At 42.8% G+C, this 144,179-nt stretch overlaps 1 protein-coding gene and 1 non-coding gene across 4 annotated transcripts; both read right to left on the reverse strand.

Annotated features, from left to right (window-relative positions):
• Nucleotides 1-5,773: 5,773 nt before the first annotated feature.
• On the reverse strand, nucleotides 5,774-88,149 carry ERCC6 (ERCC excision repair 6, chromatin remodeling factor). Of its 3 annotated transcripts, none has more exons than XM_077821746.1 (20): nucleotides 87,527-88,149; nucleotides 77,487-77,607; nucleotides 75,017-75,125; nucleotides 71,460-72,204; nucleotides 58,297-58,425; nucleotides 52,209-52,367; nucleotides 42,648-42,783; nucleotides 29,768-29,938; nucleotides 29,016-29,147; nucleotides 27,335-27,451; nucleotides 24,820-24,915; nucleotides 21,890-22,108; nucleotides 18,774-18,884; nucleotides 16,179-16,298; nucleotides 14,736-14,830; nucleotides 12,021-12,166; nucleotides 11,205-11,924; nucleotides 10,409-10,610; nucleotides 8,997-9,075; nucleotides 5,774-8,505 (listed from the first exon to the last, which is right to left on the reverse strand). In XM_077821746.1, the coding sequence occupies exons 1-20, from the start codon at nucleotides 87,958-87,960 to the stop codon at nucleotides 8,074-8,076; spliced, it is 4,473 nt and encodes a 1,490-aa protein (XP_077677872.1). In that variant the 5' UTR covers nucleotides 87,961-88,149; the 3' UTR covers nucleotides 5,774-8,073. The 3 variants fall into 3 exon arrangements, with proteins under 3 accessions (XP_077677872.1, XP_077677871.1, XP_077677873.1); XM_077821745.1 differs by having other exon boundaries at nucleotides 29,016-29,192; XM_077821747.1 differs by lacking the exons at nucleotides 5,774-8,505; nucleotides 8,997-9,075 and adding an exon at nucleotides 9,107-9,654 and having other exon boundaries at nucleotides 29,016-29,192.
• LOC144268499 (U6 spliceosomal RNA) lies at nucleotides 31,599-31,702 on the reverse strand. Its single transcript, XR_013346758.1, has one exon. It is a non-coding gene; the product is annotated as a U6 spliceosomal RNA (small nuclear RNA).
• Nucleotides 88,150-144,179: the final 56,030 nt, after the last annotated feature.

A 144,179-nucleotide genomic window follows, 5' to 3' on the forward strand; every position in this document is an offset into this window, starting at 1 on the left:
TCTCTTCCCGCCTCCCACCGAGAGATGGAAACTCTGCCAACCTCTCCATCCAGTGATGCACTGCCCTCTTGGGACTTGTCCACCCTGGAGATTACATCGTGTTAGAATACAAGTAACACTAACTGTGTTAAACACAACGCAGTAGTCAGTGTAGACAAGGTCTGCAATGTTCAGCGTTCTGCCATCTGCTTGTGGGACCATGCATTAACCACAACCAGCAGCTGGATTAGAAACACAACAGTTGTTGTCTATGCTGAGGGACAGACACTCAGTTGGGGAAAACTGGGGTTGCTCTATTGGTGTCAATGGTTTATAGCAGCTCAGGAGCCACATGGCGTGGTTAACATTAGATTAGTTAATGTTCTGTAACACCATGCAATTTCCCAGAGCCCTTGGGGATTGTACATTGGGAGGCCTATTTGAAACAAGATGCTTTCTCCAGTGGTCTGAGGAAAGCTTGATGTGTATTTCCTTGCTAAATAAAAAAATTAAATCTACAAGTTGGAAACAGCTAAGTTATTGAGAAGGCCTTTTTGACTTCAGGTAGCATTAGGATCAATTTTGCTGGAGCACAGGCAGTTGCCATTGATTTCCATGGGCATTGTGGCAGCTCAGCATTTCCAAGGTGCTGTGGAAAGGCTACCATTGTTCCAGTTTTCACAAGGTCCTGGTGCTGCTAGACATTTCCTGTCACGGCCAAGAGTCCTGGCTCCTGGGGAAACCCACAATGAATGAGAGATACAGACCCTGTAACGGGGGGAAGTTACATGGGGAATTTCATATTCGCTGTAAGTGTAACCCACTGGTCAATGTGTGTTATATGGCCCACTCAGTGCCCGATCTACAGGGGATGAGAGTCTGTTACAACCCCAACTATAGAACTTGGCTATTTAGCTCAACGCACAGTGACTCATGAGGATTACTGGTTCAATCTCTGGTGTTGGTCACGACGGCGCTGTCACACCACTATTAGAGGTGGTGGTCAAGAAATTCACGCAGGGCAGAGTTAAGGTTGTTTGAACGCCTTAGCTGTGCATTTTCATCCCACAGCACGTTTGGATTTCCTGTAAGGGTAATGCTGACTCAAAGTTCTGAGTTTGTAGTGCTTGGTTCTGGTGTAATTACAACATTTCTGTAATGATTTTTACCCTTAAAGTTAGTTACATACTTTCAACCTTAATTTCATTTTTGCATAGTGTGTTGTCTAGGAATGAAGCAGGGTGAAGCTTGCTTTCCTCTCTCTGGGCCTCGCAGCAGCCTTCCCCATTCTCCCCTGTCTTTGCTGCATAGCCCCTGACTCTTTGCTAGCCCATGATGCATTCTCCTCTCACCAAGAAGGAGAAAAACTGTCTGCTTGAGCAGCTCACTTGACCTCTTCTGTGAGGATAAGGGGCTGGTGCAGCCAAGGCACAGTGCAAACACCATCAGCTCTTCCGCACATAACTCGACACCTCACCCCAGAGGGAGACAGGCACTGGCATATGAAGAACTGTCCAAACTGGCCTGTCAGGCTCTCTTCAGCCCAACAGCTTCCACAGCAGGGAGGAGGTTAGACTAATCTCCTCCTCTCAGCTTAATAAAAGCACCTTGCTCAGAGTCCTTCAGGAGCACAAATCCAGAAAGGCATGGCTGAAGGAGCAAGACTCACACCACATCAGCAATTTAGAATGAGGCAGAAGTGCTGAGATCACCTGAATCCTTAGAATGGCAACTCCTTAGTGGGTAACAAGTAGAGAGAACTGGTGAGTTAAGAAGAGTAAATTCAGCATTTACTTTGAACGTGAATGGATAAGAGAATAAGGGACCCTAAATGAGTGTTTTTAATCACTTGTCTGCTACCCTTCCCTGTGAAGATTTGCTCCCAGCTCTAGGTTTGCCGGCACATCCTGGTGCTTCACTAGGGTTCTGAAAAGAACTTTAGAAGCATCAATTAAGTCTTTAAACATGCCTGTAATAGATTCACAGGTCTCCAACTGCTTTTCAAAGGAGGCCAGCATTACTCCCATTGTACAGATGGGGAAACTGAGGCACGGGGGGTGAAAGGACTTGCTGAAGCTCATCCATTAGGCCAGTGGTGGATCCAGGAGTAGAACTCAGGTCTTCCGAGTCCAGTGCTCTGTCCCCTAGGCCAACGGATAGAAATTCATCCTTCAAAGAAACCCACCAACTCTGGAGTAGACTGCTGTGACTTTTTAACAGCTCACAGTGACAGTGTAAGGTAGGCAGTGAACAACAGTGTATCCAATTGAAACTTTAGGGAAATTTAGGAAGAAAGAAAAGAATTACTTGAGCTGGAATTTGGGGTCAACTCCTAGGCTAGGGATAAAACTGACATGGGATCTTTAATGGTTAGTAACTTCTTTTACATCAAGAAAAGGAGGACTTGTGGCACCTTAGAGACTAACAAATTTATTTGAGCATAAGATTTCATGAGCTACAGCTCACTTCATTGGATGCATTAGTCTCTAAGGTGCCACAAGTCCTCCTTTCCTTTTTGTGAATACAGACTAACACGGCTGCTACTCTGCCACCTACTTTTACATCGTATCTGACATCGCAGCCAGCAGCACAGGCGCCCCTTAACACCATGTGGGGGCAACGGCTCACTACTAACAGAAGAAAAAGTGCTTCCTACTGAATCACTAACACTACTGCTATCTTTCAGAGTAGCAGCCGTGTTGGTCTGTATTCGCAAAAAGAAAAGGAGGACTTGTGGCACCTTAGAGACTAACCAATTTATTTGAGCATAAGCTTTCGTGAGCTACAGCTCACTTCATCGGATGCATGCAGTGGAAAATACAGTGGGGAGATTTATATACACAGAGAACATGAAACAATGGGTGTTACCATACACACTAACGAAAGTGATCAGGACCTTGATTATCACTAAAAAAGGTCCTCCCCCCCACTGCCACGCTCTCCTGCTGGTAATGGCTCACCTTTCCTGATCACTCTCGTTACAGTGTGTATGGTACCAGCCATGGTTTCATGTTCTCTGTGTATATAAAATCTCCCCACTATATTTTCCACTGTATGCATCCGATGAAGTGAGCTGTAGCTCATGAAAGCTTATGCTCAAATAAATTGGTTAGTCTCTAAGGTGCCACAAGTACTCCTTTTCTTTTAACACTACTGCCTGCAGCAGCTGGCTGTTCCTGGGAAACCTCCCAGCCTAAATCATCTTCACTTCGAGGATATGACAGATCCACAGTCCAAGTTGGAACATTAAATAGATTCCACAAGGAATCAGCCCTGTACACAATGGGACTGCAAGACTTAATACATTATCCCCCCTTGGTGCTATTTATTCATATACCTAGCTCTCCCCCTTAACACTAATGCCAGCCTCCTCTATTAGAGCAAGGTATTACCCTTTCCTTGAAACAGCTTTGTCTGCGTTCCCCAGGTACTCCGTGTTTTCTAGGCCCTCATTTTAAAGCCCATCCCATTTTAACAATTTCATTTTGACAATCTATCAATCCCTTTCATAACTTTCCCCCAGAAGATGCAGCTTTTGCTGCATATGCGATGGCTGCCAAGACGTTTTTCTCTCTGAAAGCTTCCTTAAGAGGCAGCAGATTTCTCCTGAGAATCCAACTGAGAAATACACAATATTCTTCTTACGGCATCGTATCTTGCTTTTGTTTCTTGCTGCTTTCAGGCTCTGCATTTTCAATCTGTTGGAAAATGTTCACAACATGGTGCTACCAACAGGCATTCCTCTGTGGTATTTCCTCACAGACATTTGATAGCATCTCTCTTTAAGGAATGGGTTTCCTTTATGTTCAGTCTCAAGAAAAAGCCAGAAAATCTCTCTCCATAAAGAAGCTCCCTGTGCCTCTTCTGGTTCTGGCAGTGTTGCATATGGGACCATATTTACTCAATATCAAGCTGAGTTAGTTGGTAGATATGGACAAATGGATTCAGCTGAGCTAATCCAGATTTACACCAATGTAACTAAGAGCAGTTTATGACTCAGTTATCCATATACAGCAATCACCAGACACTGGTGTCAGAAGTAGCCAAAAACCATCGTGTTATGAATTGGAGAGTAGAATGAGGACAGTGGTCAATATCTCCTCTCCTCAAGGTTTCTGAAAGTACATCACAGAAGCTATACAGTATATGGAGTCCGGTGACCAAAAAACCCCAACAAGATCATCCTCTGTAAAAAGCATTTTATCAGCAAGAGAAAACCCGACCGGAAGCAGGCATAAAAGACATTTCCCAAATATTTAATGAGCCAGAGCTGTCAGTAACACAACTGCTTAATTATTTATTGTGTTGGGAAATGGACAATTACAGTCTCAGATCCAAAACATACCCATGGAAATCGGAGAAATTGTTGGACTTGTCTAGGATTTTAGTATGCACCTGCTTAAAGAGATTATATTGCATATTCTGGGAAGAGCGAATGCCAATAATTGACATGGTGGACCCCAAGGGCCATATCCTCAGGTAATGTAAACTGGCATAGCTCCATTAACTTCAATGGAATAGTGCTGATTTGCACCAGCTGAGGATCTGGCCCACCGCATAGCAAGCTTTGTAGCTGTAATGATTTAGCAGAAGATTTTTCAGAAGTGCCAAAGGGGTTGAGGAGCACAAGTCTTGCTAGATGCTTTTGAAAAATCTTCCCCCCTTATGCAAAGAATTCCACTACTACTAAGACTGGTCAAAACCAGTCATGGCCAAGTAGTTGTGGGATTATAGCAGACAAATGGAGGTGATCTATGAGCAAGGCTACGATTTAGTCACGGGTATTTTTAGTAAAAGTCATGGACAGGTCACGGACAACAAAAAGTCACGGCCAGTAACCTGTCCATGAGTTTTACTAAAATTGCCCCTAACTAAATCTTAGGTGCTGGGGGAGGCGCTTCAGCAGATGCTGCTGCTCGAGGGGGGGTGCTCCGGTGGTTGCTGCTGCTCCTGGGGCAGGGGGAGTGGCCTGTGGCCCCACCACCGCCACTGCTCCGGGTAGGGGGTAGCCCATGGCCCTGCCCCCGCTGCTCAGGGCAAGGGCAACCCAGGGCCCCACTGCTGCCTCTGCTCCTCTGGGTGGGGAGGCCCCAGGGCACTGCTGCTGCTCTGGGGTAGTGACCGGGACTAGTTGCCTGGGGCTGCCGCAGATGCTCAGGCGACCCTGGGGCCAGCCACTGCAGCTGTGGAAGTCCCGGAAAGTCATGGAATGCACAAAAGACTCATAGCCTTACCTATGAGTAAGGCTATCATTTTGTCATGCAAATTTTTAGACAATTTCACAGAAGAGGTGCAGAGAGGAAAAACTCAGTCTCATCAGAAGGTCACACTGCAGCAGCAGCAGCTCCTGTCCCACGGGGCTAGGTCTGACTTCCCATTCTGGGTGTTGCAACCCAGTGTGCAAGGTCACAGCACCATTCAGGTTTGACACATCCGCCCCTCCAGCTCCAAACCAGAGTGGCGCTTGAAGCCTTTTTTAATTTAAATTGATTTTAATAACTTTGTATTAAACTATTATGTATTCAGCTCCTGTTGCTAGAGTTTCAAGCTCAACTGAGTGAAAATCATTTTTGGTGGTTTTCTCAAATTTGGAGACTCTAGGAACACACAAAGTCCAAGGACAGTGACTACAGACACCATCATAAGTACAAAGTCTTATCTGTATTACAAGTTTTATTAACACTGTAAGTAAAGTTAGACTTACCCATGCATATAGAAACCCTGCAATAACCCATGCAACAACTAAGACTATAGTCATACTCACATCCTCAAAGATATTCTAGGGTCTGATGGACCTCTCAATAGATGATCACGATGATTTCCTCTGGGGTTTCCAGTGGGGGTCTTCCCACTTTTAACCAACCAAAAAGCCTCTTATATAACTTAACCCCAAAAAACTGGAAGCCTCTTAGAAAAGGTTTGTTTTTACTAGACATTTTATTAAGTTCATAAAAGTTGAGGAATTATAAAAGCATGTACAGCTCCTTTTACATCATGAACACATCAGAGGAGAGAGCTATAAACTTTCCTCCCTCTAATATAGGAAATATGCCTTTAAGAATGAAAGCAGTATGTGATGCAGGGCATTCGAACTCTTTGTTAAGCACCAGAGATAAACACTTAATTCCTGCAGTTTCAATCAAAATCTGTACAACTTTAAAGGGAACTGCAAAAAAATATTTGGTTTTGTCCTTTTACCGTTCTTTCAAGGTGCGTGAAGTCAGACTCAACATTTTCTACATATTTCTGCATTAGAAATATCAGCTCTTTGGTTTCCCTCTCTTCACTGGAAATCCTTGGCAAGTTTAGAGACTGTGTCATAATAGCCTGCAACGTGAACTGCGGCAATCCCTCCTCCAAACTGAGTGTGGAGGGGATGCCAGTTCTTGGCCAGTCGGACTCAGCAGCCTCTCTCATTCCTTTGTGTGGGAAGGCACTGCTGTAACTCAAGTTATGGCATAGTGTGGCATCACTATTCAGGTAATGGAGTCCCACTAAGGATCTCTCAGCAAAGAGAGGGAAGCAAGAGCCCAGTATTTCTAGGCTAATACACAAGCAGAGGAAAGCCTGTTTGGAATAAACTCAAGAGATGTCTTTCTAAATCACACTGGAGCAGGAAAGTAGAACACTTTATTCTTGCTTCACCATTCAACTTTAAGTTTTGCTTGTATTTGCAGCTTGAATATCGTTAGTTAAGGGAAATTGCTTATTACTAATGAACTCAAATAAAAACCTGCAGCTTATCATCTTTGCCCTTCTCCCTATAAGGGGAGCCACTGACTACAATTGGTTATTCCTAGTTTAAATTATACAATAATGGTTTAGCTGTGCTGCAAAGAAATGCAGTTCTCATTTTGGCATTAAGCTGTACCACTTTTCCATTAAAATCTCTCTCTGTAGCATACTGGCATCTATCTTGCAGAGAGACTCAAGGTGGCAGTGGTGGAAACAGAAGTCAGGTTGACTACAGTGAATCCAGTTCTTTCCTCCTCTAAAGGAAATTCATGTTCATTCAGTGCAAGTTTGGAAGTGATGGAGATGGACGTTTTCTTTTTATCCACAGAACAGGTACAACAAGGAAATCTTCCCCATATACCCACAAATGTGCCTCAGCCCTGACCCGAAAGGACCAGGACAGCAGGGTGAGGGCAGTTCATTCTCCACGGCTAGTTCAGTTCTTGGGTCAAGACTGAAAAACAGGTCACAATTAGCACCAATTTTGGAGAGATTTTTCGTGGTGTTACAGAGGCCACAGATGGCAACTACCAATCATCCACTACCGACTTACTTCTTACTATCACCTTGGTTTCAATGGGACTCTTCATGGTAGTAAATATTACACCAGGCAAGTGCTTTGGGACTTGGCAGGATTTGAATTGGTGATTGAAAGGTAAAAGTATTCTATAACCTGTTACCAATCTGCTGACACATCCAGATGCTCTGCCTGGCTCTTTATTTTTGCAATTACCACCTTCATGGTAATAGAATTTTGTCCAAGTATTTAGTGACATACATCAATTACTGGCAAAAAGGAAAGCAGCAACAGTACAAACAAATTTTCAACACTGATGAAAGTCTCTCACAATGATTCTTGATACTGCGTCAGTACAAGTTACCTTTCTATACCCACCTAAACTGTTCATTATTAATGCTTCTGTTCATTGGTGTAATGTTTGACCCTCATGACCAGTCAAACAACATACAGAAAATTAGACAAAGACTGAACTTCACAGAAATCGGATAAAAATCTGACGACATGGCAAAATCCATGGCTCTTATTGCAATAAAACGTTACTACCCCTGCTCCGCAGCCCATCTACATTAAGATTTCTTTAAAAGAAAAGGTGCTGTTATTTTGTATTGTTTCAATTGTGAGGTAGATGCCACTTTTTATATATAAATAGCGTAAATAGGAAGTTGGTCAGTCATGTCTCCAGTGAGACATACTTAAGTGCTGCACCAGGTACAGTACAAGTCAGTAATTAAAATATTTACACAAAATTAAATAGAACCTTCCAGTTTAAAAGATGAATAGAAAGTCTTATGGAGCAGAGTTTTGGCCAAGCACACACAGATGTACTCCTAATCAAAGGGTCAACAGAATTCTGGCTTTAGTTTCCAGACACCTTCACCATTTGGGCTTCTATGGAAAGTACAAAGATTTCTCAGAAGTTCTCTGAACACACAAGACTGTGCTGCTGACAGCCTGGATTCGAACTCCTGCAGTATCTCCTGAGTACTCGCCTCTCCGTCCACATGAGCCTGAAATGCTATAAAGTTTCGTACATCCACTAGCAATTCGTCATGTTCTGTCGAAGTTGGGAGTGGAGCAGAAGCCTGAAGATTCTCAGCACCCTCATTCTCCATCCTCTGTGGTAAAATAAGGTGGTTTCTCGCCCTCATCTTTGCTAACAAAGATGATGAATCTAGTGCACTGGATGATGATTCTCCTCCTTCGATTTTCCCATCAAAATGTACACTGGAAACATTTTTCTTTACCTTCTCTTTCCTTATTATATCAGCATCCTGCAAATAAACACAGACACGATAGGAAAAGTTGGAGTTTGAGATCCATGGAACCTATTCTTGGTGAATTTGCCTGCCATTCAGGCTTACACAAAACCAAACCAAACCAACCTCAACAAACTGCAGGAGTTAATTATGTGAATTAAAACATGTTTGAGTCAATGTGCGCTAACTTCACAACTTGACTATGTATTTCAGTTGTTGGGTAACTAAAAAAAAAAAAAATCTCTATTCTTGAACCAGAGTGAGCACAGCAAGATGAAATGAAAGACTGGTGCAACTGATTAAACTGAATTTGATGATTCTTTTTCAAGATGTAAGATCAAATCTGTATGTAATTCAAGGCCTAAAGCTTTGGAATGTTACGTACAGAGTATGGTAATTATTTATGAGACATATACCCTAAATAGCAAAAGTTAAACTAGAATGTTTCAACTAAATCAGCTGATACTCATGGAAAAGATACAGTAGCACTAGTTCTTGTGCTTTACCTTGCATTTCTTTCCAAGAGATGTAGTGGAGGAATTTGGGACAAGCAAAGTAGGGTTCCTTTTCTGACCAAACCTACTCCTAAAAAACATGCAAGAGAAGTAATTTATTACAATATCTCTCCTAAATATGCACTGTGACACTTTGTAGGATACTTTGATTGAATTACTGTTGTAAAAACCCGCTCCAAGTATTGTGGATCTTATCGCCCCTTTAGCGATCAATGATAAGAATTTCTTAGAATTTACAGACCAAGGGGTTCTCACATACAGGATGCAATTGTCACTATCAGAGGCCCAAGAGCAATAGGAAGCTGTAACCTAGTACACAAGACAATTTACATTTATATTCGCCTTTCATTCCAAAGTTGTCTACAACTTCGCCCACCTCTAGGGTAAAATGTAGCAGCAGTTTAACATGGCAACACCACACGTGAGGTTGAGACAGGAAGTGAAGACTTACTGTATTCAACTAAAACTGCAAGGAAAGTTTTAGATAGCACCATATAATCTGACATTCACACTAGGATCTGACACCCAGGTTAACATGGAATGTGACACAGGATCCTTCAGGCTAGGAGAGCTCAGGACCTTGGTTTTATGTTCCATTGGAAGATGGTGAGACAGATCCTGGCACCCGCTCCATCCATTCTGTACCATTCTAGTGGTGCAAAGGACACAGGAAATTGAGTTACAAAGTCAGCCCCTAGGTTACTTGTACCTGGCACCCCTCACCCACCGCAGTGCAGTAAGTATTCTGGTGTGGGAGTGGGGGAGGAGGAGGAGGGGAGGGCATGTCCAGAGAGCACTGCCCCTCCTGCCTCCCCAGGAATCCCTGAATGGCAGAATGGCCCCTAGAAGGCTGCTCTGACTTGTGCTGGTTGCTGAATTTGCCCCAGCTGTACCTAGGAAAGGTACACACATGTTCCCCTTCTGAGGTGTGCAGAGCTAGCCAAGGCACACCTAGGGATCTCATCCAGTAACTCGGACAGCACAGCATCTGTAGCACCTTGCAGGTTTCCCATCCAGGTACTGATCCAGCTGGAAGCTGGCTTAGTTTGAACAATCACAACCCCAAAATGGTACTTTCGTTAATACGGACCCTTCATTCATTCTAATTATATCATCTCTTCTCAACTATATGTGATCAGGGGTAACATTTTCAAAAGTGCCTAAGGGCCTTAACTCACATCTTCAAAAGTATCTTAGGCACCTAAGTAAGCTAATATGGGAAAATGGGACTTAAGGTGTTTCCAAAAATTTTATCCGAGAGCTAATATTTCAATACAATTCCTGTAATCAGCCCCGTATCTCATTTATAGTTTTTGAAGTAAATCCAGAGCAAATAACCAGCACAAAAAGCAGACTATGTTAAATGCTCCCTCTCTGGAGAAGTCATGTGGGTACTATCTTACTTTAGTCCAGATGGTGCACCAGTCAGACCACTGTTGCCTGTCCAGGTTGGCACACCAGAAGCTGCTCCTAAACATCGCTGTCGGGAGATCTTTAAGGCTTTCAGGGCATCCTGGGCCACTCGGGTTGCTTCTGCTTCCACTAACACATAATCTGGATTGGAAGCCTCCATAATAGCATCATGCTTCATCACACTGTGTACTCCTAGCAGAGTATGTACAATGGGCAGGAGGAGGAAAGAATGTGTAAGAATTAAGCAGTGAGCTTTCAAAAAAAATCTTAATTCATTTTTATACTGTCAGTGGAAACAGTCAACATTTTAATACATCCATTTATAACAGAGATTCCTATTATATCAATTGAACCGAATATAATAAACCACTTCTATTGCCGTTAGGGGGTCAAAATTCATTCGTTCATACTGGATCTCCCAGTTGTTAGTGCAGATTAGTAAGGTTCCATTGTATTGCTAGATGTAGGCTAAATCCATCTGCGCAACTTTATCTTCAGTGTAACTCCCAGTTAAGTGAAACTCAGTTACCTCCCTCCGCACCAGTGTTCCCCACCATACTGCTGTCCCACTTACTACCTTTGGCCAAAAAGACCTGTGGTTGTTTTCACTATATGAAGATTAAATCATAAATATTTTCAACAAACCATTTACATTAAAGAAAATGTTTAAAAGTCACCTATTGTACTGTGGCTGCTAGCAATTACAATAATGGAAACCCACTTGTGTAGATTTTTCTGTACTTCTTCCTAGTCTGGCACTGTTGTGCAAATGAATAAAAAGGTTACCTGATTTTTTGAAAAGTCTCTCCAAGACATAATCATCATTCTTCTTTTGTTCTTCCTCCTCCTCTTGGTTGTCCTTTCTGTACTGCTTTTGTTTCACCAGATATGGGATACGCTCCCCTTCAAATCTGGCACCTTTGAGATGTTTTGGCTTTTTAGGGTTACTCTTGTGGCCCTCAAGTGTCAGCATATCCATACTGTGTTTAGTTTTTGAGGTGCGTTTGTGAGGATTACCACCTAGATGTTCATCTTCAAAGTTATCATTCTGTTTCCCCTGGGAGCTCTCTGTCTCACATACGAGACCTTGTCTGCTCTCAGTACTTACAGTAGGTGCCTCACGCATTTCACAAAATAATGAACATTCCACGTTCTCTGAAGTCCATGCATTCCCTGGCAGTGCTTGGAATACAGACCCCTCGGCCATTTTCAAACTTTTCTCCTCATCTTTAATCAGTGAATCTCTATTATTTGTAGCTTGTGTACCATCTTTCGCAGAACTGTTTTGGTTGAAAGTTTCCAAATTTCCTGTGGTTTCTGTAACTGGCTCTATTGTTTTAGAAGAAGAATTCACCAACTGGCATGTCGAGGAAGAATGTGATGGCTTGTCATATTTAGGCGAGTTGTTCTCCTTAAAATGCAGATCACCTTTGGAAGCACCATCAGCTGGCTTTTTAAGTTTCCGTTTTAATTGGCGTTTCGGGGCTTGAACATCTGAACCGGTACCTGATATAGGTATGAAGTTAAATAATAATAAACATTTTGCATCGTCTCTTGTACAAAATCTAGATTTCACAGTTTAGGTAAAATGATTTCATGTACCTGCAAAAATAGCACTAGTTTCTGTCCCTTGAGACCCATCTGGGCTGGTCAGAGTGAAAAGTTCGTAAAGATCGTTGGATTTGAAAAAGCGCCTTTGTTTTGGGTCTTTCAACACTCTGTTTGTTAAAAACTGTTTGAAGATTTGTCTGGAAAAATATTAAATAAAATTGTACTGCTGGCATGAAACAATGTCTAGCGATGTTTAAGTACTGAAGACAGTGCTCCAGCAGAAAACTTTATCATCATGAATTTTACCCTGCAGAACAATTAAGTGGTGGGAAGATGATGTTTGTTTCACAAAGACAATCTGAGTTAGTAACTTTTAAACAACCCACTAAATTGTTAACCATAAGAATTTATTGCATTTCAGCAATCCCATAACACACTAGGTACCCACCATCCTGAAGTGTCCTATGAGACTTCATTTATTCTACGTAGTAAATAACTTCACAGCTAGAGGGTTTTTTGTACATTAAAACTGAAAACGCTGCATATGTAAACCACACAACCATCAGGAAGCTCTGTGAAAGAAGAGGGCGAGATTGTCAAAGTGATGAAGTTTAGATGGTACGATGTTGGTTAGAGAGGCCACAAATCACATAGGCAGTGCAGCAGCACAGAGCCCGACTGTATGCTGGTGTGGGCTGAACTACCCCACAGGGCTGGAGGAATACCAAGAGCCCATCCAGGGGGACTGGGAGGAACAGAGTCTGGGGGAACTAAGCTGCCAGAACACTCCATTCAGTATTGGTAGATGTAGGCTTCTGTTTAGCATTAGTCCACCCCTGCAGTTAGGCTCCGTTTGTACTACAGTATTCAATGGCAAGCTATTAATACTCTTTTCCCATCCACAATAGGCACGGCCTAATAGGATTGCAAAATAGTTCTCAAAACCATTCCCTCTTGTTCACACCACTGTTTTCAACCTAGTTAGGCCCTTGTCAACACTGTGCAGGGAAACTGTGTTAGAGCCCTGTTAGCAAAATCTGTGTTCAAAGACAGGTCACATTAACATGATTTTGAACTACAGCATAATGTAATAAGAATTCTTATAATTCTTATCTAGCAGAGGATTTCAAAGGCATTTACAATAATTGATTAAGCTTCAAACCCCCCCCCCCCCAATGAAGTTGGTCAGTATTACTGCCATTTCACAGAGGGGGAAACTGAGGCAAAGAGAAATAAAGTTGCTTGCTCAAGTCTCAGAGTGAGTCCATCACAACTCTCTGAAAAGAACTGAATTTCTGATGGCTTAGATCAGACCCCACTTCCTTTGTGTGGTCAGGGCTAGTTAAACTGAAGCAATGTTTGTCCGTGGGAAGCGAGCCAACTAGCAGCGGAAGCCTTGTGTCTGTATGGTGAAACAAATAGCAAATGCTCTCCGTAAGTGCTGGTACTGGATTATTTAGAGCTTTTCATTTATCGGCCTTTTGAAAGAGGATGTTCCCATTGTAAAGAGAAATGTACATCCAAGTGACGTCAAAGTACCTAAGTACATTCATTTGGAGTTCACATTAATGGAGTGATTACAATAACTGAATGGTGAAACAAACTAAAAAATAGCTTTGATTTAGAAGTGTATATGTTTTAAGGGGTATGGATGCATTTTAAACATACCTCTAAATATTTACCAGTTCTTCATGGGGACTTATTCATTTTGATATTTGGAAAATTAATAATTTGGGGATAGAAGCAAACTATAAAGTCTGGTGAGTGGCTATTCTGTTTTTTATACCATGTATCACATATATCATGCATAATACTAGAAATCTTATGATTTCAGACTATATACCTGCAATAGCACTCCCAGGTAAATATCAGGTTTTGGCAGGTAATGGAAAAGAAAATAATTTAAAACTCATTTTATAACACTGAAATTGGTTCTATGCTGACACTTGTGTGGTGTACCACTGCATTCTGTAAACTTGTACTCATTCTACTTCCTCAGTGTCAGTACACAACTCTGTTGACAGTGCATCAGAATTAGCGGACTCCAGCTCATTATGTTAATGGCTGCAATGGCTATGCACAGCTAAGAGGAATAAAAAAAAGCAGTAGCCTTCCTTTGGTAATGAAAGTAATCTGATCCGACTGAATCAACACAGGGAATAGATCTGTTAGATTATTTTTAGTAGCAGTGGGCTATGTACTTACGCTAAAGGTCCATTTCAATTTTTCTACAGCATTCTCTTTGTTCAGAATAAGAAAATACTTGCAGAGTCCTATTTAGAATACTAAATGGTGTAACTTGTTACGATTTACTAAGTATACAAGGGGATTGCTATAAGGGGCAAAAATGAAGAATGATTTAAGCATGCGCTTAATTTTGCTTACATGGATAATCCCATAGAAATTAATTGGGTGGGTGTGGCCCAGCGCAATGTGTCCTGGACTAGGACTCAGGACTTCTGCGTTCTATTATTTGCTCTGCCATTGGCCTACTGGGTGACCTTGGGGGAAGTCATTCACCTCGGTTCCTCAGTTTCCCTATCTATAAAGTAGAGATAATCATACCGACCTCCTTTAAATTGCTATGAGAGCTACAGATAAAAACTGCTATGGAAGAGCTAGGTATTATTATTATTACTACTATTATTGCTACTCGCTTGAGTAAGGTTGCAGACATGATTTCGTTTTTGCAGGATACGGACAAGTCACTCCAACCTTTCCTCCTCCAGCACAGTTCAGTTATCAATGAATATTGGTCCTACTGACCTGTGGTAAATCTTCTCTTCAATAGTACCTGCAGTAAGGAGCCTGTAAACAGTCACCTGCTTCTTCTGGCCTATTCTCCAAGCACGCTCTCGAGCCTAGAGCATAAAGATGTGTTTAGCAGACCCACACTCTGGAAGCAAAGGGTTGTATTCACAGGCAGCTACTGATACTATTTTAAATCTACTTTGAAAATTTAACAAAGAGTTCAAGAGATTATAATGATCACATTTCTACACTGATAGGAAATGAAAACAATTCCATATGGACCAGCTTCCTAGAGAGATAAGACTCTAGTAACCATATCTACAAGCCTATGTAAAATTTCAAGAAGAAAGGAACCAGCATGTTATCTAACCTCGGTTTCCCTTGGATGAACTTATCCCCAAGGAAGATCCATTTCAGAAATCAACTCTACTTTATGCATGTGCATCCCAACAGGTTTTCCCTCCTCCTTGAGTTACCTTGAAACTGGAAGGTCTTACAAAATATACCCTAAACAGAACAACTCAGGTCACCCAGACTGTCTGCGAAGGGAGTTTCATAGGGCTGTGCTGATGGTCTAATGGAGCTACATTTTCCCCCCTTTTTCCGATGGGCAACTTGCATTTAAAGAGAGACTGAATGCATTGCCCCCACACCATATGAACATGCATTCTGAGAACAAAAGGACTGCAGAGTAATTTTATTTAGAAACGTGGTTATTTTACACAAAGCCCAACTCTTTCCAAAAGAAAGTTGCAGTGTATAAAATATAATCTCAGCAGCTAATGGCTTTACATGGCTTAATTTACAATCAAATAGGAAACTACCATGCTGACATGGATGTTTTTAAGGATGAATTAGGGAATGCAGCCCCCATCAGAACACATGAGAAAGCAGAGAAATTTCAAAAGTAGTTTTTAGATGTGTGGGCTACTTTAATATTTGGCCAAAAACCATGTTCGGATCAATAAAAAATAGAATTTACCTTTTAAAACAATGCTAATGTCCCTGCAGCTTCATGCATTGAAATGGGACCAGAATTCCCAAAGTCCTACTGCGTATCATTAGATAAGAGAACTTCCTCAGGTGTACATGGCATAATGGCAACTTCCATTGAGAGACCATTCCTAGCTAGAGAGAGATTCAGACAGCAGTCGGTGCTGTTTTGAACATTTATCGTTCATTCATTCTGCTTATTAAATAAATTTCTAAGGTGTTCTAATTAGGTACTGCAGTTTATCTTTAAGGGGAAAAAAGGGACATAGCAGTTCCCCTGCCATGCGAGATTGTGAAAGCTACAGAGAAAAACACTGAAATCTTTCAAACACCTGCAACACTGAAACAGAAGCAGCATAACACTGATCTCTCACTAGTTATTTAAAATAACTTTGATTACCTCTTTCAGTCCTCATTTTTATTTTAAACCTAGCCGTTAAATGATACATTCTGAGCCAAAAATACCTGTGTGTCTGTACTGGGATTCCAATCAGGATCATAGATGATAACTCTGTCAGCACCTGTCAGGTTGACGCCAATACCACCTACTCGAGTTGTAAGAAGAAAAACAAAGATGGACGTATCCTGTAATACATGCAACACAAGATAGGATTTAGCAAACACCCCAGTTAGAATGTCTGAAGTAGCGATGATCTTGTCATATTATACTCTTGGATGTATTATGCACTTTTTTATGTAAAGAAAAGGGGGTTAATTTAGTTTCAACATTTACTATAGAAGTGAAGACCACCATTAATAATCCAGAGACCCAGAACCCAATCACAACAGACAAGTTATTCCATAATTGCCCACCACAGGGTTTCTTGCACCTTCCTCTGAAGCGGCTGGTGCTGGTCCCTATTGGAGAAAGGATACTGGATTAGATTGCTCATCAAGCTGATCCTGTCTGGCAATTCCTATGTTCCTAATGAAAGGTGCTATGGAAGCAGAAAGTATTCCCTCTCCAGGACTTCTGGATCCAGTTTACAAGTCAAATTATTATTTTTTCAGATAGTTACCTATCTGTCTTAAGGTGTTATAACATCACTCATCACCATTGTCTCTGAGCACCTTCCATGTAAAATGGATGGGCAATACTGAAGCCCTTAGTGGACTTTTCCCATTTCAAGGTTAAAAATCGCAGCCTCCAGTTGGCTTTACTGTCGGTTGGTTTGTTTCAGGCCTTTTAATTCATTTTTTGCAGGGGGGGAGGGCAGCTGGAAGGGGGTATCTGTGTTACAAGTGCCATTCTTGCTATGGTGGACTCATTTTTTTATTTTTGTTTTTTAAAGGAAAGGAAGGCTTTGCAATGTTTACTAAAGATGGTCACACTCGGACTGAGTACATGCCCATTGGTCACTAGATACATACTCGGAGCGGCTGGCTCCTTTGGCCGCTTGTGCTGCTATGGCTCTATTCTATTTTTAGCATGCTAGCTCTAATTGAGCCAGCGTGAGTATGTCTCCTCGAGCTGGGAATCACACCCCCAAGCTCAAAGTGTAGACATACCCCTAGTGAGGAGCAGTGTTCCCTCTAATTTTTCCCATCCATGTGCGGAATGAATTTTGTTACGTGCACCAATATGGAAGTGATGTGTGACACATCACCTTCACATCAGTGCACATAACAAAATTCATGTGATGAGGGTAGGGCTGAGGGGTTCAGAGTTTGGGAGGGGGCTCAGGGCTGGGGCAGAGGGTTGGGGTGCGAGGGCTCTGGCTGGGGGTGCGGTCTCTGGGGTGGGGCCAGAGATGAGGGGTTTGGGGTGATTTGGGGTTACGGCAGGGAGAGAGGACTCCCCCCAGCAGCACCTGGGGTGTGGGGGAGAGGTGCCCCTCCCTGCTGCGGTAGCTCCAGGGCTGGGGCTGCAGGATAGGCACCCCTCCCCTGGCTCCCGCAGGTCTGCCCGGGGCTAGGTTCAGGGAGGGATGCCCTGGCCGCAACAGGTCTGGGCTGGGGCTGGGTCCGGGTTGGGCTGCCTGGGTTTATGCCGCGCTGCCCTGGCCGCAGCTGGGTTTAGGCCAGGCTGCGCTGCCCCAGCCGTGGCTGGATTCGGGCAGGGGTAGGGATGCCCCAGCAGGTTTGGGCTGCGACATAGTTGGGGCCAGCGGCGCTGCCCCGGCCGTGGCAGGTTGAGGGCCGGGCTAGGCTGGGGCCAGGCGCCCCTCCCCCGGCAGGTCCCTGGGTGGGTTCCCTGAGTTCCTGCGTGGTGCTAAACAGGCTGCTGCGCAGCCATTCAGCTTACAAGGAACTTAGGTGAGGAGTCAAAGTAGATGCAGAGGCTTCATCTCACTTTGACAAACAGTACACCTTCAGTAGAATGTGGAGAAACAGTGTCACAATTAGTTCTTTGAAACATTTCCCCCTTCCAACTTCAATATTGCCTGGGTTGAGTTTGATCAAGCTGCTCTTCATTCAGGAGCTGATTTCTTGCAGGCATTCTGACATCTTAATAATGGCAGTGGTTGCCTCAGTGGAGAATGACATATGTTGGTGTTACAAACTCCTGGGATTTTAAGATTGAGCTGTGTACTCTCTGCCTCTTCATCCCAAGTAACAGCGATTCTATAATTAAACCATAGCTACCCCTTCTGTTGGCAATGCACGAGACAGAAAAGAATCTAGTTTGATTTTCCATGGGTGTATTGGCTCTGCTATGCTAACAAGTGTAGAAGCTTGATTGTGTCAAGTAAGTCAGCAGATATGACAAAGATGTAGGGGGAGTAGATACTTGGAGTGCATTGCCTTGCTTGCTCACTCACTTTTCTGACGATAATCACACTTTAAACCGTCTAAACTTGATTTGTTCTTTTATAATGAAGTTTTCTTTCTTATTCAGTCTTGGGCTTTGTTTTAACAGAGAACCAAACTTCAGTTTGAGGGAAAATGGTGATTTCTTTCCCTTCACACTAAGATAAGCAGTTCTGAATCAACTCAAATGCCCAAAGCACGCTTCCTTAGACCAGACTGACCAGAGTGAGTGCCCAATGTAGTCTACTCTGAACTGAGCTCAGGCATTAATCATCAACATGAACTTATGGACAGGTTGCAATTTCTTACCTCATTGTATCTTGCTATAAGTGGCTGTCTGGATGCAATTGTCGTGGTACCATCCATCTTGAGGTAGGAATAGTTTCTGTCTCTCAGAAATACTTCAAGGATCTTCAGCATCTATTGTGATGGAAAGGATTTGAATGAAATCCAGGTATGAAGACTAACTGACTATCTGATCAAGTCAAAACTATTTCTCGTATTAACAGCAATTGCAACTGAAGAGATAGATCATGCACTCCTGCGTGGGAATCGTGGGGACTTATGAAGGCTAAAGAACAGAAAATTCATGAATTATACTAAGCTGTGAAACATATGTGATGTATGATCTTGTCGGGAAGGAGGGTGTTTGCCCTGACAGAGTGGAGCAAGGGGCATGGCTTCAAAAGACCAATTACCAGGGAGGAGTGTGGAACACTCCAGTGAACCCGCAGAGTCAAAGTGAAGTCATGCATCTGTGAAACAGAGAAGAAGGGAAGACCACATATACACTTTGAACCTGTGGGATGGAACAGTTTTATGGGCTCTGCCTGTACAAATGCCTATAGCAGACACTTCACATAAAGGTTACCAAAGCTGCCAGGCAGCCATGTAGTGGAGGACAGAAAACTGAACTGTCAGCATTAAACACACACACAATTCTTTTCAGCCTATTTTTGCTACTCTGCAGGGGGAGCATGCCAGAGAATGGTTCTCCCCTAGCCAGCCATGTCACATGGAGAAGCTTCCAAGTGACTTTTTTGACCCAGGAGAGGAGAGGAGATGCTGATGAGGCTCAACTTCCCACTTCGCTTGGAAAAACTGTTGGTCATCTGGGTGGACCTCTTTTGTCCCCTCTGCCCCTAAGAAGGTAGTGACGTATACTGTACATGGCTGAAGATTTACAAATGTGCCACAGAAAACAGCCATGCTGCAGATGCTTTAATAAGATATACAGTTCAAACATTACTCCTTCCTCTTAAGGAACCCAGTTTTTGGAAAGTACAAGAATAGTAGGGACCACAGCATTCATTAGCATCCAAAGTTAAGGCTAGAGATTTTTTTTATTTTAAACTATGTTTTCATTTCCACAACAACGTAGATCTAAAATGGACACACTAATACACTAACAGACACAGGAGGGAGAGATGCTAACATTACATCACCCAAGAGAGAAGCAGGACAGTAGCCTTTGCCTTTGGAACATTCAGTCAGGAGAACAGGACAAGAAAAATCAGAAAAACAGTCAGGTCATAACAAAGCATCTTTACAGGGTAATTTATACCATTCTTTGTTACTGGGGATTCATAGATTCCACAGCCAGAAGAGACCATTAAGATCATCTAGTATGACCCCCTGACCTGCCTGACCACAGAACTTCTCCAAAATAATACCAACAGCAGATCTTTTAGAAAAACATCTGATCTTGATTTAAAAATGATCAGTGATGGAAAATCCACCACGACCCATGGTAAATTGTTGTAATGGTTAATTACTCTCACTGTTATAAATGTATGCCCTATTTCCAGTCTGAATTTGTCCAACTTTAACTTCCAGCCATTGGTCCATGTTACACCTTTCTCTAATATATTGAGGAGCCCATTATTAAATATTTGTTCCCCAATTACAGAATGTAATCAAGTCACCCCGTAAACTCTTTGTTAAGCTAAACAGATTGAGCTCTTTAAGTCTACTGCTATAACACACGTTTTCTAATCTTTTAATTATTCTCTTGGCTCTTCTCTGATCCATCTCCAATTTGTCAAGATCCTTCTTGAATTCTGGACCCAAAACAGGAGACGGTTTTCCAGCAGCACAATACAGAGGTTAAAAAAACACCTCGTTACTCATACTTGAGATTCCTGCATCCCAGGATTGCAGTAGCTCTTTTGGCCAGAATCACACTGGGAGCTCATGTGCAGCTGTTTATCCATCATGACCTCCAAATCTTTTTCAGAGTCACTACTTCCCAGGATAGAGTATGCCCTACATTCTTTATTCCTAGAGGTCTACATTTACATTTAGCTGTATTTAAATGAATGCGGTTTGTTTACAGCCAGTTTATCAAGCGATCTAGATTGCTCTGAATCAGTGACCTGTCCTCTTCATTATTTACCATTCTCCCAATTTTTTTTTTGGTCACCTCCAAACTTTATCAATGATGATTTTATGTTTTCGTCCTAGTCATTGAAAAAAAATGTTAAATAGCATAGGTCCAAAAACCAATGCCTAGAGGACTCCACTGGAAACACAGTGTTCAATGATGATTCCCCATTTATACTTACATTTTGAGACCTATCAGTTAGTCAGTTTTTAATCCATTTTGTGTGTTCCACGGTAATTTTATATAGTTCTAGCAATTTATCAAAACATCATGTGGTACCAAGCCAAATGCCTTACAGAAGTCTAAGTATATTATGTCAACACTATTACTTTTATCAATCAAACTTGTGATCTCATTAAAAAAATATACAGTGTCAAGCCAAGGAACAACTTTATAAAAGAAGTGATAGCAGAAATGGAAGCTGAAATTTGCATTTACTCCTCCGACCAAACTATGAAGTGCAAGAAAGATACTACTTCAAACTTCCAAATTGTAAGAACTCCCCTTGAACAGCAAAAAAAACCTCAGTACAATTCTGAGAGAAGTAAAGACATGGCAGGAATACCTAATGATGTGTAACCAACTGTCACTGAATCAGAAATAGACTCATGGCCCAGGGCACTGTGAAGCCCTATCATAGACAGTTATTTGTACTGTACTATAGTGCCAAACTCCACTCCTAGTTACACCAGTGTAAATCCAGAGTTACTCCATTGGTTTCAAAAGGACTTGTTTTCATTTTCACTGGCGTAAGTGACAGCAATATTTGGCTGGACATATTTTACTTGGGCAATACTTGGTATACCTTATCATGCTAATAAAGTTTATGGAACTGAAGTGTATAGAGTCTGCCCTCCAGTTATTCAACATCCAAGAAACAAAAATTTCCCACTTTGGAATTTTGTTTTTTTGAGGAATCCACAAAATAACCTAGTTTCTAGCTATAGGTCTTTTTAGATCACGCACACATCTAATTTGGTGGAGGTGGGGTTTTTTTTATTGCAGTTACTACATAACCGTTAACAAGTTTGTTTGTTCTTACCTGTCTCGACTGGGTAAAGAGCAGCACTCTGTGACCCTGCTTGTGCCATATTTTCAGTAAGGACTCTACCACTATCATTTTTCCAGAACGTTTCCAGTATCCAAATTGATCTGCTTCTTCTAACTCATCATCTGGCACACCTTTCAAAATCTTGGGACCACCAGAAAAGAGGTCAGGATGGTTGCATATTTTTCTCAAGGCTACAAGTCCAGAGAAAACCTACAGAATACAGGAGAGAATTGTCCTTTTCTTGCAAATTTTTCATTCTACCATGGGTTACATTTAAGAGAAGATAATAATAGACCTAACTGATAGTCGTGGAGCAGGTGAACACTGGTGCTCTGGTTTTTACACTAGTACACATTTGTTCCCATTTCAGTAAAAGGTGGTATACAGTTGATATAATACAGTGGCCAATGAAATACTGTGTTATTTGAGAACCCATTTTGGTGCTAATGTTACAAAAATTCTAACAGTTTCTGCATTCATGTAATCCATATTAGTCAGAGTTTTTCTAGCACTTCAGAAGCCAAGAAGTTCCATCCAGCTGCACATTACATGGTCTTCCAGCAAAGATATTCAAAATATAACACCTGCTAAAGGCTGCTATACATGCAGCTGGACTTGTAAAACAAGTACAAATTGTTTCTGTGCATAGGTTGGGTCCTAACTGATTTGTTTACATTAACTAAGCCAAGAGTGAAAAAATTAAAAATAAAAATAAAAAAAGAACCCAGGGAAAAAGTTACACTTATTATTGAATTGGTTCATTTTTCTTTAATCATAAAATGAATTTCTCTCCCCCATAAGTCGTGCAAATTCGTAAGTGATGCTGTATTTTCAGGAAGATGGTCACAATTTTCCTTTTTTTGTCCTGAAAATAGCAAAATTGCGACAAACCAGATCATGAAAATCTATTCGAGACAAAAATGCACAAATGCTGGAAGATAATTTGAAGATGAAAAGAAAGTTTCCTATGTTGGCAAGTACAGCCTCTAGAATCCACACTTACTTAAGCGTGGGTTGTCTCAACATGTTTCAACAGAACGTGTGTAGGGTGATGATAACGACCACTGTTTACATCACTGCATTAGATGGATTCTTTTCAATTATTCATTGGACATTTAAAATACCATAAGTATAATCCCTTCTCTCCACACTCAGAAAACTGTAGTTGCAAAAGCAACTGCCCCAGCACTGTACAGTTGAGTGAGTCAGAGCACCAAACTGATCTGTTAAAGGCCCAATGACATCAATGTGCAAACATTTAGACAGTGAAGGACAACTATATATAAAGATCGTATATAAAGATACGATGTTGGTAAAAACCAACTTATGAATACTTCTGTTATACACATTCTTAAACCTACTACTCAATATAACAAAAGCTGCAATTTGAAATAGCTGCCCTCACTAGCATCCCTACAAAATAAGGCAACAAGCCAGAAGGAACACATTGTCTAATTAGAGCTCAGAGAAATTTTTCAGATTAAATAGTATATTTGCAGTAAAATTCAGTTTCAGGTTGAAACTATTCATGAATTTGTATCACATTTGTTAAATACTTCCAACCAAGCTAAAGAAGTCTAAATGTTTCAGTAAAATATCAAAATAAAACCTTTTGCTTCTACCTAAAAAATTTCATTTACACTTTCAGGCATTTTGACAAAAGTAATCAAAGGACTCATAAAATGGTCAGAAGAGACAGAGGTGGTGGTGCCTCCCTTATAAATAGGGCTTCTGATTTTTGGTTTTAACTGATAAAACACCCCTGCTACAGGCAAAAAACAAACAAAACAAAGGAAAACCACCGGGACCAGTTCATTGTACCTAGGGGCTTGTCTATACTGAGCAGTAAGGCAGACTATATTTTTTATATATATATATACATATATATATATATATATATATATATATATATATATATATACACACACACACACACACACACGCATGTGTGTGTGTGAGAGTGATTTCTAAAGAGCACTGCTGTGTAGATATTACTTGTTACTGAATAAACAAAGAGGAAGCCCCAACACCCCCCCCCCCATTTTTGGAGATTTACAGAGAACTGAAATTTTTTTAAAAATAAACCTGGAAAAATGAAATTAATAAATCCCCCAAAACAGAAGCCCTTCGTATGAGCTTTAGCTCACAGGATAGTGCATTCACCTGGGATGTCGGAGATGTACGTTCAACTCTGCCATCTTACAGATGTAGAGAAGGGATTTGGACTTGGATCTCTCTTAAACGGTTTCACTTTTGATAAAGTAATTAAAGTCTTACTACAACAAGGATTTGACGCTGGACCTCCCACATCCTAGGTAACTGCACAAACTCCCAGGCCACAGAGAGTGTCGGTCTCTCTCATTCTCTGGCCCAATAACAATCCATGGTCATTCATAGTAGATATTCATCATCATTCATACATTAAAAAAATTATGAAGTATAATCTATAGGCTACATTCCTTCTGTAGATACCACTATGCATTATAGGCAGCATTTTCACTTCTAGAACAGAGGGTCCGACACTTCAGGGCATGTACTAAGGCAAAAGCTACAAAGTTAAGAAGTCCTTTTAACTGTGATTGCTATTTGGGTGGAAGATGAAGATCCTAGTGATTTTTAGAAACGGTAACCCACTCCTTGTCCCGCATTCCCTCATTCACTAAAACTGGTTCCAATATCCAGTTGTGCATGCATGCTATTGTTCAACACATTATGTCTTCCTCAGTCACTCTACCACTAGCCTCTAATTCATTACTATGTAACGGGCTCTGGGACATCTTGAGTATAGAGGTGCTTTTGTTTCCCCTCTAAGATCCTGCTCAGAGTGTAGCTAGAAAAATGCTGAAGGGCAGGCAGCATCTTTATCCAGATGGCTACCTTTAAACTCTTACATGTCATCATCTACCTTAATTAATGCCAACCTGCATTTCTCCACTGAGAATCTGGTAAACTTCTTTGGAGTCAATGAAGTTTTGGTAGACTTGCCGTTGTTCTTCTGTCAAACGGCAAAACAGAACCTAAAAAAAAAAAAAATTGGGCACTTATCCAGTTACCAATCAACTTCATGAGATATGAAATATACAACAACAACAACAACAAAAAGAATAAAGCTTCATGGAGGAACTCCTGATCCATCAAAAGTGCAAAATTAAGAACAAGAGCCCATCAGAAGTTAAAACATTTAGAAAAAGGTACAGTATCTGTAGGGGGCAATGCGATAGTTAGGGATGAGTTTCAGCATCCATTCTCTGCCCTTCTCAGTTGCTTATAATTTCCTCCAACTGCATTTATTTATGCAAGCTTCACTTTCCTATTTCCTGACTTCATTGCTTAACTGCAATCTTAACGTTCCCTTAATGCAAGGGCTTTCTAAAGTAGAATTTATAGAATACTAAGTATTGGAAGCACTTTGTACAGTGTATCTGTTATGTCCCTTAAAATCTGCAATCCCCTTATGAACTCCTGGGTAAACAATAGGTTAGCACATGTAATCTGTTCTGGTCATTGGGAAGTTTAGACTTGAAATTAGACAAAGGTTTCTAACCATCAGAGGAGTGAAGTTTTGGAATAGCCTTCCAAGGGAAGCAGTGGGGGCAAAAGACCTACCTGGCTTTAAAATTAAACTCAATAAGTTTATGGAGGAGATGGTATGATGGGATTTTGGTAATTAATTGACCTTTAAATATTCATGGTAAATAGGTCCAATGGCCTGTGATGGGATGCTAGATGGTGTGGGATCTGAGTTACTACAGAAAATTCTTTCCTGGGTATCTGGCTGGTGAATCTTGCCCATATGCTCGGGGTTTAGCTGATTGCCGTATTTGGGGTCAGGAAGGAATTTTCCTCCAGGGCAGACTGGAAGAGGCCCTGGAGGTTTTTCGCCTTCCTCTGTAGCATGGGGCACGGGTCACTTGCTGGAGGATTCTCTGCTCCTTGAAGTCTTTAAACCACGAGTTGAGAACTTCAATAGTTCAGACATAGGTGAGAGGTTTTTCGCAGGAGTGGGTGGGTGAGATTCTGTGGCCTGCCTTGTGCAGGTCAGACTAGATGATCATAATGGTCCCTTCTGACCTTAGTATCTATGAATCTGTCATTAATCTTTGAATGTGACCATGTAATGATATTTCACGTAGATTGATGGGCTAAAATGGAACAAAATCACTCGCTCACATCCTGCAAGGAAACAAACATTATGCTGTAAGTCAAACTCTTGTACAGCTCTGTGACTGACAAGAAAAATCAAATGATTTTAATTCACTTAGGAATGTGTTCTTTAGGGGGAAGCAGCCTACGTTCTTTAAAGTGTACTGAAACCACGTTCCAGAGTTTGGCTGAACAGAGAACATGAGACTTCACAGCAGACACAATGATCTCCTCTGTTAACTCACTGCCCACCCCATAACACTTTCCCAATGTGGAATCACTAATATGACTACTTGTCTCAGATGCCTAATGGTGGTAGAAATTGAAGGGAGGAGCATATCAAGGAGCAGTTGTGAGGGGTAAGAAGGGGAGAAGGAAGAAAAAGGGATCCGGTAGAGAAACAAAGCCTGATGCAGGGAGGAAGTAAACCCTAACCCATACTAGAAACAGTGGTTCCTGGGAGTCACAGATATCTTTTTTGTTAAAAAACCACAAACCTTTCATTAACTCAAGAATGGCTGAAGGAATTTAGCTCAAGACCCTTCCAAAAAATATTCACCTTCAGGCACAGAACAAGCATGTAAAATTTCAGTCCAAAAAGGGAAAATTTTGGAAGGTTCTTAGCATGTGCAAACAGGGGGTCAGAATGGAAGCAAGTTTGCAAGCTGAACTACTATTGCACACGCCATACTTCCCCGGTAATTATTTGCTGGCCAAATGAACCTTATAACAGCAGGAACAACATTTTTTAATGATAACTCTGATAATGAACATACCACAAGAGGTACCCTACAGGTATTGTTCTTAGGATGCACAAGTTTGGCTATTTGAGGGCTGCACTGATCACTCTCCAGGAGCCCAAGGGCTGAAACCAACTGGCATGAAATAGACTAGAATGCACCTTACATGCCCTTTGCTTTAACATGGATGCATAGCTGTGCAGAGAATACAAGGTGAGATGAAGCATTGCATGCTGAATCATAGAGGAGGTGGTAAACTGTACAGATACTTTCCACATTACAGAAGTCCATCAGACATCTGTGCCCAGATGATATGATAATCAGGTGATTTATAAATACCTACAAAATAAAATACCTCAGTAGATATTCAAGCTGCTAGACACATTTTGACTTCCCCAGCACATAAGTCTTATGCCACTACTGAGAACTTAAAATGTGTAGCTTTAACTTCTCTATGTTCTTTTTTCACACTTGCTCTCAACAAAGTCAACTGAAGTTTTGCTATGGACTTCAGGAGGCAAAGGATCAAACACTGTATATATTTTAAACAAACCTGTTCATTTTTATCTGGCAGTGACAAGCTCATTTTCACATCAGCCTTCATTCTCCGCAGCAAGTAGGGATTTATGGTGTCCCGTAAAACACATGCACACTTGTAGGCAGTTTTTACCTTTAGAAGGGAAAAAAAACAGCATTTAAGAGAGTTCTTAATGTAGAGGGTTTTTTGTTTTTATTTAAATGAGATTAATTAACTAGGAGTAGGAAAAAGTAAAAAAACTAGATGGCACAAGCAGGCACTATTTATATTTTCTACCCTTTAATGGATATATGGGATAGCTCAGTGGTTAGAGCATTGGCCTGCTAAACCCAGGGTTGTGAGTTCAATCCTTGAGGGGGCTGTTTAGGGATCTGGGGCAAAAATTGGGGATGGGTCCTGCTTTGAGCAAGGGGGTTGGACTAGATGACCTCCTGAGGTCCCTTCCAACCCTGATATTTTATGATTCTGTGATATATATGAAGTTACACTAATTTTTGTTTAGTATTCAATATAATGTGATTTGTAATTAATTCATGTTAGCCAACAATAATATTTAATAAATAGACTCTCTCATATCAGATACCATTCATTTATTTGGGCTTAATTTGGTGAAATTTATTCCACTGAAAGGAGACCAGAAATTATAGATGTATTGACTAGTAAGACACACTTCCCCCTAGGCAAGCCCCTTTTATCAATGAATCCGTATGTGTAATCTTGCATAAACCAAAAACCACACAGAGAACTGCTCATATACAGACTGAAGATCAAAACGAAGCCTGAAGCAATGGTGGGTAGCAGACAATAAGTGAAGATTAGTGCCCACTTGAGACTATTAAAAAAAAATCGGTATAAGAAAATCCCTATGATCACAGAAACTAAAGGTCATTCTGGCCTTAAATGGAGCATATGGTTCTGTAATGGGTAATGGATGTGTGAGATGGGTATTAACTGTACATAATGGCTAAATATACCCTCAATTCTCTTAAAGCAAAACAAAGAATATAATAAATTATTGATACATAAAAATCAAACTGGCCATTCAATTTAGTAAATTACCAAGCCTCAGACAAGGGAAGCACTTAAACTCAGAATGAATATAAAATTATAAAAAAAATGTGGGCATAAAACATTACCAGGAATGTTAGAGTAGAAATAATTTATATTCTAAGCATTTATATAGAACTTTTAATCTTCAGATAACTTTACAAACAATTAATCTAATAACTAATTTAATAAATGCAATGCAGGTAAATGTTTAAAAGTCAGCTAAATAAAATACCTGCGATAACTGCAACCACTGCAAAGATGAACAGATATACTCGTGTTTGAAAGAATAATCCTAGGCAGTTTATGCTCCAAAATCAGATTTAGTTTAAAAATACTTTCACAAAACCTGCTATTAATAGGATGGAAATAGTTTGTTTTTAAATGAAAACTGTTTTCAGTATGGATTTAAACATTTCTCTACGGTGTCTGAAATTCAAATATTACAGCATTTTGCTAATGTTTGAAACCCAGACAGTAATGTATATATAATGTATGTACATATAATGTATGTAAATGTGTTTACTCGATTAGGGCATAGGACACCCAATATAATATACATTTTGAAGTGAGTTTTGAAACAACACAGCAACCATTTCCTTCAAATTAATGATTATCAATTAGTAAAAATATTTTGCTGTATCTTTACCTGCACGGGAGAGGCATTGGAATATCCTCCCATGGTTATTGGAACAGAGAATTGCTCCATGAAGACAGGCAGTGTTCCCAATTTCCCTGGGAATACAAAGTCAAAGAGGGACCAGAGCTCCTTTAGGTTATTCTGCATAGGGGAGCCAGACAAGATGATTCGATGGGGAGTGCGGAACTATTAATATAAAACAAAACAACTTAGTAGTAAGACATTTTCATGAGTTGGCTTGTAATACAGATTCCTACCGCAGAGACTATCCAATTTCACATCAATGAGTTGTCACATTTTAAAATATATAGCATATTTTCTCTGAAATAAATATAAGCTTCTTGTGAAATGCTGTCTACAAAAATGATAGCTCAAACAGGACTTAGCATTAATACGCCACAAAATAAAATGAATGTAACAATCCGTTTTGGATATATACGATTCAAACCCACATTTAACACTAATTTACAGCAAATTCTAATAAACTTTGAATTTATCCTATTATGATAACACTATTGATTTTTAGTGACTGTTGTAAACAATTTTAAAAATGCCAAATAAATTAAGTATCCAAGCAAGATTTTAAAAGACAGTGTCATGACATATGCCTTTATTCTTTGCTCAGATTTAAATCTATGACTTTATGATTCAGCAATCCATGGTTACTATCAGATTCTGAGCTTATTTTTTCAAATATTTTTTTTTATTATTATTATTATTTTTACAAATGAAGATATTTGGTTTGTTTTCTGGTACAGTACCTGTTTGCACGCAAGTGTTACTGCGGCATTTGGATTCCGGATTTTATGACCCTCGTCTAAAATCACATAATGCCAGTCATAGCTGTTGATATTATCCTGCATCAATCGAATGTATGAATAGGAGGTGACTAGAATACCATGGCATGCTACCATCTCACGAATTAGTTTCACCTGTAAACAGAATGATTTGTTGTCATTAATTCAGCATTAAGATGTCAAATTAAGACCAGCTGAACTGTGTGTGTGTGATCCTGGTTGTGTTAAAAAGCAGCTGAAATAACTAAGTATTCTTTGTAAATAAAATAACTATGCCAAGACCAGTACTACCTCATCACAAAAGAGCTAACAAATACATATGAAGGAAAAAATTCTGTTTAGATACAATGGTGCAAATCCTAAGTAATTCCAATGATAAGGAAAGTGGTAAGTCGGGACGAGAAGGATTGGGACACCCTACTATCCTATCTTGTGTTTGCAATCCGGGAGGTACCTCAGGCCTCAACTGGGTTTTCCCCCTTTGAGTTATTATACGGACGCCAGCCCCGTGGCACACTAAATATCGCAAAAGAAATCTGGGACAAGAAACCCATTGAGGGGAGAAATATAATTGACCATGCGTTGCAAATGCGAGAACGGATAGCCCGGTCACCCCTATTGTATGGGAACATTTGGAAAAGGCGCAGGAGGCCCAGGGAACCCATTACAATCGCCAGAAAAAAGTCCGACAGCTCCAACCGGGGGACTGGGTGATGGTGTTGGTACCCACGGCAGAAAGCAAGCTTTTGACTCAATGGCAGGGGCCCTATGAGGTGGTTGAACCCATGGGGGAAGTAACGTACAAAGTGTGGCAGACAGTATGCCGGAAACAAGAACAAATTTATCACACTAACCTCTGAAAGCCTTGGCACCAACGAGAAGCGTGTGTAGTGGCCCAAGAGACCCTGGATCCAGGGAAATAACATGCAGGAGCAGATCAGGATATCCACTGATCTGACACGAAACCAGAAGAAGAAGGTAACTGAAAAGATCAACTGATACCAGGACGTGTTTTCAACCAAACCAGGTCGGAGCACCGAAACATATCACCACATCATCACAGACCCTGGGGCAAAGGTAACTTTAAGGCCCTATCGGGTCCCAATGGCAAAAAGGGACGAGATCAAGGCAGAGGTAAAAAGGATGTTGGAGCTGGGAGTCATGGAAGAGTCCCACAGTCAGTGGTCAAGCCCGATTGTGTTGGTGCCCAAACCGAATGGCACCACTAGGTTTTGTAATGACTTTCGCCGGCTGAATGAGATATCCAAATTCGATGCATACCCCATATCGATGAGTTAGTTGACTGCCTGGGCAATGCCCGATTTTTGACCACCTTTGATTTAACAAAGGGATCCTGGCAGATTCCCCTTGCCAAAGATGTGAAAGAAAAAACGGCACCCAATAATCTACCTCAGCAGGAAACTCCTCCTGAGAGAGCAGAAGTATGCCGTGGTTGAAAGAGAGTGCCTAGCTGTGAAATGGGCCATGGAAACACTACGTTATTACCTTCTGGGACGACGGTTTACCCTTGTGACCAACCATGCATCCCTCCAGTGGATGCAGCAAAATAAAGAGAAGAACGCAAGGGTGACGAGATGGTTCCTGTCCCTACAAACTTTCCAATTCACCATACAACACCAGGCTGGATGCCACCATGGCAATGCAGGTGGCTTGTCACAGGTACACTGCCTGCATCCCAAGTTGCCCAATCCCGTGGTGTTGAACGGGGTGTGTGTGTGGAGAATACGTGACGGGGTTGGGCCAGATGGTTACAGGAGAGTGATTTTTTTTTTTTTTAAATATGCAACGCTTCATGAATTTGCGTGTCATCCTTGCGCAGGGGCCATGCTAATCTTCTCTGCATCATTCCAATTTTAGTATATGTGCTCAGGAGAGTGATAAAAGGCAGATATATTAGCCCCAGGTTAAGTAGGTCCCTTTTCCTTGGGTAAGGTAACAGGGAAGGTTCTAGAACAATCAGGAACTTTCTGGAAACAATTAAGGCAGACAGGCTGATTTAGAACACCTGCAGCCAATCAAGAAGCTGCCAGAATCAATTAAGGCAGGCTAATCAGGGCACCTGGGTTTAAAAAAGCAGCTCACTTCAGTTTGTGGTGCGTGTGTGAGGAGCTGGGAGCAAGAGGCACTAGGAGCTGAGAGTGAGAAGGCGTACTGCTGGAGAACTGAGGAGTACAAGCATTATCAGACACCAGGAGGAAGGTCCTATGGTGAGGATAAAGAAGGTGTTGGGAGGAGGCCATGGGGAAGTAGCACAGGGAGTTGTAGCTGTCACAGCTGTTCCAGGAGGCACTCTAGACAGCTGCATTCCACAGGGCCCTGGGCTGGAACCTGGAGTCAAGGGCGGGCCCAGGTTCCCCTCAAACCTCCCAACTCCCGATCAGACACAGGAGGAGTTGACCTAGACTGTGGGTTCACGAAAACAGCGAAACTGAGGGCTGCCGTGAATCTCCGAGGCGAGCAAATCTGCCAGTAAGCACAAGACCAACTAAGGTAGAGGAGGAACTTTGTCACACTAGTCAACGCTATTCTAAGAGCGGTGCACATTCACTGCTGACCTGGGACTTGATCCTACAATAGTCAAATCAATGCGAGGTTTCCCAACGACATTAATAGAAGCAAGTTTTGGACACCAGCACAAATACAGAAAAGAAAAAAAGATGACAGCCAGGGTGTCTTCTGATCTTTTAAATTCCCAAGGAGAAAACATGAAAATGTTTGCCAACTTGGTACACAACAAAAAAGATTATGTATGTAGCAGACTTTGAGCTTATAAACAAAGGTGTGCTTTTTAAAAATCAGAATTTTATTTCATTTTTTAAAAAACACACTGCTTTCCCCCCAATGATTCAGATGAACATCTGATAAGCCACAAATCACTTTCTGTAAAATAAATAAATAAAAAATTTATAACTGATCCCTATATAGCTGAAGACATGACATAACCCCCCCCCCCCACAACCTCTTCCAGTTCAACCTGCTTTAGATTTTCTACTCTTTGAACATTATCTACCGACATAGGTGTAACATATGCAACTGTTAAAATAAAAGTAGAAATTAGCTCCTTTATTCACATAACATGAACTCTTTTTATAATATTCTGTATTACAGAAGCAGTAGTATTCCTACGTAGATTCACACACACAACTTAACTTCACCTGATTCATTCCTAGTATTCTGTAACTGTGTGTTCTAGATGCTCAGTAATGGCCTATCGCAGAATATTGTAGAAATCTCTACCCAAACACTTAAGACAAATCATCTCGGGCGATTTCAAATTAAAAGCTTGTAAAATATGTAACCTCTCCTAGTTTTTGCAATTAATAGGGTATGTCTGCAATTAGCCTGACTTACAGAATGCTACACTGTTGTCATTAAAAGATGTTTTGTGAAAGTGCTGCTGTTATTATGGAGGCTCAGGAGACCAATCCCTCCTAGAGGGCAAACAGTGGACTGGTAGAAAAACAACAGCCATAAATCACATTGTCAGATAGCAGAGAGAACAGGAGTGAAACATAGGCACATGAAGGCCATTCACTAAACACAGCACAGCAGATTCCTAGTCAGGATTTACTGAACCTGTAATTAATTAAAATTTCCTTCAAGCTAAATCTTTAATAAACAAGGATTTGTGCTGACAAAGAAGAAAAACACAGCGAACACAATTTTAACAATGCATACTACAACATTTATTACCTATCATTTCAACGTATCTAGTGGATACTTGAGAGGGTGTATGGTGTAAGTTACAGCTCTTAACCTAATTTAAAAGGAAGAGAGTTTTCACAGATTTCAGTGTTAAATTTTTATGTATTCTGTTCTGATACTGTAGCATTTCAGAATTCATGCTACTTTATCAGCTGGTGTATTTTTAGTCTTTAGTTTGCAATCTGCTCACAATACTCTCTATTTTGCTTAAATTAAGATGTACTTAATAGCAATGTTTGCTTTACTGGGATGTCTCAGGGAACCGATTTAGACTAATGATAAGCAGCAGTCATTGCCATGCACTAACTGGGACAGCATTAGAATAAGTTTTGCTTAATGGGGACAAATTCATCCAATGCCTAAGGGTTAAGCAGTGGTTAATTAGGCTTGAAATTCTGAGTTCTGGTATTAAGAGAGACAGCGTCAAGAAACAACGACAAAATGAAAACCTTTTTAAAAAAAATCTTGCATTTTTATTCAGAAAAGTATTTTCTGCCTTCAGACTTGAAACAATGATCTTTTTTCCTAAATCAGGGTGAAATACTGATTGTCCAGGGCCCCCCAATTCAGATTGGTCTAGTGTCCACTACAGGGCAGCATTCTGACAAGCAGCAACCCGTTTTTTTGGGCCATGTCCTATTTCTGATTATGAGCACCAGAGAAACGCCTCTAAATAAACACATTCTTCCTTCCTGCTGAATATTTAAGTGTTATATTGCATGGTTTTGCTGTGATACAACCTATGTATGTGAATAAAAAAAAATCTGAACAAAACCAGACCATGAACAATCACACCAGTAAATATTGAGCCTGGTGGAAAGAAAGGTATTTCTTTTTTGAAGAGACAATTTAAGAGTGAAACTATACTGCAGTTAACCATTTCTATGGATTGTGTCTTTTTCCTTTGCAGTGCAAGGTGCCTTTGGTTTGTTTTGTTTTCTGAACAAATATTTATTTATAAATAGAGCAAAAATTGCTTATGGGTACACTGCAGAGACACATTAGCAGTACTTTGATTTCAAAGTCTGGCACTGCATGGTAAATTGTCATGTCAGAATCTGCATGCCTTTCTGTCTTGGAGGACATATAGCCATGCTCCTGTGCACTTATAACTGGGCTATTCTCCTCTTCAACTGCCTCAAACTGACTAGACATACAAAGATGACTCTGCAACTTTAACAACAGGCTGTGCTTCAACCTGTGCGTGGGTGCTCTAGTTACTCACATCTGGTCTACATTACACAATTATGCTTATGTAAAGTAGCTTATGTCGACCTAATTATGTCAACGTCTACACTACAGCCTTGCTTCTGCCGATGTAAGTGCCCTACTCCACCTCCACAAGAGGCATAGGGCTTATGTCGGTGTAGTTAGCGCAAGACAGTGTCTGTGTAGATACTTCGTTATTTACATGGGCTGATTGCTGTCTTGTCAATTTCACAGCAGTACCATGAAACTGACAAGAAAGCTAGGCAGCTAGAGCCCAGGTGCCCCCCGCTCCCAGCTGGGAGCCGAGGCGAGAAGCTCGGGCACCCTTCTACGCACCCACTCCCCATCGGGAGCTGGGGCAGTTGGACCCCGTTCCCCAGGGCCGAGAGCTGTGGGAGGCTTCCCCTCCCTACCCTGACTCCCAGGGGGGAATGGGGAAGTGAGAAGCCCTAGGCAGCTTCCCCTGGCTCCCAGCGGAGAACGGGGCACTCTGTCGGGAGCCTGGGAGGCAGCTGGGCTTCTGGCAGGGAGCTGCTAGCAGAGCTGAGATACCAGGCTCTAACAGCTCCCCACACTGCCCCTCTTAGGTTGGCGGAAGCGCTCCTGATGAGAATATGCACGACTGACCCAAGAAGGGTAGTGTGGACATGCATCACCGCAGTCATTACTGAGTGTAGTGTAGACATACCCTCAGAATTTTGTTGGGTGAGGAAGGTCTTTCCAACCCTCTTCTTTTCCCAGTGATGAAGTGCACTACTGGAAAGCTTTATGCTCCACTTTTATAATGGTGGTGGTGGTAAAGAAAAAACAAGTTAACCTCCCATAGCTTCAAAAACATATATTATCCCTGGGTGAGAGGAATACAGCAGATTTACAAGACTGATTGGTACAGTTCAAAACTTAGTCACCAGCACTAACAGCTTTTTTTTTTTTTCTTTCTGAACTTCAAATTCTCATCTTGTCATGCCACATAAAAATTCTCAACAGGAAATGTCTGTTGTGCAGTTTTTAAAGTTTGATGATTGGAGTGATCTGAATTGGACCATTTTGACTTTATAGTTTTTTTGGTCATGTAGTAAGAATCTTTGTGCTGCAAGACCTCTTGTTTGTACATTTTAGTGATTTGCTTAGTTAACTGAACTTGCTCTTGCATTGTTTGTTAAGTCTTGCACATGACTTGGCTCATTTTGCCCCCAAAGTTCCATGCGAGAATGTTCATTGACATTAGGATTTAGCTCATATATTGATATCTTTAAAAAGGAGAACAAAGAAAAAACTTAGGAAATTATAGCGCCATCAGCCTAATTTCAGTACCTGGAAAGATATTGGAACAAATTATTAAACAAGTCTGAAAGCATCTAGAGGATAATAGGGTCATAAGGAGTACCCAGCTGGAGGGTTACTGGCCTAGTGCATAGGGGGAAGAGCAGTAAATGTGATATATCTTGACTTTAGTAAGGCTTTTGATACAGTTCCACATGATTTGCAGTCTAGATGAAAACTATAAGGTGGGTGCATAATTAGTTGAAAGACTATACTCAGAATAGTTATCAATGGGCTTGCTGTGAACATGGGAGGGCGTACCCAGTGGGGCCCCACAGGGGATCAGTCCTAGGTCTGGTAATAGTCAAGATTTGCATTAATGACTTGGATAATGGAGTGCAGAGTCTGCTTATAAAATCTGCAGATGACACCAAGCTGAGAGGTGTTGCAAGCACTTTGGAGGACAGGATTAGAATTCAGGATGACCTTGACAAATTCGAGAACTGGTCTGAATTCAACAAGATGAAATTCAATAAAGACTAGTGTAAAGTATTTCACTTAGGAAGGAAAAATCAAATATAACTACAAAATGGGGAACAGCTGGCTAGGTGGCAGTACTGCTGAAAAGGATCTGGTTTATAATGGATCATAAATTGAACAGGAGTCAACAATGTGATGCAGCTGCAAAAAAGGCTAATATCATTCTGGGCGGTATTAACCGGAGTCCAATGTTTAAGACACAGAAGGTAACTCTCCTACTCTACTCAGCGCTACTGAAGCTTCAGCTAAAGTACTGTGTCTAATTCTGGGTGCAATGCTTTAGAAAAGATGTGGATACACTGGAAAGAGTCCAGAGGAGAGCAACAAAAATGATAAAAAGTTTAGAAAACCTGACCTATGAGGAAATGTTGAAGAAACTGGGCTTGTTTAGCCTTTGAGAAAAAAAGACTGAGAAGAGACCTGATAACAGTCTCCAAATATGTTAAGGGCTGTTATAAAGAGGATGGTGATCAATTGCTCTCAGTGTCCTCTAAAGGAAAGACAAAAAGTAACAGGCTTAAATCTGCAGCAAGGAAGATTTAGATTAGATATTGGGAAAAACTCTCTAACAGCAAGGGTAGTTAAACACTGGAAAAGGCTTCCAAAGGAGGTTTTGGAATCCCCCATCATCGGAGGTTTTTAAGAATAGGCTGGACAAACATCTTTCAGGGACGGTCTAGGTTTACGTGGTTCTGCCTCAGCGCAGGGGGCTGGACTTGATGACCTCTTGAGGGCCCTTCTAGCTCTTCATTTCTATGGTTCTACAGGGCTGTAAAGTATCATAAGAGCCTGAGCTGACAAGAGACAGAGTTAATGAGACCAGTATTTTATGTTATTCTCTCCTATACAAAGGCCTTATTGTACACCATAAGTGGAACATTATTTATGACATGCAATACGGGGCTTATTTCTTCAGACTTTTTCATCCTGAAAAATTTCAAAGCACTCTACACATCCAGGAATCACTTCACTGATCATTGAAATGAAGCTCTTTCTAGGATGAGATACCATAGCACACAACATTCCATAGCAGGCTAGGGCAGGAATACTATATCTAGTTCAAACTGCAGGTTGAATTCAGCAAGGAGGATGTAACTATCCAAATTTGACTTTTACTTGGACTCCAGGGTTATCACCCTTTATCGTCACAAAATGACCATGGTATCGTCAATGATTGTAAATGGGAAGACCTCAGTTTTATATTTCAGCCAAATGGTCTCAGAGTTTCTGCTGGGGCTGGAGCAGAGTTAAGGTGGCGTGGGTGACCGTAACTGTACATCACGTTGCTTTCAAGTGTTTAGCTTTTCTGAATGTTAACAGTGACGGATGATTTCTTTTCTTTTCAGCAAAAGAACAGAGTTCTTTTGATTAAAAAACAATTTAATTCTCAACTTTCTTGCAAGGCAAAGTCACTGATATATATTTTGAAATCTTAAATCCAGTTTAGTTTCTTTTTCCCCTGAAAATTGAAAGTGGCTGGTAATGTTGCTGAAAGCCCATTTAGGCTCATGGTAACTAAAAGTAAGGAAAAGTGGTCCTGATAATCCAAAACCACTTTAGGATTGTGCCATTAATAGCAATTTGAAAAGCACCTCAATAGTGCAAAAGGTAATGCACCTCAGGCATGGACCAATAATCTATTAATGCACACCATAATGTGGCTTATAGCTGTCATGCAGCACAATCATAGTTCTGGTGAGAAAGACAAGCAAATTTGGTTAGGCACCAGGAGAGATGCCTAACCATTCTGCCGACTTCGAGGCGGGTAATTGGCACTACAGAAAGGTTTCAGTCATTTTATATCCAGTCTCCATTAGACAATCTCCCTATAGGTTTATGCAATTCAGAACCTTTGACATTTTTATACCTAAGAAAGCAATAAGACCAGAAGACGGAGAGTAGTTAAAAGCAGCACATGGAGCACCGCCTGGCACAGAAGTCACATGAGAGTAATACTGAGGTTCAGCAATTATGACAGAGATGTTGAGAATAAAACTAAGGGACAAGTATATTTAAAAAAAACTCAGGTCACAGAAAGTCTGCTATTTTCTTGAGTAAAACAGGAAACAGTTTGACATTTCACAATTCTCAGAGACTGGAGAGCTTCGACATCTACTCATTGGAACTGGTGGCTCCAGTGTCACTAGACTAAATAAACCTTAACGCATTGCCCAGTACTAGTTCACAGGAAAACAGTCATGGTTACATTTCTATAATGTGCAAAGTGCAACTTGGGGGGAAGGAGGGGGCAGGGGGAATCATAGCTTCAGAGGCACAGTATACCTAGATGTAAAGTGAATACAATTTTTGGGAGGGTTAATGTTTGTAAAACGCTTGGAGATCCCAGGATGCCAGGTAGTACAAGAATAATAGTACGGTGGACCTAGGTATTTTCTCAACTTCTAGTTAAAGAATTCAAGGTTCATTTGAAGATTTATAAAACTCTTGTCCTGTTGCCTCTTCAGTATACTATGCAGTTACTACCATGTCCAAAGGGCCAAGTCAATTCCTACTCAATTTTTTTTTGCCATATAGCTAAATTTTATTCATCAACTGTAGGAGCTGAATACTCTTGGCTTCTTGGGAGTCATTTGCCCCTCTCATGCATCCCAGAGCTCCTCTTACAAGACTACTGTTGTGAATGTTCTTCTGGCCAACGGCAGCTGTCTGCAGCCTCCCCTGGAACTTGTTAACACTTTTCCTGTAACCTCTGGTTAATTCAGAGGAGCCATGAATCACTCTGCAGGCCTAGCCACCGCTTCCCGCAGCTCCCATTGGCCGTGAACGGTGAACCATAGCCACTGGGAACTGCGGGCAGCTGTGCAAAAGTAAGCAAATGGTCTGGCAACCCACCAGTGGATTACCCTGACGAGCTGTGTGCGGCCCATGACCTGCAGGTTGCCCACCACTGCTCCCTCCCAATCAGGGGCAGAGTATGCTACCACTGCAGGGCTCCCAGATCCTGTTTGCCTGAAAAGCAAAAGTATCAAGCTCAAAACTCATGTGTCACATGGTAACACATTATGATATACTGCTATATTAATAAGCCAGTCCTAGAACTGTCAATTAAGAACCAAACACATCTAGGTTGTACTGAGAGAACAGGTGGATTCTGATTTTACTTTTTATCACATTAATTTCATCTTGAGAGAAAAGCAGTTTTGCTTACTTAATCACAATTTTCATATTTATTTATTGAACTCAGTATTGGCAGCACAAAGGGGCAGCACGATCCCTGAATCAAAATACTATACAATCTGAAAAGATGAACAGCAAACTACATGTAGGTCACAGGTTTCAGAGTAATAGCCGTGTTAGTCTGTATTCGCAAAAAGAAAAGGAGTACTTGTGGCACCTTAGAGACTAACCAATTTATTTAAGCATAAGCTTTCGTGAGCTACAGCTCACTTCATCAGATGCATACTGTGGAAAGTGTAGAAGATCCGAAAGCTTATGCTCAAATAAATTGGTTAGTCTCTAAGGTGCCACAAGTACTCCTTTTCTTTTTATGTAGGTCACAGGTGATCAGGAGATGGAATCACCGCATTACTGTTGTGTAAACCTTCTGTAGGTGGCAGATCAGCACTGATAGACTTCAAAGAGTAAGTGTGTATTGAGGAGGAATTTGAAATAGGAAAGAACAAGTCTAATGAACTGTTTATTTTACAGAGTCAGATTTCATGATGTTGTAAATTGTATTTGTTTTGATGAAATGGTAACAGTAACAGACTCCTTCACTCCAAGACCAATGAAGGCTAACAGATTTTACGAAGGGTTTCAGAGTAGCAGCCGTGTTAGTCTGTATTCGCAAAAAGAAAAGGAGTACTTGTGGCATCTTAGAGACTAACCAATTTATTTGAGCATAAGCTTTCGTGAGCTACAGCTCACTTCATTGGATTTTACGAAGGGATTTAATTTAATCAGACACACAAACTGATCCTTTTTTGGCTATGGAGTAAGTAGGAAAAATTATGGCATATAGCCATGAGAAATGTATATGAGTTTTAGACCATGCGGATTTTCCTTGGCACCCTGGAGTAAGACATTCTCTTTCAGGGCTCCAAGGTGTTGAGTGCCATTATTGTTTTTGATGTGCAGAGCCCACAGCCTATCCTGCTGATCATTATTGTGTTTACTTGTAATTCCCCCCACCCCAGTCTGTCTGTATCCATCTGTTGTTTCTTGTCTTATACTTAAGACTGTAAGTTGCTTGAAGCAGGGAGCACCTTTTTGTTTTCTGTTTGTATAGCACCTACCACAATGGGGTGCTGGTCCATAAGTAAGGTTCCAGGTGCTATGCTAACACAAATAATATTTGAAGAGACATTAGCAGAGGATATTTGATTATTCAGATGGTGGGACGGAGCGGGGAGCCCTGAAGTCTTCAGTGTACCTCTCCCCCTGCTTGTGAAAATTCTGTGTAAGTTAGACAGGTTCATTAATTAACAAAAACAGTAAAATAAGTATGTATGATTTAATTTAGAAAAACATGCAAGATATTATTGTGGTCAGTAGACTTTTAGGGCTTGAATGAAGACACACCAAGTTAATTAAGCAACAGGAAGCTATTAGCACATTTCTCAGTGTGCTGTTCATTTTTTTCTGTGTACTGTAACTATATCGATTATTTCATAATATACTTAATCAAATGCAATTAAGAGCCATACCGTTGTAATAATATTACAATTCAGTAAATATTTAAAGAGAAATTTAAAAATGGTTTACTGAATTCTGAAAACTCATTTAAGCACCTGAAACTGAAGCCTAAAACAAATCTAAATTTTCCTCTCATTTTCTTTCTGACAAGTACCAAATATTGAAACTTCATGTGAAATGGATTTAATCAGTTTGAGACATGGAATAAAACTTTATAAAATTAAAGGCTACTCCAGAAGTGAAAGAGTAGCAGAGACATTGTCTGAGAAAAAAGATACACTGTCACTGCTCCAAGGAAGTGGGACTCATTGATTTAAACTGAGATAATGACCAAATAAATAAAAATAAGTGGAAGTGTGTCTGTGTGTGTGTAGCTGGAATGAATTAAAGACTGGATCAAGGCTCTTCTGATGCAAGATAGCACGATGGAAGAATTCACCAGTACCACTAGTCTGTACATAAATAGGTTCTTAGATACACTGATCAGCTGCAGAAAAGAAGGCTAATAATTTCATACACTGTTTCCTAATTATATACAAGACAAAGGAAACAATTACACCATGGCCTTGCACAGTGGTGAGCACTTACTTGAGAGCACCTTACCTCTATGGAAATGTACAGAAAAAAGAGTTACTTAAATGATCAAGACTACACTTAACTCAGAGGGAGTTGAAGATACTCAGCACCTTTCTGGATTGAGTCTTCAGACTCAAAAATTTGAAGAGGAGGAATTTATTTGTGCTCACCATGTGGACTTGCATTACACTGCAAAAGTACCTAGAAAGGACTGCATTGATTTAGAAGAGAGCAAAAGGAAAATGTGGACTCCTGGAAATTAAACTAAGATGACAAAAGTTTAGGTTAAACTGATGCAAGGACAACTCTCTCCCTCCATCAGAGCATGAGCCGTGTTTGGAATTTTTTGCCTCTGGAGGTAGAAGAATCCAATGTGACAAGATTCAAGAAAGACGTGTTGAATATTACATGGACATCACCAACACAATAGGGTGTAAACAGGGTTAGATGACATGGTATGGGAATTTTTGCTCACATGCACATGGTTAAACTAGTCCTCAGGCATGGGGGTCAAGAAGGATTCCCTTCCCCCAAGGCACATTGGAAGGGGTCTGGGATGGTTTTTAGTATGTTGGAATATTGTCAGCTACGGCATGGCGAACAATAAATTCCATGCGAGAGCAGCAGAATAGCACTACTTACTATGGCAGCATGCATTAATGTTGAGACCAATACACACTTCTTGGTTACAATACTGTTTAGTCACCACTTTTCTTCGTTGGGTTTCCCAGAGAATCTATGCACATCACTGAGAATATTTTAAAGGATAAAACAATTAAAAAACCCTGAAAAGTCAAGCATACACACAAATCTTCAGGAATAATGGATATACAACCCTATGTACTGAGATACACACACACTTTTCAAATGTTACCTTTTTGTTGGTGTAAGAACCAGTTTCATGTAGAACTGCAACTCTAAAGGGAGGCCACCAACTATGGAATTCTTTCACCCACTGATGCATCACTGTGGCTGGACACACAATCACCGTTGGGCCCAAACCTTTAAACCTAAAATAAAACATTCAGGAAGAAAACATTAATGTGAAATAAATACGCTATATTAAATGACCCATTAAAATAACCAACAGAGACTCAATAGTTCAAGCAGAATACGCGAGCGAAGGACATTGACTGGCATTTTTTTTTACAGCATCTGATGAAAGGGGTAAAGGGTACAGCTACAACAGTTGAACAGTTAATGGATGCATTTATCAATATAAATACAGAAATAGAAAAGCTCCAAACAAAATAGTAAAAGGGCACTGTGGTAACGCAAATCAGATTTAGGATGCACAAAGTCTCTTTAAAAAAAACAAAATTATCAACTGCCAACAGCTTTGTTACTTGCATTCTGGCTAAAAACAAATGGGGGCTTACATTCTCTCAAGTATCTTATTATACATAATGTGGGTGAGGTAAGGTCTTTTATTGCACCAACTTCTGTTAGTGAAAGAGACAACCTTTCAAGCTCCAGGGAACTCTTCTTCAGGTCTGGGAAGGTAAACAGTGTCACTGCTAAATACAAGGTGGAACAGATAAGGAGTTAACACATGTTGCAAGACACCATTCAAGACGAAGTGGTCAGTCATAGGGCAAAGGAGGGTTAGAGGGTTACAGATTGGTGTAATTAGACATAAAAAATATCTCTATTGCATACATGATTTTTACTGTCTAGCAGTTATGAATTTAAGCTCCCAGGCTCGTCTTTTAAGGTGTGATACAGGTTTCCTTTCAGAAAAAGGACTGAGAGGTCAGATATGAAAGTGATCTTTTTGTGAAAAAAGTGTTTGCCCACATCATTATACACAAACATTTTGCTGGTTGGTAATACAGAATATACAGCTTTAAAACCAAAAATACCCAGCGTTCTGACTATTTTTGGGCTCTGTTTTGTATCCTTTTTATTAAAGACACACAATTAGAGCACATTTCATATTCAAGCTCTTTATAAGCAACTACTTCAACACCCTATGAGGCAATATCAAACACCATTTTTAGAAGTGGGGATACTGAGGCAGACAGGCAAAACAATCTGCTGAAATCTACAGAGGAAGTCAGTGTCAGAGCTGGGATTAAAACTTCCCTGGCTCTCAATTCTTTTGTTCACATCTAACCCCCTTCTCTCTCTCTCTCTGAGGAAGAGCATACTGTTAGGAACAAACTCCAAGAAGCTATAGTTGAATTCATAGCTATCCTGCTCTTCAGAAGGAAAATACTTTCTCTCTCTCTCTCTTTTTTTTTTTTAAATGACACACACAACAGGGTTAGTCCAGGTAGAAACACTGATAGACTATCACAGAGAAGATACAACAGCAGGAAAAATCTCAACACAAAATGATACTGTTTTACTGTTCAAATATTCTCTACCTTGAAACATCAGCATGAATAAATAAGTTATCTTTACCACAATCACATACATCTGTGTTTTCAAGTCTTGCAAAACTGTGGTGGAAAATCATGTGCATTTCAAGAGGTATTATCGTGAGAGACTAAAGACAAGTCACTAAACACCTCTAGATTACTGATAAGTGGCCAGGAAGGAAACAAACTAGAACAGCCACAAACAAAGGATAACAGCATTTCAGAGACTGGGGACATTTTATGAAGGATTCCGGTTATTTAACGTATCGGTTTCCAGAATGACAAGAGATCCTCCCCATTGTAAAGATGGGGAATGGCAGCACAGAGAGATTAAATTACTTGCCCAAGGTCACACAGGAAGTTTGTAGCAGAGTTGAGACCTGAACCCAGGCCTCCCACATCTTAATCTACTGCCCTAACCACTGGACCATCCTTCTTCAGACTGTAAACTCTTCAGGCAGGGACCATGGCTTTTTCTTTTTCTTTTTTTTTTGCTTAAATCTGAAAAGCTCCATGCCAAGTTAAACAAAGCGACAGGCTATTCAAATGTTTACTCATAAACAGCAGAACAACACAGGCTCCTCATTATAAACAACCAGTCTCAACTAGTTTAGAATAATCCCTAATTAGTATAATTCTCTGACATTTCTATCACTCTCGTAATCCCTGTCGGATACTGCTAATCCTTTGTCCCCTGTACACTTGTACTTCAGCAGTTTCTTTAAAACCACATGGGGTAAGCGTTTAGCCAGCCAGCGTGGACAGGCCCAAATAGCATGTTTGACAACTGAAACAGACAGCTCGACTTGAGCAGCTGAAGTAGTATTTAAAATGGATTCAGAAAACAAGGTACAGCACTTGGGTAGCATTGGCATAAATCCTCTCTGCCAGTGCTACACACTCAAAACTCCAAACCAAAAATCTCCCCAGCAGTGTAAAGTTTGCCACTTTTGGTTTGCAGGGGGTTTGATCAGTTTTGTAATCTGTTCCACTTCACAGGTGTTTGTGACCCACCCACCCTTCCCTGGAAGTTCATTTCAAAGTAACACACTGGTGGAAAAGCTTCTGATCAAAAACATGTAAAACAATGAGTTGAAACTGTGAACCCCTCCCTAGAACTCAGGGGGTTCATTTAAAAAAAAAAAAAAAAAAAAAATCAGTTCAGGTTTGTTCACTGGGTTCACAAACCTGGGCAAAGTTTGGAGGTCTGATATAACCCAAACCCAAGCAAGTTTCACCCAATTTCAAGAGCGTTTAAACACAAAAAGAGCTAAAACTATGGAAACAAACTGAATCAGAACTCACAAAGAGCTTCCAATGAAGAGAGAGGGAGAGAAGCGCAACCTGGCTCGTTCTTTGGCTCTCAAAAGGCCAACATCAAGAGATACGATGTTTTTGTGGGCACTTTCATTCACAATTGATTTAGTTCTTGGGTTAACATACCACACATTCATAGATATTAAGGTCAGAAGGGACCATTATGATCATCTAGTTCGACCTCCTGCACAACGCAGGCCACAGAATCTCACCCACCCACTCCTGCGAAAAACCTCTCACCTATGTCTGAGCTATTGAAGTCCTCAAATCGTGGTTTAAAGACTTCAAGGAGCAGAGAATCCTCCAGCAAGTGACCCGTGCCCCATGCTACAGAGGAAGGCGAAAAACCTCCAGGGCCTTTTCCAATCTGCCCTGGAGGAAAATTCCTTCCCAACACCAAATATGGCGATCAGCTAAACCCTGAGCATATGGGCAAGATTCACTAGCCAGATACCCAGGAAAGAATTTTCTGTAGTAACTCAGATCCCACCCCATCTAGCATCCCAACACAGGCCATTGGACCTATTTACTGTGAATAGTTAAAGATCAATTAAGTGCCAAAAGCATGTTATCCCATCATACCATCTCCTCCATAAACTTCTTTTATTGAAGCCTTTTCCCCATAATACGATATTAATGAGAGATCTGAGCAATAATCCAATATACCATACTCTTTCATTATGGATCACAGGATATGAATATTGATGGTTAACTGATTTGAGTCTGCTGCTTATTATTAGCACTGGCTGCAGCACTCAACGGATTCCTACTGAAGACAGGCAGGTTTTCATGTCTAGCCCCAAATTTCAGGGCTGGCTTTTTGTTTCCCTAGGCTCAATGTGGCATTTTGTAAACTTCTAACAGAAATTAGACTGCTCATCAATGATCTAATGAAATCCTACCATCTTCTGATTTGTTCAACTGCAACATAAAAAGCGAGACTTGTAATACAAGCCAAAGTAGTTATCAGATACCTAGTTAATATAAAACTACTGAAAATCTTCAGTGCTGTTAGGACACTACAGACAGTATTGAGAAGGAACTTTGCCTTTAAATATTCATATTCAGTGGATTATCACTCTCAAAATTACCACAGCAGCTAGTTTCTCATGCTTGGTTTCAATTGAGATGAATTGTTTCGGAGGTTTAGAGAAAATCCATTCTAGCTACCTGAGGAGGTCAGAGAGAAAAAAAGGAAAAATATTGACCTGTAAATCTCAGAGGGTTTTAATTATAATAGATTTGTAACTCTTGAATCCACCTCCCAGTGAATTACCAGACTTGCAAAGTTACTCATTTTCTTCAGAGTGGTAGCCATGTTAGTCTGTATCACCAAAACCAACAAGGAGTCCTTGTGGCACCTTAGAGTCAAAAAAATTTATTTGGGCATAAGCCCACGAAAACTTATGCCCAAATAAATTTGTTAATCTCTAAGGTGCTACAAGGACTCCTCGTTGTTTACACTTTCTTCACTGGCAGGCAGTGGGTGCTCCAGCTGAAAGGGTACAGCAGGCCCTCCTGCCTCTAAGGTTGTCTAGACTTTGAGCTGGAGGTGTAATTCCCATGTCAAGGGAATACAATAGTGTAACCATGGCACTGTAAACCGCTATGCTTCTTGAGTAAATACCTGTCTAACACATACTTGGATGGCCAACCCCTCCTGACACCAGAGCTACACTCTATTTTTAACACACTAGCTCAATCAAAACTAGTGAGAATATGTATTCTCGAGCTGGGAATTACATCTCCTCAAACTGTAGACACAGCCTCAGAGAGAAAGTGAAATGCATCAAAATGATATTCAAGACCCATGTGATTAATATAATTATGCCTTAGCAGGCCTGCCGAGGAAAAGCAACAAAAAATGCAGCCAGCCAACTAGCTGACCATTTGGACATGCTTCTCTTGGAGACAGTTTGACTTAATGCATCTGACTGAAGTGAGAGAAAAATCTGGAGGATGTTCTAAGGACCTCAGTACACTCCAGATGAAGGACAAGGGTCCTTTTAACAAAGCGTTTGTGAAGTTTTGCCAAAATCTGCACAGAAAACAGAGCAGGAATGTATCTACCTGCAGCAAATGAAACAGCAGCCAAATATACTCTGATGGATAGGATCTGTAACCAAGAGTGAGAAGGGCAAAGAAGGTTGGTAAGCAGTTGTTTGGGAGATAAATAAAATGATCCACAACTAGGTCTTTTCACTGCAGTTCACAAACCTTTTCCAGTTGAAATTATATGTCAAAAGATGCCTTCTGGGAAGCTAGAATCACTTGGACACCTGCTCAGAAACAGCAACCTCTTCAATGTCTACCCTATCAGGAGCCATGCTTATAATATTCCAGGGTATTATGCAGAGAAGGAACATGTTTGTCTGCTCATGCATGCCGAGATCCTCATTTTGATGCGATCAGCAACTGCCAAGTAAGAACTAATTCTGTGTCAGTCAATCACTACTAGGCCAGAAGAAGTAGGGAGGCAGAGGGACGGTATGGCTTATGCGACGGTCCAAGTACACAAAGGAAGACATTTATGGCCACTATGGTATGAGTCTCTGAGTCTGATTTCTTATGTAGTAAATTAGCAGATGTTCCAAAGATATCTTCCCAGCCTTTTATCCAGGACCACTCATGATGGTGTATTAGGGTAAGCTCAGTCTGTCTGCAAAATAGTTTCACCCATCCTTATCAAATAAGTGACATGCAGAAGTATCTTTTAGGGACAGTTTCCAATTCCACCCTGCAGGGCTTTCCAACAAAGGAAGTGAGACGCCCTTCTCCCCTATCGTATTCTCATCAGCGTTCAGTCAATCTGGATCAGATGCACCTCTTGAGATACTAAGGGGTAAAATCCTGGTCCCATTGATGTCAATGGCAAAACTCCCACTGATTTCAATGGGGCCAAGATTTCACTGTAGATCTTCAAAACCCCAAACATCACAAACAGCACAAAATGCTACACTCATCTCCAAGCCATTTATATGAAGTGTGGATTCCTGAAGAGACTTATGCCAGCATTGTCAACCCTTGGTGTCTATAGTTAGGCTCCTGAATCTTTACTTTGTGGAAGCTGGGGTTGCTCTGCACCTCTGAAAATGAGGCAACTTCTATTTAGGGCATAACCTAAGACACCCAATTTGGAAAATTTGGCTTCTAGTGCCCCCATTGCAATGTCCCTCTCTGTGGACTTCCCATCCCATGACTGGAATCAGATATTTGAAAGTACTTTCTACATTGTAAATGCTCTATAGATTTCCCCCAAATAGTGCATCTCAGAGGGAGCCTGTCACCTGGATATGGTGAATCTGTCTTGCTTGTTGCCATGGGGCCTCAAGGGTTTATAGAGGCGACTCATGCAGGGGCCACATTTACCAGGAACATTGGTCCAGCCATTACTGTCTTTATTGAAACCTGATCTCTCTGTCAAATCCGTCATGCCAAGTACATACTTCATACTTACAGGATAGGGGACTCTATTCTGGGCCACAGCGACTCTGAAAAAGATTTGTGGGTGATGATGGATAATCAGCTGAACATGAGCTTCCAGTGCAATGCTGTGGCCAGATGGGCTAATAAAATCCTTGGATGAATAAACAGTGGAATCCTGAGGAGTAGAGAGGGTATTTTACCTCTGTATTTGACACTGGTGTGACCACCGCTGGTATACTGTCTCCAGTTCTGGTGTCCACAATTCAAGAAGGATGCTGATAAATTGGAGAGGGTTCAGAGAAAAGCCACAAGAATGATTTAAATATTAGAAAACACACCTGATAGTGACAAACTCAAGGAGTTCTAACTATGTAGCTTAACAAAGAGAAAGTTAAGGGTTGACTTGATCATTGTCTATAAGTACCTACCATGGGGAACAAAATTTGATAATGGGCTCTTCAATTGACCAGAGAACGATATAACACCATTCAATGGCTGAAAGTTGAAGCCAGACACATTCAGACTGGAAATTAAATGCAAATTTTTAAACAGTGAGATTAATTAACCATTGGTACAATTTATCAAGTGTCATAGTGGATTCGCCATCATTAGCAATTTTAAAAATCAAGACTGGATGTTTCTCTATAGATCTGCTCTAGGAATTATTTTGGGGATGTTCTATTGCCTGTGTTACAGAGGAGGTCAGACTAGATCATCACAGTGATCCCCCCTGGCCTTGGAATCGATTACTCTAACAAGGGGGAAGGAACACTTGCTTATGTTTCCCAGATCTAACCTTCACCTTGTCCTCATTCAAAGTTCTCCTCAAAACTCATTTTTGCAAAGCCTATCAACTCCAGTTCCCACAATGAAATGAAACAGACGTAATTACCTTTTTAATAAAAGGACATCACTAACAAGTAACCCATACTGTCATGGCACCTTTTATATCTTGCTCTTCTTGAGAAAGGCAGTATCTCTCCCCGACTACTGTCACCATTCCCACACTCTCTATAGCTTCAGCCAACTAATAATGTCAACTAAGCTTCAGTGTGTACTTTGTCTTTTTATTTTCCTGTGACACACTATGCTCACTAATGACTGCAATATGAAATAAGAAGAAAGTAGGACAAGCAAGGCTGCTACTTGACTACACTCGTACTCCCCGAGTTGTTAACCCTACTGCAGCTGAACTACTATTAGCAACTGTTTAAAACATTTTGAAAAATTACTGTGGGCTACAAAGTTTAAGAAATTACTCAAGGAGAGACCGTGAGTAAGTGGCATGGCTGGGATTAGAATTTGAGGCACGGGGTTGTGTGTGTAGCAGGGTGTTTCCTGACGCCTAGTAGCATGCTTTGCTAGTAAACCCATGCAGATATTTCAGTAATTATGCTACTACGGTATTTTCAGATCTACCACTGCCGCCAACTACCAAGGCCAAAGAGAAAATTCTGGTCAGATCATCTCTACAACATCTGAAATGTGATAGCACCTTGAGCACTCCAAGTATTAGCTGAAGATATCAGTATTTCCTGCTCAGCAAAAGCAAACCGTCTTCAAAAAGAAATTGGGGCATGAACTAGACAGCACTAAAGACAATTAGGTAAACATACTTTTGTTGATATGATATTAGAAAATTGCGCCACCTGTACTGAAACAGAAGCACTCCTATCTCAAAAGAATTTAACATGTTCACTGATGTTGTCTGGAAGGGCACAGGAAAATAAACTACAGGGCTCTGCCAATTGTATAACCTGATGGCAAAGTTCCTCTCTCTGGGGCAGGTCTCTCTCAATCTCTCCTCTTGAAGCTGTTCAACTCTGAATAAAATACTTGAGTAGCCACTAGGGGGTGGGGGCAAAGAGGAAGGGAGGGGAGAGAGAGAAAAAATGACTATAGCCTGGTGGTTAGAATGCTCACCTAGTAGAACAGCTTCAATGGGAGAGACTGAGAAGATGTCTGCCCAGATTACTCTACAGCCCAGAGATTAGGGTACTCTGCTGTGAGGTAGGAGACCCAAGCTCAAATCCTTGTTCCACATGAGGCAGATGGGGAATTTGAACCAGAGTCTCCCATATCTCAAGTGAGTGCTCTAAACACTGGGCTAAAAGTTATAAAGGAAGGCACGGACACCACCATCATCATCTCCTCCCGCTTTGTGAATCTAGACTTTTTAAAAGGCCAGAAACAAAGTGGTTCAGGTCAAATGACATGCTTCGTTTAACTTAAAATTGACTTTTGATTCTCTGAAATTTACCACAATTTTTGGCTTCAGTTCTGGTTGTAGTGAATTTTTTGGAAATCCCAGTGAACCAAAAAAATCAGTTATTTTCCCACCTCAAGGCTGGGGAAGGAAGCAATGTCCTCTATACTTGTGTCCTCTTCCCAGCTAGTAAAGCTAGTTGGGGGTAAAATCGTTCTAGAAAGATGCTATATTTTGTAAGTCATTTTAACAGCATTTATGTCTGTGCTAAGTATTCATTATGCAAAGATTTAATTCAGTTTGAAAATCGCTTTTCATTACTTATTTTCTACTCTTCGTAAATCTATTTAGTAATTTGAGATCCTAAGTTAGAAGGTGCTATAGAACTACAAAGTATTAGTACTATCATGCATACACTTGGTATTCCAGGATTTAGAAGAATCTTCTTCTGGTAATCTGTCTCATCCACAGATAAGAATAAATTCCTTCTTTAGGTACTACTCAGCAATACATGGAAGGAGTAATAAGGGGTGTGATATGGAAGTCTGGTCAACCTAAAGAATGGCTTTCAGAAGAAGAAACAGATGTAGATTTATCTGTTCTGGTCTTTAAAAAGATTCTGCAAGGATGTTCCATTACCCACGAGAAGCTCTGACTTTCATCCTGAATATGCTTGTTACTTCCTGTAAAGCATTCACCTGGTGTCTTGCCAGAACAAATATTTTAATGTAAAATTTAATAAATGGAACTAAAGGTATTACATCTAATTTAAAATTCCATATTGTGTAAACTATTGATATTAACGTAATTGAGTTTGTAAACAATCCATTTGTGTAAGCTAACCTTAGACATTGTATTGACCCAAAATATCTAGTGTGGCTCATCTGCAACATGAAGCATCAATGCCTGGAATTCATTAAAAGTGTTACATGTTTAATTTTTCCTGCCCTACAGCTCCATTGTCTCGTAAAAAATTTCCTTTGATGTCCCCCACTAAAAGAATTAAAGGAATAATGTAATTGAAATGTCATTAATAATTCACAGGACCCTCCTCCACCAGCAATACATCTGATGAAATATTAATTGAGCTCCACAGACTGACAGTCTGCAGAGGAGCACTTGCCTGTAATTTGAACCACGAGTCCTGATCTTGCTGTAGCTCAGACCTGCCAAGAAGGCAATTATCTGGATGGTCTTGCCCAATCCCATCTCATCTCCCAGAATTCCTCCTGCCTGCTGGCAGTGCAATTCCCAGAGCCACCTAACACCTGTCTGCTGGTACCTACAACAACAAGGAAAAAACATGGCAAATGTTTGATAATACAGATCATAACAGAAAGTACTCATGAAATAATCATTTGGCAAGGTTCTAATACTAGTTACAGTAACATGCTGCATGTGTGTTTTACATAAGTGCTGTATTTACAAGGTCATGCATTTTTGATGCACTTAGACATTATATGTGACAAATTCATTCTTTATGCAATGCTAAAGCATTTCTAATTAAACTGATAGACATGGTAATTACAGGGTATTTTATTTCATGTATTTTAAAAAAATACTCTTAGAAGTAACTTGGGAAGCTGCTCTAACATCCACATTTTTATTATCCTTTCAGAAAGGGGAACTTTAACAGGTAGGGGTCTAGTAAGATACACCATTTAGACTTAATTGGAAGGTTAGGTTTGTAATTGGTGATGCATGGGATTTATGCTTCACTACAAGAGGGGTTAGGTTTGTTAAAGCTTGTTTACTTTATATACAACCAGAAATTCATTTAACAGAATTCAGTCTCTTTAAATAAGGAAAAAGCTGACAGATGTCAAAAATATTTTGGAAGGCAAAGAAACAAAGATCTGTCTCAGAGAGTAGGGTGTAGCAATATGTTACTAGAGGATACCAGTGCACTTACAATTCAAAGTGAAAGACTGGAAACAGAATGAACAGTCATGTAGAATACACCCCAATCTAAACACAGATTAACAAAAGAATGTAAAATGAAAAATCAAGAAGGTCGGATTTGGGAGGCCAGATCGAGACTGATTTTAGGACATGCTTTTTTATAATAATATGTAATAGTGCAAGCAGGAATTATACTAATTAAAACAGATGCAATTTAAACTGAAAGGACAAGGTGAAAAAAAATGAAGCAAGATAGACTTAAAAATGTAAGTCATTTAAAGGGAAATACCAAGGTGGTTGAAGCATTTGTGTATCTCCAACATGCATATTGAGTGGAGCAGAGGTTGAGTATAGAGGTGTAGCTACTGACAGAATGGGGACAGTTCATACAGTGTACTCTCTTACACTTTCTTTTGTAATTCGGTTTTCCTTCCTTGAGTGAAGAATATTTAGGAACACTCTGGCCTACTAACACTCATGTCTACAAACTCCTTATAAACGACTACTATGGTTTTACTGATCATTACACACATTTGGGATGTTTCAGAGTAACAGCCGTGTTAGTCTGTATTCGCAAAAAGAAAAGGAGTCCTTGTGGCACCTTAGAGACTAACCAATTTATTTGAGCATGAGCTTTCGTGAGCTGTAGCTCACGAAAGCTCATGCTCAAATAAATTGGTTAGTCTCTAAGGTGCCACAAGGACTCCTTTTCTTTTTACATTTGGGATGTGTTTCTTAACTTAGGTATTTAGATGGAAAGCTAAATGAGATAAGAATGAAAAAAAGGATTTGAGAAGATCAAAGAATCATCTAACACCACAAATGTTATCACTTGAGGGATCACATTATAGCATGATGATGCCCCAAATGTATTACAAAAGGATCCCCCTAAACATAACATTTGTAGCGTAAATGGACCCAACATTTTTCAGGAAGGAAAAAGCTAAAAATGAAGAAAGAAAGGTTTGCAGAATTACAGTATTACTAGTTATAACTGGAGTTAGGGACCTCCCCAAAAGCAATAGCAGAGGTATTATGGTCTGACATCTTAATGAGATAACGACAGCCATTTAAGAGTATTGAAATGCAAACACTACCAAGGAATGTTGATTCAAAGAATCAAATACCTTTGCCCCTTTCACTGATTTTAGATCAGAAGTAGTTCTTAACAGCAGTTTTCAATTAAGACCAATTAGCATAACAGTTGTTTCCCAAGCATACCTGGAATGTTACTCATCATTAAGGAGGTAAACTATTAATCTGCATGAAGAAAAGGAGTACTTGTGGCACCTTAGAGACTAACAAATTTATTTGAGCATAAGCTTTCGTGAGCTACAGCTCACTTCATCGGATGCATTCAGTGGAAAATACAGTGGGGAGATTTATATACATAGAGAACATGAAACAATGGGTGTTACCATACACAGTGTAACGAGAGTGATCACTTAAGGTGAGCTATTATCAGCCCGAGAGCCGGAGAGCTGGGGGGAAAAAACCTTTTGTAGTGATGATCAAGGTAGGCCATTTCCAGCAGTTGACAAAAACATCTGAGGAACAGTGGGGGGTGGAGGGGGGGAATAAACATGGGGAAATAGGTTTCAGAGTAACAGCCCTGTTAGTCTGTATTCGCAAAAAGAAAAGGAGTATTAACCAATTTATTTGAGCATAAGCTTTCATGAGCTACAGCTCCGATGAAGTGAGCTGTAGCTCACGAAAGCTTATGCTCAAATAAATTGGTTAGTCTCTAAGGTGCCACAAGTACTCCTTTTCTTCATGGGGAAATAGTTTTACTTTGTGTAATGACCCATCCACTCCTAGTCTTTATTCAACTTTATCCCCCTAACCCAGGAACCTATCCTTGCAACAAAGCCCGTTGCCAACTGTGTCCACATATCTATTCAGGGGACACCATCATAGGGCCTAATCACATCAGCCACACTATCAGAGGCTCGTTCACCTGCACATCTACCAATGTGATATATGCCATCATCTGCCAGCAATGCCCCCCTGCCATGTACATTGGCCAAACTGGACAGTCTCTACGTAAAAGAATGGATACAGATCAGACGTCAAGAATTAGAACATTCAAAAACCAGTCGGAGAACACTTCAGTCTCTTTGGTCACTCAATTACACACCTAAAAGTGGCAATTCTTCAACAAAAAACCTTCAAAAACAGACTCCAAGGAGAGACTGCTGAATTGGAATTAATTTGCAAACTGGATACAATTAACTTAGGCTTGAATAAAGACTGGGAGTGGATGGGTCATTACACAAAGTAAAACTATTTCCCCTTGTTTATTTCCCCCCCTACTGTTCCTCACATGTTCTTGTCAACTGCTGGAAATGGCCCACCTTGATTATCACTACGAAAGGTCTCCCCCCCACCCCAGCGCTCTCCTGCTGGTAATAGCTCACCTTACCCGATCACTCTTGTTACAGTGTGTACGGTAACACCCATTGTTTCATGTTCTCTGTGTATATAAATCTCCCCACTGTATTTTCCACGGTATGCATCTGATGAAGTGAGCTGTAGTTCACGAAAGCTCATGCTCAAATAAATTGGTTCCTCTCTAAGGTGCCACAGGCACTCCTTTTCTTTTTGTAGTTTTATGGTGGGTCAGCTCTCCAGCCAGGTTACTTCTTAACGTCAGTCTCCTTCCAGGGTAACAAAGTTCAATGAATGGTTGTCCCTTTCTGGGATCTTCAGCCCCATCTCTAGGCCTGTTTAAATTCGAGCCCCTTTCTCGGGCTTTTAGTACAGAGTATTAACCCCTTCTTGGGGCTTAGGCCACTTCCACAGTGGCTAGTGGGGGGACCTAGGCCTGCCCTACTACCCTGGGTCCCAGCCGAGGGACCCTATAGACAGCCGCCACATATTGCTTTCATTTACTTGGTTGCTGCTGCTATTCCCTGGGCCGCTTGCCACTTGGTCCCATCACTTTCATCCTTTACCTTAGGTTACACTCCTTAGGTTCTATTTGTCTTGTTCCCTGCTTGCACAGGGTCTCTCCAAGCCCTCCTTGCCTGGAGAGTTTTTCCAGCTTATCCCTGCTTGAGCAGGTCCTCCCCCAAGCCTCGTTGGCCAGAGACTTTCTCCATTTCCCAGGACTTCGTCCCACTCCTGGTCCCAGCCAAGAACAGATATGCTCACGCAGCAGGCCCTGCTGCTCCTTTTAATTGAGCTCGCTGTGCTCTAATTGGCTGCTTCCCTGCAGCCTTTCTAGGCATGCCTTGAGGACCCACCTTCACTGCTCCTTTTCAGGGGCTGCGTGTGGTAGGCCCATAAGGCCTCCAGCAGGTGGCCTCAAATGGCCAGTACACTGCATCACATAGCTTACAATTAAGGCTATGAGTCAATCACGGATTCTGAGATTTTACGAGACCATCGCAACTTCTTCAAAATTCCACTAATTCAGTGCCGGGCGGCAGGGCTCGGGCTTCAGCCGAAGCCCGAACCCCATCCCCCAGGGCTTCAGCCAGAGCCCCATCACCCATAATATAGCTTCAGAGGGCCCCCTGTGGCATGGGGCCATGGGCAATTGCCCTGCTTGCTACTCCCTAATGCTGGCCATGTGTACATTTCCGTGATTTTGTTTATTGCCTGCATCCTGTCCGAGACTTTTAATAAAAATATCCATGCCAAAATCTTAGCCTTTATTAAAATCAATCCTGCTCACCAGTTTTTGTTTTGTTCTTATACTGGCATTCCTGAAACCTGGTTCCATCACTATATTAAGCAGTAGGAACACAGTTGATCTAACTACACTTTCTGAAGAGCAGACAGGAATAGACAGTGAGGAAGCATTATATTGCTTGAACAGTTTAGTGAAAAAAAGTTAAAAGATCTGATATTACTACCAATCGGAACAAATGTGTTTTAGATTCGATTAAACAGTGTCAGAAAGTATCATGTAGAGTTTACGACTGTAGGCTTCCTTAGGTCAATATTCAGCCATCTTTGTACTCAAATTTGGTCAGAACTCAAAGTTTAATGCCTATTGACTGAGAGCCTTCATACATTGGAGACTTGAACATTTAACTTAAAAGTCAGACAAATCATTCAACTCAATTGATCTTTTTAACCACTTAGGAAGTTTTGCCAACTGACTCATGCTTGCAGGGATACCCTTCATTAGTGAGGCTTATATCTCTAAGATTAATTTTTAGCTGCCTGCCTCAGTTGGATCTGGTTTTAGGAGGATTTCTGCATTATCTTTGTATAAACAATTGGAGACGATACATTGGTTGATCAGGGTCTTGTCAAACTGATATTTATTCAATTACTCTTTCAGAGCTCAGATTTCAGAGTAGCAGCCGCTCTTTAATTCTGAGGAACTGTGGGACAAAAGTAGTAATTTCTTTGAGGTTATAAAACTAACTGTTCCTGATTAAATGGATACCATGCAATGTCTATTACAAAGCATAGCCATCTATAGATCTAATTACTAGGATTTAAGGTTAATCTTTCCAGAGAGGAGATGGTCTTCCTACTGTGCGGACACCACCAGCCACAGCTACACTCAAATCAATATTGCATGAATGTCAGAGGGAAGTTATGTAATGAGCTGACTCATCAGCTGTCTTATTTGCATTGCCTTTTGTAATTGGCTTATTCAGAAGAGCCCATGCTGAATGATTTGTAAGTGTCCCTCAGCATTTACATTCAACATTATGGTATCAAAGAAACGAAAGATGAAATAATTATTTAAAAATCAGACTGGACAAAATGTTCTAACATACAGAGGGTACTATTAATCCTACAGCAGTTCTACACCCCAAGTAGGGTACAGGACTTCAACCTCAACATGTCTGAGCATTTTTTCTCATCTAAGTTTAAATAGCAAGGTTTAAATAAAACTAACATAAGTTATAAAACAGTTCTCAAGATGAGACTTGCCCACAGTTTTTGCCATGTATTTAAACTCTCTCTCTTCCCATCACACAAGTGCACATTTTCCTAATTTTTATGCACCACAACTAAAGCAGCTGCAGCCACTGTATGCTAATCTTCAAGTTAAAAACAATAGTTTCCTTCCACTCCATACCCCAGTTAAACATTAGCATTGCCAAGAACAGAGTGTTCTTTACAATGAAAAGCAGTTCTTAAATCTTTCTTTTACCACTAGATTAGCTGATATATAGATATTCTCAATAGTCACTTAATCATTTATTATCCATCTATTTTTTTAATAGAAGCCACAGGGATTACTCATCTGAGTACAGGATAGGGTACTTGGAAATGACAGCTAATAACTATTTATTTGCATGAACAGTCTATACAATATTTTAAAAGTATATGATACCTACTTAAAAAGCTTTCTGAAGAGAAAACCTGGTACTCTGAAACCCTCATCAAATTCAGCGTCACTTTCATCAGAATCTTCTTCTGCCATTCGACGTTCCTCTTTGTCCTTCAATTGTTGTTTATGCCATCTCCTATAAAGGCATTAAGATTCGCCATTCAATTACTGTGGTCACAAAATACAATATGAAATTAAGCTGATCTATGCAGCAAGTGGAAAACCCAAGTTAAATTAGAAAATGGAAAAACTTCTTTAGTGTTTCTGCCCCCAAAAGAAAACACAGCTTTTGTATTGTGTCTTTCATACAAACTATACCACGAAATCTCTGAACAGAATTAAATAAAAATCCATCTAAGAGAATGTTGAGATTACATGGTTAAGCGCACAAAAGTTAGGAAATACCAAAAGTTGCATGTGGACATCTTAATTGTCTCCATGTGTACATGCATTTCACTATTGTCTTCAATGTTACGGACGTGTTTAATTACACTTTTCTATAAACTTTGACTGCATTCTTTCCATATATCTAAGGATAACATTTTCAAAAGAGCCTGAGTAATTTAGAAGCCTAAATCTCAGTGAAAGTCAACAGGATTTAAGCACTTAAGATTCATTTTTAAAAGTGACTTGGGCTCTGATGTGCTTTTGAAAGTTTTAGGCAAAATATTATTTACATAGCTCCTTTTACCCAGAAAAAGCCCACTTCCCTTTATAAGCTATCCACCCTTTAGCTGTTCAACACTTACAGTTTAAGGCAGAAAATTATCATGGTCATTTGAAATTACAGAGAGATTTCAGATAGGCAGTGTAATTATCCAAGCCGGAACTTGGAGAAGTCACTGGGGTTCTCACTTCTCTTATAAGTGAGAAAAGATCTTTAATACCCAAAGTAGTTAGCATCTTGGGGTTTTGTCTTATTCAAAATATTCACTTCTAATAGCACAGTGTTCCCCAATCTCCAGGCTGGGAGAAACTGATTCAATATTGACTGAGTAGGAAGAGTACTGAAAAACTAACACCACTTCATGTAGCTTTTAGGCTGTCGTGGAAAGCCTCCCATCCAAGTGCTGTCAGATCTAACTGTACTAAGCTTGCGCATTCAGAGATTTTTCACATGAGGTGGTATAGCTATGGGACAGATGGAAAATGTGCTATCATGCTGCTGCTCTGGAGGCACGACACAAAAGCAGTCATCAATATTTCAGTTAATAAAAGGTTACCCCATACTGTAAGAACCAGATAATGAGATGAGTATTTCCTTATAGCCTTTTGAAAACTGGTTAGCAGGAAAGTCTGTGTCTGCTGAAAATCTGTCCCCCCTTCCCAATGAATCTGCAGTTTTTCCCTTTGAAACATGCAAATACTCTACTGCCCATCTTAAGTACCTATCACACAGGAAACTATACACCTCACTGCAAAAACTATTATGGAGGTGGAGGGATAGATTCAAATAACCAAATATGTAGAGCTAAATGATGACTTCAGGGGAGAAGGTGGATACAATAGCAGCCTACAAGTATTTGAGAAATGTAAGCAAACAAGCAGAGAGATGAATTGTTTAGGATGGTCCAAAAGGTTGTAAATAGTAGCAAAAGGATGAAAATGAGCTAAGGAAAATTTAGGCTGAATACTAGGATAAGCTTCTTAACAGTGATAGCTATTATGTTGTGGAACAGTCTCCCCAGTGAAGTGCTGGATGCCTCAGCTCTTGAATCATTTAACTCTAGACTGGAGAAAGCACTGGAGAATATACTCTAGAAAAATTCTACAATGGCACAATAGGGGATGGACAAGATGGGACCCAATAGATCTTTAACTCTCTACTTTCTATGATGTATGAACATTACAGCTGAACAAACAGTGCAATTTCTCCCCGCAACTAACATTTGAGCTCTTAAGGTTTACTAGTGGGAATAGTAACACGTGAATATTTAGTTAGCTCAGGCTCCCTCTGTTGACTAGACAGCTGTAACAGCAGAAAAAAATTATTGCAAAATAATAGATTAACAGGGTTTATTTTCAATTTCATCACAACAGGGTGATGGATTAAAGAGCTATTGATAATCTGAAGAATATTTACACACCTCTTCTGAAATTCATCCTTCCTTTCTTCACTATAATGCTTAATTTTTCTCTTAAGCATCTTATTATTCAGTATTATGCAAAGTGTATTGCATCTCAAGCGTAAGTGTGACAAAGTGGGTGAGGTAATATCTTTTATTGGACCAACTTCTGCTGGTGAGACACACAAGCTTTCAAGCTTCCAAAGAGCTCTTCTTTAGGTCTGGGAAACTTAGGGTTTTGTCTACATGTACAGTGGTGCAGCTGCACCACTGCAGCGCTTTAGTGAAGACGCTGCTATGTTAACAGGAGAGCTTCTGTGGTTGGCTTAGTTAATTCACCTCCCAAAGACGGTATCTGTGTCAACAGAAGAAGCTCTCCCATTGACACAGCACTGCCCACACTGACAAGGGTTATGTTGGTATAACTATGTTGCTCAGGGGTAGGGATTTTTCACACCCCCGAGTGATGTAGTAATACCGATATAGGTCTATAGTGTAGACCTGGTCTCAGAGTCTCACAGCTAAATACAAGGTGGAAAAGATTGTTTAGCATAAGTAGTTAACACATATTTCAAGGGACCACTCAAGGTGAAGTGGCGTGTTAACACCCCTCCAGTCATAGGGTGGAAAGCAAGAGGGGGGCAGGTTGCCAGGGGTTATAGATTGTTCTAATAAGCCATAACTCCAGTGTTTCTATTCAGTCCATGATTTTTAGTCTAGCAAAGTTATGAATTTAAGCTCCATGGTTTGTCTTTTGAAAGTGCGGTGCAGGTTTCCTTTGAGGATGAGGACTGAGAAGTCAGCTATAGAGCGATCACTTTGTGAGAAGTGTTCACCTACAGGTGATGTGGTGTTTTTGTCTTATTTTTCTGCAAGAGTTCATTCAAGAGCCCTAATAGAACCTATGTGGGTGAAACCAGACAATCACTACACTCTCAAATGAACTTTAAAAAGTCTGAATTAAGGAACAAAGACATTGCTCTGTGGTAGTTTTCCAACTAGAAAACTGTTACCATCCCAGGATTCCCTTACAGCCTATTTCTAGGGAACTCAGCAATAAACCTGTAACTTCACAGAGCAACACCGTGGATGACTACTGCCATCTATGCATCAATTAATTACCTACAGAGATGGCTGGATTGTGAAACTGACCAGTGCCACATGACGCTGGTCAGTTTCAGGGAGGCCAGTTCCATTAGTAAAGCACTTTGGTTCCACTGTATAGAGGCTATAAGCCTGTAAGAACAAAACTTATGAAGAAGAGACAGACATTAAATAAGAAATGAAGAGGTAGATGCAGAAAAAATGAGAATATGGGGGAAATGAATAGCTGAGGTCTTCATACTAACAGAATTTTCTAACAAAAAATTAAGTGGGTTACAAATATTTATAAGCAAGCTCCTAAACTGTCTCATTGGGCCACATTCCATGAAATAAAATCTTTAAACCCCTGATTAGTTTAAAAAGCAAGACACAGAAGAAGTAATTTTTTTTTAAGTAAGTAACATTCTTTCCCTGCACTCCTTTAGATAGTCATGCACATATGACAGATGCACTCTGACTCGTTTAGGTATTTTCTACAGCCACTAGCACATGTACTTTCCCTCACCCTGTCTAAAAATGCTGAGGAAATGCTGCATTTCATACACACACCGTGAATATATTCGGGGGTTTTCTGTTCCCTTCTACAGTGATGAGCTACCAGTCACGGTTTATGCAATAACCCCCAAATTAATGGTTAATCGATGGTAAAATTTGATAAATGCTGACAAATCATAGAATGTAGGACTGGAAGGGACCTGTGGGCCAGAAAAAAATATTACCAAGAAAAGTCAAACAGAGAAGGAAACATGGTTATAATCATACTAAATACCTTACACTGCCACAATACTGACTGCAATGTATCATGTAGTTGGCAAACTGGGCAGTAATTTGGATAAGGAAGGACCCAATCTCTGATTTTATCCTTCCAATATGAATCACCACTAAGAAGTAATGAAAGTTTATTCTCCTCTGGGAATAAATATAGCACCCTTGCATGCATATTGGAGAAAGTGATCAAGGAACAGCCATAAGGATACTACATCCAACTGAAGTCACTAAAAGCTGCAGGTGCTCGGTGCTTCCAGTGTTTGGCCATGGAATGTTTGGAAGCCAGACGTCTCAGATTGCACAAACGTATTTTGTAAAAAGAGGCCTGGACTATATTGGTTAAGTCTGCTAACTTTCTAGGTACCAAATAATTTTATGTCCACAGTCTGAGTTGGTGCATTATGCAGTTTTTTTTCCTTTGGGAATGTTTCTCTTTTGCAAACTTTGTATCTGTTATTTTATTCAAGTGTTACACTACAAGAAACTAGTATTAAAAGAATTTGGTGCTAAATCTCCTCCACAGGTCATCGTACCTTTCATTAGTACCAAGTTTACATGAAATGGCTGCAATTTGTGACTCTCTCCAATATCATCAACATTTTCCAAAGCTTGGTATTAGGTTACCATATGTATTAAGAAACCCTGTGAACATAATGCTAAGGCATTGTATTAAGGAACATTTGAGATACAATAGTCCATGATACTTTAAAAGTAAATAATGAAGTTTTGCAGCAACTTGTTTTAGTTGTAATGAAAGGATAGAAATATAAGGTTTGCCACAGTAGTTCAGACAGGCCATACAGTTCAGTATCCTTCCCTCAGCAGTGACAAATATCTGATGGTTTAGTGCAAGCCAGAAGCAGTTCAGAGTACCTAATCAATTGTACAATGTAGTATATGGGGTGGGGAAATTCCTTACTAACCCCAGGTCAGGCCTTACTAGGATAACTGAGCAATAAAAGAAATACAGATGTTAATGTATCATATAACATGCTGCTTGAAATTCTCAGCAACCTTACTGAGAAATCTCTTCATTTTTCATGTTATCAATGATCACTGACCCAGAAGCAGCCTCAGTCTGCAAAAGTAGTGGAAAAACCATCCATCATGCAGTTAAATCATTCTTAATATAGGAGTGAATTTAGATAGCAAACTCATATTCCATTTATTTCAATACCCAAGAAAGAAATTCCACAACAGAAGCACAGTAATGAGCACAATATGATTTAAAAAACATATATTCAGGAATCAAGCTGAGTGTTTAATATAGTTTACACTTCCATAGCACAATATGTTCTCTATTTTAGACAGCTAAGAATCCCTTACCGATTATTCCAATCTGCTAAACTGAGCCATTTGGTGTTACTTTTCTGATCTGACTTTTTATGTCTATGAGTGGATTTAATTGGTACGTTCATCCTCGCAGATGAAATACATGCAGTTAGTAGCACAAACCTCAGAGAGTAAATTAAGACTGATGCAGACAATTACGCACTTGAGCTTGGAATGAAAGGTGTATTCAGAGAATGAACCGGAATACATCTTCATTTGCATGTTGGCGTTGTCATTTTAAAGAGCAGTCAGGATGCTCTGTCTAAGAGAAGGTCTTCAAGGAAAGGTACTGTTTCAGCATTTTCTTTTTTTAATTTACACCTCTGAAATTATGAAGCGTTTGAATCACTGAATCTCCCTAGGTAGGAGAGAGATGGTATGTAAATGCTGGCCTGGCCAGGGAAAAAAGCAATTCAGTTTTCATGTCTTGACATTTTTGACTGAATTCTTTGGGGCCAATAGCCATTTGCACTTCTATGAACTCAGGGGACTCTGTCAGTCACACTTTGGTCGGGAGGTGTAGAAAAGGGAAGCCTTTCCAACCCTGAATAGCTGCCCATGGGTACATCTACATGGGGATAAAAGCCCCAAAGACATGGCCACCACTGGCCCAGGTCAGCTGACTCGGGTTCACAGGGCTTGGGCTTGCAGGGCTAAACATTGCTGAGTAGATGTTTGGGTTCAGGCTAGATACAATACAATACGATACAAGAAAACCCAAAGATGTTTACTTGCTAAGAGTCTGACAGATCCAACAAGTTTTGTATATAAATGTATATAAACTTTACAAATAAAAATGCACAGTACTAATATTTATTTGTATTTGTATCATCTCAACTTAAATAAAGGAAATCAGCAAAACATGCAATTTCTAATCACGAGCAATTAAATCTTCAAGTTAATCAGCTTTGTCTTCACTCTACAGTTACAAGGAAAAGGAGGCAGTATTTTAGGACTCCATAGGCCTAACTTTAGGCATCTCTGCCTTATGAGAGCTGTAGTTTAAGTGTAATGAACTGCGACAACATAAAGACACCCTGTCTGTTAGCAGGGATCGAACCCAGGATCTTCAGCACCAGAACTATGGGACTCTACTATAGAAACTGACAAACTCTTTAGCCAATAATTATTAGAATGAGGGTCAGTGGGCAATGACGACACATTTATATTTTTACTTTAAAAAAACCCCCAAACCTACCTGTTAGAGCTGATTCAGAACTGGGAGGTTATACATATTAGCAGCCTCTTATCCTTATCCGCTCTTATTGTTTGTTACTCTTACTTCTTGTGCCTTGTCTTAAAAATTAGATTTTAACCGCCTCAGGCTGGGATAATGCTTCCCTATGTGTCTGCACAACAGGCCCCAAACCCTGACTGGGGGCTCTGGGTGCTATTGTAAAATAAATTGGAGTGGATGTAGGTTGCAAGCTGTTCTAGTCTCCAATTATAGCCACTAGAAGTGAACATGATCATACGAACTAAGCCATTTTTTTTTACACAAGATAATACACTTAAAGTCACAGAGGGATGTATGCTCAATTCTGTAACCACATTTCCTCTCTTCCTTGCTACTGATTACATCTTGCTTCATAGAATTAGGCCTCCTGCTTCCTCAAAGTAACCTTTTGAAGAAAAGAAAGAGCCCAGAACTATCACATACTTGGCCTGTTTATTGCAAGAACACAAACTTCCCCTTTGAAATGGTCTCTTGGTCTAGAAGGTCATAGCAGTACAACACCTGGCTAATTATCAGACTTCAACACCACAATTCTTTCACCCTGATGCAGGACAAACCCTTCAACTCCCACTCCTCAAAAAGTTTTATGTTTAAGACTTGTTTTCTGCCTTAAAAAGTAAAGCACTTTACTCAGCATCTAGCCCTAAACTACCGCTCTGTTAAGTAATCCTAAAGGATTTCCCCCTCCTTTCTCAGGGATAAAATTTACTGAAATTTCATCCAGTCATTTGTATCCAAAACTAAAAACTGACATGGAACTAGACAGAAATGTTATTTGCTCTCATTTACAAGGCATTCTTAATATGCTCCTTAATTCATTGCATTTTATTTTCTAGTAGCATTTCCCATAATGAAGATTACCTGGGGGTATCAACGTAAAAACGTCAATGTGGACAGCTGCAGTTTAACAGCCACAATAACTGTAGCTATGAAATTTTTAAGAGATGGAGTGTTTTGGTGGCAATTACAGTTATTGATATTTCTAAAATTCATTTAAGCTTTTATTGTAACTTTAGCAACTGAAAGAAATGTAGTCTATGATATGACTTTGCTAAGGATAAATTGTCACAATCTTAACATTATTAAAAAATCTGTTTGAATGAATTTAAACTGTGAATCATATTAAAACTTTCAATCAAAATAAATTACTCTTGATGAAAACACTGAATTAAAAATGATTTAATATTGACCTAATTTAATGGAAGAGTACAGCTTCATTCAAGAAAGTAGTAAATATTTTACCAATTAATACATTTATTAATACTTTAGCACAGCCTACAAAAAAGCCTGTCTTTGCGCAATGTCCATAGGGCCAGATTAATCCCTCATTGACGTCCCCATACAGAAGAATTACATAACTAACGTGATTTTACTTTGAAAAGTGACATCATGTGATTCCATGCCTATTGTCTTATCAACTCCAGCTCTGCTCTCTCAATCTGCAATCTGAAAGTAAAACCGAATTCTTTCTAGCCAAGGCATCCCCACCAGTAAGGATTCTGCAACTGGAACTTGAGTTAATAACCATTTTCACCTATGTTATCTGGGACCAACATCTTCTGTAAGGACAGCTAGGCTTCACTTCTATTAGGATTGAATAGAGGCAGTGGCTGTCAAGGTTACAGGGCTAGCTGCACCTCCTGACACCTTCTCTGAACTCTGAGTGCACCACCTCTGATGACAGGCCCTCAACCTTTACCTCCCTGGATTGGAATCTCATGATTCTCTCGCTCCTAGAGTCCTGGGCTAAAGCTTTCTGTGTACTAACTACAATTTCTCAGCAAGTCCAACTGGACTTGACACCTGCAAGTTTTCCCTTCAGGAGCTGTGACCAGAGTTCAACAGAGTGACCAAGCAGCTTTCTTAAAGTACTGTTTAATCTTAACAGTAAGAACATAGAAAAGCAGAAGAGTAAAACAATAAAACAGTCTAAATAGGTGTCTCTCTCACCTGATGCTTACCATCTCCTTGGAAGGCCCAACTACTTCAGAACCTTGCTGCAAGGCCTGATTTTGTGTCATCCGATTCCTCACATACGGTCCCTGACAACTGCCTCTCCCCCACATCTCTAGAGAGAGCAAGGGTATGTCAATACAGAGTTAGTGCACAGCAAGCTGTGGCGTAGTTGGCAGCAGGCTAGAGCACAGGGTGAACCCTGCGACGTGATACGAAAGGTTATGTGGTGTGCTTTGATCTATCTAAATAATCAGGTCACATACTATATTCATAAATTACAGATCAGTCCTATGTCCTTCATAGTGGTCAATTTAAAGAGGACATCTTTACTAAGGGCATTTTTAGCCTCACTTCCTTTGAGAACAATGGGAGATGGCCATCATTCTCAAAGAGGGCAATTCATAGTGGAATTCTCTGTAGCAGAAGAAACTTTCAATTAAGAAAAATAATAGCAAAAATTACAATTAATCTTTATTAAAAAAAAAAAGGCTTCAAAGTAGCCAATACACAAGATTTCAATGAGTCAAGTCTATAGGAAGGTTGAAATATTTGTCTTATTCCATTACTTACTAGAGACCACCTAACCAGGAAGAAGAGGTGGGTGAGGCTTTTTTTTAAAACAACTAACAAAATCAGCCAAAGCACAGGACTTGGTGGTGATGGGGGCGTCAACTACCCAGACATCCGTTGGGAATATAACACAGCAGGGCACAGATTATCCAACAAGTTTGTGGAATGTATTGAAGACATTTTTTATTTCAGACGGTGGAGAAATCTATTACAGGAGAGGCTGTTCTGGATTTGATTTTGACAAATACGGAGGAACTGGTTGAGAATTTGAAAGTGGAAGGCAGCTTGGGTGAAAGATATAATGAAATGAAAGTTTATGATTCTAAGGAATGGCAAAAGGGAACAAAGAACAGTAAAGATAATGGATTTCAAGAAGGCATTTTTTGCAAATTCAAGGAGTTCGTAGGTAAGATCCCATGGGAATCAAGTCTAAGGAGAAAAACAGTTAATGAGAGCTGGCAATTTTTCAAGAGCCATTTTTAAGGGCACAAGAGCAAACTATCCTGCTATGTAGGAAAGACAGGAGGTACAGCAAGAGACCACCCTGGCTTAACTAGGAGATCTTCAATGATCTGAAACTCAAAAGAGAGTCCTACAAAAAGTGGAAAGTAGGTCGAATTACAAAAGGATAAATATAAACAAACAGAAGCATGTAGGGATAAAATTGGAAAGGCCAAGGCAAACAACGATATTAAACTAGCTAGAGACAAAGGATAAAAAGAAAACATTCTACGAACACATTAGAAGCAAGAGGAAGACTAAAGACAGGGTAGGCCTGTTACTTGATGATGGGGGGAAAACAAGAACAGAAAATGTGGAAATGGCAGTAGTGCTAAATGACTTTTGTTTCAGATTTCACCAAAATTTTTTGTAGCAATTGGATGTTTAACATAGTGAACACCAGTGAAAATGAGCTGGAATATGAGACTAAAGCAGGGAAAGAACAAATTAAAAATTACATAGACAAGTTAGGTTTCAGAGTAGCAGCCGTGTTAGTCTGTATCCGCAAAAAGAAAAGGAGTACTTGTGGCACCTTAGAGACTAACAAATTTATGTGAGCATAAGCTTTCGTGAGCTACAGCCCACTTCATCACGAAAGCTTATGCTCAAATAAATTTGTTAGTCTCTAAGGTGCCACAAGTACTCCTTTTCTTTTTGTAGACAAATTAGATGCCTTCAAATCACCAGGGTCTGATTAAATACTCAAGGAGATGACTGAGGAGATATCTGAGCCATTAGCGATTATCTTCGAAAAGCTGTGGAAAACGGGAGAGATTCCAGAGGACTGGAAAAGGGAAAATACAGTGCACCAGTCTATAAAAATGAGAATAAGCACAACCCAGGGAATTACAGACCAGTCAGTTTAACTTCAGTACTCTGAAAGATAATGGAGCAAATAAATAAGCAATCAATTTGCAAACACCTAGAAGATAATAAGGTGATAAGTAAGTCAACGTGAATTTGTCAAGAACAAATTGTGTCAAACCAATCTAATAGCTTTCTTCGACAGCCTTTCTTCAACAGCCTTGTGGATGGGGGAAGCAGTAGATGTGGTATATCTTGACTTTAGTAAGGCTTTTGATACTGTCTTGCACAATCTTATAAACAAACTAGGGAAATACAACCTAGATGGAGCTACTATAAGGTGGGTGCATAACTGGTTGGAAAACCGTTCTATGAAAGTAGTTAACAGTGGTTCACAGTCAAGCTGGAAGGGCATAACGAGTGGGGTCCTGCAGGGATCGGTCTTGGTACAGTTCTGTTCAATATTTTCACCAATGATTTAGATAATGGCATAGAGAGTACACTTATAAAGTTTGTGGACAATACCAAACTGAGAGGGGTTGCAAGCTGGAGGGTAGAATTAAAATTCAGAATGATCTGGACAAACTGGAGAAATGGTCTGAAGTAAATAGGATGAAATTCAGTAAGGACAAATGCAAAGTACTCCACTTAGGAAGGAAGTCAGTCAGTCACATACATACAAAATGAGAAATGACTAGGAAGGAGTACAGAGGAAAGGATCTGGGGGTCATAGTAGATCACAAGCTAAACTGAGTCAACAGTATAACACTACCGCAATAAAAGCGAACATCATTCCGGGATGTATTAGCAGGAGTATTGTAAGCAAGACACGAGATACGGGTTGATACAGCCTCAATAGGAGTATTGTGTCTAGTTCTGGTCGCCACATTTCAGGAAAGACATGGACAAATTGGAGAAAGTTCAGAGGAGAGCAACAAAGATGACTAAAGGGCTAGAAAACATGATCAATGAAGAAAGTTTGAAACAATTGGGTTTGTTTTGTTTAGAGAAGAGAAAACTGAGGGGGGATATGATAATAGTTTTCAAGTACATAAAAGGTTGTTACAAGGGGGAGGGAGAAAAATTGTTCTCGTTAACCTCTGAGGCTAGGAAGAGAAGCAATGGGCTTAAATTGCTGCAAGGGAGGTTTAGGTTGGACATTAGGAAAAACTTCCTATCAGGGTAGTTAAGCATGGGAATAAATTGCCTGGGGAGTTTGTGGAATCTCATCACTGGGGGTTTTTAAGAGCAGTTAGACAATCACCTATCAGGGTTGGTCTAGATCAGTGCTTCTCAAACTATCTGATGTGGGGGACCGGCAATTTTTTTCCCCCAATGTGCGCGCAGACCGGCAGTCGATGACTCGCGGACACACCGCTTTGAGTAGCACTGGTCTAGATAATACTTACTCCTGCCTTGAGTGCGGGGGACTGAACTAGAAGACCTCTCAAGGTCTCTTCCAGTCCTACAATTCTATGATTAAGATTACTCAAGTCCAAAAATGGTGATCTGACATAGGGTGCTACATTTTTTAAAGGATCAATTTAACTCAAACTAACTGAACAATTTACTTGTAAATTCTCAGAAAATTCATTCTGTACTCAAAGAGCAAGTGCTGTAAGTCTGGAAAGGATACTCTGTTTCTGACGTAACAATATGGTTGAATCCTGCTTAATGTGCAAAATTCAACTCAACCTTACTACAGTATCACAACCAGCATTTCCATAACAATTCTGGTGTTGATACATGAGCCAGAAGAGAATCCAGTTTCCTATCTCAAACTTGTGCTGATTTAACAGGGCTAAAATATATTTTAGTCACTGAAGCAAGCAGGTAAGAAAGATCCTGAATATACACAAGGAGCAGGTATGTTGAGTAAGCGGGTACCATTTTAAAACACAGGCACCCTTATGACCACGATAACAGCATCTTTAAGCACAAAAATCAAAATTTCAATGACCAATACTGATCATATATTGTAATATATTTGCATATTTATTTAAACAGTGTGAGGTAAAAAAGCACATAGATTTGACATAAGGAATACCCATACACAAAAAATTAAGGTTATTCACCTGTAACTGGAATTGTTCAATATGGGCACTGCATATTCACACTCAGAGGCTGCACAAAGAAAAACATGGTCTAAAACTAATTTTCATTTAGTGCGAATGGGCACTCAGCTACAGACATCAAAACTTCCTGTTGAAAGGCCTCCAAACACTCAACAGGCTATATAAAAATACTACTGTACAAAACTACCACTAATTCGATAGTTATTTCCTCTTGGGCAGCACAATCAATGGGTTATAGCAGAAGACTAAGACCTTCAGAACTCCTAGCTTTTATTCTCAGGTCTATCAGTGATTGTGTGTGCAAGACATTGGGCAAGTTACAAGTTACGTACTTGAGTATTCTTATCTGTACAATAGGAGGAATGATACTTGCACATCTCTGTAAAGCATACAAAATCCTTTAAAAAGTGCTACAGAAGTCAACAGAATTATTATGTAGTAATACCACACAATCCCCCAAACTGCCTTATTTTTCATGTATTGATTTTTGGCCACACTGAAAAACAGTGAAGTAGAAATTGTTTATTTCACAAAGCAGGCTCTTTAATAGCAGACAGTGAGGTACTTATTATAGAATAGTCCCAATATCGTAACAGCCTTTTAGAAGTCTGCATGTGGATATTTTTTTTGGCTCAGTCTACGTTTAATTTTACAACCCCATCCCTTCAGCTGAATTCTTGGAGGTATATTTCAGCCACTGTCTGTGTATGTGATATCATCTATAAAAGTTAGTAATATAAAGCCTTCTTGGACTAACCTTAGCCTTTGTTTATAGTAATCTTCATCTCCATCATCTCTGCATCTCTTTACTCTACGATTTCCTACTGTGTTCTCTTCCTCTTCCTCAGAGCTTGGGAAGAAGTCTTCATCCTCCTCAGCTTCTTCCTTAAGGTTTCTCTTCCCTGAATGTTTTCTTCCTCCTGGCAAAGTCTTCAGTTCGTAATCAGAATGATCCTCAGCATGAAAAAATGCCGCCGCCTCCTCCTGTTCCTCCTCCTCCTCTGGATTAAAAAGCTCCTCATCAGGCACACATTCTGACTCTTCACTTTCATCTCCTGGTTCACCTCTCAGCTTCTCCTTGACCTCAGGACGCCTCTTTTCCTTTGGCATTCCTATCTTAAATTGGATCTGAAGAGCATGGTTCTGAAGTTTCTTCATGTGCTTTTTCAGGCGCTTGTCTGTTTTTGACAGGGTTCTGGTTTTGCCCCCCTTTCCCTTTATGACTAATGTGGGAGTTTCACACTGAATGTTCTTGGCCTGTGCTTTATTCTTTGGTCCCTTCTTAAGGGCTGACCTTTTCCTTTCGGATGACAGCTTAGCTTGATCTGCCAAATACTTCTCAAAATCAGATGCTTCATTTAGCATTAACCTGCGCGGCTTCTTTTCTATCTTCTGAGGGACCTTTGTTCCAAAAGGGGTCATCTGACCAGTACGAATGAGTTCCTCCCATTCTGTTTCCTGGACTGGCATGAGCATACTGCCAAGAGACGATGGACCAGGCTCTGCAAAGAGACTCAGAACATTCATATCTTATCTGCAGACTCATTTATGTGCTCTAAGTAATATTCCACAGTTCAAACAGATAAGCAGGTTTGTTTTAACCTTTAAATTTATTTGTTTTAATAATATATAGAGCATCAACCCTGAAACTAGCACCCTTCCTCATACACTGTACAGAATAAACCAAAATTACATCCAACTAATTCAATGGTTAGAGAAACCAGCCATACAAACTAAACTGGAGGGAAAAAGAGAAAAAAGCATTCCAAAAAGGAAGAGAATGAAACAGAAGGCCAAAAGGGTCAGATAAAAAATGCTATATACTGTACATGTAAAATGTTATCTCCAAACTACACACACAATGCAATCACTTCACCCACCACTGAAATGCAGCCATTTCTGACATGAAGCACATCTGCAAAGATAATCAGAACTTAAGTCAATATCCACATCATCGATCTCCAAGCATTAACCCACTGCCATTACAACACTCAGTACCACTAACGTCCTCTCTGACATACTGACTTTCCACAAGTCAAAAAACTGAAATTCCCACAGACCACTTTAACTTGATCTTCCAACACTACAATTAATAATTTAATGGCTATACTCTTAAACTTGCACTCTTGACATTTCTTCACACCATACATCAGAGAAGGGACACAAGGCTGATTATACACTCAAAGTTTCTTACCTTATCAAATACCCTACCAAACATGTACTATAGATCACTGCCATCTACCTTCTGATTATGACTTAAAAAAAATAGTAACTACACAGAACACAAAACAAAACTGTGCACAAAAATTATTGAAAAGTTCATACACCAGACACACTGGTCTATATGTATATACATACACAACATGATGCATAACAAAAAGTTGGCAGGTACACTAAGTGACTGGTGCAGTATCTGAAACCACTTTTAACTCATGTTTTAAAAACTGAGTGGTTAACAAGATGCTGGTATCTCTTAACTCCATTTCTTCGATTCAGTGCCCAATTCATGTCCTTGCCAGATACTCACACTGCATCCACAAGCTCATTTCCTTCAGATTCCTTTTTATTAATGTTTCTTGATGAGACTACAATTAATATCTCCATAATACAACTGTTCCTCTTCCTCAGCCTTCCCACCAGAAGGACAGAAATTACAGTTCCAATCCTGTAAGGTACTTAAGGGTACACCTGGACCAGATTGTAGGACTGGGGCCTTTGGCATTGAACCAGCATAGTAGTTAAGCTTGTGCTTAACTTTAAGCATGAGTAGTCCCACTTAATTCAGTGAGATTACAAATGTACCTAACTACATTTCTGTATCAGGACCCGTGTTAGTAAATGCCAAATATAGAACTTAGTTAATTTGTGTAGTCAATTTTTTTTTACGGTTGTACCATATTCCAAAATGATTCAATTGCACACTTACTTATCCCACTCAAGGGGAACCTAATTTAAAATTAATGCGTAATTTTAAAAAAATGCATTTATTTAAATTACTATGGTTCTTCCGCTACACATCCTGAGTGTGATGAGCAGGTGTGCAAGTAACTTGAGTTTAATGTTCTTTGAACAGATACGATTGCTCTTCAAGATCAACTATACCCTGCTACAGCTTTATGTTAACTTTTTTATATGTTTGCATGTTATATCTAGGTATTTATAAGCTAATGACCATAGCATCAGAACACTATTTCCTTCGAAATATTTATTTACAGAAGACAAGGATTCAGTAATCACATATGTAGCTACTTCCGTAAACTCATTACTTTACCAGATTACATAACTGTAAGCTTTCAGAAATAAGAACATACACTAGACGTAAAGACCTCGTCATGACTAAGCTACATTTCCTCGTACCAAATGCCTGAGTTTTAGTGCACAGAGCATAAAAGGAAGGATCTTATGGTGTATTTCTATTCACAAAAGTGACCGTCAGAAGTGGCACATTTTTATTCCACAGATCTATTCCAACTCAAATCTACCACTTTTACTGTCAAAAATAAGCCTTTACTGCTTTTTACTCCTTCATGACCTGCAGATCCAACACAGATGTGAGTGTGAGAGCAGGAACCTATTCAAGTCATGTGTCAGAAAAAGTATTATAAATTTCAATGCTCTACCCCTGTACAAACTCACTGAACTCTCATGGGGTTGCACAGATAACAATGGGTGCCTATTTTGGCCTTCAGAATTTTGATTATTAGTGATGACGTACAAAACAGAAAGATACCAGCTTGACTAAGAACTCATGCTGGGTTTGCAGAGGGAAGTAAGAAAAAACAACAACACATGCTCAGTTAGATTTGATCTTGGAAACATTGAGACAATTATCAGGGTATTCCGTAAGAAACTGCTGTTTTCACACTGTACAGCTCATATAACGTAAACATTTTTTAATTTCTAAAAAGTGTTTCCTACCAAGATATGAAAAACCAGTTTTGTGAGTACTGATTGATGGCTGATTATGAAATGTAATTCAATCATTACGTTAGCTTTATCACATTAGCTGTGAAAAATGTTAAGATTTCCAATTTATTAAGCCCAATACTCTAATGTGCATTAGCTTTCCCTACTGAACTAAGCACAGATCTACTTTCAGTCTTTAAAAATCCCCATATGGATACTCTGAGATCTGCAATTCTGCAGGTGCAGAGAATTAAGTGTTCCTAAAATCACTCTTTGAAAACAAACCACTGAAATTTATTTACTCATGTTCACTGGCAAAGATCTTGGCAATGAGTTTCAAACAACAAAAGGCATTACACAGAAATGACAGAAACTCAGAAAAAGATTTGCAATGGCATTTTCCCTCACCTTCATCATCCTGAAATTCAACATCATTTGTTCCAATGAGAGTCTCTGCTCCACCAAGAACTGCTTGGAGACGCTTTTGTTTTGCTTTGATCTTTTTTAACTGTTGCTCCTTGAATGACAATAGTGTACAAAATTTAAAACTCTTGGTAGCTGACTTGCTTTTCTTACAAACAACAAGGGTCAAGCTGTTATTAATATGTTAAGTAGCAGGTTAGCATTTTGCATCTGAAACAAGTTCAAATTTTGATACGGTTCTATGTGATAAAAATGCATGCGGAAGGCGTCATCCCAGCACCTGGTGGATACTTCTCTACATAACACATACACACCCACACCCCCAGTTTGGCACAGTTCATCATGACTGGGGCACAAATTTCTAAAAGTGCACTAATTCAGGTGTACATGCACAGCATATACATGCAAACACCAGATGGGCATGCACAAGTTAAGGTTGCGCACACAAACAAATCTTATGTGCATCAGATACTTTCACATACACTTGGGTATGCATTTTTTAAACTTGGGCCTAGGATCCAGTGAAGAAAAGCCCCATATATAGCTTATGAAATTTGCACTAAGCATTTATTTGAGCTCAATCAGTGCCAATCCTTCACTTTCATATATGCTAATTACAATCATAAAATTAAGTACAAACCTTCTCTTCAACACATTTGTTTTGAGATGTGTTGCCACAAAGAGACTGAAAGAACTCAAAACCAGTCAGTCAATGTTCTTCTTCATGCATAAACAGGTATTATTACACCAAGTGAGCTCAAGAGAAGACAACTAATTTATTTGCAAAAAACTAACACCACAGTGCTTGTAATCATACAAGAGTGAGGGAATTCAAAATTACGGGTCCTGGAACAATCGTAGCTCACCACCATTTACACTTTTTTCATAATCTTTTATCCACTTTTATTGTCCTCGTAAGTGTTATAATGTGGCAAAGTTACGATTCCTAAGGTGACCAAGAAGGTTATGGACTGTGTTATACAGGTCATCAGACTAGCTAATCATAATGGTCCCTTCTGGATTTGGAATCTATGAATTTCCTGATTTATAAATAAACTGATCAAATTATTAAACACACGAAGCAGTACAAGTTTTTATTACTTATGAACTTCATTCTTTCTAAATCTTTTCCGCTCCCCTTAGAGGCGCATGATTTGAGGATCAAGTTTTAATTTTTTTAAATTTAGTAAAACTACCCTCAATGAGCTGTTTCCTTGAGTGTCATTTGCTGAAAATCCTCCAGCGCACCTGTGTGCAGTTATAAAAGATACTTACACAAGCACTGACATCCCTGCTGTCATAATACCCATCTTATAAAGCACTTACCACATGTCAGCACTAAGCTATCCAGGAGATAATTTCACTTCTTAGCTGTTTATAAGGCAACGAACATTTGTCTCACTATCAAAAAAAATTTGGCTTTCACCTACTAAGGATTTTTTTTAACTACTCAAAAAGGCGAAGTATTATTAAAAAAACTGAAATTGCACAAATTACAACACAAATAGGGTGCAACTTGTAATTTAGGGCCTGAATCTGTAAACATCACACACGTAACTTCACTCATTTGACTAATGTCTTAAGATCAATAAGACTACTCATAAAAACAAAGTTGCTCAGGTTTTTCTATACAGTGATTTAGTCTAAGACAGCGGTTCTCAAACTGTGGGTCGTGACCCCGAAGTGGATCGTGACCGCATTTTAATGGGGTCACCAGGGCTGCCTTAAGACTTTCTGGGGCCTGGAGCCCAAGCCCAAGCCCAAGCCCAAAGGCTTCAGCCCTAGGCGGCAGGGCTCAGCTCACAGGCCCCCTGCCTGGGGCTGAAGCCCTTGGGCTTCGGCTTTGGCTCCCTGGCCTGGGGAGGTGGGGCTTTGGTTTGCCTCCCCCGCCTCAGGGTGGTGGGGCTTGGGCAGGCTCAGCTTCAGTCCTCCCTCCTGAGGTCCAGTAGTAATTTTGTTGTCAGAAGGGGGTCATGGTGCAATAAAGTTTGAGAACCTTTGGTCTAAGACTTCAGCAGTTTTAGAAATGGCTAATAAAGAACACCTCATTCAAGTTAGCTATTATCCTGCAACTAGTTGTTCATTAATTCATTTTCAGATAACATGGACACAAGTGCGGAGAAAAAAAATCACATAACATTGCTAACACTCTGAAACACCACCATGAGGCCCTGCAGGAATTTAATTATAATCATTTATCCAAACGAGCTCTAGAACTATTATTTTAGAGACTGATCCAAAGCCCAAGTCAATGGAACAACTCCCACTGACTTCAGAGGCTTTGGATTAAGTTCTTATAACCTTTGGTAAAAAAAACAAAACAAAACAACTGTTGAAATGGTGAAGGAACTGCAAGTTTAGACTCTGACCCTTTATCAGGATCCTCAAGTGTGAAACCTGACACAGGATTAGCGCCTTAAGCAATCCAAAGCACAAGTTAATTTTTTTCAGTCACCTTGTTATATTTTTGTCGTTTTACAGAGTCTAGTTTTCTGTTTATATCTTTGCTACTGACAGCTTGAGGAGTAAGTTGCTCTATAATTGTATTGATCTGTTTCAAAGATGTCATACAGGACCTGAAAAATACAAAGATGTTCATTTAGTACTCAGTTGTAATAATGAGAAGAGTAAGTACATGACATTTTCAACTCAGAGAGTTTAAATCTAAAAATTATAGCCAAGATTTTAACAAACAAAAGGCTAAAGTTGGATTTCTAAATAAGTATGCTGATTTTCTTGGCCTTTGAATTTTACAAAGGCTAGTTTTTAAAATGAATCAAGCATTTGTAAAAATGTTTTTATGATTTTTTAAAAATGTTAAACAGTTCTGTTCAAATACAAACAACGCACTGCAGTATTTGGAACTCAATAATTACAACTCTGCTAATGAACAACTACCAGAAAGTAGAGCCCTGCAGTGGGATTGGGATCCCACGGGTCCTGCAGGACCTGCTGACATAACAGGAGTGGGATTAAAGAATAGTTCCGTGCAGGGCTCTACCAGGAAGTGAAACTGGGCAATCTACTTTTATTATCCAAGGTAAGAGAAGTGCAAGAAATAAGTATAAGCTGTGAAAGAGTTGGGTTTCTTTTTTAAATCTGTTTTAATAATCTATAGTTAGAAAATACATTGGTATGGCATTTATTTTAAATCTTATTTTAACCTTAGTGTCTCTTTAATTTAACAGATAAAATTATTTTTGTATTGTGCTGTAAAATAATTTTAAGAAGGTACAGTAGTACTGAACCTTTCATGCCTAGGCCACTATATTTATTCAAATTCTTATATATAACCTGCCACTGCCTCACGTAAAGCCTAGGTGGATAGTAACCAAAAAGTGTCACCATTTAATGACTGTTGCATGATCTCTTAAAATTGGCGGGGAGGGGGGAAACGGGAGGGGATGGGCTGGACTGTCTCATCAATAGAAATGACGGCACAAAGAGCCTACTGTACTGATTAGCTACAGATAAGAGGTAAAACTAACGTTTTTTGAATATAAGATACTGAGTTCTTCTTTTCTCCATTGTGTACAACATCAATACATGTGATGTCACATTGGACCAACTGCAGCATGTGATAATACATTATCATTCAAACTAATAATCAGAAATGCAAAGGAAAGCATACCAGCCCAAACAAACAATGGTGGAGAGAGTGGATTTTTAAATATACATTAAAGAAGCAAGCTTCTCTCTCTACCTATCCCTATTTTCACACTTTTCCATAACTTGCTGAATGACTAGTCTGCCAGCTAGCTCATTTATATAACAATGCAAGACCGAGTGATATTTTTAGATGCTAATATTAGGCCAAACAGAAATCAAACCATCAGACGCTGATGTAACAAACAGAGGTCTCTTTGGAATGTAACCAGAAATTACATGAACAAATGTGCAAACAGAGATGAAGAACAAGTCTCACACTGTTTGAGGCCCTGTCAAGGTTCCTCCCCCACTCTGAACTCTAGGGTACAGATGTGGGGACCTGCATGAAAAACCTCCTAAGCTTATCTTTACCAGCTTAGGTCAAAACTTCCCCAAGGTACAAAGTATTCCACCCGTGGTCCTTGGAATGGCCGCTACCACCACCAAACTAATACTGGTTACTGGGGAAGAGCTGTTTGGACGCGTCTTTCCCCCCAGAATACTTCCCAAAACCTTGCACCCCACTTCCTGGACAAGGTTTGGTAAAAAAGCCTCACCAATTTGCCTAGGTGACTACAGACCCAGACCCTTGGATCTTAAGAACAATGAACAATCCTCCCAACACTTGCACGCCCCCTTTCCTGGGAAATGTTGGATAAAAAGCCTCACCAATTTGCATAGGTGACCACAGACCCAAACCCTTGGATCTGAGAACAATGAAAAAGCATTCAGTTTTTTACAAGAAGACTTTTAATAGAAAATAGAAGTAAATAGAAATAAAGAAATCCCCCCTGTAAAATCAGGATGGTAGATATCTTACAGGGTAAATAGATTCAAAAAACATAGAGAACCCCTCTAGGCAAAACCTTAAGTTACAAAAAAGATACACAGACAGAAATAGTTATTCTATTCAGCACAATTCTTTTCTCAGTCATTTAAAGAAATCATAATCTAACACATACCTAGCTAGATTACTTACTAAAAGTTCTAAGACTCCATTCCTGGTCTATCCCTGGCAAAGAAGATTACAGACAGACACAGACCCTTTGTTTCTCTCCCTCCTCCCAGCTTTTGAAAGTATCTTGTCTCCTCATTGGTCATTTTGGTCAGGTGCCAGCGAGGTTACCTTTAGCTTCTTAACCCTTTACAGGTGAGGAGCTTTCCCCTGGCCAGGAGGGATTTCAAAGGGGTTTACCCTTCCCTTTATATTTATGACAGGCCCTATTAGCTAAATAGCAAGGGGCCAGAAGAGCTTCTTTGAGGACATAAAAAGAAAAGGAGTACTTGTGGCACCTTAGAGACTAACAAATTTATTTGAGCATAAGCTTTCATGAGCTACAGCATTAATGCATCCAATGAAGTGAGCTGTAGCTCACAAAAGCTTATGCTCAAATAAACTGGTTAGTCTCTAAGGTGCCACAAGTACTCCTTTTCTTTTTGCGAATACAGACTAACACGGCTGCTACTCTGAAACCTGTCATTATTTGAGGACATACACACTGGATAAATTCACACTTACTCTTGCAAAGTGGTCTCTGTTGAATGAAACAAGTGCTACAATGTGTTTTTAAAGGAGAATCATAATTCGCCGTTGCCATCCACAGTATGTGCAGCAAATGCATTGTGCAAAGCCATGCTTTTTCCACCTTTTTAACATTTTCTGTTATTAATTAGGTTTGGGGTGGAACGTACTAGTGAAAACATCTTCATGGATGTCTCCTCCCACTAAATATGCCTCTCTTATGTCCACCCTTATGTGGGGGTCCTGTATTGGCCTCTGGCACATTTGCAAGTTCTAATGGTAGAATAAATATATCATCCTGATGCCCAGCTTTGCATCTCAAAAGCACTACGTAAATGTAAAATAGTCACAACCCCTGTGACTGTGAGATGTTCATCTGTAAAATGAGGATAATGGCTAAACACAGCAATAGTCTTTCCTATTCTCAAAACCAACACATCTTCAACCACATCTCCCTTCCCCTTCAGCTCCAAAATCATCAAAAAAGCAGTTAAAAATCATTGCTTTGAATTCATCTCCTCCAAACCCATCCCCACTCCCCTCTTACTTATTATTTTGGGGAAGTTATACATTATAGTTATATGTGTTACGTTATTCAGAGGTCAGACTAGACGATCACAATGATCCCTTTTGACCTTGGAACATATCACCCTAATCTAAAGGAGTACCTGTGGCACCTTAGAGACTAACCAATTTATTTGAGCATAAGCTTTCATGAGCCACAGCTCATTTCATCGGATGCATAAAGTGGAAAATGCACTGAGGATTTTTTATACACACAGACCATGAAAAAATGGGTGTTGATCACTTGAAAAGGTTTTCTCTCCCCCCACCCCACTCTCCTGCTGGTAATAGCTTATCTAAAGTGATCACTCTCCTTACAATGTGTATGATAATCAAGGTGGGCCATTTCCAGCACAAATCCCAGGGTTTAACAAGAACGTCTGAGGAACAGTGGGGGGAGGGGAGAGGGGTAGGAAAAAACAAGGGGAAATAGGTTACCTTGCATAATGACTTAGCCACTCCCAGTCTCTATTCAAGCCTAAGTTAATTGAATCCAATTTGCAAATGAATTCCAATTCAGCAGCCTCTCGCTGGAGTCTGGTTTTGAAGTTTTTCTGTTGTAATATCGCAACTTTCATGTCTGTAATCGCGTGACCAGAGAGATTGAAGTGTTCTCCGACTGGTTTATGAATGTTATAATTCTTGACATCTGATTTGTGTCCATTTATTCTTTTACGTAGAGACTGTCCCATTTGACCAACGTACATGGCAGAGGGGCATTGCTGGCACATGATGGCATATATCACATTGGTAGATGTGCAGGTGAACGAGCCTCTGATAGTGTGGCTGATGTTATTAGGCCCTGTGATGGTGTCCCCTGAATAGATATGTGGGCACAGTTGGCAACGGGCTTTGCTGCAAGGATAGGTTCCTGGGTTAGTGGTTCTGTTGTGTGGTATGTAGTTGCTGGTGAGTATCTGCTTCAGGTTGGGGGGCTGTCTGTAGGCAAGGACTGGCCTGTCTCCCAAGATTTGTGAGTGTGTTGGGTCATCCTTCAGGATAGGTTGTAGATCCTTGATAATGCGTTGGAGAGTTTTAGTTGTGTGCTGAAGGTGACGGCTAGTGGCGTTTGTTATTTTCTTTGTTAGGCCTGTCCTGTAGTAGGTGACTTCTGGGTACTCTTCTGGCTCTGTCAATCTGTTTCTTCACTTCCGCAGGTGGGCATTGTTGTAAGAATGCTTGATAGAGATCTTGTAGGTGTTTGTCTCTGTCTGAGGGGTTGGAGCAAATGCGGTTGTATCGCAGAGCTTGGCTGTAGACAATGGATCGTGTGGTGTGGCCTGGGTGAAAGCTGGAGACATGTAGGTAGGAATAGCCGTCAGTAGGTTTCCAGTATAGGGTGATGTTTATGTTACAGTGCTAATAAGTGATGGTCGTGTCCAGGAAGTGGATCTCTTGTGTGGACTGGACCAGGCTGAGGTTGATGGTGGGATGGAAATTGTTGAAATCATGGTGGAATTCCTCAAGGGCTTCTTTTCCATGGGTCCAGATGATGAAGATGTCATCAATATAGCGCAAGTAGAGTAGGGGCATTAGGGGACGAGAGCTGAGGAAGCGTTGTTCTAAGTCAGCCATAAAAACGTTGGCATACTGTGGGGCCATGCGGGTACCCATAGCAGTCCCGCTGATTTGAAGGTATACATTGTCCCCAAATGTGGAATAGTTATGGGTGAGGTCAAAGTCACAAAGTTCAGCCACCAGGTTTTGCCGTGACATTATCGGGGATAGTGTTCCTGACGGCTTGTAGTCCATCTTTGTGTGGAATGTTAGCGTAGAGGGCTTCTACATCCATAGTGGCCAGGACGGTATTTTCAGGAAGATCACCGATGGATTGTAGTTTCCTCAGGAAGTCAGTGGTGTCTCGAAGCTAACTGGGAGTGCTGGTAGCGTAGAGCCTGAGGAGGGAGTCTACATACCCAGACAATCCTGCTGTCAGGGTGCCAATGCCTGAGATGATGGGGCGCCCAGGATTTCCAGGTTTATGGATCTTGGGTAGTAGATAGAATATCCCAGGTCGGGGTGCCAGGGGTGTGTCTGTGCGGATTTGATCTTGTGCTTTTTCAAGGAGTTTCTTGAGCAAATTCTGTAGTTTCTTTTGGTAACCCTCAGTGGGATCAGAGGGTAATGGCTTGTAGAAAGTGGTGTTGGAGAGCTGCCGAGCAGCCTCTTGTTCATATTCCGACCTATTCATTATGACAACAGCACCTCCTTTGTCAGCCTTTTTGATTATGATGTCAGAGTTTTTTTCTGAGGCTGTGGATGGCATTGTGTTCTGCACCGCTGAGGTTGTGGGGCAAGTGATGCTGCTTTTCCACAATTTCAGCCCGTGCACGTCGGCGGAAGCACTCTATGTAGAAGTCCAGTCTGCTGTCTCGACCTTCAGGAGTCGTCCACCTAGAATCCCTCTTTTGGTAGTGTTGGTAGGGAGGTCTCTGTGGATTAGTATGTTGTTCAGAGGAGTGCTGGAAATATTCCAGGATCTCTATCAAGCATTCTTACAACTACAATACCCACCTGCTGAAGTGAAGAAACAGATTGACAGAGCCAGAAGAGTACCCAGAAGTCACCTACTACAGGACAGGCCTAACAAAGAAAATAACAGAACGCCACTAGCCATCACCTTCAGCCCACAACTAAAACTCTTCAATGCATTATCAAGGATCTGAAGGATGACCCAACACTCTCACAAATCTTGGGAGACAGGCCAGTCCTTGCCTACAGACAGTCCCCCAACCTGAAGCAGATACTCACCAGCAACTACATACCACACAACAGAACCACTAACCCAGGAACCTATCCTTGCAACAAAGCCCGTTGCCAACTGTGCCCACATATCTATTCACGGTACACCATCACAGGGCCTAATAACATCAGCCATACTATCAGAGGCTCGTTCACCTGCACATCTACCAATGTGATATATGCCATCATGTGCCAGCAATGCCCTTCTGCCATGTACGTTGGTCAAACTGGACAGTCTCTACGTAAAAGAATAAATGGACACAAATCAGATGTCAAGAATTATAACATTCATAAACCAGTCGGAGAACACTTCAATCTCTCTGGTCACGCGATTACAGACATGAAAGTTGCGATATTACAACAGAAAAACTTCAAAACCAGACTCCAGCGAGAGGCTGCTGAATTGGAATTCATTTGCAAATTGGATTCAATTAACTTAGGCTTGAATAGAGACTGGGAGTGGCTAAGTCATTATGCAAGGTAACCTATTTCCCCTTGTTTTTTCCTACCCCTCTCCCCTCCCCCTACTGTTCCTCAGACGTTCTTGTTAAACCCTGGGATTTGTGCTGGAAATGGCCCACCTTGATTATCATACACATTGTAAGGAGAGTGATCACTTTAGATAAGCTATTACCAGCAGGAGAGTGGGGTGGGGGGAGAGAAAACCTTTTCAAGTGATCAACACCCATTTTTTCATGGTCTGTGTGTATAAAAAATCCTCAGTGCATTTTCCACTTTATGCATCCGATGAAATGAGCTGTGGCTCATGAAAGCTTATGCTCAAATAAATTGGTTAGTCTCTAAGGTGCCACGAGTACTCCTTTTCTTTTTGCGAATACAGACTAACACGGCTGCTGAAACCTACCCTAATCTAGATTCCACCCTCCGCTGCTCCACTGAGTTATGATCTATTCCTCACCAGGTCTCAGGGCTTTTACTCCTTCCTCACCATCCCTGACCTCTCTGCTGTTTCTAAACACTTTAGATCACCCCTTCCCTTCTCATGTTGTCCTTCTATTGATTTTGTGACTGTCCTTTCCCCTAGTTCTTCTCCTCCTTTTTTGGCCATTCCTTCAGGGTCTCCTTACACATCTTCCTGCTTCCCTCTCCCATTTCTAGAGTCCTACAGAACTATATAACCTTGGCCACTTCCTCTTCTCCTTCTACACCTTTTTCTTTGTGTGATCTCATCTGATCACATAGCTTCAAGTACTGTAGCTCTGACATCAATGCTGACAACACAAACATCTGCCTCTTACTCCTGACTTGTCTGAAGCCATCCGGTCACTCACTTCATCGTCTTTCTTTGACATCTCCTCCTGGGCATCTTTTCTATCACTTTTGACTTAAAAAAGTAACATGGTCACAACTGAACTTTGTCTTTTTTCCAAAACTCTATCCACTCCCTCTTCTGTTACTGTTGAACACACCATCATCCACTCTATAACTGAGGTCTGTAACCCACATCATCTTTGACTCTTTCCTATCCATAGCCCCATACATCTACTAGGCCATCTCCAAATCTTGCTGCTGCTGCTTCCTTTGTAACATCACTTAAATCCCCCCTTTTTCTCTGTCTACACAACTAGAACTCTCCTTTACGCCCTTATCACCTCCCATTTTGGTCACAAGAGCCTCATCCTATCGGACCTCCCTGACATCTGCATCACCCCCGTCTAGTCCATGCAAAAATGCAGCTACTAAGATTATCCTTGGGTTCTGTCATTCTAATCCTGTTATCTCACTATCTGAATCTTTCACTCACTCCCCTCCACCACCACACCAAGTTTAACACTTATTTTTTGACTCTCCAGAACTCTGACCAACTCTATCCCCTTGCTTACATGCATCTCTTTTCTCATTGTCCCTGTCCCATCCAGTCTGCCAATGATACCAGACTTCATGTCCCATTTGCTTACTTTGTCCACAACCATCTCCAGACTGTCTTGCAAGCAGCTTCATACACATAAAACACTCTTTGTTAACTAGTCTGAAAAGACTACTCACCTTCCCTCATTTAAATCACTGTTAAAGACCATTTCTTCTGTGACACACACATGCAACTAAGAAAAAATAGTGGCTCACAAATTGAATGAGTCATCAATGTGATACAACTGAAAAAAGGCTAACATTCTGGAGTGTTATGGGAGACGGTTACTGTCCTGCTCTACTCAGCATTAGTGAGGCTTCAGCTGGAGTACTGTGTCCAGTTTTGGGCACCACCACACTTTAAGGAACGTGGACAAATTGGAGAGAGTCTTGAGGAGAGCAATAAAAATGATAAAAGGTTTGAAAAAACGTGACCTATGAGGAATGAGTAAAAAAAGTGGGCATGTTTAGTCTTGAGAAAAGAAGACCGGGGGGGGGGGGAAACACGACCCGATAGTCTTCAAATATGTTAAGGACTGTTATAAAGACAATGATCAATGGTTCTCCAGGTCCACTGAAGGTAGAACATGACGTAACGGGCTTAATCTGCAGCAAGGGAGATTATGGTTAGATATTGGGAAAAAATTTCCAACTATGAGGAAAGTTAAGCACTAGAATAGGCTTCCAAGGGAGGTTGTGGAATCCCCATCACTGGAGTTTTTAAGAACAGTTTAAGCAAACACCTGTCAGGGATGGTGTTGGTATACTAGGTCCTGCGGCACAGAGGGCTGGACTAGATGACCTCACAAATTCCTTGCAGCCCTACATTTCTATGATTATATGAAAAGTTTATTCCCCATGCTGTGCACCAGCCTTGAAAGAGTAAATGCATTATCGTATTGATTTTGCCCTACTCTTCCTGTGTCAACCCCCCCATGTACCCACTACCACCTTTTGCTCCATCACTGAAAGATTAAGGCCTAATTTCAGACAACTCTTATTTATCCTCTTAACTTCATGTGTGAGTAGATTCACTGATGTCAAAAGGATTAGTCAGGTGCATAAAGTTTTCTAAGTTCTTTGAGAGCTGTCTTATACATATTGTGATGCACTGTAAAAAAACAATTCTCGGGCACTGTAAAATAACAATAATGCAAAAACAGAGAAACTAAAGAATGAAGAGGTTGAATGAGATGCCCAAGATCACGTAGCAACTCAGTGGTTGCGTTGGACACTGTGAAGCAGAGCTAGGATTAAAGTTCAGGAGTTCATGTCTCATAGGCTATGTCTACACTACAGACCTTACAGTGGCACAGCTGTACTGCTGTAGCTGCGCCACTGTAAGGTCTCCTGTGTAGCCTCTCTATGCTGACGGGAAAGATCTCTCCTGCCAGTATAATTAAACCATCCCCAAAGACTGGCAGTAACTATGTCGGCAGGAGAGCATCTCCTGCTGACACAGTGCTGTCCACTATGGTGCTTTTGTCGGTGAAACTTATATTGGTCAGGGTTAGTATTTTTCCCCCCCACACTCCTGACCGACAAAAGATTTACAGACAAAAGTGCTACTGTATAAAAAACCTTAGTCCCATTCCTCTAGACCTTACTGTCTACATGCCACTTTAGCTTTCGGTTTTTATAGGGCGGATTTCCTGAATATTGTTACAAGAGCTTGGGACAAGACACTTTGTTCTGTGATCCACCAGTTATGGGATCATAAGAAGCACATTACATGGTGCTGTTTTTACCGGGTCACTTCTCCAAGCATAACTCCACTTAGATTTACAACACACCTTGCAATATATTGCGTGGGACAATTCTGCACTGGCTGGTAAGAAGAGGGATAAGATGACTTGGTGGGAGGCTGCATGGGCTAGTGGACAATCAGGTAAACCTTGGTTCTATTCCCTTACTCTGCCACTGATTAGCTAGATAACCTCAGGTAAGTCATTTAACACATACCTGTATGTGCTTCACGTTCTCCACCTGTATAATGGTAATAAGGATTCAACTAATCAACTGTTTTGAGATGTGATGGTGAAGTGAGTGATACATAATCATTTCCATCTCTTACTTCTATGATTCAACTAACTTTTATTACTAGGTACCACATGAGTTTAAAAGTAGTAAGAGACTGCACACAAACTTACCTTAAATCGTCCAGCACCGATTGGTATTCTGCCTCTGCATTGGCTAATTTCGTGGCCCTGTTCGCGTCACTGATCGCATTGTCTACCTGCTGGAGGACTCCTTGCTCCAGCACATCCTGGTCGTACACGTCGACCCCCAGACCTTTCAGCTCCGCAACCTGGGCACTGGGCGCCACGGACGGGATCTGCTGCCTGTCAATGTGTAACAGCGGCTGTCCCGGGCGGGGGGGCTCCCGCGCGGGAACCCCGGAGGAGCCGCAGGGGCCATTCTCGGAGGCCGGAGCTCCAGGGCTGCCCCCCAGGTCGCCGTCGCACCGGCCCGTCCCCTGGGCAGTCCCCGCTTCCCCCGCGCTGCTCGGACCCGGATCGCTCGCAGCGGCCCCAGGGCCCCGCTCGTGGGACCCGCCCGGCGGGCGGCCTGTCTCCGTGGGCATCCTCGGCGCGAGCAGGGCCCGGGCGGGCGGGCGGAGCGATGGGCCCGGGCGGAGCGATGGGCCCGGGCGGGCCGGGCTCTCGCAGGCAGGGCGCCAAGCCAGCCCACGCTGGGGAGCCGCGCCGCAGTGACAGGGCGACCCCGGAAGGCGGAGGCAGCCGAGCCCGGGGTGTTCGCCCCGCCCCCAGCTCCGCCGGCCCGGAGCGCCAAGACTCAACTCAGCGCGAGGAACTCGCCGCGACCCGGACGACACGGTGCGCAGGTAGCGCATGCGTAGAAACAACCGTTCCCATGCACGCGCCCGGCGCATAGAGAGCGCGCCGGTCCGCCACTACCTCGTGCTCCCCCCTCCCACTCGCCTGAGCAGGAGACAAGAGCGCATGCGCTGCCTTCCTTGGGCTCTCCTGGAGAGAGGGGCAGGGCTGCGCATGCGTCTTCTCCTGGCTGACTGCATTTGTGCTGGAAGTGGCCCAACTTGATTATCATACACATTATAAGGAGAGTGATCACTTTAGATAAGCTATTACCAGCAGGAGAGTGGGGTGGGAGGAGGTATTGTTTCATGCTTTGTGTGTATATAAAAAGATCTTCTAGGGTTTCCACAGTTTCCACAGTATGCAGCCGCTGAAGTGAGCTGTAGCTCACAAAAGCTTATGCTCAAATAAATTGGTTAGTCTCTAAGGTGCCACAAGTACTCCTTTTCTTTTTGCGAATACAGACTAACACGGCTGTTACTCTGAAACTTAGGAGGATGATGTCCCTCATGGGCACGTTTTCGCTCTGGGCGTCTGCTCCTTCCTCCAGCCCCAGCGGGTACCCCAGCATGTACAGCTGGGCGGAAGGTGGATTTTCCGTCCCCTCCAAAAATGAGCTGCAGGGCAGTGGAAATGTTTTGTTTCCATTTCAGTCCTATAAAGCCGTTTTACATATAAACATATTTAAATAAACACCTCGTATTGCTCCTTTTTGGGGCCGCCCAGAGTGCGCCACGTCATGTATGGAGCTACCGCGGCACGAACAGAGCACGCTGCAGGAGGGGAGGGAATTGTAGGGCAAGAACCCTAGGGCAAAAGCCTGCTCTTGCAAAAAGTGCCACAGGATCTTTGTTGGCCACTTGAAGCGCTGGCAGAATTGCTTCTAAGGGTTATGTGAGACAGAGACACCATGCATGGAACTCAGCAGGTTGGGTCTACACTAGAAAGTTAGATCAGCTTACCTACATCGATCAGCACTATGAAAAAAACGTCATGCCCTGTGCAATGTACTTAAGCTGGACTCCACCCTGGTGTTGACACTCCTTGGTCAACAGAAGAATTCTTCCATCGACCTAGCTACTGCCTCTTGGGGAGGTGGATTTACTACAGCAACTGACGAACCCCTTCCATCGCTGTAGAAACTGTGGATGCCTCAGCTGCTGCTGTGCCACTGTAGCATTTCTAGTATAGAGATATCCTCAGAGTGTCTATTTCAGAAAGATAAAGGGTTGAGGAGAAGAAGGACTTCCCAATAGCCTGGGACTTGGCAAATCTGTTTCAGCTCCCACCTCTGTCACAGACTCCCTCTGTGACCTAGGGCAAATCCCTTCATCTGACTGTGCTCCTGTTCCCCACCTGTACAATGGGGATAATAGTGCTGCTCTACTGCAGGGATGTTGTGAGGATAAATACAGTAAAGACTGGGAGTTGCTCAGATACTGCAGTGATGAGGCCATCTTAGATAGGTGGTTTTGAAACTTTGACTCTAGGGAGTTTGTGTATTTCAGGCCAGTTTAGACCGTAGAGTTGTTCCCTTGTAGAACAGACTTTTCTCTGCAGTGCTGCACGTGGTTTTGTAGTCATCTCTTTTCTAGCAGAAAATGTGTGGGTGTTTTGAGACAAGTTGCAGATTTTAAAAAATGGGTTATTTTAAACCATTTTATTGACCCGTGAGGATAATGGAAAATAAAGTAAATATAACAAGGTAACAATAGCTCACCTGTTCCCAGGCCCGCCGATGGGTGGGGGGGGCAAAGGGGGCAATGGCTCAGGGGCCCCTGGTCACCGCTGCCAGCAGCGCAGCCGGGCTAAGGCAAGCTTCCTGCCTGCCCTTGCTCTGCACCACTCCCGGAAGTGGTCGGCACGTCCCTGCAGCCCCTGGAGAGGGGGGTCTCCGCATGCCACCGCCACCCCGAACACCAACTACACAACTCCCATTGGCCAGGAACTGCAGCCAATGGGAACTGCAGGGGCGGTGCCTGCGGGCAGTGGCGCACGGAGACCCCTTGGGTCCCCGCCTAGGAGCTCCTGCCAGAGGGGTGCGCCGGTCGCTTTTGGGAGCCGCCCCTGACTCCCTCCTTCACCCCAACCCCATGCCGCAGCGTAGAGTCCACACCCCTCACCGAAACTCCCTCCCAGAGCCTGCACCCCGCACCCACTCCCGCACCCAAACTGCATCCCAGAGCCTACATCCTGCACCCCCTCCCTCACCCCAACCCCTTGCCCCAGCCTGGTGAAAGTGAGTGAGGGTGGGAGAGAGCAAGCGACAGAAGGAGGGGGGATGGAGTGGGCAGAGGGCAGGGCCTTGGAGAAGGAACAGGACAGAGGCATGGTCTCAGGGAAGGGGCGGGGAAAGGGCGGGCAACGGTATTTGGGTTTCCATGATTAGACAGTTGGCAACCCTACTGGGTGGGCATGTGGAAGCCCTGACCACACCGGCAGCTTGCTGGGCACCAGCCAGCGCAGACGCAGCACCACCCAAATGTCAGCTGGACCGCATCCGTGCGGGCGCAGCTTGGGCGTGCATGGGGGCCCATTGACTGTTCTGCTGAAGCCTGGAATTGCTGTCACTGGGCCTGTCTGTTCCACAGTTTGCTTCAGTGAAGTGCCACAGAAACAGGAAGAAATTATCTCTAATAAAGAGGACACATTTATAGTGCACGCTTTATCCCAAATCACTTTACTGACTGGACAGGCTGCATACAGAACATTTTGTTAATTATGAGAGAGATGTGTGGTAGGTGGATAGCAGAGTTCAAGCAACTGACTGCCTACTAATCCTCTGTCTTCCTATTCATGCTAGCCAAGGATAACGTCTTTCATCTTCATGCTTCTCACCCTGTCTCCACAAATGAAGTTCTAACAGGGCAGTCAGCTGTCAAACCCTTCTCCACTTCATCCCATCCGAGAGCAGCTTCTTTCTGCTCCCCCAGCTCTCTTGCCGATGTGAGGCTATGTATGCCCCACATCCTCACTCTTGCAGCCCCCAACTCAGCCTTGGGAATCTACAGATTGCAACAATCTCTCCAGTGCAATTTACCTGACAGCTCTTTTCAATGTCATCTCTGTGGCACGACCGAAGGACCCACAGGGCTGCAGTTAACAAGAGAGTAGCTTAAGTGAGCTCTAGTGGTGCCCCAAGCATTTAAAACATTGGTATGATTCTTTTGCCTAATTTGTGGTATTTCTAACATGCCCACTACTGTGGCCTTTCTGCACCAGACATAAAGTTAAGAGTTTCAGTGCATTTCTTCATCAAGGACCAGCTACTGTTACTTAGACATATTTTTATCTTCTCCCATCTCCTCCTCATAGTCACCTGGCCTTGAGAAATGATACTTAGTTTTCTTTAACTCTCATTGGGGGAAGGCTTTTGTGACTAGCTCTGAAAATGATGAGGATTGAACTTATTCCGATCAACAAGCAACGGTGCAGAAAACACTCTTCCCCCTGCTCCTCAACACTGCCTAGCTTCTAGCCCTTTAATGGGCGTAAAGATTAGCAACTTGAGATATAGCCAAAATTGGCTGAGGTACCAGGGCAGGGTGTATAGCATCTGTGTGATGTACTCTTGCCTGTCTTTCTTGCTCAAAAGATAGGTTAAAAGTAAGCACCTTCATCCTAGCCAGTGAGCAAAAGATATTTGCATTAGTAGCCTATGTTGCCATCTTCTAAGTACAAGGAATGAAACTTTGTAATAATTGCTACAACAAATCTAAAGTATGGAGCACACAGCCTTTGTGCCAAGTGAGAAAGAGCGTGACCAGGGAGCGTTTAAGGACAGAGCAACATGAAGCTGTTGTCAAAGCTAAACAGCTGCACGGAGGGGCAGTCTCTGTTTTCCAGAAGCTGATTAATGAGGAGCAAAACTATAAGCAAAGACTGTCGTGGAAAAAAACATACAGAGCTTTACGAGTTGCCAAAAGAGGCACTTTCAAATAAAAAGTTCCTTCCTTCCCAAGCTTGAGAAGAAAATGAGTTAATGGAGGGCTTCCCATTGGAAAGATGGCCAGATGTCAGTCCACCAGTAAGGGGCCATGGTCCCACATTAAATATTATTACTACTAAGGCAGGCAGCAATCACTGTAGCACCACTGAAGTGTATTGTAGATAGATTATAAAAAGAAGGACCCCTGCCACCCAAAGCTTGTTCACAGGTGAGCCATCTGCAGTACAAAAACCCCAGCCTTATCCAGGGGTGAATTTACAACATCGTTATCCTCAGCGGTGTTAAATGGTTCTGTCTTGTAAATACCTGGGAGTTGGAACCTAATCATCATTTAAACATGCTTCCAGAGCATGCCACAATCATGGACTGCACATTTCAGAGACTGTAGAAATACTGTTAGTTATTGTCTATGGTGTACAACAGAATCAGTTTGAAGCTGCATCCCCAGTGTGGTTATTTTCATGGGGTAGACTGATATCCTTCACACACACACCACCCCCAGATCTAAAGATGTAGAGGCATTAGCGCCAAATTCTGCTCTTGGTGAACATCGTAGGGTGGCTGGCCCCATTAAGGGGAAATGGGACCTAAGCCCACTTGTGACAAGAGCCACTTACCTCCCCAGGTGGGTAATAATGAAGTAATGAGACCATGTGATTAATTTGCACCAGACAGCGAGGGAAGAGAGAAGGGAGGAAAGGACAGTCCCTTAGGAAAGGGAGCTGAACTTCACCTAAGCGGGGCTAGGAGTGCCACATAGGACAGAAGTCTGAGAAGATACAACTGTGCTGAGGAAGCAACTGCAGGTGTGTGCTGCAAGGAGAAAGACTAGCTCCTGTGGCAAGGAAGTGAACTGAGCCCAGCGATGGGAGGGGAACTGAGAAGAGAGGAGAGTAGGTGAACTCCGAAGGGAAGAGAAATCTTCAAGGAGGAGTGGCTGTGCCCAGCTTGGCAGTGGGGTGGAAACTCTATTGCTTGTTTCAGAGTAACAGCCGTGTTAGTCTGTATTCGCAAAAAGAAAAGGAGTACTTGTGGCACCTTAGAGACTAACCAATTTATTTGAGCATAAGCTTTCGTGAGCTACAGCTCACTTCATCGGATGCATACTGTGGAAACTGCAGAAGACATTATATACACAGAGACCATGAAACAATACCTCCTCCCACCCCACTCTCCTGCTGGTAATAGCTTATCTAAAGTGATCACTCTCCTTACAATGTGTATGATAATCAAGGTGGGCCATTTCCAGCACAAATCCAGGTTTTCTCACCCTCCGCCCCCCCTCCCCCCAACTCACTCTCCTGCTGGTAATAGCTTATCCAAACTGACCACTCTCCTTACAATGTGTATGATAATCAAGGTGGGCCATTTCCAGCATAAATCCAAGTTTAACCAGAACATCTGGGGGGGGGGGTAGGAAAAAACAAGGGGAAATAGGTTACCTTGCATAATGACTTAGCCCAGTCTCTATTTAAGCCTAAGTTAATAGTATCCAATTTGCAAATGAATTCCAATTCAGCAGTTTCTCGCTGGAGTCTGGATTTGAAGTTTTTTTGTTGTAAGATAGCGACCTTCATGTCTGTAATCACGTGACCAGAGAGATTGAAGTGTTCTCCAACTGGTTTATGAATGTTATAATTCTTGACACCTGATTTGTGTCCATTTATTCTTTTACGTAGAGACTGTCCCGTTTGACCAATGTACATGGCAGAGGGGCATTGCTGGCACATGATGGCATATATCACATTGGTGGATGTGCAGGTGAACGAGCCTCTGATAGTGTGGCTGATGTGATTAGGCCCTATGATGGTGTCCCCTGAATAGCTATGTGGGCACAGTTGGCAACGGGCTTTGTTGCAAGGATAGGTTCCTGGGTTAGTGGTTCTGTTGTGTGGTGTGTGGTTGCTGGTGAGTATTTGCTATTGCTTGTGTTCTGTTTCTGAAAGACTCTGGGTAAGTTTTGATTAACTGGACCCCAGCAAGGGGAATGTTTTAAGTATTTGGACTGTGTAGGCTGCTTTTAAGGGGCGCTGAGCAGAAGAGGAAACCGAGGCAGGTGCTGCAGACATCCCCAGGCTCTGAGGAGATGCTTAGGAGATGGCTGACCCTGTTACAGTGCCATTCGTGCAATTTCTTTGGAGCCAGGGGTGGTGTTACTTGGGTGTAACCATCAGTCTTCTATTGCTGGAGAATAGAAAGCGAAGGGAAATAGTGTCCCTCTCTTCACTGTCAGTACCTTTATGGCTAGTTGGCAAGGCTGCCTGCAATTTGTTTAGTTTATTAAACCAGAAAAAGATTAGTTTTCTGGATAGGGCGGATTTTGCTTGTGTCTTTTATTGTTGTCTTTTCAACGTAGTGGTAGTGCTCTCCCCGTGGTTTGCCCTAATCTGTGTGCATTAAAGATGACACTTCATCCTTGCTGGAGGTGACCCAGGCAGCTTTTGAGAGAGTAATTATGCTCTTTGATCTGAACTAATGATACTGGGAAATTAAATTCTGGGAGCTTCCTCCCATTCCCTCTTCCATGTGGGATTACTGGCAGAGTGTCTAAAGCAACTGCTCGGAGCTCAGCTGTTCATGGACGGCTGTGGAAGCTGTCAGGGTTCCCTCCCCACTCTGAACTCTAGGGTACAGATGTGGGGACCCGCATGAAAGACCCCCTAAGGTTATTTCTACCAGCTTAGGTTAAAACTTCCTCAAGGCACAAACTCTTTGCCCTTGGAGGGTACGCTGCCACCACCAAGTGATTTAACAAAGAATCAGGGACAGGACCACTTGGAGTTCCTATTCCCCCAAAATATCCCCCCAAGCCCTTACATCCCCTTTCCTGGGGAGGCTTGAGAATAATATCCTAACCAATTGGTTACAAAGTGATCCTGGGTCTTAGGATAATGGAGAAATCAGTCATGTTCTTAAAAAGAAACAGAACTTTAATTAAAGAAAAGGTAAAAAAATCACCTCTGTAAAATCAGGATGGTAAGTACTTTACGGAATAACAAAAAACTCAAAAACACAGAGGATTTCCTTTCTAGGCAAAACTTAAAGTTACAAAAACAGAGATAAACCTCCCTCTTAGCACAGGGAAAATTCACAAGCTAAAACAAAAGATAACCTAACTCATTTCTTTCCTATTACTTACTATTTCTGCAATACTAGATGCTTAGTTCAGATATAGCTTAGGGAGATGTATTTTTCCCTGCCCTGTTTCCTGGCTGGCTCCGAGAGACACAGACAAAAAACCTTCCCCCACAGATCTGAAAGTATCTTCTCCCCTTATTGGTCTTTGTGGTCAGGTGCCAACCAAGTTATCTGGGCTTCTTAACCCTTTACAGCTAAAAGAGGAATTAACCCTTTACAGGCTAAAGAGGGATTTTATGCTACCCTTAGCTGTATGTTTATGACAGAGGCATTGCACAAACAGAGGTCTAGGAGGAAGCTCAAATAGGATAACAACTTGGAAAGGAGCAACTTGATGCTTTGCCTTTGAAATCCTTAATGAAAAGGCTGATACTAGACTTCCCTGTCAGTGACAAGACTTAAAGGGACAGCAACCTCTCTATTCTGTTTTGTACAATAAAATATCGTCCTTAAAACTGAGGGCATGGCTACACCTGCAGATGTAGAGCTAAACCAGCCTTCATAGAGTGCAGTAGGGAAAGCGCTGCAGTCTGCCTACACTGACAGCTTCAAGCGCACTAGCGTGGCCACATTTGCAGCACTTGCAGCAGCATTGGGAGTGGTGCATTATGGGCAGCTATCCCAGCATGCAAGTGACTGCAATGTGCTTTTCAAATGGAGCGGGGCGGGGTGGAGTGAGACAGGGAGTGTGTTGTGTCTATGTGGAGGGAGAGAGAGTGGGTTTTTGGGGGGCTGAGAGCATGTCAGCATGCTGTCTTGTAAGTTCAGACAGCAGCAGACCCCGCTTTCTCCCCCCGCCTCTCTCTCACACACAGCACTCCACAGTAATGGTTGCTTTGTCTCGGAGCAGATAAGCAGCTGGCTGTCAGAAACAGAGCTCTGAAAGGGCATATCTGCATTCCTACAGCGATTCAAAAACAACGATAAGAGTGGCCACTTGATTTAAGGGGATTATGGGATATTTCCGGAGGCTGATCAGAGCATAGTAATGCAACACCTCGTTCACACTGACGCCTGGGCGTTGTAGCCAAGGCGCAGCAAACGTTATTCCACTCGCTGAGGTGGAGTACCAGGAGCGCTCTAGCTGTGGAGTCAGAGCGCTCTACGTGCCTTGCCAGTGTGGACGGGGAGTGAGCTAGTGTGCCTGGGGCTCCTTTATTGTGCTCTAACTCGCAAGTGTAACCAAGCCCTGAGACTGAGGATAAGGTGTGAGGGGCAAAAAAGAGGTATTTCCCACTCCTGGGATCGTACCTCTAGCAACGTGACTTGTTTCAGGCATGTGTGCCATTGGCTGTTGGTATTCTGGAAGTGGGTGAGAATTATTAGCTGTGGCCTGGTTGCGCTGTTCTATTTACATTAAGCCAAATCCTGAATTCCTTGCTTGGCTTTTACTGAGACCCAATCCCCATTGACTTTAGTAAGAATTTTGACAGAGTAAAGGCCAAATGAGGACCTTAGGACTTGGTCTATTACTAGGAATCTGTCTCTATGTATTGAGTCCTGCAGTTATTCTGCACCTGGGTTTCCACTGATTCCAAAGGGGTCCCACCCATGAATACTATGGAATCATGCCCTAAGAAAATGGCCCCCGTTCTACTACACTTCTGAAATGACCAACCCAGGGACTCCCCACACATGTTGAGGTGACTTTGAGATAGTAACAATCCTCTGCCTAAGGAACAGTTATTATTTATGTAGCACTCTCAGTGGATGCAGCACTTTAGATATTTAGTAAAGACACTCCATGTCCCAAAGAGCTTGGGCAAAGATTTTCATTTATTCATTATTTAAAGCCAGAAGGAACCATTAGATCATCTAGTCTGACCTCCTGCATAGCACAGGCTAGAGAATTTCTGAGTTCTTGCATCGAGCCCATATCTTGTGGTTGAGCTAGAGCCTCACTTTTTAGAAAGAGCTCTCATTTTGACTTAAAGATCTCAAGTGACGGAGAACCCACCACTTCCCTTGGTGAATCGTTCCAGTGGTTAACTACCCTCATTCTTAAAAATCTGTGCCTTTTCTCTAGCTTTAAAAAAACAGGATCCTAAAGTTAGGGTCTTAAATCCATATTTAGACATCTAAATAAGTGCCCTAACTTTTGAGAAGTGCTGAGTACCCAACAGTCCCTTTAAGGATCTTCAGCCTGGAAGGCCTACCAGAGCTGGGCAGAAGGAATTTTAGTCTAAGGAAGTATAGCATCTCCAGCTTTCATCATCCTTGCAGTATCAGAAGTAGGTCTGAGCTTATTACAGTCCTGGCAGGCTCCTGGCCCAGCAGTGGGAGTGCTACCCCCGGAGTCACAGTGATACTTTTAAAACAAAATACCAGAACTAGAGAGTTATGATGAAAATAGAAAAATTGTTTAGGCTGATGCATTACTTCTCAAGAGGGCATAAATGTTGGCACCATTGGCAGAAATGGGAATTCTATCCACAGAAATAAAGTTTCTTTATTTCTCTGTACCAGGAAGTCGAGTGGCAAGTAGCTCTCAGAGCCATGCCAGGGTAATCAATCTGAGAGAGATGCTAATTATGTGACAATTTGTATAGCTGGTAGGCAACAGCACGTCTTACTCTAGATATTGCTGAGGAATAGAATTGTTTTCCCTGCCACAATACAGCTTAGAAATTAAAAGCAAAAATCTAGTGCTAATGCAACATTAAGTGTGGAAGACCAAGGATTTAGATGTGAGCAAATTTGAGAAGCTAAGATTTTCCCCACATTAACTTGGCTATATTACATATCCTATATATCTACAGGACTGTATGTTTGTCACAGTTCAGGGCAACTGCATGTTTATTTCCCCTCAGTGGTTCAGCAGGGGCACCCACTCTTGGCTTCCAGCTCCCCAGCCATTGCCTCTCTTGGGTGGAGACTTGTGTCTTATTCCCCACTGTCCGGGGTATGTCCAGGATGAACAGTTCCCTGCTTTCACTGTGTTTGTGCTCTCTTCAGAGACTGATGAGAGTGACAGCTACAGATGTGAGTTACCACGCAGTTCTGTCCGAGCAAGCCTATTTTATTCTTAAGGTAAAAAACATTACAGAGAAAACATGTTATAAACAAATAAAAACCCCTACGTGCATGCTAATAAGCTTACCAGAGTTCATCCCCACTCTGGATGAGCTCTGGCAAGAGCAGTCTTTAATCACCCCACGCTAGGTGTTTCTTTGTGGTTACAAGTTCATAGAATCATAAAATGAAGGACTGGATTGGACCTCGATAGATCTAGTCCAGTCCTGCGCACACAGGCAGGATTAAGCATTATCCAGACGATCCCTTTTCATCACGGCTTCTACTCAGAACAAGCACACCAATGACAAATTTAGTCCATCCTCTTCATACAGATGAGGCCTCTTTGATCTGGAGTTTCCAGCAGCAGATTATTAGTATAGAATGGGTCACACCCTGTCAAGGTTCCTACCCCACTCTGAACTCTAAGGTACAGATGTGGGGACCTGCATGAAAACCTCCTAACCTTACTTTCACCAGCTTAGGTTAAAACTTCCCCAAGGTACAAATTAATTTTATCCCTTGTCCCTGGATCTCCACTGCCACCACCAAACTAACTGGGTTTACCGGGAAACATAGTTTGGACACGTCTTTGTTAGCTGACAGCCAAGGATGTTTGGTGAGGTGCCAGCTATGCCCGTTTATACCATCCGTGACTTTAACCGCTAGGACACACTGTCCCTTCGCGGCGGGCAGCCCGGGCTAGACTGACGGATGCCCCAAGGTCCTAACCACCCGTGACTTTAACTGCTAGAGCTCAGAGCTCCTTCGCAGCGGGCAGCCAGGATTGACTGACAGGTGCCCCAAGAGTTTGCCCCATGGAGGCGGCACAACTCAACACTAGGCTCTTAGTACTCTCACCTAATGGCCAGGCTTTAGAGCCAAAACAGCTGAGGTTCTTTAATGGTGTTGGCTGCTTTACAGTAAACCAGAGAAAGACAAGTCAGGCTTATGCACAAATGGTTACCAAAATTTATTAAGCTAGATTCTAATCATGTGGTTACAAAATTGCTAGTGCCTACTTATTTAAATGTAGAGATGTTACACACACAAACAAGTTACAAAACTGAAGCCACAATCCCAAAGAAAGAAAACAAAGTATAGAGCTCTATTTCAAAATATGTGTACACTAAAGATAGGAGATCAGGTGTGGGTGCTTCTTACCTTCCTTGCATCTCTCGATTCCAGCGGTGCCAAGCCAGGATCGGTCACTCAATTCCGCGGAAAGACGAATAAGGGACAAGGCTTAGGGACCCTCTTAGCTGCAGAAGCCTCGGGAGGCTGTCACTTATCTGACCAGCAGATAGATAGTGAAAAGCACTCAAAAATCATGGTGCTGTAGGTCCCCTACTTATACCTCTGTACTCCTTTATTCTCTTTCTCCTTTCTTATGCCAAATTGAGGCTGGTCTGTCGGGGTGACGCCAGCTTTCGCAAGAGTAGTTTACACTTGCAAGGGAGAGAAACAATAAGTTTCGACTACTGGACATTTCTTTTATCAGGGTAAATATTTTCCCACCTAGGATGTTGGTGTGTGTGCATCACGCTATTTAGTAGGGGCTAAGAGCCATGTCTGTCACAGGGCCTCTGCCTGCTGTGAGCTTAATCGTTGTATATGTTCCCAGAGGCACATTGTAGCAGCACACCTGTGCTTTTCACAGCTTCAAAGGCTGTGCTGGAATATATGTTAAGTGCCCTGTTCCGGCTTCCTCCTGTGTTTCCAGCAATGCTGGTCTGGGGAGGGTGGGGGTGGGGGCTGGCTGTCTGGCTACAGTCTTTCCCCCCAAAATCCTCCCAACCCTTACACCCCACTTTCTGGGAAAGGTTTGGTAAAAATCCTCACCAATTTGCATGGGTGACCACAGACCCAAACCCTTGGATCTGAGAACAATGAAAAAGCATTCAGTTCTCTTACAAGAAGACTTTTAATAGAAGTAAAGAAATCCCCTCTGTAAAATTAGGATGGTAGATACCTTACAGGGTAATTAGATTCAAAACATAGAGAATCCCTCTAGGCAAAACCTTAAGTTACAAAAAAGACACACAGACAGGAATAGTCATTCTATTCAGCACAGTTCTTTTCTCAGCCATTTAAAGAAATCATAATCTAACACATACCTAGCTAGATTACTTACTAGCTAGATTACTTACTAAAGTTCTAAGACTCCATTCCTGGTCTATCCCCAGCAAAAGCAGCGTACAGACAGACAGAGACCCTTTGTTTCTCCCCCTCCACCCAGCTTTTGAAAGTATCTTGTCTCCTCATTGGTCATTTTGGTCAGGTGCCAGCGAGGTTACCTTTAGCTTCTTAACCCTTTACAGGTGAGAGGATTTTTTCCTCTGGCTAGGAGGGATTTTAAAGGGGTTTACCCTTCCCTTTATATTTATGATACCTTCAGGACAGAATCTTCAAAAGGTTGGCTTGGGAGGGGAGAACTTGTGTTCCCGTCACTGCAATGTATTTCCTACAAAATCCACTTCACACACATTGTTCCTCTGGCATTCCTGAGGTTGCATTAATCTTGTCTTACTGCTAAAGATGTTCTATGCAATGTCAGGATAATGCATAAAGATTTGCATTCTAATACAATGTACCGCAAAGGTACAAACCTTATTGAGTTATGGTTAACTTTTATTGAATGACAATATCCTGAATGAACTTAAATCTGTCACAATGCTAACAGAAAACATCCCAGGGCTTATGACACTCCATCAGTAGATCTCAAAACTCTTTATGAAGCATCATTATCCCCACATTTCAGATGGGGAAACTGAGGCACAGAGGTGCAGTGACTTACTCAGGGTCACTTGGCAGGCCAGGGGCAGAACCAGGAATAGAGTCCAGTGTCTTGAATCATAGTCCAGTGAATGAGCTTCTAGGCCATGTTACTGTGTACTGAGCTTTAAGTATCCCAGATTTTCTGGAAAGTTCCACATTTGAATTGAATCCTGCATGCAAGTGAGGGTATGTCTACACTGGTAGAGTTACATCGCCGGCAGTTACATCACCGCTCAGAGAGCTCTGAAGGGAAGCTGCTGTTGTGTGTTCACACTGTCAGCTGCCTGTGCAATAGCATGTTCACGCTTGCGGCATTTGCATTGGTATTTGGAGCGGTGCACTCTGGGCAGCTATCCCAAAGAGCATCTCTTCCTCTTCTGTCCCTAAGAGTTGTTGAAAGGTGGAGGGCGTTTCAGGGCATCATGGGTCCTGTCCCAATGCCCTGCGATGCATTGCTTCGCATCCCAGCAATCCCTGTGCTTCTGTCCGCATTTGGTGCCATCTTTCAACAGTTTGTATACTGAGCGCTCTGCCTCTTAGGTCTGCAGGAATGGATCCCGCACTGTTGACCAATATGCTGCTCACTCTCACTAACACGTCACAAGTGGCAGTGGAGTTATTCCTTAAATTACAAAGGTAAGAGGAGTAGGTGCTGTCCACAGTGGAATGCTGCTTTTGGGCTTGGGAAACAAACACTGAGTAGTGGGATCACATCATCATGCATGTCTGAGATGACGAGCAGTGGCTGCAGAACTTTCAGATGAGGAAAGCCACATTCATGGGACTGTGTGATGAGCTCGCCTCAGCCCTGTGGCACAAGGACACGAGAATGAGAGCTGCCCTGTCATTGGAGAAGCGAGTGGCGATTGCACTGTTGAAGCTGGCTACTCCAGACTGCTACCGATTGGTCGCTGACCTGTTCAGAGTGGGAAAGTCGACCTTTGGACTCGTGTTGATGGAAGCGTCCAAGGTTATTAATCATATGCGGCTCCGAAAGACCGTGATTCTGGCAATGTGTGTGACATTGTGGATGGCTTTGCACAAATGGGTTTCCCTAACTGCGGAGGGGCAATAGATGGCACACATGTTCCAATTCTGACACCAGACTACCTAGCCAACAAGTACATTAATCAGAAGGGGTATTTCTTTATGGTTCTCCAGGCCCTTGTGGATCACTGTGGGTGTTTCATGGACACTAACGCAGACTGGTCCAGAAAGGTGCATGACACACGCATCTTTTGGAACACTGGCCTATTCAGGAAGCTGCAAGCAGGGACTTTCTTCCCAGACCAGAAGATTACTGTAGGGGAAGTCAAAATGCCCATTGTGATCCTGGGAGACCCTGCCAATTCCTTAATGCCGTGGCTTATGAAGCCATACACGGGGATCCTTGACAGTAGCAAGGAGTGGTTCAACAACAGGCTGAGCAAGTGCAGAATGACTGTTGAGTGTGCTTTTGGCTGTTTTAAGGCCCGCTGGTGCTGCCTATATGGAAGGCTGGACCTGGCCGATGACAATATTCCTATGCTTATAGCCGCATGCTGTACGCGTCATAATATTTGTGAAGGGAAGGGTGAAAGCTTCACTCAGAGCTGGACTGCTGAGGCTCAGCACCTGGAGGCTGGACTAGAACAGCCAGAGACCAGGGCTATTAGAGGGGCACAGTGCGGGGCTATAAGGATCAGGGATCCTTGAGGCAGCAATTTGAAGCTGAAACTAATATTTGTTGCTACGCTCGGGAGTGCAGAGCTTGTTATGCTAGGAGGTGATTGTGATTTGCAGACGATGTACTATGAAGGTTTAAGAAAATTGCCTGTTGCTTTGCAGGGCTCTGTTTGCTTTCAATTAATAAAATAAAGATTGCTTTCAAACCAAAACAATTCTTTTATTAAAAAACAACCACTAGAGGAGAGAGACAAACAAAAAACCACATTGGAACTGTGGGGGATGGGGGAATGGAGGGTCCCAGGAGGAGGTGGGGTCCCGGGACAGTTAAAGGTTTGTGTATGTCCAGGTAGCATATGCAACCTTGTCCTTTGGAGTACAGTGCAGTGGATACTGTACTTCAGCAGGACTAAACTGCAGAGGGACGGGTGTTGAGTGCAGTGGGTACTGGGAATCCACAGCGCTGGACTGTGATGGGGCAGGAGTGGAATGCAGTGGGTACAGACTGGAGCTAGGAGGTTGATAAGAGTGGTGTCTGGGGGGGCACATGGGAAAGGCTTTTGCGATAGCGGCTGCAGAGGAGGGCAGGCACGCAGCTGCTCGGTTTGCAGTGCTAATAGCTAGTGCGGGGCCTTACAATCATTACTGAACCTGCGGCAGCGGATTGTCCAGTATCTCCATGAGAGTTTTGTGGAGATCTCTGAGGCAGATTCCTGTGAAGTGAGAGAGTCAATCAACACCCTCTTCCGCCGCTCAGACTAGGTATGTGGTGGTACGCGCATCATACAGACACAAGCCTGCTTCCTGCAACCCTCCTGTCCCCAACAACTCGCTTCAGTGATTCCCAAAATTAAAGCCACTTACCAGGGGCCTCCTCTCCTGAATGTGCTTTGCCAAGTTCTGACCGCTGTGACTGGATAAAGGGGTAAAGAAGAGCTCCTGGCTGCATGCATCTCTGACCTCCGAGTCATCCTCTGCCTCTGGGTCCCCCTCTACATCCTCATCCAAGATTTCCTCCTCCTGGGTTGGTCCACTCTCGACTGGCACATAAGCCACAGAAGTATCCACAGTGGCCTTCACAATGGAGATGGGGTCACCACCGAGTATCACGTCCAGCTCTTCGTAGAACCGGCAGCCCATGGGCACAGCACCAGACTGGCAGTTTGCCTCCCGCAAACTTGTGGTAGGCATTCCGCAGATCCTTCACTTTGACCCTGCACTGCAGTGTGTCCTGGTCATGGCCCCGTTCTGTCATGCATCATGAAATCTGCCCATAGGTATCATAATTCCTATGGCTGGAGCGCAGCTGGAACTGGACAGCTGCCTCTCCCCAAATGCTGATGAGGTCCAGCAGCTTGGCATTGCTCCAACCGAGGGATCGCCTGGTGCGTGGAGCAGGCATGGCCACCTGGAAAGATGCCCTAAGACCACTGCATGCATCACTGAGCAAACAGGAAGGGGACTTTCAAAATTCCCAAGGAATTTAAGGGGTGGGGTTCATGGTTGGACACCTGGGGGCAGGGCAGTAGAGTTCAAACTGATGACCAGAGAGGCGAGAACAGGCATTGTCAAATTCCAGCTCCAAGAAACTGTGCCCACCTAAATTCTTTCTGCACTTCAAATTTGAAATAGGATAATTTTTTACTTAAGCTGTAGTGTTGCAGTGAGTTACTTTGTTTCCCTCCAGAGTGGCTGCATTCAAATGATCCTTGCATATACAGTTGTCTGTTACTCAAAGTGTGCTACTTGGAAACTAGAGAAACAAAGCATCTCAGGCATGGAAATGTCAGGCATCTCAGGGCAGGTCTACACTACCACTTAAGTCGATCTAATTTAGGTCACTCAGGGATGTGAAAGACAGCCCATTGAGTGAGGCAAGATTCCATGACCTAAGCGCTGGCCACACCGCCCGACATGCTCTCCTGCCAACTTAGCTTCAGCTGATGGAAGAGTGCTCTCCTGTGGGCATAGAGCGTCTTCACCAGACGCGGTACAGTGGTGCAGCTGCAACAGTGCAGCCTACTGTAGACCTGTAGTGCTTCTACTGTAGACCTGCCCTCAGTCCAGCAGCAAGAGAAGGAACCAGCTGAACTGGGTGAGGAGTGGCGGCAGGAGTACCACCTACCCGTCAGCCAACGTCTCCCCTCCTCACAAACCTTAGGGATTTTCTGGACATGGGGATGGAAGCACAAAAAGGTTGTTTAATCTTCCACCACTTGGCTTCATAGTTTTTTTGTGTTTTTTTAAAGTAAATTACTTAAGCATCCCACTCATTTTCATCCTGTTGCTCCTTCCGATGAGTACAATTCAGGAAAGCAATTGAGCATGTAACTTATAAGCAGGAAAGTACTTAAGCATGTTCTTGAAGCTACATGCTTAGGTCCTACTGATTTCAAAGCTCAACACCTGCTTAAGCATTGTCTTGAAGAGGGATGACTTTCTGAATTGGAGCCTTAATCCTTATACCATCCTAAAATCCTTCAGCCTCTTTGGTGTGTACAACCTCTAATTATTAATTTTAATTTCGAGATTTTACATTAAGATTCTACAGAATGTGATAATGGAAAACAGCTCACAAATCCAGGAAACTGAGACTCCTGTCTCAGAAGATTAGTCACAATCAAGACAGTTTGTTACATTTCTTTCCATTGCTTTGGAAATGGACCATTCTGTACAGAAGGGAGGAAGTTGGCTCCATTTTGCCATGTGCTTTTCTATCCTACCAGGTGCCGAGTGCCTCCTGAGAGCTGCTTGGGGGCTCACAGTGGCTTGCAAGGTTGGGCCTCATATTTGGTTTAACGCTCAGCAATGAAAAAGTAAAGTAAAATGTTGCTTGTGGTTTGATACCCACAGAACCAGGGGACCACATGTGAGTCTGACTTAGATCAACCGCATAGTGTAAAGCCCAGAAGTTCTAGTCTATATAACATGAATTCCCGCTTGCTAGGAAAGGAACAATGTAAATCAAGGAATCAATGCGTATGTCTACACTGCAGTTAAAAACCTGCGGCTGGCCCATGCCAGCTGACTCAAGCTTGGGGGCTGTTTCATCGCAGTGTAGATATTTGGGCTCAGGCTGCAGCCTGACCTCTGGGATTCGGGACCCTCCCACTTCACAGGATCTTAGAGCCGAGGCTTCAGTCTGAGCCAGAACATCGATGCTGCAATTAAATCACCTCTTAGCCCAAGCCATGAATCAGCTGGCATGTGCCAGCTGTGAGTTTTTAATTGCAGAGTAGACATACCCAAAGCTTCTCACTTCCAAAAAGATAGGCCTGGCTCTGTTAGCTGGATATCTGCCACCTGTCTGCTTTAACACCAGAGGCTGCGATTGTCCAAAAGAAAGCTGAAATAGATTCCAGTTTTAAATGGTCCTGTCTTGGAAGAGAATGAAACACTATTTTCTCTTTAAAGCCTTTGTTTTTACTGGAGCATGTTTTGGAGGCCTCATTTGTGTTTCAAACTGCACCTGGATGGACAGAAACTGAACCTTAATGATGAGACAGGAAGATTCAGTCTGAACTGCTCTGCTTTGTCCCAGCTGTCCTCTCCTGGGAGATCTTTTTGAGTGGGACTGGAGGTAATTCACTCCCTGTAAATAGCTCGCCGCTGAGTTCTTCTGTGAGCAGATCCTGAAAGCTCTGCTGAACAATAGACTTGGGATGTCTTAGTTCACGACTGACTGACACCTTAAACTGATTTTCTTTGTGACCTCTGTCTGAGTAGAACCTAGGGTCAAAGAGGTGACAAGTCAGTGGTTTAACAACTTCTTCTTTCCCCCAGTCACACACATGAAACTAGTGTGCCATTGCTGTAAATAGGCTATTTCTGGGAGGCGCAAAAGGGCCTTAAAATAGTGTAAGAAGTGAGTTGGAGGTTCCCTGGGGGAAGGGGGATCCCTGTGTGCCACAAGGGGTGTATCGGAGTGAGCTGAGTGGGAAAGCTGTGGCCAGAGTGAGGAGCCTAACTGTTCTGAAACTGCTGTACTGGGGCCTGATAAAAACCTGGAGAGACACTATGACTAAAGTGTAAATTATGCAAACTTGCACAGAAATCTGGAAGGTATTACAAGAAATTAGGAAGAAAGATCTAATGTCTAAATTACTGTCCAGAGTCACTGAGACTCCTATCTGACTTAGCCCCTAATGTGCTATGGACAGTGCCCAGTCCTTTTGGCAAGACTGGAAATGTCCCAAGGTACCTTGGCTAACATGGGACTTTCCCTGCTGTCCCTTATGTATCAGACTGTTCCCACTCAGTCATATTCTCCTTCTCATGAAAGAACTTTCCTGGTGTCTGTCTGCAGTTTAATTCTGTTGCGTCCCTGGGATGCCTCATCATGCCTGACTCTCATCTAAGGCTTTTGAAACATGTGTTGTTAAAAGAAAATTGCATTGGGGAAGCTGCTGGTGCGGTTCCTTCAGCATTTTGAGCTGTATTCCTGCATATCTGCGGTTATTACAGCACATCCCTCTCTGTTTAGAGCAAGGAAGATTTCTCAAGGTGCTGTTTAAGACTTCCTGGTTCGTGCTGGCAAATTGTTAATCAGTCCGTGACAGCATAAATAAAATTAAAGGGTTTAATTAAAACTAATGAATGAGTGAATGGAGAATACACAGCATGTTCCACTTGCAGAGCCCTGGTGCTCTGAATAATTAAAATGTCACAAAGTAGGAGACGTCTTAGCAGAAGTGCGAGAGCTGCAAAAACAGAGGCCCTCAGCTGAACTTCTGCAGTTTGGGAGTGGATTTTTATTTATTTTTTTTTAAATTGGGGTTTTTGTGAACCAGAGTATGATCTGATAGAGGTCTATAAAATCATGACTGGTGTAGAGAAAGTAAATCAGGAAGTCTTATTTATTCCTTCTCATAACACAAGAACTACGGGTCAGCAAATGAAATTAATAGGCAGCAGGTTTAAAAGAGAAGGAAGTATTTCTTCACACAATACACAGTGAACCTGTGGAACTCTGTGCTGGAGGATGTTGTGAAGGCCAAGACTATAGCAGGGTTCAAAAAAGAACTAGATAAATTCATGAAGGATAGGTCCATCAATGGCTATTAGCCAGGACGGGCAGGAATGGTGTCCCTAGTCTCTGTTTGCCAGAAGCTGGGAATGGGCAACAAGGGATGGATCACTTGATGATTACCTGTTCTGTACATTCCCTCTGGGGCACCTGGCATTGGCCACTGTTGGAGGACCGGATACTGGGCTAGGTGGACCTTTGGTCTCACCCAGTATGCCCACTCTTATGTTCAGAGTAAAGACACAAACTTATTTTTATTTTCATTAAACAGGAGTTAAAATCAGACCCTCAGTGCCACACCCTTTCACATTTTGGTTTTGGTTGGATCCAAATCAAGAAGGGGCCTGTTTTCTGATTGTGGTGCAGATGTGGCCGCAGTCTTGCAAGCATGGCTTGTTATATTTCAGTGCTGTTGAATCAGAACTAAACTTCAGCCCTGGTTTGGACTTGAAACCACAGCCTGACCCTTATCTGAACCTGATGTTTTGGCTGAGGTTGCGGGGTGGTGCATGGTTGAATCATGAGTCTGGAAGTTGATCGTGGCAGCATTATTTTGCTTTGATGACCTCAGATGCATGAGGTAGGAAGGTCAGGACACCAGAAAGCAACCAGACAGACAATCTCAGATTATAGGATGGGCCTGATATAGCAGCTTTATAAATAAGGGGTGACTGTCCTCCGCTTTATTTCTCTATGGCCACTTTCCTAGCTCTTCTCTTTCTGGTGTAACCTGGATTCCTTGCTCCCCTTGCCCCTATGCGGTCCTTTCTGTGGCTCCTCTCCTGCTCCCACTCATCTCTGGACTTTTTCCTGCTCCCTCTGCTGCTCTGAGCCCAGTGAACAGGGCCAGATTATCTCTCCTGTGGGCCTGGGGCTATTAGATTTTAGCAGCCTGGAGATCCCAATTGACTGGCAGAGGCTCCAGGATAGACCAGTTGATTGCGATCAATGGGTTGGTGACCACTGAATTGTATAAAATTATGTATTTATTTTTGCAGGGTCCCCCTTAGCCCTAGGCCCTGGCTGCAGCCCCTAAAGCCCCTGTGTTAATCGATCCCTGACAGTGAAGGATGAAACAGGATCTGGGGCACAGTAAGTGTATATCTTGTTTGAGATGAGGGGACCACATCTGTACGCAGTATTCAAGATGTGGGCGTACCATGGATTTATATAAGGGCAATAAGATATTCTTCATCTTATTCTCTATCCCTTTTTTAATGATTCCTAACATCCTGTTTGCTTTTTTGACTGCCACTGCACACTGCGTGGGCATCTTCAGAGAGCTATCCACAATGACTCCAAAATCTTTTTCCTGATTAGTTGTAGCTAAATTAGCCCCCATCATATTGTTAAATTAGCCCCCATCATATTGATTCTTGCCATCTGGTGGGATAAAATTGCAATTTTTTTTGGTGAATATTCCCACAATTTCCTTTTGCAGATAGTCACACGTCTGTGGCAAGAAAAAGAATACACTTATCAAGAGGCCCCATTCTATTAGGGAAAAAGAGGTTACATTTTCCCCCAACACAAAATCACTAAGATGGGACCAGTTTAGAATCTGCAAGGAAAGGTGAAAATTCTTCACTGTTGAGCATTTTAAATGTTGAGAATAAATTGCACAGCACTAGTCCAGGTTTTTCAAACCTGAAAATACTTTATTCTAGTAAAATAAATGGCTACAACAATACAGAAGCCACATAGTGCTGTGCAAAATAATAGTTAAAAGTCAGACATGGGCCTAAAACTTTCATCAAATGCATAATGCTTTGGCATTTTGAATAGAACTGCCTACAAAATTTCTATCAAAATGTCTCCATGAGAAAATGGCCTTTTTGAGGAAATTTCAACATCTTGTTTCCATTTTCATATTACATTTTTGCGGGTTTTGTTGCAACCCCTCCAAATATTGAAGAAAAAAAATTATTTTTTTTTTAAACATTTCCCTACCAGCCCTAGTTTTGAGCCTGTTTGAAGGGCTGTGAATTTACATATGGGAAGTTGTGGGCTGTTCTGTGAGATATAATTGATAAGAACCTATAGGCAGTTTACCAAAGCGGCCTAGAATTTCTGGCTTGCTCTATAACAGAGAGGCTTTAGTTATCCAGGAAAAATAACTATCAATTAGAACTAATTAGTTAGGGTTATTTCTCATGTAAATTATCCCAATTTATGTGACTTCTTGGACTTTGATACATTCATAATTAACTAATCAAGTACAAATGGGAAAGCCTATTCCGATTCATGGCTTCATGAGCTGGTTTTAATTAAAGGGTTCAGTACTCAGTTTCAATAAACCTTGGGCCTCACTCTGCTCCCAGTTACGTCAGTGAAAATCTGAAGTAACTCCAGTGTAGTCACTGAAATTAGTTTAAATTTACACATCTAGATAGGAGCAAAATTGGTCCCTTAGACTAAACCTTCTCTTCAGAGTGAATCCCATGTGATAATAGATCCCTTGATTTCAAGTTCAGCCTGACAAAGCATCACTTGGCTTTAATGGTACTCCTGTGAATCAGTCATGTTGGGCTTGGCCTGCTCTCATTGAAATCCATGAGAAACCTTCCATGGACTTCACTGGAGCAAGACTAGGCCCTAAATTTGTTTAGAAACTGGTCCATATACAAAGAGTGCGTAGCTAAGTGGAGATAACACTTCAGAGGCTGGTAAATGTTTCTCAAATTCTAGGAGCCACCTAATTATGGATAGAGAAGGGGGGTTTTCCATTCTGGTGTGACTGGTCTGGACTACAGGGAGAAGGAGTTGAAGTGGCTTGGAGCATGTCTATGTGATAGGGTGGACAGATCTCACATTGGCAACTGGAGGGTTAATGAGAGCCTGTGGCCCCAACTGTCCCTGCCTTGCTACCAGTCACAGACACGGAGATGTTTCAGAGTAACAGCCGTGTTAGTCTGTATTCGCAAAAAGAAAAGGAGTCCTTGTGGCACCTTAGAGACTAACCAATTTATTTGAGCATGAGCTTTCGTGAGCTACAGCTCACTTCATCAGATGCATACCGTGGAAACTGCAGCAGACTTTATATATACACAGAGAATATGAAACAATACCTCCTCCCACCCCACTGTACCAGCAGGACAGTGGGGTGGGAGGAGGTATTGTTTCATATTCTCTGTGTATATATAAAGTCTGCTGCAGTTTCCACGGTATGCATCTGATGAAGTGAGCTGTAGCTCACGAAAGCTCATGCTCAAATAAATTGGTTAGTCTCTAAGGTGCCACAAAGACACGGAGATGGAAGTTTAAAGGAGACCTAGCCCAGTGCAGGGAATCCCAGGAAGGAAACGGAGCACTGCTTCTCCTGATGTGAGAGAAGCCTGTCTGCAGCTCAGAGACAGAGCCGGCTTGTCAGTCAGACGAGTCTCCTGCTAGAAGGGACAACCAGACCCTGTGGGGCTGGCTGAAATATGGACTACGTAGAGACAAGCCCTGAACAGAAGGGCAAGGTCCCACTGAAGGTTAAGCAGACAACCATGTGAGTCATTCACAGTCCATCTTTGCTACATGGTAGGGAGAGTTCTGGGGGACCGCAGTAAGTTGGAACAACACAGACATTTCTCCAAAAGAGTTTAAGAGCATGGTGATGCTACCATCTACAGTGTAAGATCATCAGGGCCTCAGTCCACTCCTTCTTCTGCATGTATTCATAACTGTGTGCATGGGATTTCCAAATAACCAACAACTGCAAATCCAAGGACTGAGCAGGCTCTCAGGGAGTAGTCCAAGGCTTATAGCCTGGAGTAATGGGATTAAATTATGGCCATTAGTTTTGTTTCGGTGGGAGCAGAGTTGTGGCCCAAAGGGAATATGGATTGCCCTAAGCGCCCTTCTTAGCTCAAAAATGGAGCTAAGGCTAGTGTAGGCGATTAAATATAAGCTTCTATATAAAGATACAGGCAGGATGGTCTTGTGGGTCAAGCACTCTAGACAAACTCAGGAAATCTGTGTTCTGTTCAGGTCTGTGCTTCACTGAATGACCTTGGGTGAGTTCTTTGATGCCCCAGTTTCCCCGAAGTACTGGTATAATGCTCTTTCCCATTCCACAGGGATGTTTGGGGCACATTATTAATTTTTATGAGCTCCTTGGATCCTACAGTAATGAGTGCCATAGAAAAGCCTATGAAGACATTTAAAAATATACCCTTACAATTCCTCCTGCAGATAAGTTAATCTGCTCCATTTAGCTATGCTCTTTAAAAGGAAGCAAGAGACTATCTGGGACTATACAAACATAGGTTACACAATTCAGAGATACTCCGATCACCACTGTGTGGTGCTTTGCCCCTGCTGCTGGTGGCTGGGCCACATAGAGGAGCCTGATACAGAGCTGGGTGTCCTACCTCAACTAGCAGAGGGATGTGCATCTAAGATGCAGAGGTCCAGCGTTCTGTCCCTGATACCAATGACCAACCCAGAGGTGTAGCGTTAACTTGGTAACAGGTCAGAGCCACTATCTATTCTATTAGAACAGGATGTGCAGAAGGGGCTGTTGTGCTTTCATAGAATCATAGAATCATAGAATATCAGGGTTGGAAGGGACCCCTGAAGGTCATCTAGTCCAACCCCTGCTCGAAGCAGGACCAATTCCCAGTTAAATCATCCCAGCCAGGGCTTTGTCAAGCCTGACCTTAAAAACTTCCAAGGAAGGAGATTCCACCACCTCCCTAGGCAACGCATTCCAGTGTTTCACCACCCTCTTAGTGAAAATGTTTTTCCTAATATCCAATCTAAACCTCCCCCACTGCAACTTGAGGCCATTACTCCTCGTTCTGTCATCTGCTACCATTGAGAACAGTCTAGAGCCATCCTCTTTGGAACCCCCTTTCAGGTAGTTGAAAGCAGCTATCAAATCCCCCCTCATTCTTCTCTTCTGCAGGCTAAACAATCCCAGCTCCCTCAGCCTCTCCTCATAAGTCATGTGTTCTAGACCCCTAATCATTTTTGTTGCCCTTCGCTGGACTCTCTCCAATTTATCCACATCCTTCTTGTAGTGTGGGGCCCAAAACTGGACACAGTACTCCAGATGAGGCCTCACCAATGTCGAATAGAGGGGGACGATCACGTCCCTCGATCTGCTCGCTATGCCCCTACTTATACATCCCAAAATGCCATTGGCCTTCTTGGCAACAAGGGCACACTGCTGACTCATATCCAGCTTCTCGTCCACTGTCACCCCTAGGTCCTTTTCCGCAGAACTGCTGCCTAGCCATTCGGTCCCTAGTCTGTAGCGGTGCATGGGATTCTTCCGTCCTAAGTGCAGGACCCTGCACTTATCCTTATTGAACCTCATCAGATTTCTTTTGGCCCAATCCTCCAATTTGTCTAGGTCCTTCTGTATCCTATCCCTCCCCTCCAGCGTATCTACCACTCCTCCCAGTTTAGTATCGTCTGCAAATTTGCTGAGAGTGCAATCCACACCATCCTCCAGATCATTTATGAAGATATTGAACAAAACCGGCCCCAGGACCGACCCCTGGGGCACTCCACTTGACACCGGCTGCCAACTAGACATGGAGCCATTGATCACTACCCGTTGAGCCCGACAATCTAGCCAGCTTTCTACCCACCCTATAGTGCATTCATCCAGCCCATACTTCCTTAACTTGCTGACAAGAATACTGTGGCTTTCCTCAGAGGCAGATTGTGGGGATTCCATGTTCTATCCCATTGGTAGGAAAATCAATGGTATATTTAAAATATATCTCTAACATTTCCTTCAGTTGTCTGGCACATGTCTCTCCCATCCCCAATGACTGCTTATAGCACAGCACCTCACTGCTGCCAGGATTTTTTAATGCACATACACTTAGTCTATAAGAGATCCATGCACAACTTCTTCAGGATTTTTTTCTTTGCTTGGCCAGAGTAATCCTGTGCATACACTTGTAATCACACATTAGATTTCCGGGTGACCCGAGGGTCCCCTGAATTCACAGGCAAAGATAGGGAAGGGGATGGTGTACTGACTTATCTAGCAACATATTTGAGGAGAAATGTTGTGGTGACCCCAGGTTCTTTACCAGGACTATGAGGACAACATTAAGTAAAACAAAAAATTTAGACTGAAGGTCAAGAAACTTCTTGACCACAAGAATTATACATTGTTATCGGCCAAGGGAAATGCAGACTCTCCTTTGTTGGGTCGTGTACAATTATACGAGACCCAAGCATTGGAGAATACATTCTAGGGCAGTGGTTCTCAACCTATTTACCACTGTGGGCTTCATATGTGGCCCACAACGTGTTATGTGGGCCACATCCAATACTATATGGCCCTGAGGATGTCACATGGGCCGCAGCTCTGCGCTGATTGGGCCGCAAGCGGCCCGTGAGCCGCAGGTTGAGAACCACTGCTCTAGGGAGTAATCTTATCCATCATCCAGGATGATCAGTATAAAATGAGCAAATAGGGCTTTGCCTTCTCTAATTTTGATTAACTTGGTATAACATGCTGCTTCTCCCTTTATTTTCTCATGTCCAGATAATGTCCTGGCTCTGAGCATTCCACACCTTGTCTCAGTGGTCCCCTAAATACAGTTAAGGCTTGTATGTGACTATAAGACCCAAACCCATGATGTACATTCTCTTATGATGACAAGAGACTGGGCCCATGTGACACAATGGAGATATTTATGTACCACTTGAACATTGCAGACTTTGTTTAAACAATGGGCCTGTTTACTCCAATTTTATGCCATTTGCACCAGTAAAAGATTGGAGTAACGCATAAGTGAAGCAAGCCTGGTCACAAATAGGATCAATAACTAATTCTGTCTATAAAGAAATTCTCTTGGATGGGGGGAAAAGAGAACGGCATCAGCATAAATATAGCATTATAGTCTGCCGCCCCCTAACCCAACATGTAAGAAAAAAGGTAGGCATCACAGACACAATTCACACAGCAGCAAAAACACAAACCTCAGCAAGTATAGAAAGCGAAAGCAATTTTGGAGCAAGCATGGCAGAGCAATTCCCTCCACAACAGGTCTATTTAAGCCCAGATTGCTGCTTTTTACACAAATGGTTATAAATAAAAGCTAAAATTTTGTCAAAGCAATAGTGTAAACTTAACATATTGGCCCCTTGGTGTCATTTGAAGAAAATTAATGCAGGGGGCCAAAGAGACAGAGTTTGCAATTTGTAATGCTCATGAGACCTGCTGAAGATTTTGTTCCTAGTGTAGCAAAAATAAAATGCTCTTGGCAAGTCGTAAGGGAGAAATAATGACATGTGCACAAGTAAGATTAATCAGTAACACCAGAGTCTATCTCATGAGTCATCTTTGACATCACAAAACCTGAAATAGACAAGGTTGTTGCATGTCAAATTTTGCTATCACAGGAAAAGAAGTTCTGCTTCCTCCACTTTCATGCAAAGCACACATTAGTCTTTGAAACTGCCAGTGTCAGAAAGAGAGGGGGTATATATGGGGGTGAGGGGAGGGCTCCTTTTTTTTCTTTCTTTCTTTTACTGAGAAGTCCAAGAGTGAAATCCTGGCCCCACCAAAATTGACGACGGAACCCCTACTGACTTCAATGCGGTCGCTATTTCACCCTAGCTGTGCACACGCCCTGTTGTGGAAGGGCCAAATACTGAGATTCACTTAGTCCTTACTGGGGCAAGCTCACAAATAACGTAGTAGGAGTACAAATAAATAAATACTTAAATAAATAAAGTGAAGGGCCTTGTGATTTTGCCTGACAACGTGTGAGACGAATTGCGCTGTACTCCAGATGATGAAATGCCTTAAAGCACAGAGATGGACTGAAACAGAGCTATGGACTGGGTTGTCTCCTGGAGGTCTATGTGAGGAGGGCTTTGTGTATGTGCACAAAGTTCCCCCCTTCCATGCAGAAGGAAGGAGTGCTGCAGTCCATCACAGAGGGGCGTTGCAGGAGCTGCATGTGAAAAAGGCTTTACAGATCTGCAGCACCATTCCCTACTTTGCTCCCAGTCCTTCAAGCAGAGGCACTCCCAAGATAGCAATGTTGATGCCAGGGGAATGATGCATCACTTTCCTTCTTAGTTCTTCCTGGGGAGGAGCCACCTGGCCCCAAGTGTCTCCTTTCTGAGCTATCACCTTTAGGGGAGGTGACACTACCTTCCCTTTTTTTTATAACCCTCAACACACCTTGGAGTATGTGGCAGATTTTCCCCTTATGTCCCCTCCTTCCTCCCCACTGGAAAAATGGGGTGGGAGGAGCAGAAGGAGGAAAGGGGGAAGCTGACCAAAATGTAATGAGTTTTCAAAACCCAAAGAAACCCACCCACTGCAATTAAAAATGGAACAAAACAGACGTTTTTTGCTGTTTTTGTTGTGTCGTGTGCCCCCCTCCCAACCCCAGTTTCAGGTTTTTCCACTGGGAAAAAATTTAGTTGAAATCAAGCTGTCTTTGTGAAACACTTTTTTTGGACAAAATTGCTTTTTCAATAGAAATATTTTCTGTTCGAAAAATCTCAACCTGCTGCACTTATTAGTCTGGGGCTGATACCCTTGAGCCTAACCAGGGCAGTCGGCTGGCCAACCCAGTTTTAGCTTCACTTGGTTTCCATCCTGCACTAGATGTAATGCATCACCTCCTTCTCCAATGTCTCACATCCTTCTGTGTATTCCCCGTATAAGAAAATACCCATCCTCTCCCATTCTAGCGCTGCCGGCATCTGCTGTTTGCAGTTACTGCAGTTAGTTATAAAATGCCTTCACTCTATATTTGTGGAGCATTTCTATAACTTTACTGTGTGTGTGTGTGTGTGTGTGTGTGTGGTGCAATATGGCCATATTTCTCTCTTTCTGTACCTATTATCCTACTTGAGTGTCTTAAAGGTATATGCCTTCAAGACAGGGGCGTGTGTGAGGAACAGTACTACCTGGCTCTTGTTCAGGTGGGGTTTTTTTGTGGGGGAGGGCAGAAACAAGGAGCTTTCCATCCACAACCCAGTCCCTGCTTTCAGAGCACACAGGGGCCATTCTCCCCCAGGCCCCTCTGAGTCAGGGAAGAGAAAGCAGGGTTTAAGGAATGCTGCAATTTATACACTTTCCCCCATGTGACTTGGAACTATTGAGCCTTAAGGACAACCCTACTCAGAGCTTCTTTTGTGGAGGTGTGGTTCTGCACTGCCTCCAGTACAGGCCTGGGCCTTCAAGACCTCTCTGAGCTTTAGCATTTGGGTGACAGCTGCCATTTTGCACAGTAGGACTTGAACCGAGGGCCTCCACAGTGAAAAGCAAGAGTCGCTACAGCTTGAGCTAAAAAGCCTGGCTCTGCAGCTGTGACCTGTATCAGACTTGGGGCCTCTCTCACCATTGACCAGTAGGTTACACTAACATAGCACTGTGAAAGATGCTCGGGTAGAACAGGGGTTTTGCTCTTCCAAACCAGGTGCAGCAATGGTGTTAAAACCCAGCTCATTGCCTAGGTTGTCCTGGTGGGGGAGTGGCATTATATGCTTTCTTTCAGATAGAGTCAAATACAGTAAAAATCTTAAATGAATGAAACTGTACCATAGAATTTCTATGGCTAGAAATTCCATGCTTGAATAATAAGAATATAGCAGAAGGAATACACTACTGACCAAGATGGTGGCTGTAACTGTGAAATGTTCAGGGAGATTACAGAGGCTATAAAAATAGAAAACTCAATAATAATGGTGGATTTCATCTATCCCCATACTGTCTTGGAACACATCACCTCAGGAGGGGAAGCAGAGATAAAGTTTCTAGACACCATTAATGACGGCTGCTTGGAGCAGCTAGTCCTGGAACCCACAAGGGAAGAGGCAATTCTTGATTTAGTCCTAAGAGGAGCACGGATTCTAGTCCAAGAGGTGAATATAGGTGAACCGGTTGGTAATAGTGACCATAATATAATTAAATCTAACTTTTTTTGGGGGGGTGGGCACCAAAGAAGCCCCCCACAGCAGCATTTAATTGTAGAAAGGGGAACTACACAAAAATGAGGAAGATAGTTAAACAGCAATTAAAAGGTACAGTGACAAAAGTGAAATGCCTGCAAGCTGCATGGAAACTTTTAAAAAATGCCATAATAGAGGCTCAAATTAAATGCATGCTCTCAAATTAAAAAAACACAGTAAGGGCCAAAAAAAAAAAAAAAAGTGCCATCAGGCCTAAACAACAAAGCAAAAGAAGGGGTTAGAGGCAGAAAGGCATCTTTTAAAAACAAATGGCAATCCTATGGAGGAAAATAGAAAGGAACATAAATTCTGGCAAGTCAAGTATAAAAGTATAATCAGGCAGGCCAAAAAAGAATTTGAAGAACAGCTAGCAAAAGACACAAAAACTAATAGCAGTATTTTTTTTTTATGTACAGTAGAACCCCGTTTATTCAACCCTCCCTTAACCCTCTCTCCACTTTTACCGAACAACCAGGACTCCAGGGCCAGGAGCGGGAGATATCTCCTGTGGCCACTAGATGGCACTGCAGCATTCCATTTTCCCATTCTCCAGTTTATCTGGAGTTTTGATGATCTGATCTGGTCCCTGTCCTGATTAGACTGGATAAGTGGGGTTTTACTGTACATCAGAAGCAGGAAGCCTGCTAAACAATCAGTGGGGCCATCGGATGACTGAGGTGCTAAAGGAGCACTTGAGGAAGATAAGGGCATTGCTGAGAAGCTAAATGAATTCTTTGCATCCGTCACTGCAGAGGATGTGAGGAAGGTTCCCACACCTGAGCCATTCTTTTTAGGTGACAAATCTGAGGAACTGTTCTGGATTGAGGAGGTGTCAACAGAGCAGGTTGTGGAACAAACTGATAAATTAAACAGTAATAAGTCTCCAGGACCAGATTGTATTCACCCAAGAGTTCTGAAGGAACTCAGACATGAAATTGTGGAACTACTAACTGTGGTATGTCATTTAAATGAGCTTCTTTACCAGATGACTGGAGGATAGCTAATGTGATGCCAGTTTTTAAATGTTCCAGAGGCGATCCTAGCAATGACACGCTGGTAAGCCTAACTTCAGTACCAGGCAAACTGCTTGAAACTATGAAACAGAATTATCAGACACATTGATGAACACGATTTGTTGGCAAAGTCAACATGGCTTTTGTAAAGGGAAATCATGCCTCACCAATCTATTAGAATTCTTTAAGGGGGGTCAACAACATGTAGACAAGGGTGATCCAGTGTTATAAAGGCCAAGACTATCCTGGGGTTCAAAAAAGAACTAGATAAGTTCATCAATGGCTATTAGCCTAGATGGTCAGGGATGCAACCCCATGCTCTGAGTGTCCTTAGATTCTGACTGCCAGAAGCTGAGACTGGATGACAGAAGATGGATTACTTGGTGATTCCCCTATTCTGTTCATTCCCTCTAAAGCACCTGGCATAGCTGCTCTCAGAAGACAGGATCCTGGACTAGATGGACCATTGGTCTGACCCAGTATGTCTGTTCTTATGGATGATTAAACAGTGAAGCAAGGAGGCTGGTGTTTGAGGCTGCAATCGGTGTGTGTGTGTAAAATGCTGTCCTTCTAAACTAGTGAGGAGTCTGACAGGTGTCATGCTCTCCCAGGGCTAAGAGCAATAATCCTTCCTGCCAAGGTCCAATCCTCATCTGCCCCAGCCCTGATAGTCTAAGCAGCGCACCTGGCACCCCAATGTGTACTAGGAAATGAACCAACACAGACAGAATGTGACCAAGCATGAGGCAGAATGATATAGAATGGAAAAGCCTACTTTGTCCTTGTAGCAGGGTGCTGGTACAAAAGCACCTAATTAGTCCCTGTCCAGTCAGCTCCAATCAGGGGAAACAGATTGGGGCTGATGGAAAAGGCCTGATGCTGGTTTGAGGACTGGCAACACCTGCTGGCCTGACAAGCCAAGGGCTATAAAGGCTGGGAGGGAGCCAGAAGGCAGGGCAGGGAACTGGAGGCCTCCTAGCTGAAGGCTGACTCTGCCTGTAAAGGAGGTGACTAATCCTGCAAGGCTTGTATATAGATAGACACTGGTGGTGGGATAACTGTAGGTAAATAAAGACATGGGTGCTGCACAACCCTGAAGCCTCTCTAAGCCTTATTGGGGGCAGCAAGCGGGCCCCAGGAAGAGGGGTGGGTTGTGGACCCTGTTACAGTCCTACATCACATAGTAACCATCAAAAGCCTCCACCCTGTATCTACGGCTGATGTCTGGTAACAAATAAATAGATACACACGTACTCCAATACTATAATGCACACATGGGGGGGAAAAAGAAAAGGAGTACTTGTGACACCTTAGAGACTAACCAATTTATTTGAGCATAAGCTTTCTTGAGAAGTGAGCTGTAGCTCACGAAAGCTTATGCTCAGATAAATTGGTTAGTTTCTAAGGTGCCACAAGTACTCCTTTTCTTTTTGCGGATACAGACTAACACGGCTGTTACTCTGAAACATGGGGGAAAATGATCTATGCAACATCTATCGCTGACCAGTAGGTGACACCCAAGTGCAGATAGAAATCGTTGCAGTAGCAGGCCACAGAAGAGTTCTGAGGGTTGGTGTTGTGGGCCAGCATGGCAGGCTGGGTTTCTGGTTGCGCAGGGCAGATGAGGCAGCAGTGCCCTGGGAGCTTGTCAAACACTGATGCCCAGGCAAGCACGCAGCCACAGAGGGCAGTGATAGTAGGGGCTTTGACATCTTTTAGTGGGAACTCATAAGTGTTTATAATGGATAGTTATGGGCAACTTTAAATAGTAGGTTTTCTGCGTCCCCCTTATCCCCCCCGTAGTCCTAGCAAAAGATTAGGTTAAGCACTCTCAACCTTAATATTTGAATCAGTAATGTAAGGGTTAAAGTCATTACAAGAATGTTGTAATTCTCACACAAACAACACTACACACCTGCAAATTCAGATTTAAGGTTACACTTAAGACATCCCAATGTGCTGTTGAATGGAAATGTACAATTGTGATACATGAAGGGGATAGCTCCCTTTGATGGACACCCAGCCAATCAGTTAGCTATAAAATCCCTCTTGGTGTCTGTTCTCTGCTTGCTTTACTCTTGGTGTCCATCAAAGGGAGCTATTCCCCCCCGCCTTCATGTATCACAACAGTTGAAGTACCCAAACCACCTTAACTCTGCCTGCCAGTGACACCATGAAGAAAACTAACATGTCTTTAAAAATTAAAATTAATATTCTCTAATCTGGGCCCACAAGCTCTGCAATGCCTATCGCATGGATCCATGCTGTGAATGAACCTACCGGCTGAACCCCAACACCCCGTCATCCCCCTCTTTTGCTGGGCCACGTTGAGGGTTACCACCATGGTCTCCTCCTTTAAGGGGATGGGGCACTGTCCTCAAAGATGCATTATCTGCTTCTTGGGCCCCAGCGCAGAGAAAGTGCCATGGTACCTAACTGTTTGCCCGCTGCATCTGTACAAGGTTTAGGATTCGCTCCTCTCCCTCACTCCCTTTTCCACACAGCCATCCGTTGTCTCACAGCACAAACATCCTCAGCTGTGCAGCTGTCATAACACTTGGAAACCAGTTGCCCTTCTTGGGAACAATTACACTTCACCCAGCCTCTTGCCATGTTTGCTAACTGATCTCTCCTGCTTCCCTGAGTCAGGCTCTTTCCTACAATCCAGGCTCCCCTAGTTCTCAGCACCGTCACCTCTCTGTCACTCACAGTGCCCCAGCTCTATTGTTTTCCAATTTGTGCTCAGGATTCTGTGACCTGGGGACCTTTTTGTCAGTTATGTCCCAGAAGGACCCCACTTAGCACACAGACCCTGTCTGAGGCCCCTGTCTGCCTGAGATTCCTCCCTACCCCTCTTCTGAATTAAACAACAGGCTGATTTATCTTTCTCCTAATTGCATTGGATTATTTGTCAGCTCCCTTCTCCTTTGATTTAATTTTGTCTCACCATTTCTTCTCCACAGCAGAGACTTGAAGCAAAGCTGCCTGACAATGATTTATTGAGCCCTGGCAGCAGCTTAACCGGCACTCGTTTTAAGTCCTCAACCTGCCATATTTCTTGCTGCATCCTGGGGAAGTGTGAGCAGAGATCAGGAGGAGAGTTGTGGGAAATCCACTTGGTTTCACCTTCTGTCACAGATCAGGTTTGTCAGGAGGCTTGCTAAAATGGACAGACCATTCTGGAGAATCTGGGTCTCTGAAATAAAACTTGGAAGTGGTCGCAATCAAAGTTAGAGCTGGGTCCAAGCTGGCAAGTTCTGATCAGCATCCAGATCTGGGTTTCTCCCAAAGTTCAGCGGTGTTTAGGTCTGGTCAGGATTTAGCTTTGGCCCCCTATAGGGAAAGAGGGACCAGTCACAATGCATTGATTAGGTATCTGGCTCCATCCAAACTCCAAAAGTTCTTTGGATCCAGATTTCTGGTCCAACTTTACTTCTCACTATGTGAATTTGCAGTACAGTCTTGGCCAGTTTTAACATAAGCCAATGTGATCTCTGGGAGTTTTCACTGAATTTTGTTTTAAGTTTTGGGTTAATTTGAATTGAAAAGGTTTATCCAGCCCCCTGTGATGTTAGAGTTGGTCATTGCTTATTTTTCACAAGGCACACCCAGCTTTAGAGAGGTCTCTTTCCCCTGTGCTCTAGTCAGTTTCTGCTTATATCAAATGCCACATTGTGCCATAGAGAGAAATAACCAGGCCAGAAATATGGGCCAGATTGTTTTCCTGGGATTTGCATATGTGTAATGACCTCTCCACTGCAGTGGCTCAGCATGGATCCAACTCTGGACCTTCAGCACAGACCTCTTCTTCCGGAATGAAAGGACAATTCCTTTAGCTATGAGTTGAGTAGCAGGGTCTATAGTTACTGTGAACAGCTATAGGGGGAAACACGATCCCATGCACTGGGGTAGAGGAGTACATAGCCTCCCTGATCAACCAGCACTGACAAACAGCCCTACATTAATTACTACTCTGTAATTTCACCTTGCCATGGGTCATGAGCTGGGCTAGAACCCAGGACCTCTACCATCACCACTACTCACATCTTTTCCATGTGAGCTTAGAGAGCAGAATAATTCCAATAGCAGCCAGCAGTAAGAGGCTGTTATCCTCTATGGTGAGCAACCACTAGAAGGGGGGAAAACAACACACTCACCCTGTACAGGGATGTTCATCCCAAGCACCAGGATTTCAAATTCCAATAGGGGCCTCCTCTTTCTATCAGTCCCCACCGTGGGTCATCAGCAGGGATTGAACCTATGCCAGAAGGCAGATCTGGACAAACAGTTTTTGAAAGAACGCTTTTCTGTCGAAAAATGCAGCTGCCCTACAATTGCAATGTTTTGTGGGGTCGTGCACATTTCAGCACAGTTTACAACAGGCAAAAGTCAGTGTTTGGTTGCAATGATGTCAAAACATTTTGAGAGACAAGATGGGTGAGCTAATGTCTTTTATTGGCCCAACTTGTGTTGGTGAGAGAGAGACAAGCTGTCGAGCTACACAGAGCTCTTCTTCAGGTCTGGGGCCCTCTGAGTATGTTTCCCAGACCCAGAGAAGAGCTCTGTGTAGCTTGAAAATGTCTCTCTCCCCCCAACAGAAGGTGATCCAATAAAAGAGATTACCTCACCCGCCTTATCTCTCTAATAACCTGTGACTCTAGCACAGCTACAATACCACTGCATAAACCACTTTGATTCACTTTGTTTAGACTTAGTGGTAGGTATATTAGATTTCACAGTCTAAACAAAATGAAGCATTTTGACAATGCCCAATTGAAATGTTTTGGAACAGCTCATGAGAATTTTTGAGCTTTATGGTTTGGATTGACTTTTTTTCTCCAGAATTTCTGTTTGGGGGGGGAAATTCTGACATTCCAGTTCCCAAGCAGTCAGCACAGGCTTGGACCAGTGGAGCTAAAAGTGTGACTGGCATTAAGTAGCAGGCTCTATAGGGGCTGGAACCAGCCACTAGATGGCAGTGATCTCATGCAGTAGGTCAGTGTATTACAGATGGAGAAGACTCTGAGGATGACTCACTGAACTAACCCCATAGGGTACCCCAGGGAAGTGCTCCTCTGAGAAGGGAATTGTTATCCCTGTTTACAGGTGGAGAACTGAATTACAGAGACTAAGTAATTTGACCAAGGCTAACCAGGACATCACATCAGAGCTGGAAACTGAACTCCTCTCTCCTGCATCCTACACCCCTGCCTTTGTCCCAGGACCATCCTGTCTCTCTTATAACCCACCCTAGTTTTCATTTCAGTTCCTCATGGACTTGTTTCCTGAGAAAACAGAACAGGCACGTCTCCACCTTTATCTTAATCCCGAGGAATTATTGCAGGCAGCAAGTTGGTGTTTCAGTGTGTGTCCATCGAGACTCCCGGCTCCACTGGGTACACCCCGGGCCAGCCTCTCTAAGTTTCAGCCTCTCAGTTTCAGTTGTTTCTTCCATGGAGGGTTTGTGAAACAAAAGTTAGAGCGGGGGTGGGGGGGCGGCGCCGGGGGAGTGAGATTATACTTGAAAATTCCCCCCCAAAACTTGAAATTGTCAGTTTTCAGCCAGGTCCAGTACAAGAGCTCCTGAGGGATTTGGGTGCAGCTTCATTAGAAATAGGAGATAGAGGCCACCGCTGTCAGACATGGGTGCCTAAAATTAGCCACCTGAATTTAGGTTTGTGGAAGGGGCCTAACTTTAGGTATCCAAATTTGGAAATGTTTGGCTCTGAAATTTTCCACTCCAGAGTCCAGATGCGCCTCCTGTGCTGGGCAGGTTCATCTGTCCGGAGTACTTCTCTGGCCTCCATCACCATAGTGCCCGAGCTCCTCACCCTGTCCCTGAGGTGCTGTTATCCCCAGCACATGGGGAAACTGAGGCACGGAGTGGCCTTACCCTAGGTCACACAGGGTGACTGTGGCAGAGTACAGGATTGAATTTGGGCCATGTGAGTCCCAGGCTTAACTTCTTGACCTTTGTCTAATTTAGGGGCTGGGGAACCCAGGGTCTGCTGAACACAGATTCAGAAGCTGCAGAGTCAGATCGCACCATTAAGTCAAAGAAGCTCCCCCGAGTGCACAGAAAAGGTGACGCTGCACCCCTTAGGACTGGAAAGCCTGCTGTCTCCTGGGTAGCTAGCCAGCTCTTCTGAAGTGCATCAGATGAGGGCTGGTCCCTGCACAAAGGGTGTAAACTGCGGAAAGCTCCTGTGTGCCTTCCCACCCCTTGCAGTCTTGCATGAGGGTCAGGCACAATGTGGCTCTAGATAAATAGGTGAACTGGCAGAATGAAGCAATGGGACTGGGAGTCAGGGACACACAGGTGGCAGGCTGGGTTATACACATGCCAGTGTACATACAAAATGGGCTGGTGGAAACATACGAACCGCCTTAGCCACCAGGTTGTATGCAGTCTAGTTGTAGCTGTGTCGGTCGCAGGATATTAGAGAGACAAGGTGGGGGAGGTAATATCTTTTATTGGACCAACTTCCGTTGGTGAGAGAGACAAGCTTTCAAACTACACAGAGCTCTTCTCCAGGTCTGGGAAAGGAACTTGCAGCATTGCAGCAAAATGCCAGGTAGACACTGGATTTATGGCTTATTACAACATTCTGTAACATGAATCCCCTCTTTTTGTCATATGACTGCAAAGGTGTTAACAGGCCACTCTACCTTCAATAGCATATATTATAAGGGACCAGCTACTTATGCTAAACAATCTGTTCCACCATCCATTGTCACAACAAAATGTGAGTTCTTTTCCCAGACCTGGAGAAGAGCTCTGTGTGGCTCAAAAGATTCTGTCTCTCACCAACAGAAGCTGATTCAATAAAAGGCATCACTTCACCCATCTTGTCTCTTGGCCACTAGGTGGCACCCTCTAACTGCTTTTACATCAGAGCTTGTTAATTTCTTAGCTACCTTTCAAGCAAGTCATTGCTTGGCACTTGGTAAATAGAGTTGCCAATTTTGGTTGGATGTATTCCTGGAGATTTAATCACATGACATAATCTTTAATTAAATATTAATCTTTAATTCCTGGAGACTCCAGGCCAATCCTGGAGGGTTGGCAACCCTAAAAAGTTGTCTAACTTCTCCATTGAGATTATGTGCACTGCTAAAGAAGTTATTCAAAGAAGGGCAGACCTAAATGGCTGGGCAGTTCATATTTTATCCTATATATATATATATATATATATACACACAAACAAACCCACAACTCCTGCCTTGCCAATGAGTTACTGTTACAACAACACAGTAACGACAACCCAGCAGCATTAAAACATTATGTACGAATAACACACCCACTCATCTTACCGGCAGCATTAAACAATTGAGTGGTACCAAATTAACCCAGTCACACAGTAAATCAAAGCAACAAAAAAAGTTCACCATCATGGCTTTTGTATCTGAGGTCACTTTGTCTAATGGCTCTCCTGAAGGTATATTGGCCTGCAATTTTATTGTGGACGTGCTGGTTGTGGCTCCTTATTTAAGGCAGAGTTTCATTTAGCATTTATCAGAAAGGCTGGATCCCTGCTTTATGTGAGAAAAATACAGTGTATCCTCTCCAAACGTATAGCACTGACTCTTTGGGCATAGAATGAATTTTCGGAGAATTTGCAAATACTGTGAAATGAAAAAGTATTTAAACTTAATTGAATGATGGGTCCTTTAGGAAATTCAGCAACTGTCTTTTTGTCACATAATGCAATGACAAGACTCTTCAGACTTTCCATACAATTGAAATTCATTGAAATCTCGTGCTTAGGCAGCATTTGAAGAAATTTGTAATTACGCTCTTATGCATACTACTTTTGATTGATACTGTCAGAGATCTTTGCAGCAATGAGACTGGTCATAGACAATAGCCCTTGAAAGGAAACTCAGATGCTGCTGTAAGTGATTCATAATAAATAAAGATATTAATTTGTATTGCCACAGTGCCTAGGAATCCCTGTCATGGATCTAGACCTCATTGTGCCAGGTGTTGTACATTCCTGGGACACAAAGACGGTCCCAGCTCCAACGTGATTACAAACTAAGAAGAAGACAAGCGACAACAGGTGGCTACAGACAGACTGACAGGAGGAGTACAAGAAAACAATGAGACAATACTGGTTACCATGATAGGTAGTGGTTTCTGCACACCAGCTGCCAGCGTTTGTCAAATTTATTCCAGTGACTCAGTAGGGGGCAGCAGTGAACCAGCGCCCAGCAACATGCTGGCTGTGCCACTGGAGGTGTCACTTTTTAAAACCCAGGTCTTGCCCACCTGTTGTCACTAAAGAGCTCATGGCACTTTTCACAAAAGAAGGGGTGTTCTACTGTGCTATCCTATGTTCAGCCTGGGTAACTGAAGCCTGCCTGCTGAATATCCCCCCTGCAGATTCAACTGAATATGAGATTCCTCTTCACTTCCTGTCCTAAAGTGTATGGGTAATGTTGCTGGGCATTATTTAACAGCGGTGGCATTTTGTCCCACATGTGGTTGAATTTCTGTGGTGGGTGAAGGGATCCCCAAAATGTAGGGCTTTGGGATGCAAGACAATCCATGACTTCCGTGGGATTTGGCTCAGGCCCTAGGTGAAGAGAAGATAGTATTGTTATCTGCTCCTGCTTGTAGACTCTAGGTGAAATCCTGGCCCCATGGAAGTCAATGGCTAAATTCCCATTTACTTCTATAAGGGCTGATTTCACCCTGGCTGTGTGCGTAAGCTAGGTTTGAAAGTGCCATGTGATCTGATGGTGTTACACCACATTGAAAATTATTTAAACCAATGTCATTAATAAATAATTGGGTTGGAGTATGTTATAGCAATAATAGATATGTAGTTATAAAGCACCCCTGAGCCACAGGATGCCTGATAAAATATTAGACCCTCTCTGGTAGCTTAGGTACCTCATTTTCTGGGTGTCTGACACAATATCATTTAAACTTTACAAATGAAAAGGACTGCTTAAGTTGGACCTGGTTGTACAGGGTACCATGAGGCTGTCCTAGTAGCTGGGAATTGCCAGAGCAGTACTGCTCCTTGGCCATACCTCTTTTACCCACCCTATCTGTGCCCTACTGGCCCCAGCCACACCCCTAACATGCCTGGTGTGCCGAGGGAGATTAGAGCAAGCTATGTTGGCCATATAGAATCATAGAATATCAGGGTTGGAAGGGACCTCAGGAGGTCATCTAGTCCAACCCCCTGCTCAAAGCAGGACCAATCCCCAATTTTTGCCCCAGATCCCTAAATGGCCCCCTAGAAGGATTGAACTCACAACCCTGGGTTTAGCAGGCCAATGCTCAAACCACTGAGCTATCCCTCCCCCCGCCATTGGGGGCTTCCCCTGAAGAAGGAGGATCCTCAACTGGCCACTTTAGGCTTGATCCTATGCTCCTTGATGTCAATTGCAAAGTTCTGATTGGCTTTAGCAGTGCAGGGGAAGGGCCTGAAAGTGTGCCTCAGTTTCCAAATATATAAATTAATTAGTATCTATCTGTCTTAGGCCAGGGGCGGGCAAACTTTTTGGCCTGAGGGCCACATCGGGTTTCCAAAATTGTATGGCGGGCCGGTTAGGGGAGGCTGTGTCTCCCCAAACAGCCAGGCATGGCCTGGCCCCTGCCTCCTATCCGATGCCCTCCCTCCCCCCGCTTCTTGCCCCTTGATGGCTCCCCCAGGACTCCTGCCCCATCCAACCCCCCCGTCCCCTGACAGCCCCTCCGGGACTCCTACCCCATCCACCACCCCTGGATCCCTGTCCCCTGACCGCCCCCAGAACCCCTGCCCCTGACTGACCCCTGCCGCCCCATCCAACCCCCCCTCTCATTCCTGACTGCACCTCCCCGGGACCCCTGCCCCATCCAACCCCCTGTTCCCTGCCCTCTGATCACCCCTCCCCCTATCCACACCCCCATTCCCTGCCCACCACCCCCAGCTCCCCTGCCCTCTATCTAACCCCCCCTTCCCCCTTCCTGCGCTGCCCAGAGCACCAGGTCAGGCCGCGGCTCTGCAACTGCGCTGCCCTTTTGCCCAGAGCGTTGCGCTGGCGGCACGGCGAGCTGAGGCTGTGAGGGAGGGAGGACAGCGGGGGAGGGGCCAGGGGCTAGCCTCCCGGGCCAGGAGCTCAGGGGCCAGGCAGGAGGGTCCCATGGGCCGCATGTGGCCCGCAGGCCGTAGTTTGCTCACCTCTGGTCTTAGGCAGATGTCCGTCACCACAGAATGTAGGCACCTATCTGTCTCACCAGAGCATTGCGGGCATTAATTTTCTTATGTCCGTAAAGCACTTGGAGCTCCTTACATGGCAGGTGCTACATCATGGTAGGGGGCATATTATTAATTAATTATAATTACATTATATTATAGCTGCAAATGTTACATTTCCAGACTCATTTCCCTTCTGTTTCTTGTTTTACTTTTAATCACGGGCGCTGTGAGTTTTCACGTCCGTCCTTTGCTTTTTTAATCCCCATCAAAGGGACGTGTGTAATGCAAAGCAAGGGAGCTGTGATAGAAAGCTCCCCTGTAAGCTGTTTGCTGAGGACAGTGATAGTTTCTGGAGCTGAGCGACTGTATCTTAGGCACATGGCACAACTTCCCCCTTTAGCTCAGGGAAACTCTCCACATACTGTGTCAGTATCCAAAGTGTTAAAGCTGGCAGGAGTCTCTGACTACTTCCTCATCCCCTAAAAGTGTTATTGCGCCGATCTAATGTGTCTTTATGGGTATGAAATCTCCCCCCGATTACGGAGCTGAAAGGAACATGAGTGCAATTTGTTCCAGTTAATAACCAGCAGGCTTAACATGAAGTGAATCAAAGTGAAAGCAAGTGCAAACCAGATGTACAGAGGCCAGAGCTGTAGCCTGATGAGGAAGTGATCAGGGCTCCTTGAGTGGTTTTCTTCTTTTTTTTTCTCAACACCATTTGTATTAGAGAGAGAGCGAGCGCATCAAATCCACGTTCACAGAGTGCAAAGGCAGTCAGTGTATGCAGCTGGCTATAAAGATCGGCATGATTTTGAAGAGCACATGAGGACAAAAGCTAAGATGATTGTTGAACGGTGTCGTCTTAACCCGTTGCAACAGAGCCTTTCAGCAGCCGTCCTGGGGTTCCCAGACAGACACGGGCTGGCTCAGTTTTTTCTTGATCTTATGGTTAGATATTGAAAAAAGTCATAGTGTCTCTGCCTATTGGTATATGGCTCCATTCCTGGTTTTTTTAATCCATGCTAAGGTGATGGGCCCCATGACTAGATAGGTAGCTTTGACAGAGCCTGAAGTCTGGCTGTAGTATAGCAGCAATTGCAAATCACAGACACAGAAGGGAAGGGAGAATGCTCTCGCGAGGTCTATAGTTACAGTAAAACAGGTGACTGACTTGTAATGAGTCACAACAGCACATTCACCATAAATCATATGGATTGTGTTGATTGTTACCTTTATCAGGCATTTTATCTGTTTACCAATATATCTCCAATGGACTCTCGTGCCTGATACCACGATAACTGGATACATGTATTAGGAAGCAAGTATGGTTCTAGAACATGAAAGTTCACGGGAGCAGCATGGTGCTGAATTTTGCCCAAAGCGACTTGTCCACTCTTATGCCTGGTCCATATTCCCTGTTCCACACCAAGGAGCAGTGGACAGTCGCTGTATCAATCTAAGGAACAGCCCGAGCTTTGCTGGTAGCAAACCAGCCTCTTAACCCCGTGGACACCTTATTAGTTCAATTTATCAACAATTGGTGAGGGGACCGAGATGTGAAGTTGGGACCCACATCCCGATTTCCCTGATGTTTATAGCTTATCAGATCTAGGGTCATAGCCCAGCCCATGACGGAGACAGACACCAGCCATGCTTGAATCCAGAACTGAGCAAGTCCAAATGCTGGGAGGTGCTGAGAGCTGGGCGTTTGGTTGGGGGCCACCACTAGTAATAACAGCAAGCTCTTTCCTAGATATTAGGTCCTTACCAAGAGGGAACCACAGCTCCAGTTGTGCTGATGGAACCACAAGGCCTTTTCACGGCCCTACATCTCTCCTGCCACTTCCTGAGCATTCACTGCTGCTCTTTGTGACTTTACTCATCCCGCTGTGCCCCAGGAAAACCTGGGGAGAGTCATGGGGGAAAGATCAAAGAAGACACAGGAACAGAGTGGAGACCTCAATTAGAAGAGGACCCAGGAGAGAGGAGGTAGGGAGCTCCCTCTCTCTCTGCGAAAGACCTGGGGAAGGTATGCTAAAGAAGGCCACACAGACAAATCAATCACTGGAAAGGGGACAAGGCACAGACAGGCAATCTTGAGGGGTTAATGTTCCAGCAGAGAAAGGAGCTGGGAGGACCTAAGGAGAAGCCAGAGACCTAGGAACCAGATGAGAGGCTGAGTTAAGCACAGGTGGCAGGGAAGAAGCACACAGGGCTGGGAGGTAGGACGTGGCCCAGGGAAAGAGCAGCATGTCTGAAGGAGCAGACCTAGCCGCTCAATGCAGCATTCCTGGGTCAGAATCCAGAGCAGAAGGTGGGTTCCCCAAGCAGCCCTGAGGAAGGGGCATAAAAGCCCAATGTAAGGAATACTGAGCTCAGGATGGGGCTGGAGATTGAACCTAAAGGATGGGCTGAGGAATAGCTCAAGAGGAGACATAGCTTGTGTTGGGATGTTTTGTACTTTTGTCACCCCAGAAGGGGTCCAGACTAGACAGAACTTAGCCAGAGAGCTGAGTCATGATGGAATCAGCCTATCGCAGGGCCAAAGAGGTGACCAACATGGAGTGCTAGACGGAAAGACCTCTTCAACACCCCTGCCTCCTGCCAAGCAGTGCTGTGGTGGTGAGTGTAACCACTTATAGCCTCTTTCTGAGTCTGACCTCTTGACCCCATTGTATAGTGGTGTAACTATTGATTTCAGGGGAGTTATACCCGTGTAAGTCAGGAGTTGGCCTGATTCTCTTTAAACACTGCCGTGTTGAGGACCTCATATGTTCTTTGGCTTCCTCTCTACATGGAGGGCGATGCAGTAGCTACCTGCTGCGTACCTCATGCTAGCCCTACAGCTGTTTGTGCCAGCAATTTTTGGTCTCTGTAGGCTTTGCTAGTGTGGAGACTATATAAACACATGGCAGACATTTATTGCCACAAGCAGGCTCCAAACATTGTTTTATCTTCATGATTTTAGTATTCAGGTGGGATTGGCTTGGGTTTCTTGGCTAAGCTACGGGAATTTATCCACCAATTACTTGGATGAGTTATAGATTGTAGCAGCTTTATTAAAACACCAGTGGCTGAACAGGGCTTCCTTTCCTCCAGCTCTCTAAGCCATTTAGCGTCAGATTACAGTCCAGATCAAATCCTACAAATCCAGGGTAATCTGATCATTGCCATTTGGCTTGTTTTAGCCAGAATGAAATCCTTATTCAAACAAAAACCAGCCATGACTCACTCAGTGTTAAAGGAGTGAGTGCATTCTAATCACTTAAGAAAGGAAACCCAAATCTGGCAAGAGAAGCCCTAGGAATGACATGAAGTTGGAACCATTCATAACAGCACAGGGCCAGGTTCTGCTGAGCCCACACACGGGTGCATGGTAAGGGCTCGATTGAAGTCATTGGTAGGATCAGGCCTTAGGAAGGAAGGAGTGAGGAGCTTCCCACCCCACAGCGCAACCTGGATAAGAACCAAGTAAAATTACTGTCCCTTCTCTAAAGGGGAGAAGAGCCATGGCTCCCTCAGAGTTCCCTGTGTGGAACATGGTGACCCAAGATGGACAGAGTGGGGCACGAAGTGAGCAGATCAGCCTGTGCTCTGCTGGTAGGCTGCATGGTGGGCACATGCTGCCTCCTGTGAAGGGGTGTGTGTGTGTGTGTGGCGGGGGGGTTGGGAAAACAACAATAAAATTCACACGTCATCAATGTTTTTGGAGGGAAAAAAAACTCTCAATTAAAAAAATAGAAAGTTTTTGAAATGTTGGTTTTTTGAAATGTTTTTTGAAATGTTTCATGTTGGTTTTTTCCTCCCCCGCCCTCCTTGTTTCTATGTTGCTACTGAAAAAGGGGCAGGGGGAAATGAAAAGCAAAAACATGTTTGTTTCCATTGAGAACTGCCCCAAAACTATATGTACGTGCATGTGTAATTTTCTTGTTTGGGGGGAAAAGGCCCTTTTTTGGACAAAAAAAAATTAGTGTGAAAAATGTCAGCTAGTTCTAAGTGTGGGAGCTCTCTCTGCATACCAGGGAGGACCTGGGGGCTGGGATACAGCTGCCCAGTGAACCTTCTCTGCACACAGGGTGTGGCTAATGGACCTGAAATGGCCCTTAGTGATTACAGCAGAGGATAGGGGAGGTAGGGCTCCTGGGTTCCTTGTACACATGCAGGGTTCTTGACTCATCTACTATCTTGGATAAAACCCCTCACTGTGACCGATACTGACCTACAACCCAGGGGGCTGCAAAGCTTAATGAACATGCACAGAATCATTGACACATTTCGTACGGGAACTAATTTCAGTTCCAAAACATGGTTACGGATTACACAGAGAGAGGGTGAAAATAATTCTCAAGCCCAGAACAACCCGCTGGGCTATGGAGACAGATTCCATTCCCCAACAGAGGGATGCATGCTAGGGTTGAGGTGCATCTCTATGGTTACTTTCCAGCCTGTTGGAATGGCATGAGAGCCACAGCCTGGGGGTGCCCCACTCCTCCAGGCAGGCACTGAGGCCACCGGAATTCTGTAAGTGTCCAGTAGCCCCTTCATCTGCATTGACTTGTCTTGTGTGCCGGGTCTGCGGCTCCCCATCCTGGCATCAAGAAGGGTCAACGTGGGGCAAAATTTATACAGAATAGACCCTTTTAAAGACTCACATTAATAATCTGAATGGCTGATTTGATGCAGTTGTTTCATTTCCCTTCTGGGTTCTGCCTTTAAAACTCTGAGCTGTTTAAGCCCTAAGGTTATTTGCTTTGTTTCAGTCTGTGCTTTATAAATCTTCGGGGGTTATTCACCATAACATCAAACATTGCGCTAACACCAGGAAGCTAGGGAAAGAGATACAAACAGGCTGATACTTACAGCTGGTCAAAAAAAGGAGTTACTGTCCTATAGGAAATTTAATATTGTGACATTTTGTTTTTTTCTCTCAGATGACACACCTTGGCCACAGGGAGAGACCATGGTGCATTATGGGAGATGTAGTCTGGCTGGGGAGCAGGACCTATAGGAGAGAATGGATCATGTGGGACATGTATTTACAACTCCTATGAGACACTGCAGCAGCCCAGTTGGATGCAGAGATTAATGCTGACCCAAAATGAAACATTTCCATTTGAATTTTCCTGCTGGAAACATCTGCTGAAATCAATCATTCCCCACAGAAAGTGTCAGTTTCAATAATACCCCATTTTCCAACAGGAAAATGTTTCCTTCAGAATATTTCAACCAGCCCCACTAATAATACTCTTTGGTTTAGAAAGGGCCTGGTTCTAAGTCAAGTATTGTACAGTTAGACTGTTGTAAAACCAGCATTAGATCAGATCCATGCTCACGGTGTTTATTTCTTTTCTCTAGTGTACAGAGGGGACTAGAGCAATTTGAAACAGTTTGAAATAACCATTCCCTCTGATCCAAGGATAAATAAACCAGCACGGATTTTTCTCATTCAACCAAACACTTAGGAAAAACATTGTCCGATCTGTCGTAACATGCCAGCTTTCAGTTGTGATTGGAAGAGAAGTAACGTTAGGGGAGAGGAGAATGGGATGGAGTTTGCACATACAGCATGTGACGCCCCAGATGCTTGACATTGCTATTATTCCTGGTGTAACAGAAATAAATATTGTAGACAAACATTTGGGGCAGGTGAGCCAGACCCCTTTTAAGTAAGATTAATTGATGCACTTTGCATCTACTCAATGAGTCATTATTCACATTCAAAACCACCATGCTGTTGCAATCTGCCACTCAAGTTCATGCCATGTTTGGTTCAACAGAAGCCTCTGAATCTGCACTAAATCACCAGCTCTGGCAGGCAGCACATGTGTAAACATCCTTCTAGAAAGAAAAAAACAAACAAAAAAACCACCACAAGGATGCAGAAAATGCCTCAGTATTTCAGTTCCTCAGGAGCCTGGATAGCCCGGGAGGTTACTATTTAGTCATTCAGTTCTAAGGTGGAGGTTTGGATCCAGCCAGGTCAGCCTGGACCAAAAGTTACCATCTGCCAGCTGTCTGGTGTCTTAGCCTTCTACTCACTAGACTGGCATCCACATTAAAAAAAACACCCCACACCTGGCACTGAGTGGCCCCTTTGTTGCCACTCAGCTCAGAAGTCCTGCACTGAGACTGGACTTGGGGTCCTTCCAGATCAAAGGTGATACACAGTGGTGGTGTGGGGAGGCTTACATTCCCATTGGGTACCATCTGTTTGCTCTTTGTCTCAGGGTTAGATGCTCTGGGTTCACTGAGAGAGTCGTTGGTGCCTGTTCTGGGGATATATACTTCAATTACACACACCAAACGACGTTAAAAGAACATTATTAAGATTACAAACTCAAGCACTCAAATGTTATGAAATGCCAGAATTAAGGTTGCCCGTTCAACTTTAATTCAGGTCCCTTGTGTGCTTGCATGATAATACAGTCTCCAATGACATGGTCATATACTTTTATTTCCCCTGATCTCCCGCCCCATTCATTTTCCAGGCTGGAGCTGCTCTGGGGATGGATCAGGCTTGTGTAGCGAGGGAGGCTATTGTCCGCGAGACCCCTGCCTCATTTGTGGCAGAAGTTGGGAGGAGTGCAGTGAACGAAGCAGGGGATAGCAGAGAGAGAAAGGATGGTCTTATGGTTAAGGTAATTGATTGCTCCTCTGAAGAACTGGATTTTATCCCTGCCTCTGTCACAGAGTCCCTATGTGAAGCTGGGCAAGTCACTTAAAGCAAACTATACACAGGGGGTCACTAATTGTGTGTTCCTCATTTCCTGAGTGTCCAATGAATATAAATCAGAAGTTAGGAATTGTAAAAAAAATGACAGGGGATGCAAAGGGACACAAGGAGAAATCTATGGCTAGCAGGACAATAAGGAATTTTTATGTTATATTGAACCAAAAGAATTCTGACAATGGTATTGGTCCATTGCTAGATGGAAAAGGTAGAATTAATAATAATAATAATAATAATAATGCAGAAGAGGCAGAAGTGTTCAATAAATATTTCTGTGCTGTATTTGGGGAAAATTAGAAGATGTGGTCATATCATCTGATAACGCTTTTTCCATTCCACTAGTATCTCAGCAAGATATTAAAGCAGCTACTAAAGTTCGACATTTTTAAATCAGCAGGTCCAGAGAACTTTCATCCAAGAGTTTTAAAAAAGCTGACTGAGAAGTTTGCTGGACCATTAGTGTTAATTTTCAATAAGTCTTGGAGTCTTGGCGAAGTTCCAGAAGATAGGAAGAAAGCTACTGTTGTGCCAATTTTTACAAAGGGTAAACTGGATGACCCAGGTAGTTATAGGCCTCACATTAATCCTGGGCAAGATAATGGAGAAGCTGATATGAGACTCAATTAATAAAGAATTAAAAGAGGGTAATGTACCATATATACTCAATCATAAGCCGGTTCATTTATAACCTGACCCCCGCCCCCAAGATGGATAAGTAAAAATGGAAAATTTTTATGACCCATTCATAAGCCGACCCTATAATTCAGGGGTTGGCAAACTTTGGCTCCCGGGCCATCAGGATAAGCCACTGGTGGCTGAGATGGTTTGTTTACCTCGAGCGTCCACAGGCACGGAGGTAAATCTAAGTAAACAAAGTGTCCCGGCCCGCCAGCTGCTTACCCTGACGGGACGGGACAGCAACTGGTGGGGAAATTTTGGGTGGGAGAGAAGCTGGGGGTCAGGGGAGTAACCCCTGTGACCATCCCTCACATGACCCCACCCCTAGCCTGGGACTCCCACACTTTCCCCATCCCATCCCTTCCCACCTTATCTGGGGAGGGCCAGGGGAGGATGTCTCTGGCCTGGCCAGAGCTGCTCCGGCAGGTTGGGCAGCGCGGCTGCAGCCTGCTCTGGCAGGCAAGACCGAGTGGCATGGACGCAGCTTGTTCCAGCAGGCTGGGCCGGGCGGCACGGCCACAGCCTGCTCTGGTGCGTGGGGCCAAGAGGCGCGGCTGCAGCTTGCCAACCCTGGAGCTGCAGCTGCTTCAGAGGCTGGGGAGAGAGCAGCGTGGCCAGAAGCAGAGATACTCTGGCCCCACCTCTTCCCTTCTGGCTCTGCTGGCTGTGCTGCCTCTCCTTGCTCCCTCTGTTGCGGGGAGGGGCTGTGTCCCACCTCTCCCGCTGTATACCCACTCATAAGCCGACCCCCTTCTCTGGTGCTTCCCTTTTTACTAAAAAAAATTGGCTTATAAATAATTATATACAGTAATTAATGCAAATCAATATGGGTTTATGGAAAATAGATCCTGTCAAACTAATTTGCAATCTGATTTTTTAAAAAAAAGTTTGGTTGATAAAGATAATAGGGTTGATTGTAATGATATGTTGGACTAGAATCTGGGGGTGTGGTGCCTGAGGCAGCTGACATTTCTAATCACCACCAGGAGGCTACCAGCCAGGTCCTCATTTCTAGACCCATCACAAAGCCCACACCCAGCCGGATCCCTCAACCCCTCCCGCGCCCCAACCCCCAATTTCGTGAGCATTCATGGCCTGCCATACAATTTCCACACCCAGATGTGGCCGTCAGGCCAAAAAGTTTGCCCACCCCGATATAAATCCATGATATGCCCACATCTTGAATACTGTGTGCAGTTCTGGTCATCCCATCTCAAAAAAGCTATATTGAAATTGGAAAAGGTGCATAGAAAGGCAACACAAATGATTAGAGGAATGGAACAGATTCCATATGAGGAGAGATTAAAAAGACTGGGACTTTTCAGCTTGGAAAAGAGATGACTAAGGGGGAATATGATAAAGGCTTATAAAATCTTGACTGTGGCGAAAATGAATAAGGAAGTGTTATTTACTCCTTCACTTAATACAAGAACCAGAAGTCATCCCATGAAATTAATAGGCAGCAAGTTTAAAACAAAGAAAAGGAAGTATTTCTTCATACAATGCACAGTCAACCTATGGAACTTTTTGCCAGGGATGTTGTGAAGGCCAAAGTTATAACAGGGTTCAAAAAAGAACTAGGTAAGTTCATGGAGGTTAGGTCCTTCAATGGCTATTAGCCAGGATGGGCAGAGATGCAACCCCATGCTCTGAGTGTCCCTAGCCTCTGTTCACCAGAAGCTGGGACTGGATGACAGGGGATGGATCACTCGATGATTCCCTGTTCTGTTCATTCCATCTGCAGCACCTGGAATAGCCACTGTCGGAAGACAGGATACTGGGGTCAATGGACCATTGGTCTGACCCAATATGGCTGTTCTTACATACAAATTAATTATAATAATAAAAAAGTTTAGTACAGAAACTCCCCAAGATAATGACCTCTCGAGATAGCAATGATGTGAGATAACGACCTTGGCAAATAATGTATTTTAAAAAAACTTGGCCTATTAGGAAACGTGTATTTATATAAGTTTCCCAGTCACAAATCTAGCGTTCTGGAGTGAAGTCACTAAAACATAATCCAACAACCAAATGTTCCGGCTGCTGTTTGTTATGCCACTGTTCACTTTACCACTCCATCCCCAATGGCCCTGCACTGTCACCTTCTGCTGCCACCTGCCACTGTGACCTCTGCCAGTTGGTCTCTTGAGGTTCCACCCAGCAATCAGTGATTTCAGCTCTCAGCAGGGGAACCTCACAGTGAGTGCAGGCTGGGCTGTCTTGTCTACAGAAACGGTCCCACAGCAGGCACTTAGATCTGATTATCAGTGATTTCAGCTCTAGTGGTCACTTAAACCAAAAGACTCTCTTTGGAGCCTAATCAGCTCTATTTCTAAACAGGCGAGAGGGGCAGGTCAGACAGTGCCTGTGACTCTTAGGCAGAGCCCACACCACCAAGCAAAACACCTGTGCCCCACTCGCTCTCTCTTCACTAGGATCTGGAATCCAAACCTCCTGCTTAGGGATTGCAGTTCAGTTGAGGGTGACCAGGGCTTAATTTGTAATGAAAGAGGTGTCGGGGCTCAAGCAGGTTTGTTAGTTTCATAACTGATGTGACAAGCCCAGAGGTCTCAGGGCTATGAGCTGCCAAGCCTAGAGGTGCTGGGGCTCAGCCCTGGAAAGCTCTGGCACAAATTAAGCACTGAGGGAGACCCTCTCATTCAGTCAGGCTAAGCACAGTTCTGCTGCCCTTTACTCATACAATAAGGATAACAACATTTCATGACCCCCGCATTCAGTACTAAAGTGATTTGTAACTCAACACCAGCCAAAATTGATCACTTGGGCAGCACAGCTCCATCTGCTGAATACCTAGGCAGAGTAGGTGTGTTCATGTAAATACTGTCTGGTCCTGAAGCCTTTCCACCCACCACTGGCTCATCATGAGCTGCTGGCAGGGGAGAGCTCATTCACACCTTGCTTACGAATAATAATTTGAAATTATTAGGTAGGCCAATATAGCCGAAACAAATGGGCCGACATTGTCATAAATACAGCTGTATGAGGAAGCTAGTCTTTATTCATACTTTTCAAACCCATTATGCTTTCTCAGGTACAAGTATTTTCTCATATACTGTGTATGCTTTTGAAGTGTGTATTAATTTCTCGATTTCAATTCAAATTTCCAACCAACGACATTGGCAACACTGTTTTGTAACAGGGAAGGGAGGTTGGGGAAATTCAGAAGGATGTACACACACACACACACACACCCCCGGGGGGGTATGTGTCTCGGGAAATCCCTGCCTCCTGGCCTCCCCTCGATTCCATTATATCTGACCTGCTGCAATGACTAGGCCATACTGCCCACACCAAAGTCTCTTACACTGATGCAATATATTTAGACTTCTGTAAGGTGTTTGACTTGGTACCGCTTGACATTTTGATTTAAAAAACCGTGAACAATATAAAATTAACATGGCACACATTAAAAAAATGTCTCATGGACAGGTCTCAAAATGTGATTGTAAATGGGGAATTGTCATCGAGTGAGTGGGGTCCAATGGGGATTCCTTCTTGGCTCTACACTATTTAACTATTTTATTGATGACCTGAAAGAAAAGAGAAAATCGTCACTGATAAAGTTTGCAGATGACACACACATATCTCCCTGTTAGGTACATGGGGTGCAGTGCTATCAACTCTGCCTATAGTATGAGGGGCAGCCCTGTCTAATGGATAAGGCACTGAACTGGTACTCAGGATACCTAGGGGCTATTCCCAACTCAGCCATTCTTGCAAGTTGTTGATTTCCTTTGCTGTGCATTGCTTGAACACCAGGGGGCAGACAGTGCTGAACATCAGTACCAGCGTGCTCATGGAGCGGAAGGATAACCCTGCGGCATTCTGCCTTAATCATCTGGAATATGTTCCCTTCCTGGTTCACCTTTATTTGGTCTCATGTGATACTTCCATGGTTGAACTGTATAACATTTCTGCTACATTTTTAACCAATTATGCTTTTGATTGAGAGGGTAGGTGCAGTTTAGGCCCAGCTTTGCCTAACAAGCAATTCCCTTTATTACCTTTTGAATATGTTCAGTCATAACTGTGGCAGCCTAGGAACCTCACAGCTGTCACTCTGCTCTGCAGTAAGCCAATTGATACTTCACAGAAACAGCGGGGGACAGAACTCCTCATCTCTTGCTCCGAAAGCCTAGTCCTTGCTACGTAGGCTGAAGGAGAATTTCCAGCAGCTGTTCGTAGTTGAGCAGGGCTGATTCCATCTAATAAAGGACAGTAGCATGCACACACACATATGTGCACACCCAGCAGCTCGTTACAATGTTTCCCGAAGGAATGTGCAAAAAAAAAAAAAAATAACCCCGGAGGGGAGAAAGGAAATGGCCTTGTCGAAAATATTTTCTGAATGCAAAATGAATTTGCATCCAAGTAAAGGCAGTAACTTCGGATGAAGCCAAAATCCATCTATGCATAAACTTCACTGGCCATGATTTCTCTTGCCCGAGCCGGACTTGGTCCTAACCATTTCATTAAGTGGGTGTTTGATGGGGAAAGGAGCCAACAGCCTGGATCTTCCATTTATCTGTGCACGGAAAGGCTCGGATCCTGCAGAGTTCTGCGCTGATGATTCAATGCCCCCTGGTGCTCAGAAAGCACCTGGACTCCATGAATGATGATGGGATCCCCCAGCAAAGCAATCCCATCCTGCACTTCTGGATTGTATCGTAACCAGGAGGAAAGGAAACACTGACTTACTCTCTTCAGCAAGCTAATTTTTTAGCAAGCTCTCCCCCGGATAGCAGTTTACTGTGTTTATTCAAGGGTACGTTACTGTATTAGGAAGGTTACAAAATGGTTAGCTCTATATCAAAGCAGACATCTGTGAGATGCACTAAGAGGGGAAAACCAATAAAAGATTCTTTTAGGAAATTTTCCAAGGAAGTAAAAAATTTCTGGAAGTAACAGTCTCCAAACTGTTTGTGCGGCTAGAGTCAAACCAGCAATGTGCTTTCACCACAGGTCTCACCCAAAGCTCATTGTAGTAAACGGGAATCTTTCTATTGTGATGTAATAGCACTTTGGACCAGGCGCGAAGTGCTTTTAATTAGGGTGGAGCAGAAAGATTCTGATAAAATAAACCACCTCGACCATGCCACAAAAAACCTGGTGCAAAACTCTGGTTCAAACAGCAATTAATCCAGGGACGTTCTCTGGCCTGTGTTATACAAGAGGTCAGACCAGATCATTGCAGTGCTCCCTTCTGGCTTTGGAATAAAAAAACCTGAAACCCAGTGTGGGAATCGCTTAGAAGTTGGAGTTACACATTTCATGCCGTTTCCCTCTGCTGAAGAAGGCTCTGATTCTCTGCTGCTGTACAAGTTTTACACCTATGTAACTCCATTGCTTTCAGTGTAGTTTCATCTGCATAAAACAGGTGAAGTGCTGCCCCGAGCTGTTTGAATAACATGAGAGGGCTGTTCCCCAGTTGGAGGAAGGTGGGTGATTCAGAATTTTGGATCCAACCCGTAGCTCCATTCACTCTCCAGACAAAGACTCCATTGTAGCGCCCATTCGTGGATTCTCCTCTTCCAAGCACTCTAGGCAGGGCAGACCTCACAGCTAAGGAGCCAAGGAACCAGCCCCAGTCTGCAGCTGACTCTCAGATGGGACCTGCAGCTCCCCTGCTTTAATCGTAGAGTCTCAGTTTGCAGGTGGCAAACGCTAGTCGCCGTGAACAGAAATGATGTCACACCCTGCAGCTGTACAAGCCCTCCCCCACACAAGTGGTTTTCATTTGTGAGCACACAATTTGCACAGAGGCTAATAACTCCAACCCTTCAAGTGGCACTTAATGATCGGGGGGCTGTGATAGATTCACTGAAGAGGGGGGCCCAGAAAAGCACAACGCTGGGAGCTTGCACACTCTTGCTGTTTCAAAGTTCGTCCTTGTTTGCCCCAGAGGCAGGGGAGCAGTAGAACATTTTCTCTTGCCATGTTCAAAAGTGAAACATCAGGCAGACAGACAGACAGACTTTAATTTCTCCATCTGTTCTGAAAAATAACTATGTACATCAGACCTCAAAAGGGAAACTAACAAAAAGCCACCTAAAAATGATGACTGCTCTGGGGAGAGGACAATAAGACTGATACTGGATCATGTCCATTCCTTTAGCCAAAGAAACAGAATTCTCACCTGCCTCACCTCTGCACGCCTGAACTTCTTAAAAGAGCAGCATTGCTGTGGCCTTCCTGCCCCTTCTGCACAGGGTCTGCTCAGAAATGCACCCGATAGCTTTGCTATCCATTGGGTTCACTGGTTTAACGTGGAGCAACCCTCCTTGCCCACTGTAAATCTGTCCTACCATTGCAGAGGTACTGGCTGGGGGAACTGATTTTGAAGAGGACTGAAAAAAATAGTTCTGGGACCAGATGGCTGGCATTGGTGATGAGACTCAGTGGGGATGAATGTTTGGGAGGAGGATACTGCAGGTAGAAGAGAACCCGGCAAAGCTTTCATTAAGCATTCCAGCAGCTTCGATGGGATGCATTCTAAAGGCAAACTTTCTAAGCATGTGAGGGTCCCCCTTTCCTACAGCCTAGACCTGTCTGGTGTCACACAAGTCAATCTGTTACCTGTGATTTTGCAAGGTAAGGACCCTTCTGAGCCTGATGAACTGAGCACAGCCTCTTTATTGGAGCTGATTAGCTGACATTAGAGGAGTATCTTCAAAATGACATAGTCTCCATTTTAAGCCATGAACCTGCCTGTGTTTCACATCTGATGCTGATTATGCTGCTTGAACTGTAATGCAGCCATCTTACAGGTTCCTGGTGATGTAAGAATGCAGGAAATTACTCAGGAAAGCCACTGACACTATCACTTAATGCAAAATCTTTTCCCTGGGCTGGGGAAGAAGCCTGTTGCCGTGAGCTATCAGGGTGTGCAGCGTGATTAATGGCAATTTAACAATTAGAGGGGAATTTATAAAGTCCTGGACTCCTGGTGACTGATTACAAAGGTCTCTAAACTTTACCAGTTGATTCATGTTCTGCTGTTATGTCTTGCAGAGTAATCCCCATGTGCCATTTCCCCCTCTGCCAAATAATAAATGATTCCTCAGATTAAAAGGAGAGCACAACAGAAATGAGCAGTGGGCCAGAGATGAAGAAAGAAGGAAAGAGCTGAATATAAACCTTTCCCTATGGTGACATCTCTTCAGCTGTGGAAGGGTTTCCCTAGAGACTTGATCATCCTCCGTTGACCCTCTGGGATGGGTTAAATGGCCTAGTGGGCCATTACCATCCCTGACTTCCATCACTCCGGGAGCCTGATGACCTGAGTCTGCATTTCCTCTATCGTGTATCATCATTTACACCGGTGCACAGTGGGTGTGAAATGCTACCAAAGTGATTATGTTTTGCACCCATTGGACACACAGTCCTCAGAGGGATGGGCTTGTTTCTGGCCACGTCTTTGACCTTGTTTCATGGGGCAAGTACACCCCATCACCCATTGGGGGCAGGGTAAAAGTATGGAAGATCCATGCTTGAGACCACCTGACTACCCTCTGTCTCAGTTGGGATGACGGCTAGTCCCCCCCAGGCTACTTTCTACTGTGTTGCCTGTGGCTGTTGTCTGGGCATCTTCGGGGTCTCCGGGTTCCTCAGCCTGTGATGCTCCTTGTGTCCCTGATCTCCCTTGGGCATCTGCAGGTATCTGGGCATCTGCCTGTGTCTCGTCACCTCTGGCTCCTGCAGTCTGGGGTTTCACCTGCTCCCAAGCTGGAACCTGCAGTGTGCATCCTTCTTCTCCAGCAGTTATCCCAGTTGAGGTACTCCCTTTTATACTACTGCTCCACCTGGAGCATGCCCAGCAGTGGTGAG

The sequence above is a fragment of the Eretmochelys imbricata genome, chromosome 7 (assembly GCF_965152235.1).
Source record: "Eretmochelys imbricata isolate rEreImb1 chromosome 7, rEreImb1.hap1, whole genome shotgun sequence".
NCBI classification, from domain to species: domain Eukaryota; kingdom Metazoa; phylum Chordata; order Testudines; family Cheloniidae; genus Eretmochelys; species Eretmochelys imbricata.

Coding starts and splice junctions, on each gene's coding strand:
- ERCC6 (XM_077821745.1), bottom strand. CDS start 87,960: ATGCCCACGGAGACAGGCCGCCCGCCGGGCGGGTCCCACGAGCGGGGC. Junction 75,126..77,486: donor AACGACAAAAATATAACAAG/GTGACTGAAAAA, acceptor TTGTCATTCAAG/GAGCAACAGTTAAAAAAGAT. Junction 16,299..18,773: donor TTATAGCAAGATACAATGAG/GTAAGAAATTGC, acceptor CATGTATTACAG/GATACGTCCATCTTTGTTTT.